Genomic DNA, 130,979 nt, shown 5'->3' with positions numbered 1-130,979 from the left:
GTTATAATCAATAAATACATGCTGGAAGATGACCAAATAAATAAAAGCAAACCTTAATTGAAAAAAACACACACACATTGAAGTAATACAAAAAATGCATTTATGAATTGATAAATAAAATAATATACAAAGAAAAAGGCTTGACTATTCAAATGAATACAAAAATACATGACTGCTGGTAATTATGCAGGACATACATTTCTTGCATTTATATACATGCAAATAAAGAATAAAATGAATGTTATATAGACATAAGTGTATGCAGAAATGTAGAAGTACAGTACTAAAACTAAAAATGTAAAATACCCCCAAAAAAAAACAAATGCTGATTTTTAGAGTTTCAGATTTTTTTCAAAGCATTCACACGTTCATCTTCCAATGAATAACTAACACTTTTATGCATGTATTCATTTTCAAATCCATATGTTACTTATGTGTTTCAGCATTCATTTCAGTATGGATGAAGTCGTTTTTTTGTCTTCCATATTTAAGAAGTGTTTAACTTCTTTTATATACACCCAACAAGTTGTAGGCTACGTAGCAGGATTGTAGCGGGTATCATCAGCAAAGGACCACCAGCAGACTCTAATAATGATAGACAAGAAACAAATAAGTCTGCAAATAATCACTCACAACTGCAGCTGCAGAAATGGATAAATAGAGTAATAGAGTAATAGAGTAGTGGGTAAAGCCTGAAATGTATTTGTGCTCATAACTTCTACAGGTTGAGAGGACAACTAAAAGCATCCTGTGCTTTTGCTCAGTGAAATGACAGTAACTTGAGATGGGACCTTGAGTGTGTCCGTAAATGTTGAGGTCAGTCAGAGGCTGGAGGGCATGTCACACACAGCAGTCTCCTTCCTTAGGCAATGATCATCCGTGGCACTGTTCACACAGCAGTCTCCTTCCTTAGGCAATGATCATCCGTGGCACTGTTCACACAGCAGTCTCCTTCCTTAGGCAATGATCATCCGTGGCACTGTTCACACAGCAGTCTCCTTCCTTAGGCAATGATCATCCGTGGCACTGTTCACACATCAGTCTCCTTCCTTAGGCAATGATCATCCGTGGCGCTATCCACTCGCTATAGCCGAATACACAAACACACACACGGTTCCTGTGTCCCGTTGCTAACTTACAGCTAGCTTATGCTAACGTCTGTACAGTTGGTACTGTGGCTGTTGGGGGCGAACAAACAAACGACTCCGCGGTCACATTCACCGGAATGATGCTAGGCGAAAAGTATGCATCGCTGTGAGAAGGAATATGGCGTTTTATATCGGTTTTGTTTGTGTTTCTGCAAATAGACGGTTGCAGGTGGACTGGTGTTTACATGGTCCGTGGGAGCTGGAAGTCCGCAGGTTTGTCTTTGCCATTGTATTCATGAACATTTCCACATTCCAGCGCTAATACAAACTATAAATATAACTATACATTACATAACAGTTGATTATTGTTGTATGATTTTGACTGTCAGCTGTGTGGCGACTGCAGTGCTGCAGTGCTTTTTTCACATATATATATATATATATATATATATATATATATATATATATATATATATAGTGAGTGTAGCCGCTGTCTTCCCTGTGTTACATCTTCTAAAACCCGCCGGTCAGGCGCTGCTTTGGTGTTCAGAAGGTTGTAGTTTGAAGCCCTCGGCAGGTCTGCTGGGTTTTGAAGGAGTAAACACACAAAGCAATGTGTGAAATGTTTCAGAGAATTAGTGCTGAAGCTGAATGTTCTGTTAGCTCCCGACACTGACGGCAGCGTTAGTTTTAGAGTTGTTGCTAAGCTGTCAGAGAGGACGTGTGAGTGTGGTAGTCTTGGTGGTGTAGTGCTGTTGTCACATCTCATATTGTTCTCCGCCCTCAGCTTAATGCATCCCTGAACACACACATTACATTTTCTAACGAAAGAAGTTAGAAACATGTATGAAAAAACTCATTTATTTAAATGGCATAAGTAACACAGAATAGTTTGTGAATGTTGACAAAACTTTAAAAAATGGAAACATTTAGCGTTTGTTCTTGCCCGGTGCAGATGACATCATTTGAGTGCTTGGATCATAAAACAATTAAATACAGGAACATTAAATCAAACGCACCCTTCCAAGCGCTGCGTGTGTGTTTATTAAGTAAAGAAGTGCGGACGCCCACCATTATTATTATTATTATTATTATTATTATTATTATTATTATTATTATTATTATTATTATTAAGTTGCATAGCTTGTTTGACCTGCCGTCCGTGGTGTTGGAATAAAGCGAAGAGTCATTTAACTTGGGAGATTTTTGCCATTAACGACCCACAGCTCTGGATATCAGGCAGTCAGCTGTAGGAGAAGTTGACGTTAGCCAGCAGTAACTAAACAGCTTTGGACAGGCGCTTCCCTCCAGCATGGATTAAAAACCCACCGTTCAAACACTGACACTGGAACGATTTAGAAGCAATTCATGAGAAAAGTAACTGTTGTTTATGTCAGCAGCTGTCTTTTCTTGTTGGAAATGCGATGGTGACGGGTTGTTGTATGTGGGTTTTGGCAGGCGGCCGCCGTTCCCACTTCCTGCGTACCGGCACTGAATCGTTTAGTGGTACGGGGAGTATCGGACCGCACCGGCCTTCTCCCCCCTAAAATAGATTTTAATTATTTATTAAAAAAATAAAAAGTTTTTTTTAATAAATTTAAAAAAAATTCACATTCTCTACTCTGGTCGCTTCCTTGCCCTACTCTGGTCTCTCCCTTATTCTGATCCCTGCCTGTTCTTGTCTTAATACTTTCCTAACCTCTTCTTTGCCTGCACTTCCTTTCCTAACCTCTCTTTCCTATCTAAGGGGCCTATCTATGTGCACATACATTGATACTGAGCTGGTCTTGAACCCGACACCGGCGCCTTTAGTGTTGAGAACAAACCAACCGCGCTATCCACGCATGTACGACCTGAAACAGTTCTCTGGGTGTATTTGTCTTTGTCATTCTGGGTGTAAAGCTCAAAAAAAAATTGACTGTTCCTGTGTTGGAACCCATGCCCTTCATATCTTCCTACCAGCATGCCTTCATGCTGAGCTATCACATCTGATGTGAGCAGTATCTGTTTAATTGTCTATTTGACTTCTTCATTCTCGGTGTTGGACCTTAAAATGTAGTGTGGTGTAAAAGAGTTGAACCCACAACCTTCTGAACAGATTCCATGGCATTCTTCATGCTGAGCTACCTCTGAAGCTGGGAGCTGTCTGGTTGGAGGTTGTATTTAACGTTCACATCACTGAGGCGAGAAATAATAAAAAAAAAAGGCTTTTACCTGAGCTGGGATTTGATCCTTCAACCTCACGTTGTCACATCAGCATCTTATCCTGGTGAGCTATGCTTCAGGCTGGGCTTTTTGTTTTTGTTTTTCGTTCTATTATTTGTTCTTCACACTACCGGGAAGAATCCTTGGACAGCTTTAGCCAGACAGGGGAGCCAGGGGATAGATGCTAGATCGGATCCACTAGACGTGTCGATGTCAAACGACATGCCTTGTGGCCTGCCTTATGGCCTCTGATTGCGCACCACTGAATAAAGGAAGCTACGTTAGTTTAGCTAACAGCTAATTCGGCTAACCGCTAGCTGAGACAGCATGTAATAACTTTAAAAGACCCTCAAAATAAAACCTGAAAATAACCCTTAACATATATAACGGCTGTTACGTCAGCTGTAGACGGCTTTACCCAGTGTTAAGTTTGAGTTCACGTTATTTTAGACCGAATCAAGCTGTCAGCTAGCGGTTAGCCCAATTAGCTGTTAGCTAAACTAACGTTAACTTCCCGGCAGAGCCTAACGTCAGAAGCGTGGAACAGATCGCGATTCGTGCTGTGTCGTAAATCCTCGTGACGCTGTTCAGGATTGTGGGTAATGAAGTACTTATCCAAGACATCGCGAATAAAAGACATTTATCTCAAAACAAGGGCAGTGCCGGCATGTCGGCATGCTGGTTTTAAGTCTATCATCGATGGTTATGATTTTATGGCTTATACTCCAATTTGTCAATGGAGAAATACTTCCGGAACCCGCTGTGGGCGGGACTGTTGAGCTCTATAAACAATCTCCACTCCTCATGCCTGAACCTAACTCTCTCATTCAAAACACCATGCAAGTCCAAGAGTGCCACATCGGACCAAGTGGCCAGTGCTTGTTAATAAGCATCTGAATGCTGTGTGGGACAAAGGACTCTTTTAGTCCCCTGGGGGCAATAAAGGTTTCATGCATTCACTCATTAATTCAGTCATTCATGTGCCCTCCCACTGCTGAAAGTTTTCATTATGAGAGAAGTGGCTAAGTTGATGCCTCTCGGTAAAATGCTAGATCACATCCACTAGACGTGTCGACGTGGTTAGGTTCAGGCATGCGAAGTGGGGATTGGTTATATGGTAAGGATGACAGGGTAAGCCAATCAGAGGCAATATAATGCAGGCCACCAGGCACGTCCTCTGCCCTCGACACGTCTAGTGGATGGGGTCAGAGGACGTGCCTGGTGGCCTGCATAACCATCGATGATAAACTTAAAATCAGCATGCCGACATGCCGGCACTGCCCTTGTTTTGAGATAAATGTCTTTTATTCGCGATGTCTTGGATAAGTACTTCATTACCCACAATCCTGAACAGCGTCACGAGGATTTACGACACAGCACGAATCGCGATCTGTTCCACGCTTCTGACGTTAGGCTCTGCCGGGAAGTTAACGTTAGTTTAGCTAACAGCTAATTGGGCTAACCGCTAGCTGACAGCTTGATTCGGTCTAAAATAACGTGAACTCAAACTTAACACTGGGTAAAGCCGTCTACAGCTGACGTAACAGCCGTTATATATGTTAAGGGTTATTTTCAGGTTTTATTTTGAGGGTCTTTTAAAGTTATTACATGCTGTCTCAGCTAGCGGTTAGCCGAATTAGCTGTTAGCTAAACTAACGTAGCTTCCTTTATTCAGTGGTGCGCAATCAGAGGCCATAAGGCAGGCCACAAGGCATGTCGTTTGACATCGACACGTCTAGTGGATCCGATCTAGCATCTATCCCCTGGCTCCCCTGTCTGGCTAAAGCTGTCCAAGGATTCTTCCCGGTAGTGTGAAGAACAAATAATAGAACAGAAAAAAAAGCTTATTTTCCAGACCGATGCATAGCTCACCAGAATAAGATGCTGATGTGACAACGTGAGGTTGAAGTCAAATCCCAGCTCAGACAAAAGCCTTTTTTTTTTTTATTATTTCTCGCCTCAGTGATGTGAACGTTAAATACAACCTCCAACCAGACAGCTCCCAGCTTCAGATGTAGCTCAGCATGAAGAATGCCATGGAATCTGTTCAGAAGGTTGTGGGTTCAACTCTTTTACACCACACTACATTTTAAGGTCCAACACCAAGAATGAAGAAGTCAAATAGACAATTAAACAGATACTGCTCACATCAGATGTGATAGCTCAGCATGAAGGCATGCTGGTAGGAAGATATGAAGGGCATGGGTTCCAACACAGGAACAGTCAATTTTTTTTTGAGCTTTACACCCAGAATGACAAAGACAAATACACCCAGAGAACTGTTTCAGGTCGTACATGCGTGGATAGCACGGTTGGTTTGTTCTCAACACTAAAGGCGCCGGTGTTGGGTTCAAGACCAGCTCGGTATCAATGTATGTGCACATAGATAGACCCCTTAGATAGGAAGAGAGGTTAGGAAAAGGAAGTGCAGGCAAAGAAGAGGTTAGGAAAGTATTAAGACAAGAACAGGCAGGGATCAGAATAAGGGAGAGACCAGAGTAGGGCAAGGAAGCGACCAGAGTAGAGAATGTGAATTATTTATTAAAAAAAAAACTTTTTATTTTTTTAATAAATAATTAAAAAAAAGTATTAAAAAAAAAAAAAACTTGGACGGAAAATAATTTACATCCACTTCCTGTGTATAACTGTGTAATAACACTTTCTGACATTTTTTTATGACTTTTTGCTAGATTTATTTTGTGTTATAACAATGTAATAACTATGTAATAACACTTTTTGACATTTTGTTTGACTTTTTCTGAGATTTTGTGACATAATACATACTATTACTTACTTTTTTATTAATTTATTGCATGACATACAATACTATGAGGATACAGTGAGTACGGAAAGAAGGCGGCATGAATGGAGTGAAGGAACTTCTCCGTTGTGGTCCGGAAACTCTGCACTCATCTGGGGAGAAAACAAGAGAAAGCAAGAGTTTATTGGATTGTTCTGCTCCAATACATTTGGGTCCATTTCTTTTCCTCAAGGAGGAATAAAAGACACCGAGACACACGGTAAAGCTACTAGTGCCGACACCTGGAGCTCACAAGCAGAGGACAGGCCGTGTTTTGTTGACATCATTTAGTATCTGAGCTGCACCCTAAGGTCAACTGCATGCAGCTGCATTGCAATCCAGCTAAGACACAAAGACCGTAACAAATGAAATGTTACATATTAATATTAGGGCTGCAACCGGGGGGGGGGGAGAAGGCCGGTGCGGTCCGATACCCCGTACCACTAAACGATTCAGGAAGTGGGAACGGCGGCCGCCTGCCAAAACCCACATACAACAACCCGTCACCATCGCATTTCCAACAAGAAAAGACAGCTGCTGACATAAACAACAGTTACTTTTCTCATGAATTGCTTCTAAATTGTTCCAGTGTCAGTGTTTGACCTGTGGGTTTTTAATCCATGCTGGAGGGAAGCGCCTGTCCAAAGCTGTTTAGTTACTGCTGGCTAACGTCAACTTCTCCTACAGCTGACTGCCTGATATCCAGAGCTGTGGGTCGTTAATGGCAAAAAATCTCCCAAGTTAAATGACTCTTCGCTTTATTCCAACACCACGGACGGCAGGTCAAACAAGCTATGCAACTTAATAATAATAATAATAATAATAATAATAATAATAATAATAATAATAATAATAATGGTGGGCGTCCGCACTTCTTTACTTAATAAACACACACGCAGCGCTTGGAAGGGTGCGTTTGATTTAATGTTCCTGTATTTAATTGTTTTATGATCCAAGCACTCAAATGATGTCATCTGCACCGGGCAAGAACAAACGCTAAATGTTTCCATTTTTAAAGTTTTGTCAACATTCACAAACTATTCTGTGTTACTTATGCCATTTAAATAAATGAGTTTTCATACATGTTTCTAACTTCTTTCGTTAGAAAATGTAATGTGTGTGTTCAGGGATGCATTAAGCTGAGGGCGGGAGAACAATATGAGATGTGACAACAGCACTACACCACCAAGACTACCACACTCACACGTCCTCTCTGACAGCTTAGCAACAACTCTAAAACTAACGCTGCCGTCAGTGTCAGGAGCTAACAGAACATTCAGCTTCAGCACTAATTCTCTGAAACATTTCACACATTGCTTTGTGTGTTTACTCCTTCAAAACCCAGCAGACCTGCCGAGGGCTTCAAACTACAACCTTCAACACCAAAGCAGCCGCCTGACCGGCGGGTTTTAGAAGGTGTAACACAGGGAAGACAGCGGCTTACACTCACTATATATATATATATATATATATATATATATATATATATATATATATATATATATATATATATATATATGTAAAAAGCACTGCAGCACTGCAGTCGCCACACAGCTGACAGTCAAAATCATACAACAATAATCAACTGTTATGTAATGTATAGTTATATTTATAGTTTGTATTAGCGCTGGAATGTGGAAATGTTCATGAATACAATGGCAAAGACAAACCTGCGGACTTCCAGCTCCCACGGACCATGTAAACACCAGTCCACCTGCAACCGTCTATTTGCAGAAACACAAACAAAACCGATATAAAACGCCATATTCCTTCTCACAGCGATGCATACTTTTCGCCTAGCATCATTCCGGTGAATGTGACCGCGGAGTCGTTTGTTTGTTCGCCCCCAACAGCCACAGTACCAACTGTACAGACGTTAGCATAAGCTAGCTGTAAGTTAGCAACGGGACACAGGAACCGTGTGTGTGTTTGTGTATTCGGCTATAGCGAGTGGATAGCGCCACGGATGATCATTGCCTAAGGAAGGAGACTGCTGTGTGAACAGTGCCACGGATGATCATTGCCTAAGGAAGGAGACTGCTGTGTGAACAGTGCCACGGATGATCATTGCCTAAGGAAGGAGACTGCTGTGTGAACAGTGCCACGGATGATCATTGCCTAAGGAAGGAGACTGCTGTGTGAACAGTGCCACGGATGATCATTGCCTAAGGAAGGAGACTGCTGTGTGAACAGTGCCACGGATGATCATTGCCTAAGGAAGGAGACTGCTGTGTGTGACATGCCCTCCAGCCTCTGACTGACCTCAACATTTACGGACACACTCAAGGTCCCATCTCAAGTTACTGTCATTTCACTGAGCAAAAGCACAGGATGCTTTTAGTTGTCCTCTCAACCTGTAGAAGTTATGAGCACAAATACATTTCAGGCTTTACCCACTACTCTATTACTCTATTACTCTATTTATCCATTTCTGCAGCTGCAGTTGTGATTATTTGCAGACCTCTTTGTTTCGTCTCTAGCATTATTACATTAGAGTCTGCTGGTGGTCCTTTGCTCCCATGTCACCCGCTACAATCCTGCTACGTAGCCTACAACTTGTTGGATGTATATAAAAGAAGTTAAACACTTCTTAAATATGGAAGACAAAAAATGACTTCATCAATACTGAAATGAATGCTGAAAACACATAGGATTTGAAAATGAATACATGCATAAAAGTGTTAGTTATTCATTGGAAGATGAACGTGTGAATGCTTTGAAAAAAATCTGAAACTCTAAAAATCAGCATTTGTTTTTTTTTGGGGGTATTTTACATTTTTAGTTTTAGTACTGTACTTCTACATTTCTGCATACACTTATGTCTATATAACATTCATTTTATTCTTTATTTGCATGTATATAAATGCAAGAAATGTATGTCCTGCATAATTACCAGCAGTCATGTATTTTTGTATTCATTTGAATAGTCAAGCCTTTTTCTTTGTATATTATTTTATTTATCAATTCATAAATGCATTTTTTGTATTACTTCAATGTGTGTGTGTTTTTTTCAATTAAGGTTTGCTTTTATTTATTTGGTCATCTTCCAGCATGTATTTATTGATTATAACCTAGTTTGGTCCTCCATACAGGAATTCTTATTTATGCTAATTACATACAAGTGTGAGAGCTGGGTCTCAAAGCGTTACATGCACCTGCTGTTGTACACGTTTTTCTCAAAGAAAATGTTCCAAGTATACATTTTATTTCAGGTTCAAACTGCTGAGATTTTTCATTACAAATCGTAGGGTTCAAAGTCAAATTGTACCCTTTGGGGCTAGGAGTCTAGATTCCCCTAATTCTACCACTAGGTGGCAACATGTCTGTGCTACTATTACCACCACAGACTGTTAATGTTAATTATTATGAATTATTACCACAGCACGGTCCATACTGATCGGAGCATGCCAACTCCAGTGTGTGGTTGTATTCAAAGAAAAGGGTTATGTTTCAGTGTATATTTAAACTCCTTTACTATTTAGTTAAAAGTCAACATACAGCACTGAGGGAACAAGTCACATTTGATTCAGTGGGTTTTATTCAAATGTTTCACTCATTCAGCTCATCACAGTAACAAAAGGGGCAGGATTCTGTGAAATGTGCCGTAGAGACGGCCATTTAAAACACAAGCCAAATATTACAAAGAAACAGTGCTACATTATGCCGTGTAGAACTGAAATCTTCCCCACAAAAAACAAAAAACAAACAGAAGATGAAATGTAAAAGGAAGTGCAAACATTAGTAAACAGGAGATAAGAACATCAGTAAGTTCAGAGATTTATACAAAGTGCAACAAGAACAGATCCCTTATAGGGCGTTAAACTATTTCAAAGTGTTAATATGCACCGTTTAGTGACACCATGGTGAGACCATTTTGAATACATTCAATACATTTAAAATTCAAGGGCAAACCAGACTGTAGGGTAGAGTTTGGTTGTCAGGACACATCAAACGTTTTTTTCTGCTTTATTGTTTTTACATTGAAATGTTATATTTATATATTTATTCAGTCAAGATCGGTTGCCCAATAAACTACTTTTAAACAACCTGTAGATCTGTCTCTGTGACTTTAAATATGTGGGGTTTTTTTTTTATTGTAAACTGAAAACGTTGTAACCTGAATATATTTGGAGCAATTTGTGTGTAAAAAATAGATGGGTTTTGGTTGAGATAAGTCGATTAACTTTCCAAGCATTACATTGTGAATATGAAGTCATGTAAACGTAAATTTCAGCTTTCATCAGGGGGAAGAATATTTTTGTTTGGGGGGCAACTACTTTTGTTTCTGTATATTTACAAATAATAACAGCACAAAAAAACGTGATTCTTCTATTTAGCTTATATTTTTCAGTCATGTTGTGTGATTTGAAGGGTGGATTTTTACATTTTGTCAAAGCAGGGGAGATAAAAATAGGCAACCAGGATCTCAAGTTACCGGCAGAGGGCCACGCAGACCCCAATGATGTAACAGCATCTTCTGTCTTACCAAAGATAATCAAGACAGTAAGACCTCTCACTCTGTAGCCTTTTTCGTGGTACGGTGGTAATCACACTCTTTTATAGCCTATTACTAATTACTTTAGAAAATAAAGATATTCCGTTTACAGTGATTTAAGAAATCGAAAAGCAGAAAATCTTCACATTATCACTGATCATCAAAATGATCTGCCATTGACTACAGGCTGTTAAATAAAGTAACTGCTTGTTTCAGCACATATGCACGTATATGTATGCATTATTGGACCGAAATACACATAAGGAATATATTTAGATGTGACATTTTAGGATATAAATCATAGTGATGAACCTGTGCTGTATTTTTTTTTCTTTACCGTGTGACACATCGTTCACATTATAAACGATCTTCGACCACACACGCCCAGCCTCAGCACCAGCGCATCCTTTCTCCACTGGGTTGGGGTTTGGGTCCCCCCCCCCCCTCCCTCTGTCCGCACCAACATTACAAGAAACCATGAGAGGGACGAGGCCTTCGTGATAAGGACAAACCCTACTGGACCTCGTTCTTCTCCCCCTCCCCGAACCTCTCGCGGTTCGTTATGTCTTTGAGCCTGCTCCCCCTCTCGCCATGCCCGCCGCTGAACGCTCCGTGCTGCCGCCGCTGCTGCTCTTTCTGCCGTCGTTGCTTTTGATTCCGTGCCTGGATGGGGCGGTGAGAGCAGCGGAGGAGGGCGGCGGCCTGCCCTCCTCCTCGCCCGGGGACAATGGCCTCACCATTGCGGTCGGAGACCCGTCTGTCACCGACCCGGGGCGACTCCTCAGCCCCTCCGCTCCGATAGAAGGTAAACAGAAACACATATTAGCTCTCCATCGGTCCGTCATTGTTAAGAGAAAATGAGCTGCAACAGAGGAAGCCGTGTGACTCATAACAGAATCAGGTAGCAGTGCATGCTATGTAAATAGGCTGTTTGTTTCTGTGAAACTGACCAAAAGAACTGGCTTTTAAATTGCACCTTTCTTTAGTTTTTATTGTAACCTATCTTTGTTTAGGATATATACATTCAAATTAGGTTTGCTGCAGCTTTCTGTGATTGTTGTGAGGCAAATGCTGCAAGCTAGGTCTATAAATACATTTTAAATTGTGCCACAGATTGCAACATTTTATTCAATCTGACACTTTTAATTAATTTTGAGTGGCAAAATAGTAGATTAACTTGCAGATATGAAGGTAAAGCTGGTCAAAAAATGATAGGATCGTTTTTTAACAGAGTGTATCTTTAATACTGTATTCTGAATTATACGTGATCTTTGCAGTAAAGCTATGTAGCAATATGCTCAATTGGAAGGAGCTCCTGTTATTAAAGTAAATAGGTCTTCACTAAAACCATCCTAAATGCCAAGGTATTTGTCTGAATGATCAGCTATTTCTATTGATAAGCTATTGGATGTATTCACAGGCAGTCTGACCAACAAGCTAATAGGGTTAAGATATATAATGTGGAGGTTTGGGGGATTAAGGTTTTTATCTGTTTGATGAATTAATGGGGAGCATGGTGAGCCTGTGCACATTCATGGCCTCTGTGTATTTTATATGATTTCATGTGACGTATAAAATTGATTGATTGGTTGTTTCGAACTACCTGGGCATAGATGGTGGGTTTACAAACTGTAAACATTTTTTTAAATTAAAATAAAAATACACTTGAATGTTTTCTAGGAACTCCAGCAGCTATGTTAGTGCCAGTTTTACAGACCACAACATCTTGATGAGCAGTCATTAAGCTTAATACATCCATCAGTTATACTGCTAAAGACTACAGTACATTACAACAAAAAGTCAGGTTTTCAACCCCACCAACTACACTGTAGACAGCAACATGCATTTTTATCAAGATTTTAAACAAAAAAGACTAAAAAAAGGTTGAAAACTAGAGTAAAACTGTCTCTTAACTACAGCGTGATATCGACAATTGGGAACTGGCTAAATATCAACTCTACATGCTTCGGAGTGCATATGTATGCGACAGTGTTGGAAGAGAAGAAACGTCTTAACGTGGCACTTGGTTTTGATGTATTTTTCATTCTCCCTCTGGTTCAACTGTGCCTGCCTCATCACTTTTTCATGGGAAGAGAAAGGTTACCGAGTACTGCTGAGAGAGGAAGTAGATGAGGCTGGTCTGCATACAGATCAGAACACATGCAGAGACACATGTATAACCACAATCAAACTCTTGGATGTCTAACTCTAGCAGCCATGCTGATAGGAATAGCTTACCAAATCCAAACTATAAATACAATTGGGTTTTTCCTACCATTATAAGACTTCGGGGCAGTACCCAAGCGGTTTTTGGCAGCACCTAAGCCAAATAAAATCAATCTGAGCATCAAAACTGATTAAATGACACTCAGATACTGCGAAATACTGAGATCTAAAAATTGTAGTTGGTCCCCTGTGGACTTCTTTGAGTTGAGTTTTTTTAGTGTTATTTATCTATCTGTTCTAGCTTTTCCAACGTTTTAGACACAGATATGGTAATAATAATGGTCCAAAATGATGTCAAATTAAATTTTTTTTAAAACATTTTGAGGGAGGACCCCTAAACCTCTCTGCCAAATATGTGCACCCAATTATTCAACAAACCCAGGGAAAGAACTGCAATTGAAAGTCTAAATCATTATACCTTCTGGCATTCTCTCTCCAGAGCCCCAGTTTGCCCTGAAGGTGCTGGTGAGGGACCTAGTGACCCGTCAGGCACTGCTGGGTGCTTCAGTGGACGTTTACATAAACCACACCCTGAGGAGCTCTGCCCGAACAGACGAGAAGGGTGAGGTTCTGCTCTGGGTGACCTACAGTCCCGGCCTCAGTCTGACTCTGCTGGGCACCATGGAGGGCTACGCCCCCACCCCTGTGCCCTGGAGCACCGCCAAGAGGCCGAGTGAGTAACACACACAACAACTTCTTTTAAACCTTTGGCTAATCCAAGAAACACTAACTGGCTCCTCATTGTCTCTTTATGTCAACAAATTCAAACAATAATTGTTAAGTCAGGGGCACCATCTTGGTAGTTCCTGAGGAAAACATTCATTCGCGTGGCCCAAATCTTCTCCCATATCCACCTATAAGTCATACAGTAAGCCTGGCTTCTCTGACAGAAGAACACAGCCACAGACTGTTGGATCCCTTATGGACATTAACATCTGCTCTGCTGAAATGCTGAACACCGTATCCTGACCAGCTCCAGGGTCACAGCTGACCCTGCCGCCCCCCCTTTAAGGGACACAAGTAAAAAGGATCATCCAACAAGGATCGATCCAACCATAGAGACAAAACACAATTAAGGTATTTAGCCCACACCTACTCAAATAAAAAGTGCTTTGCTCAAGGATGCATTTCTCTCACACAAACACTATTTTAGCTATGTAAATATTACTTGTGCATAATAGGCTGTGCAGCCATTTTGTGAGTTTTCTGTACTGCCAGCCACAGTATTCACACAGCTGCATTATTCATGGTCATCACAGATTAATGAAGTGTCTGCGACAACATCCAACTTGTCACTGAGGTTTGTTCATGATGAAGCATTTTATGTTCCCAGCGTACAGTCAAGTGTAGCCGAACGCCGTCATCGTATGGATTGCCTCTACAGCAGCATGTAGAGTCGAGATGTCTGACTCAAGCCTGGGGGAAACATATCCCTGCCTCAGCAAACTCTCTTTGTCCCGCACCCAATCAAATGCAGAGGGGGGGGGGGTGGGGGCTTTTTAGCCACACCGATCTCATCTTGGTGTAAAAAAACAAAACAACAACAACATGACTCTATTGTCTGTGCATCCACTTCCGCTTACTGGTCTGTCTCAGCCAGAAAAGAAGCAGGGAGGCGGTGTTTCAAAGCAAAGATGGAGCAGGTGTTATGAGGGATAAAAATCAGATGGATGATGAAATTGTGTCATCTGTCGAGACCTGCTTTGCTCCGCATTATCAGAGGCGCCTCCCTTTTGTGCTGCTGAGCCAGACAGCTAAAGCCTAAAAAGAGGCTTGAGGTAGTATTGCCACCTGCTGGTGGTATTACAGGTCTACAGGAAGGCATGAATGACTTGACATCTCTATCTCTTGTCACATATTTAAAACTAACTTTTCTCAATTTCGCTCTTATTTATAAATAAAGTTGCCACTTCTGATCTTTGTCAGTTCTATAATGGTGACTTTTGTCTATTGGAAAGAACTTGGACATTTTGTAGTTGTGATAGTTGGGAAAAAAGTGCTATTAGTATTTGTGTTTTGTCCGTCTTCCTGCAGTTTTCTCTGCTGTGACGTTGCTGCTGCTCCCTCACAGTCAGGGGAATATCTGGCTGTTTGAAGACTCAGTACTCATCACAGGGAAGTTACCTGGTAGGTTTACACACTTTGTAGAGGTCAGAAACAAATGCATGTAAACATAGTCAGTATATAGCTGAAAAAAAATGATTTATTTGTTCTCTATAATTTCCCTTGGAACCGTTTACCACATCATCGATGATTATTTATCTAAAATCTCATTGTAAAAAATATTTTGTGAAAGCACTAGTTGTCAACCCTACAATATTGTCGCAATATCGACATCGATGTGGTCAAGAATATCGTGATATCTGATTTTCTCCATATCGCCCAGCCCTAACCTCTACTGTAAAATAAAGAAAGCCTTGTTACCACTTCTCTTTCATCTTTTCTGTCAAAGCACAGTCACTTGTAGCTTCATATACGCATTTAAACATACTGCATCATGTATCTAGATGTTCTTATCGGATGCCATCTTGTTTTTACAGACAGCTCATCCCAACCTAAGGTTAAATTCCCCAAGAACCTCCTCACGATGTCTGATAAGAGCAACGTCTCCTCGGTGACAGCGTACCTGACTGTACCACAGCACCACCTAGCGAAAGACTGTGCCAACTGCACTCCAGGCATCATCAGCAAAAAATCATGTGAGTGGTAAATAAGACCCTCATTAGTGTTTTAAGCAGACACATTTCTCAAAACTGCACTAAATAAGTTTTACAAACAATTATTTAAAGACTTTGTGGGGCATGAATGGTCAGCATCTTTAAATCAAGCAGATCTCACAGCTTGTTTCACTGTTTTACTGTAATTCTTTACAAAATGGATAAAGCTAATGTTTAAACTACAAAAAACTTGTTAAACATAAGAATTCACTGTACCATTTAAATGTCTGAGATTGACTCCTCTGACTGGATTACTCCTCCGTGCGTCTGAAGTGGTGCAAATCATCGAGCTGAAGGCGCTGGCAGCCGTCAATGTCCTGCTGTACTCTGGCGGTGAGGAGCTCCAGGTTCGAGGGCCCATTCAAATCAGCCTTCCCCTGGGACGCAGCACGCACCTCAGGGCCTCCGACACTGTGCCAGCCTGGGCCTTTAACCTAAAGACAGGTAAGTATAAAAGAGCAAAAACAGATAAGCCACTGAATTTCATTAGAAAATAAGACTGACACATGTAAAATAAAGTTGGTACTGTACATCGTTACAGAGATCTAGCATTTGGAAGAACAGCATCTGCAGGGTTTTCCCTGCCATTTTAAAGTTAAGGTGCAGCACCTGAGCTGTTTAGGACAGCATCTAACTTGAATGAATGTAACTAGACTTTTCTCAGATCTAATGATTGTAGTTGGACTTCTTTAGTTTTGTCTTGTCTTGTTATTTATCTGCTCTAGCTTTTCCAACGTTTCAGACACCGATATGGTTATAGTAATGGTTTAAAGTAATGTGAAAAAGAGTAATTAAACTACCACAAAGGTGCAAAAACCCAGAGACACAAAATATATGGGGATTTTGCATTTTTTAAATTGGAAAAACCTAACATTTTCTTAAGGAAGTAAGCCTAAACCCCTTTTTGTATTGTGTGTGTATTTTGCCAAATACGCGCACCTAAGTCTTCCACAAACCGAGGGAAAACACTGATCTGTCAATATTGTAAGCTTAATGATTTGATAAACTTTAATGTGCAATAACAACAGGTGCCTGGGAGAACCAGGGTCTGGGGATAGTGAAAACAGTTGGCGATGAGCTGGTTTGGACCTACACCGCTTCCCATCTGGGCTACTGGATCGCTGCCCCTCTTCCCTCATCACACGGTACATCATCTCATCTACCTTCATTCATTTGTGGAATTTGTTTTAAATGTGTCATGCCAATCTATGAATTTGACTGTTTAGATAACCTGGGACATGGAAGCTCCATTGATTTCATATCACACCACACCTACCTGTTGATGGGAATACTGGGAGCCATGCTGGCTATAGTGATTGGACTGCTTTCCTTGCTGCTGTGTCACTGCGGGTAAGAAAGCTGCTCAGAGATGTTAGCGGTCGATTTCAATTTACAGTATATAAAACATATACTTACTTATTTTCCTTGTAGTAAGACTTCATTTAGAATTAATTATTTTCAGTTCAAAGTTGAAACACATTTAAGTGTAACTCTTCAAGAATAAAACCTATGTTAGATCTTTGAATAAGCAATTTTTTTGTTTATTTAGACATGAATATGTATACAGTATGTGTATATGTGTTTATGTATATGTTATTTAAGTTACTGAAATATCCTTAACATTTGTAGCCAAGTGTTCAGGGGCTTTAAACAAGGTAAAGAAAAGTCCACTGACTATGGTACTATATCAAATAAATGCTAACAGTGCATTCAATAAAACCCTCTTAAAGAAGACACCAAATAGAATAAGTGGTAGGTTAACAATATCAGCCTAAAATAAAAAATTCCAGTGTCCATTTAACTTGCCCTTAACATTTGAAACGCAACCCTATGATTTAATTCATTTCTTCTGTACAGGAGAAGTTCTTATCGAGAGCCCAGGAGGGGGAGGAGAGCACGCTTTTCCAAACTCACGGTGGTGAAAAAAGACCAAACCACCTCCACCCACATGGAAGAGGGTTTGTTATTCCGTTCTGGCGACAACAGCCTCGCTTCCTGCAGTGTCCAGTGTGACCCCTCGTCCACGCCGAGGCACAAAGCCAACTACAACATCTATGTGGAGGATCCAGGGAGTCGCCCGGTGGCTCCCCTTTATGAGAACATTGCTCTGGATCGGATCAAAGGTCCCCAGCCGTCATCTCACTACATCAACAGCGAAGAGGTGGCCCGGCTTCGGGAGAAGTCAGAGCAGAATCGGGTCAACATAAACTCTGACAACTTCTTTCAAGATAAGCTGCTTCATATTTACAACCAGCCAGTGGCCATTATTCAGGCGCCGGAGCTTTTCGGTGCTCAGGAGCAGCAACTATCAGGCTGCAAGTCTGCTACTTTCCCCCGCAATGGAGTTGACTATGATGCTCACTCAGAGCCTGCAAGTAAAGACAGTTACACCCAGACACTACCCAAAGTCCCTCACCACCACTCCCAAGGTGGGAGCAGCCCACAGCAGAGCAGCCAAGATGAGCCCCAGCCTCTGGAGACTCCTCCGCAAGGCCAAGGCCCTAACGCTGTTGTGTGGGGACGCTACAGTAACCTCCTGGAATCCTCCGTCTCGGTCCCTGGGACTCTTAATGAGGCGGCTGGTATGGAGGCCTTCAGCAGTGGGCATGGTGTACCCAGCGAGCTGCAGGGGATTTCAGAGCGCACCTTGCTGGAGCTGACCCGCGGCAAGTCTCACCCCAGGGCCTGGTTTGTCTCCTTAGACGGGAAGCCGGCCGCCCAGGTCCGCCACTCCATTATCGAGCTCCAGAGCCGCCGCCACCGCCCACCGAGCAGCAACGACACCAGCCTGGACTCTGGGGTGGACATGAACGAGCCTCAGCATAACATCCGCGAGACGGAGCGCGACAGGCGCTCCATCAGGGCCTCTTCCCTGCCGCACCACAGCCGGGGAGGGCGTTATGGCGAGGAACAGGACCTGAGCAGTAGTGAGAGTGGCACGACAGCCACCTGTACGCCAGAGGACCCTTCCCTGAGGAACATTTTAGATGGTAGCAGTGGGGCTATTCCTAACATTCCTGAAGAGCGAGACGGGATGGATACATCCAGCGCTCAGGAGGACAGTGAGTCCAGAGGTACGCCGCCTCCGCGGCGCCTGAGGAAGGTCAGAGAGAAGGGCAAGACTGAAAAGAGGAGTGCCAAGCATGTCCGTGAGGGGAGACCTCTGACCAAGCGCAGTTAGAGCACGGCTCGTTGCAAACACCAAGCCTTTTTTCATCAGTGCTTAATTTAAATGTCCCATTAACCATTTCACCCACACTGAGCTATTTTCATCACAATGTGTCATCAGTGCTGAGTGATCCAAATTAGTTTTCAACACTTGTGCTCACGCAGGCATTGTTGTTGTTGAGTTATGTGATTGTACAACTTTGCCAAAGAATGCATACGCTCAAAAAAATAAAGCAGGATCTATTGTCATGTTGAAGCATCATGTAGCTGCTGTTAAAACACATTTGTGTGCACCATGTCGTTTCATTCACCAGCGAGATTCTTCACATGAAAATGTCCGTGTGAACACGATATCCCATAGTCCCCAGTGCTAGCATTATAAAGGGTGCCTTCTTACTGCCTGTAATCATTAAATATGATCACACAAGGCACAGTATTTGACTATATTTTGTAAAATCCGGTGAGTTTGCAGGATGGACACAGATACAGGTCTATGCTCATTATCCTCATCATAAATGCCTGCTGTAAATTAAATAAGATTTAGAAGCGTTCCCAGTTTGCAGTACTGACATCTTGTTTTGATCATTCTGCCTCATTTTCCTTATAAAAGAGACTTTGTGGTCAGTTGCGGAATCAGCTCTGTCTGAACAATGACTGACATATCGTCTTAACTTTCTGCCTGTCACTGACTCCAATGGATTTTTGGAGTAAAAACACTGATGTACATTGTAAAGCTAAGCTGCCATTTACATACCTGATATTCAAGGTTTTAAGCCTACGATTATTTTAGAATGCATGAAAATGAATGTTTCCTTGTGTGTATGGAAATAGTTTTTGCATTTCACTGTAGAGCTAACATTACGTCATCGTAACGGTTATATTACTTGGGGACTGAATGGTTTATTTCATTGTCTAGTCTTGGAAGGAGACTCGGTGTTGTGCTGCCAACTGTAACTACTACAACAACAATAATACCCCAGGACTTTTACACTATGATTATGGGCCAATATTTAAAAAACACACCATCTAGAAGCCCAGTAATGGCTCAGATTGCCTACATACAATTACATTACATTACATTACATTGGCTATGTTAAGTTAAGGAGATCAACACCTTCTGCTTAGCCCCCTCCTCATATAATAACAAAGTATAAGCCCTTGTAATTATTTTATTCACAGCATTAATTCGGTGCCTTGGAGTTTTACTTTCACAACCTGTATTCTTACTTTTGACAAAAATAGATTTACTTCGTGACCATAGGATACTTTGGTTTAACCGATTCAAAACAAATAAGTGTACAGCAGTACAACAAAGTCACAGGTACGCCTGCCTTTTACATCTGTCCTCTAACATAAAGCACACTTCACTTTAATATGTGCCCATTTGTTCCACTGGCACACAGCATTCCCAGTAACATATTCAACTTTGAGTGTAAATACTACAACAGCATACTGAACACTGACATCATTGGCCATCAATGATAAGGTTTGGCAAAATGTTTACCACGAATACCACAAAACTGTTTTACTAGCAATATTTACCATGAATTCAAATTTAAAATGGAACTTTGCAGCGACAAGTCTTCCGTCATACTGTAAAAGTTTTCCATATTGAGTTTGTATGTATATTCACACATTCATGTGTTCTTTTGTATGTATATACTAAAGCAACATTTTATGTATTATGTGGCTGTGATTTCAATTATTTTGTGCCGTTTTTCTCTCAGCTAAAAGTCTGAGAGGTGCATCAGTGTGTTCCAGTGAATGGATGAATGACAAGGTTTTTGAACCAAAGTCATATTCGACACGTTATCGATATGATTTTTTTTTTAAAAGTTAGCCTAAAGAGCGAGCCTTTTAAAAAGGGAGTGTAAAACAAGCCTGAGCTTTGTAATTGTTAAATGTAGCAACAAGTTGAGCACTTAATCATTCAGTATGCTTACAAATGGAAGTACTTTCTCCTGCTAGTCATCAGCTTGAAAACACAGCACACCCCAGCTTACACAGCAACACGAGGAGTAGTTTGTGAAAACTTTGTGCTGACAATTCTTGACGAGTAAATCAAACCTACTGCCACTCCTGTTTTAAAGTGATCTCGCTGAATGTATTTGTATTGATTTTAATGTGTTCTATAGTGTGCTCCTTTTGTGTCTAGACATTGAACCTCATGGGGATTTAGTTTCTTCCAAAATGAGCACCTCTTGTGTTTACCTCTGTAATTATGGTAGTGTTATTAGTCTTGCCTTTTTGTGCACTAAATTAATAAACTTACTTGATACCATTTATTGTTCAAAAGCTTTTGTCTTTTTTTTTTCTCCAACTGTGAAGTACATATTTAATTATGTATAAAATAGATTTCAGCAAAATGATACAAACACTACATTTCAAATATATTTCAGATTTACATGTTACTTTATAAAGGGTTACACATACTTTTTGATTTATTTCACTGCATTAACAGTAAAGTTAAGTCTTCTTCTGTTGCTGTGTGTTTATTAAAACTCCAGTCATTGTTAGCTCTGAAATGAGTCTGTTGTTTGTTTCTTTGATGGTTAGCGTGCCTGTCCTCTTGGGTTGCAGTCTAGGTCGCCTGGCAGAAGAGGCCACAGTAGCTGTGTGGTCTGACTCAGGTCTCTGCAAACCTACAAAAAGGTTCAACTGGGGTTGCGCTCTGATTTTTGTCACTGCAGGTGAAGCAGGGCTGTGTTCTGTCGCTGTCTTTTTTAAGAAATGTGCCTTTGAGTCAGATTTACTTTGGTGATCAAAAGATGAGCCGCTTTCAGGATTAACAGGAGTTTGTTTTCTCTGCAACTCTCTTTCTCCTTCTTTCACAGTGGCTGTATCTACGCACAAGCCTTGAAAACGGTCAGTTATTAACTTTTGTGGGGTGTTTAAAGTTACTGAAGAACCTGTTAGCACCTCTAAGTTCAGAGAACCGTGTGAGGGAGTGACTTTAGTGTTCCTGTCCCGCAGGGCCACTCCTGGAATAAAAAGGTCCTTTAAGTTATTTTCTGGTCGTTTGGCACAGTCACTGGAAAGGCAGGAGGCCAACTTAGGGGAGGTCTTCCTTTCACTGGTTGTCCAAGTCAAAGGGTTATAAATGACATATCCATCCAAGGGGCAGGAGTTTGATTTCCGCAGGATCCCATCCACACAGTCGGTGTGGAACTGAAGGGTGTGAACATGCGAGGAGGGAGAGAGGAAGGGACTCTGTGAATTTTTTTGCATTACATTTGTTTAAATCATTATGATTATATAGTTTTATATTTCATAGTCTCAGCAGACTGGGTTCTGATATGCTTTAAGTAACTTTACGCACCTCACAGATTCAGAATAAAGGGAAGTCACAATCAATGTTCACTAACAGTTATATTTCAATTTCCTCTGATTTAGTATTGAGCTTTGCCCACTTTTTTTTGGTGTACCAAAACAGAATCTGTAACAGTGTGATGAACATAAATGTGAGTTGATATGATTTTAAATACTTTGTAGTATACAGACGTGAAGATAATGCGAGCACACAGTGAAAAGTTTTACCTTGTGATGGCAGGGCAGAGTTCGGACACGTTGGCCCAGGCTGAAATCCAGCAGACAGATCCGACACTGCTGTCCCACATCCAGGAGCCGGGACCCCGAGCTCACCCTGACTGTAGGTAGACACCCCAACACATTTTCCGGTAAAGGGTCTGCAGCTAGAGGGATTATGCTGAGTAGCGAGATGGGAAAGAGTGAGCAGAAATTAGCATATCATGAGTAAATAGCAACCATTTTTTTGTTTCAGCAATATTATTATAAACTGCAAAGTCACTGCCAATGTGGTCACAAGTCTGAGGTATTTAACAACAGCTTTGGGACTCGGCAATTAGATGTGTGGACACTTTATATCTTATAACTTTATATTATCCTCAGGAAGCCATCAGGGTTCAGAGTGAATCTGTCCATCTTAATCTACAAAAGACAGAATACATTTTCTGGATGTATTCAATAACTCACCTGTCATTCGGCAGGTGAGAGGTCGCTCCCCTCGGTTCATCACTGGGGTTCTCGGCCACAAGGTGCCACTTTTCTCTCCTTTTCTGTTTGAGGTTTGGTGAGAGTTTTTATTTTCTTCAGGTGCATTTAATTAGCCCCTTATTGTGGCAGTTATACTATCAGACATTCTTGTTCATTAAAACCTCTCACAACCAACAAATATGACAATTCACTTGACAACTGCTTGTTTCATCAGGTGTTTGTAGTATATTACTGCGATGTGTGGCTTTAAGACCACTGCAAAGTTAAATGTTATCTGAATCATTGTGAGGTGGGAGATTAGCCAATGCAGCAGGAGTATTGTTTCAAAGTTGAGTCCAAATAGCTTACTTTTCGTGACGCAAATGGATGCTGTGGGTGGCAGCCCTTCTTTGAGCAGTCCTCACATAGATAGAAGTACCTGCAGACTGTGCATCTGAAAAGATGATAACAGGGATTCAAGAAGACTTGGCATGACACATTATGACTAGGAAATTACAGTTTAGTGAATTGATCCAGCAACACAAAATCTAAAATATACTATCATATGCTCATTTCGGCAGACTGCCAATTGCCATACTGGGAATACTGTGATTAAACGACGGTTTATGACTGCCACTTGCTTACTTAAAACACCTGCCAGTGACAGGGCCGACCCGGCAGCTGTGGCAGAAGACTCCCAGGTGTCTGTCTGGCTTCTCTTTCTCAGCAGCAGTGAAGAGCTTCACTGCGTTTTTCACCTGCTCCTGGAGCAACTTCAAGGAGCTGAAGTCCTCCCTGCACAGAGGGCACTTCACGGTTTCTTCACTGTCTAAAAGTTTCTGGTGATCCGCCCACACCTTCATGCAAGAGATGTGGATGTTGTTGCCACAACCGAACCTGGGAGAGACAGGGTTGGCACATGAGAGTGCAGAACATCTGTTAGCACAATAATGCAAGTAACATTTTCCACATCACCTCTTTGTGTTTGAATGAAACGTCCTCTTCTGTGAATATCAGGAGAGATTGAATCTAATTTTATAACATCCGAAAATCTGTGCTGGTGGTTTCCGCTAAACATTCTGTATGTCAACAGCTGGATGTGCTGTTTTGGGACTGATAATGCTTTATGGGGTCATGTTCTGGCCAGTAGTGCAACAAAAGTTGACTGGAACAGCTTACATTATTCTGAAACATGACTGTACTAAAATAATAACGACCCACACAGCAGCCTACACACCTGCAGTAAGACACGGGCAGTTTTTTCTCCAGCAGCTCTTCTTGACAGATAGGACACACATCCTGGGATTGGATCACTTTCCGGCAGACACTTCCAGCCTCCTGGCCAGTGGATGGCTGGCTCGAGGTCCCAGCAGCAGCAGAAGAATCATTTTCCGTCCGGTGGTCTTTGGTTTGGTGTAAACCATGGAGCACCTCCAAGATCTGTCTCTCCACAAGTCCATGCTGAAATGAATCTAGAGCAGAGTTTATTTTTAACGTTGCATGTCAACAGGAGCACATGTACAATGGTGGGTCAACATATACTACAGGTTCAGAAGGAATTGTTAAATGTTAGGTGGAATAGGGGTTTATAAGTGTCATGAACCAATCAAATCAAACATTTTAACAATGTAACTGAATTGAAAGGTGCAGTATTATGCAATCAGTGTAATAAGAAATTAACAATTCATCAAAACAACTTACATTCATGTTCTCTGGGTAGTCTGAATTTCCGCAGTAAAACCCTGTAACGATAAAGATTAGGGTCATTATAGTTAGCAGTGCTCATATGATGAAAGTGAATATCACTGATATTTACACATGAATTCAGTCATTAGTATCTCATATTCTGTCTGGATATCATCATTTTTAAAATATCTTTTAGAAAAAAACACTACTTTAAGAAAATAAGCCAAACATTCAAAATATGATTTAAGAAAACAGCCACCCCAGAATATTGCCTACATAAAAGATATTAAATAAAGTAACAAAATTTGATTCAAATAAGGCGATATCTAATCAAAAAAGTAACCAATGCTAAGAATCCAACTTATTTTACAGTTTTATACTTTGTACTACAGACACAGTTTGGTATGTGGCCAAAAAGTTTCAAATACCCAATCCCAGTTATTAGGTTCCGCAAAAACGTTAAAATACAATGGTTTTCAAAAACAACTACTTGTTTTTCATCAACTGCAAGACATTTTAAGGATAAGCTTTCTTCCTAAACTGTTTTACATGCTACCCAGTCTAAATAGAATCATCAGTTCCCCTCACAATGCTACATGTATACAAAATAAAATAGGGACCTTGGGAAATATTACTGACTAAAACCTTGAGGTGTGTTGATTTGTGTGTGTGTTATTGATACCAGCAGATGTGTTTGCATGGCTCCTGCTCCCTGGTGAACACAGGGCAAGTGCACGTATGTGGGTCACCCAAGCACACCTGAGCATGAAACATGAGCACGACTGGAGTAAGAATACAAACATGGTTTGTGGAGTTTGAGCAATATGCATCCTGAAACACATATTCATTCACCTTGAAGTTTCTAGCCTCTCCCTCCTCTCTGAGCAGAAACCCTGTTGGGCCGAAGGAGGTCAGGAGAAATATGGTGGTGTTGAGGGCTTGGTCTTGGTGGAAACTCACTGCATCACTGACTGTGTTCCTCCAGACAGTCTTCCTAAACATCCTGCTGCTGCAGAATAAAGATATTAATCAGTCAGTCAATCTACCCTGTAGCAATGATTGTTTTGAGTCTTGGCTTAGCGTTAGTACTGCAGATCTACATCTTAAAATCTCAAGTTTCTATTTATCTTCATGCCTACCTTACAGTTCACTGTGTACAAATGTTTACATGCAAAGCCCAAGGCTATACTTGTACTTAAGCAAAGACTTTCGGGATTACCCCCAGGAAACACATTGCATTTGGCTTTTCACAGATAGCGTTACACACGAGAAGGTTTTTTTAGGTAACGATAACGTTGACGTTTGTCACTACCCGGTGACAACGTTAGCTAGCTAGCTAATGTTAGCAAAGTAAACATTACAATAGTTATACTTCAAATCTTGTATGACTTCAAATCTTTAAATACTGAATATGACTGTACCTGGAAGTAGGTCGGAACTCTCAGCTATCACACAGGCACACGTTATCCCATTTTAGATATCGAAACGACAGTTAGCTTAACATTAACTAACTTAATTAACATTATGCTAATTTACATACACCTTTTGACCACTAACGTTACTTCCGGTCTATTTCCGTTGAAGAAACTAAACTAACAAACTGTAACTCTTTACTTTTAAATGATAAACTTACCTCAGGATGGGGACACATCTCAAAAAGTACTCATTTGTCGATAAGTTCCCAAAAATAAGCCGAAACTTACCGTAGTTACTTTGCAGAGCAAGGGGGGGAGAAAATAAAAACTTTCAGAGCAAGGTACATAAACGCCGTGGTCATGGTAACCAACCTGGCTGTTGCCAAGGAGGAGGATTTCACCTACAGAGGGCGCCGTTGCTAAGGAATAGAAACCTTCTTTCTGATTGGTCAGTTTTGTGCTTCCGGATTCAAAGCAGTTATGTAGTGAAAATGATCTCTTTATTTTTTATTTTTTATTAATTAATACATTGTATATGTCTAATACATTTAACAGACAGCCTATAATCTTTGAAGTCCATGAGTCCGGGACTCTTTCTAAGAACTTGTTGACCTAATAGGATTATTAGTAATCTTTTTTCCATGTAAAATAAATATTCCCCATTTGCAATAGTATTCGTCACCGTAACAGCCAAAAGAATCTCTAAAAAACAAGCAAGGCCTATGTAGACACATTGAGTAGCAGATGGCACATGAATAATTTATTTTCACTATAATTCCATCCATAAGTAACACAATGACAGAATGTATGACTATATTGGTCATGGGTTTCACACACTTTTTGTAATAAAACATCTAAAAGTAAAACATTCAATCCGATGGGGGACCATGGAACAAAACCTAATCAAATGGGGGTCCATGGTGTAATTTGTGTCAGTTCAGGGGTCCTTGATGTGAAAAAGTTTGGTAACCACTGCTCTATGCAATAAAGTAATTTCATTAGTTACTCATGACAAAAATCAGACCCTAAAGATTGACCTGTTGACAGCCAGGACATCCCCTTTACATCAGAAATGATACATCATACATAATATAAATGATGCAGTGTAATGGTGATCAATTATATTAACACTTTGTATTGCTCAATACGCTGTAGGGATGTCCCTCTGTCAGCCTCCACAAAAAGCAAGCATGATGTCATTCACAACCCTAGTCAGTTCTTATCAGCTCAGTGTTGCCTCTGCCTCTGCTGCGAAACACACACGGTGACGGACTACTCTTAAAGAAATCTCGAAAACAGTTGTCTTTTTTTTCCTGTAAAAGATAAACTCTCAGACTGAAGGATTACTCTTCAAGAGGTGGCAAACACTGTGTTTTTTTACAGAAAAAGATTCTGCTCCTGCAAAGGTACGTTTCTTTAATGGTTACAGTTTTTCAGCATGTAGACAGACTGTTGTGTGGTTACTGTTCAAGCACTGTGTTTACAGTGCTGAAAACAGGTTAAATGTCCCATTGAACTGCGAAATGTTACACTTTAGGATTTACGTTGCAGGCCCCGTGGAAAACAGGGATACACACATTCACATTAAAGTGTTAATGGGTAGAGAAACAATACCAAAAAAGTACAAACTTTACCTCTTCAATTTGCTGTTGGCAGGGGAAAATGTGAGGAAACACATGAGTAGAGATTAGAGAAGGCTACTTGGTGTGTAACGGAAGAGTCAACCCCTCTCTGGATGACATTCTCACATTTAAACACAACATATTAAGGTTATATCAAATGGTGTTTCTGAAATGGGATTCCCTCATTTACGGTACTTCACATGGAGCATTGTGAAAGTCCTCATGTTCTGGTACAGATGGCTCACACAATAAGGGAGTTACTTCACTGTCAGTTATTGAGTGTCTTTGTAGGCCATTAGAGAGATAAACAGTATGTCTTTGGGTGTGTTCAAGAAGATATTAATCTTAGAAACTGACAAAGATTTCCTGGATTAGCAGTCGGGGGAGTTGGAAATTAAAAAAAGATTTGTTGGTCTGTCTTATTTCAAATGAAAAGCACTTGATTTGGGAAAAGTGTTATTGTAAAACAAAATTTGTTAACTTCATTTAAAAATGTTAAATGCATGCATAAATAGTATCCTAATGTTTCACTGTATTTTGTGTTGTTAGGTAGTGTTTACTTGTTGAGTGTTTCTTGTATTTTATTTGCAGACTGCAGACTGCCTAAAATCTAGATAATGAGATAAGAAAACATCGGCAGGAGAGGCCAAGTAGCTTCCACAACAGACGAACAACAACACAAAGGAAAAAAGATGAAAAAATAAAACTAAGCCAGCATAATTTAGACAAAATACGACAAAAAGTGAATGACAAGTTGGGTGTTTTTGTATATAGAGCTATAGGGACGGGTGTCACAAACTACCTTACGTTTTAAATGTTGTGGACATAGGTTCCTGGTGTACACTTAATATCTATTAAAACAACATCAGATACCCTAATAAATATTATATCTTAAAACATTTACCCTTTGAAAACATATACCAAATGATCTTGTTCTTGTAAACCAAGAACACCATACATATTTACTCACCACCATCACTGCCATATTCCTTTTTTAATAACAGTGGTTGGCAAGGGCGTAGCTAATTATGAATAACACATTTTCCCCAAAATAAAACAATTGATCTTGATTTTATATTCTTTGCAGCAACTAAATGAGATGAAGAGTGACAGGGACGGTTTTCTGTGACTAGAAAATGGTCCAATACGCTTCGATTCAAACACTGACAGATGCTCGTGCCAACACAACCTCTATCACTACTACTGTCACTGCTTTTACTATTTTTTACCACCATTAGAACTGTCATCGTTTCCACTGTCACACCACCCAACATTTGGATCAGCGTATGATAAATTTAGTTAGCTGATGAAAACATCTGTGTGTCAGTTTGCAGCACATGCTCTTACTTCATTTGCCACATTGCTTTTTGTTGGCTAAACCTTAGTCAAACTTGCTCAACATGCATAATAAGCATGCAGGAAGGAAGCTGTGGGGAACAGAGGAAGCTAAAGGCCAAATTCACAACCCTAACATCCAAAAAGGGGAGACCTGCCTTTGCAAATTAAAAACATGTTGGAGAGTTGTACTGTTAGTATTGTTTACATGACTTCTGAATAGAGAAAAGGTCACATCATTGTGTGTGTGTGTCTATTGTCTTCTTGTACAGAAACAGATTACAGATTACAAACTCTAATATGCTTTCCTTTTCTCAGTTACAAACGTTCCTCAGAACCCCCACGGTGACCAGAGCACAGATGGACCTTAGCGGCTTCATGTATCTCCTGGTCATGTGCGCTCTCAATAAGGTAGCTGTTGTATCTGAACTGTGCTGTCGCCTGATAATACACAGTTTTCTGCTAAATGTGTCACCTTCACATGATTGTCTTAAACGTATTTCTTTAGTTGTTAGGGTTTCTGTATTTCATGTATTTTGGCCATGCATTGGTGACATTAGATCAAATATGATCCCCTGTGTATAATCTGTCTAATTAACAAATTAATAATGAATGGGTTTTTAGAATACTAACTAAAGTTATATGCTTCTGAAAAGCATCAGTGCCTTGCTGTCATTCACAATTCTTTATTTGATTGGCTTTATTCTCTAATCTTCCTGATGCATTCCCTAAAAGGCGTACTCCAGTGATTTAGTATTGTACTTCCGTAAAGTTGAGGGACTTGTGAGAGACAGATTAAAAGAAGAATGGCCAAAATTGAAGCAGCAGAGGCTGAGATGTACCTTTAGGTCCTGATATGGGTCAAACTTCATCCTACACTTCCTATAATGCAACTTGAGAGATTTTAGCTTCCCTAGAGCTCCAGAAGAAATTATACTTTCGCTTGTGATGTAGTAAAATTATCTATTTCATGTATTTTATCTACTAAAATTCTTGTTTACTAGCGCTTGCTTGACAGATGCTCTCTAATTTCTGCATATGTGTGTATTTGTGTGTGTTTGCTTCCTGAATCTCTTTTAAGCTGCATCTGGTGGCAAGTCTTGAAGATGATTACCAGGAGCATCTGAACCATCAGGGAGAACATCAGTCGACACGGAACCAAATTGCCACGGCCCAGTACGAATGTTTCCAGAAGATTTTGAAAAAGTCGCACCGCAAAACAAAAACATTAGGTGAGGTGATGATTTTAAAAAGTGGATTCTGGTGTTACTATTTTCAATTTTAAGTCACTCCAATGAGTGATGGAGTACTCAAGTATTCGAGTCACTATTGTCTGGACTCGTGACTCGACTTGGACTCGAGGATTTATGAAATCGGACTCTTAAGTTGGATGAAGTTTCTGCTACTTTTATGTGTAATAGGCAGTGATGGAGTACTCGAGTCCTAGACTCGGACTCAAGTCCAGCTTGAGTCACTTTTTTCTATACTTGTGACTCGACTCGGACTCAAACTCAGGTAATGGTGACTCGACTCAGACTCGACTTGACTCAGACTTTTCTTTGGTGACTCAGACTTGGACTCGAATACTGGGGACTTGAGACTCTGACTCGACAGTTGGTGACTTGACTCCAACACTGACTAACACATCACTGCGTGTCCTTTGTGGTCAGCAGGGCCCGTGTGCAACGCAACATGGGATGGGTGGCTGTGCTGGGACGAAACTGAAGCCGGACCGACAGAGCAGGGCTGTCCCGACTACTTTCGAAATTTTGATCCTCATGGTAAATAAAACAAAAAAAAGATGTCAAACTGGACATTTAGCATGCTGTATCTCATTTGTTCCATCCATACACAAACTTGTGGTTGCAAATTTGTCGACAGCGATGGCGTCCAAAGTGTGCTCAGAGACAGGCGAGTGGGGACGCCACCCCGAGAGCAACAGGACATGGACAAACTTCACGAACTGCCAAGCCAACACGACACATCATGGGACAGTAAGCAGGAATAAAGACAATATAATAAATATATGAAGAAGCTTTGGCTGTGAAGTTGTATTAATTTTATTTTCTAGCAGGCGGCAATGACTCACTTCTACTTGGTCATGATTGGTCACGGCCTGTCGCTGGTCTCATTGCTCATATCACTGGGAATATTCTTCCATTTTAAGTAAGTAAGCTTTCTTAATTTCCCTATTTTTTGGTAAATGCACTTAAGCCAATTGCCTTTTAATGTAATGTATATGGAAAGCATCTGAGTGGGTAAAATGATTTATTGCCACTTTTCAATTTAAGGATACTTTTAAGAGCTGTACTGTAGGCCTACCTAAAAGATCCAGGATCATTGAAGCTGATGAAATATGTGAATGCCTATGTGTCTCCTCTTCCACTGCCCTCAGGAGTCTGAGCTGCCAGAGGATAACGCTCCACAAAAACCTCTTCTTCTCATTTGTGCTGAACTCCATCATCACCGTTGTCTGGCTTACAACAGTGGTAACGAAACAGGGACACGCGTATAACGATTCTGTGAGTGGTTTGACTTCTTTTTCCATTAAACCAGAGATCTTCAACAGGGGGTCCATAGAATTACTGCAGGGGGTCTGCCAAATTATTGGTAATTATTTGAAAGTTTTTTTCAAAAATGTTAATGTCTTAGCAGGAATCCAGCATATCAGCCATGAGTAGCCATCCACAAATACAGTTCATCCTAAGGATTCACTGTGCCACATGTATGTTCAACATTAAAACAATAATTATTATTTTAATAGCGTATAATTCTATGCACTATAAAGGTATGTATAAAGGCTTTAGGCAGCCCACACGTTATTGTTGGCTCAGTTTAATATGCAACTTAATTTTATACAATATATGCAGTAGGGGGTCCCTGCTCCGTCTCTCTTAGTTAAGTGGTCCTTGGCTTAAAAGATGTTAAAGACCCCTGCATTAAACCACATATTGCTTGGCATTTCCGTTTTCAGTAAAACCACGATGACTCATATTGCTTTTTCCCTTCTAGGCAAGCTGCAAACTGGTCATGTTCATCCACCTGTATCTGCTGAGCTGTAACTACTTCTGGATGCTCTGCGAGGGCATCTACCTGCACACTCTGATCGTTGTGGCAGTGTTTGCAGAAAAACAACATCTCATGTGGTATTACCTGCTGGGCTGGGGTAAGTAAGGAGGACTTGTGCATGTAAATATTTCATTATGCACATTTCACTCAAATGTCATTCATGTTCTAATTTGATTTTGCAGGTTTTCCACTCGTGCCCACGGTGATACATTCAATAGCACGCCACTGCTACTACAATGACAGGTGAGTCTCCATCATGGCCATTTCTAAATATCATTGTACTTCAGTCATGTTTTTTCGACGGGACTGCAACTATTATTTCAACGATTATTTTCAATGTCGATTCTTTTCTGTTGGATCTTTTCTCGATTAATGGATTAGTTGTTTGGTTTATAAAATGTCAGAAAATGGTGAGAAATGTGGATCAGTGTTTCCTAAAGCCCAAGATGTCCTCAGATGTCTTGTTTCATCCACAACTCAAAGATATTCAGTTTACTGTCACAGAGGAGAGAAGAAACTAGAACACATTCACATTTAACAAGCTGAATTCAGAATTTGACTTTTTGTTTCATAAAAAAAATAACTCAAACCGATTAATTGATTATCAAAATAGTTGGCAATTGATTTAATAGTTGACAACTAATGGTTTAATCTTTGCAGCTCCAGTTTCCATATACTGTATAACATGATGATCTGATTCATGCATTCATAGATGTTGGGTCAGCTCGGATACTTCCTTGCTGTACATTATCCACGGCCCCATCTGCGCTGCTTTGGTGGTAAGCACTGAGCCCCTTACTTCCCTGCCCCCCCCCCTCCTCTAAACCCTACTGCATACATGCACACACGCTCACATCCATGACTCTCTTACCCATCCAGATCTCACCCAGATCCCTCCCCTCTGCCCCTTCCTCCTCCTGTTACTGCTCTTTAATATATACTACGCAATTTGCACAAGTACATTTACAAAAATGTGCACATGTTTATAATATAATGTAATTTGTGTAAATGTAAATAATATGTTTGTTGTTTTATCTGTATACTGTATATTCTTTATACTGTATATGTGCACTGTTTGTTGGAAAGCATTGACCTACATTTCACTACATACAGTATGTGGCTGCACATTGTGTCAATGACAATTAAATTGAATTGAATTGGTGCTTGGCCAGGACTTCAGGACCTAGGACCCCCTCGAAAATGAGATGATTCATCTCAAGGGGTTATCCTACTAATAAATACATTCACTTCTTGCTTGTTTTCAGTCTGGTCATCATAAAAGTGATGTGTCAAAGTTTATTCTAATACAGGCATTTCCTTGTGTCTCTGTATGTAATGTAATGTCATCTTTGATTCCAGGTGAATCTGTTCTTCCTGCTGAACATTGTTCGGGTTCTGATCACCAAGCTGAGAGTGACGCACCAGGCCGAGTCCAGCCTCTACATGAGGGCGGTGAGAGCCACCCTCATCCTCATCCCTCTGCTCGGCATCCAGTTTGTCCTGCTGCCCTACAAGCCCCAGGATCACTGGGTCTCTGAGATCTACCTGTACGTCATGGAAATCCTCATGCACTACCAGGTCAGTGCATACGTATGAGTTATCCAAAACTGACGATAAAGAATTGTTCCGCTGCACAAAAACATTGCCAAAAATGCTTTCACTCCAAAACAATCCCTAGTACATGAGATTAAAAGCTCTGCTGTAGGAACAGACGTGTTGCATAACTGTCAAATAATAAGTTTGTGATTTACAATTACAAATATTTCTAGAATAAGAGCATGAACATGTGACAGCTGTTTGAGCTTAAGGGATTTCCGATCTTGTGTATTTCTCTCAAGAAACTTTGTTTTTCTCATGCAGGGTCTCTTGGTTTCTACAATATTCTGCTTCTTCAATGGGGAGGTGAGTAATGAGTCAGCATTTTATGACTAACAACATCTCATATTTAAAGCTTAGATTTTGAATTTGCGACCTATTTACGGGTTTTTAAATCATTAGGCTACCAATTCTTAACTTCTCAAGATAGGGACGGACTGGGACCAAGGGTTCCCCCCCGGGCCCTCCCTGACTGATTATTGGTCCCTGTGCCACATAAAAAAAATCCTGGAATTGTCCCTGCTTACATCCTCTTTGTGTCTCTTCCTGCAGGTCCAGAGTGTTCTGCGGAGAAACTGGAACCAGCAGCGGATGCAGTTCGCCGGCACGTTTGCCAACGCCGACTTTTTCCGCTCTGCCTCCTACGTGGCGTCATCGCTCACAGAGGTCCACCGCTGCTACAGCATCGAAAGCCACACTGAGCACATGAACGGCAAGAGCTACTCAGACATCTTCAGATCGGACAGCCATTTTGTGTGAAGCTGGCACTATAGATTCTTTGACTTCTCCCAAGATGTTACCAAGATTGATGTCTTCTTGGAGTTTTACTACTGTTCATGGCAACTGAGTACAAACTTTGTTCTTCTTTGACATTTTTTTCTCCATCTCCTAGCCACAAAAAACTCACATGTTTTACTTTTTCTTTTAAACTATTTTCACATGATTATTACCAGAACAGAATGAGCTTGAGGCCAAAGAAACAGTCCCTTTGTAATTATTTACGTCCCTTGAATATTCAGAGGGGCTGTTGCTGGACAGAAGGAAGAGGCCATGTATCAACCAACACTGTAAAGCATTAACACAAGGAATTATTAATGCTTTTTGTTTTTTGCATCGCGTGGAATAAACTTGAAGAGACCTCGGTGAACAGCAAGCTGTTCTGTTGAGCTGACTGCTACAATCTTGCAAAGAGAGAGTTTTTTTCTGGGCATTTTGAGGATATTAATGCAATTTAGAAATGGGTAGTTATTGGTAAGGGTGTTGTGGAAAGTATATGCATAAAACAGCCTTGTCTTGAAATCTTTAAAAAGCATTTCAGGTTTTATTTATAGGCACATAACTCTTCATCATCATAACATCAATGGGCAGAGCCAGAGCCATGTAGCTGCTGGGAGTTAGCCTAATGGCAAGCTCGAATAGCAAAGAAGGAAATGGAAAGGTGTGCACTGTGTGCCTTTAAGAAAGCGAAATAACAAAGTATCATGATGTCTGTGGTGAAAAGTAGTGCACAAAAAAAGAAGAAGAAACAATCAGCTAGCTTGCTTTGCTAAAAGTCATTCCTGCTTCAACTTTGGAATTAAACTCAGAATATAGGGTGAGGAGAGTTTATTATTTATGTATTATTTCCTTTAGTTAAGTTCAAAACAACCAATGAGGTCACAAACAGCCTACATCGTCTTATCACGTCATGTTAATGCTCCGTTAGGCTCACTGCTTTTCATGCTTTATATCTGATAATTCCAAAATGCTGGAGATATTGTGAGAGTTACAAAGTAAAAATATGACTGCATGAGTGCATGTGTTTGTACATATACATGTGTGTATGAATATGTTAAATATCAAGGCACAAAATATGAAGCCTTTAGTGTACTTTGTATATTTTTTCAGATAGAAACACGTCAGTGTATATTACTTATATTACATTTTTTAAGTCCAGAAAACTGCAGCTGGTTAATTAGTAGTAGTGGTTAAATGTTTTAGATGAATTCCCTAAAGATTTGAGTGTCCAGGAAACAAGTTCAGCAGGAACTGACTCTTGTGGATTCACTGATAAGATGAAGTCCGTCTCCTCCGGTTTGAGATAGTAGGGAACTTTCCTGACAAGTGATGAGCTGCTGGTTTCAGCCCTCCAAAAACAGGAAATACACGTATTCCCTTCTTTGCTGAGAGTCATATGAGAAGATCAATACCACTTGTGTGTTCAATATGAAGCAAGGAGATGGTTAGCTTAGCTTAGCATAAAGACAGGGAGGAAGAGAAAAAAAAACGGGGGGAAACAGCTAGCCTGGCAAGATGGATAACGCTCGGCGAAAATGTGGAACTATTCCGTTAAACGTGCAACACTGAAGCCTTAAATCAAACCGGTTAAAATGCTTTAAACTGTCTTCCTCTGTATCACAGAATATTTATGTTTATATGTACTATAACATTTATGACATGATTTCTACAGTGATTTCTGAGTAGATTTTTAGTGATAGAAGAAAAACTCTGTTTGTCACATGTATTGTATTTTACTATTAAAGAAACCCTAAATACAGTATCTGGATGTGCTTAATAGTGGGGACACAGTCAGATATTTATTATATGTAAAGTTACACTGGACACAGTTAAATAGCCTATATGGTGTCTCGGCTCTAATGTATGATTTGGTGGCATTCATTTCTTAAAGCAATAGTTTCACTTTTTGGAAAATGAGCTTTCTTGTGGAGCGTCAGATGAGAAGATTGATACCACACTCGTGTATGTTAGGAACTCACTGCCAGCAGCTGGTTAGGTTAGCTTAGCATAAAGCCAGGCTAGCTGTTTCCCTCCATTCTCCGGTCTTCATGTTATGCTAAGCTATCCAGGTGTTGACCGTAGCTATATGTGCCCTACAGACACTCTTCTTATCTAACATCCAAAATGTTTGTAATGTAACTATTTCTTTAAAGAAACGAGTCTAGCTTGGGTTTGTAGATATCTGTATTATTTTTGCAACACACAGAGTATCAATAATAATAGCATTCCTATTAAAACAGGCTGCATTAGACAAGATTTTTTTTTTATATCTGTACTAAAATATCCTAAACTCAAAGTTCAATTACCAGCTTTCTCTGGAGCTTTCAACCATATTCTAAGACCATGGGATTGGTCGAAAACCCTGCAAAAAGCTAGTAAGTGAATCTAAAAAATTATGTTGTATATATACACAAATATGTGTTTTAATATGTTGGAGGGGTTACACAACATCATTTTAGTCACAGTCTGAATCCCTTTTTCATTTTTGTAACATAATTGTGTCAATAAATGCTTGTCTATACTGAAGTAATAATGCTGTAAATTAAAAAAAGCTTTTTTAAACAGAAAAACAGAGACGTCGTGTTTTGTTTCCTTAAGGTCTTTTCTCCTGTTCCACTCAAGGACAAATGAAAGAAAATATGCAAGTGTATTTTCTTTCCCACATATTAAGGGTGGGATTTCCTTGTCTGACCTTAGAAAATGTTTCCAGACAAAGCAGGGCGTGTTGCTGTCTGTTCCTCGTCCAGAAACGTATATGTGACCAGGTGCAATTAGGAAGTCTCAAAGGAAAAAGTGCTATATCTGTTCTGTCAGTGCATTATTCACCGAAATCTGAACGGAGACACTGTAAAAGCACTTAACATGCCACTTTTCTTTCATCTGTCTGATGATCAAAAGCATGTGTGCGTGACGCTTTATCATTGCACGTAATATTTACGAGCTACTTGCATGCCTATCATAGTCATGACCTCAATCCACAAAGGATTCTGTGGTTTTTGGGAACATTACATGGGGCCAAGGGCGTAGCGGACACAGTGTACGCAGAAGACATGTCCCCCTGCACTTTCCTTGTCAGTCCCCTCTGTCCCCCACACTTGCTGCACAACACGCCTGAGTTGATTTGAACGCACCATAAGTGGGCGACGTGCACGTTACTCAGGTTGTGTCAGTTGATTGATCGACTCATAAAGATATAAGCATTGATAAAATAATATATAATAAAACTACACACAAAAAATGTAGGGAGAAAAACTGATTGAAATATGCAATAATTGGCACAGCGGGGAAGCTCACCTGGTAGAGCATGCGCCCATATACAGAGGCTTAGTCCTCGACGCAGCGGTTGCGGGTTCGATTTCGACCCATGGTCCTTTGCTGCATGTCGTTCCCCCTCTCTTTCTCCCCTTTCATGTTTAAAGCTGTCCTATCTTATAAAGGCCTAAAAATGCCACAACAAATCTTTGAAAAAAGAAAGAAATATGCAATAATTAAGATCAATGTATTTTTGCATATTAATGGCCTCCGTACCACATATTTGGTTCACTGACATGCTCCACCTCCATGTGGCCAGTCAAAAATGTTAGCAGGTCTCCTATTGGGCAAGATGCAGGCAGTAAAACAGCATGGAACGGTTTATGGGAATGTCTGTTTCCATCAATCATAAATCCGCGAGATTGAGAGACAAATGGGAGAGGATCAATCAACAAAACTCCTCCTCCTGAACAATCTGTCCCCCTCACTTCGGAAATTATGGCTACGCCCCTGCATGGGCCAGCGCAGAAACCATGAGCCTGTCCACTCCCATGTTGAAAAAACTTCTGACATTTTTACAAGCACAACTTTTAATTTTGAACATCTTGAGAGATAGTATCCTGTGTGGTTTTCTGATGGCACACATTTCCTTTAAAAAAGAGATCGAAATGATGTCAACTTGAAGCATGTACACGTGAGAGATCACAGCAAAGATTGTTGTTTAACTATCACAACACCAGTCCCCTCTCCCTGTATTTACCTCAGTGGAAATCAGACCAGTGGATGTATTGCAGGCTTCCTGTTTCTAAGAATACATTGCCATTGAACTCTTGATCCGCTGGCTCTTGTGTGCTGGTAGCAAACACTTCCTCAGTCTCATGACTAACACTTGTTTACTGCCTTCACTTCCGCACGCTTCTACTAAAAATTAAAGCATTTAGCCGATGTTTTGCATGCATTTCCAGTTTGTGGCAGTTCTGGGTAATTACAGTATTAGGGACATTTCCAGAGAACACGTAGGGAATGAGTCCTTACCCCAAGTGAAGGAGTTCAAGTACCTTGGGGTCTTGTTCGCGAGTGAGGGGACAATGGAGCGGGAGATTGGTCGGAGAATCGGCACAGCAGGTGCTTCACTTTAAGTTTAAGTTTATTTATTTCAAAAAGGGACAGTGTATATTAATGAACATTTCGAAAATGTAAATATGCAGGAGTATAGCCAAAGGCTAATTTCCATCCTTAGTCCCTGACAGGTTGACGGTCCCTATAAGTTAAGTTAAATAAATAAAACAGTTTAAGCTGAGAAATACTTGTGTGCCAGTGTTAAACACCTCCATTTTTAAAGGCACTCTCTGCTGTGGGACAGATTAGGAGGCAGATTTTAAAAAGCAGCAGGACCGAGGTCTCAAAACACTAATGGCACAAATGAATTAAGGTCCAAACCAATATCTATCTATATGGCTAAAGGCAGCTATACGCCGGGCTGATGGCCGACCGTTGGCAGAAAAGGCAGTTGGACTGATCAGTCTCGCCAAGTTGGTCCAAAAAGTGCCTCGGAACACACCAAAGCGACGAGACGTAATATGTCTCCATAACAGCAGGTGGCGCTAATCTGTATTGTTGCCCAAAAAAATAAAACTGGCAGCTGATTGGACGAACGCGTCACATGGGTCTGGCTGCTGCTTCCAGATTTTGGATTTTCGGCCATTAATGGCGACTCATTCAGATTACGATCTGATATTGTACTAAAATAGTTCACCGAAATGTGTTTCTGAAAACATTTTAAGCGAGAAATAGGCCGTGTAGTTGCTGAATCTGTCTTCATTTCAGATTGACAAAGGTCAGTTTAAAAGATATTCGTCAGATTTTGAGAGGCTTAGTCCCGACTGCCCTGTCTCCGACTGAGCATGTCAGGTCGGCCAAAATAAAGGCCAACAGCTCCTCCAACAGACGACGGCACGGAACACACCAAACAGACTTGAGTCACTGACCTCGCCAGACTGTCCAGCGGCCGATTATCGGCCTGGTGTGTAGCTTCCTTAAGGGGCTACATCTTACCTAAAACAACTTTTCTCTTTACCTTTTGTATGTATTAGCAACTGAAAGACCTAGAGAAAAGCCCCAACATGCTGCATGCTTGCTTCATCATTTGTTCATATGTTGCAATTACTCATGTAATGTCACAGAACAACATGCTCGAGAAAGTGGAGCTCAGGGGAGTTTGTCGGACATTCAAACGGCCCTTTACTTCCCGCAAGAAGGACATTTCCCATTAATCATGAGTGTGAGTGCATCCTTAAAAAAAAACATTGATGCATGATGCATTTAACCAAGCCAAACACCATTAGATACTTTAAAGCAAGAAGATATTGTTACAATTGTGACATGGTTTGATTTACTCGTGATTTCTGGGAAAGTGCAGCGAAGAATCTTTACACCCATCACAAAAAACAACATCTTTTGCATCACAGCTTAACAAACACGTCTTTAATCAGAAACACTGCTTAAACTAGTGATGAACATATTCTTTTTTTAAAGGAAGCATGACTCAAACTTGAAACAATACGCTGCAGCTGTTTCCAGTAAATTATCTGGTTAAACCAAACTGCCATGCACAAAGAGACACATACCACACACACACACACACACACACACACACACACACACACACACACACACACACACACACACATCTGGCCCATATAGCGTGATCTGGATCTGACCACTTGTGCATGGGGATGTCTCATTCTTAAGAACAATGGAATGAGTTCTTGGCTGTGTCTGAGGGTGTGGAGGGCGTACAGTATAGGCTAAAGGGGTTGGGGTGAGCAATGTGGCCCGGCCGTATGGATGTGACCCCGGGTCTGGGTGGGATCGCAGGAAGTCTGCCGCTCGCTGCTTCGCTCCTTTCAGACCGCTGCCACAGGGTTAGGAATTATCTGAGCAGATCATCACAGAGTGATGTCAACACTTGGTTGTCTGCTTTGGTGTTACTGGAGGGGATGTCATGATCGAAAGTGTGAATACATCATGTGGAGAGTTCATTTCCAGAGTTCTAGCCAGGGTTGCAGTGCTCGTACTACTTTTATTTATTTTTTTGGTCCTTTGCAGCTGTGGGCCTCCATAGATGTCATCACCTTTCACCCCAGCTGCAGTAGCAATCGAAATGGACAGAAAAAAATCTGAGATTTAAATGTTTTAAATTGCTCACATTTTAGCAGCATTTCTGGGGTTTGGGTCGCACCACATTCCCAGAACTCAAAAACTAACTTGTTGACGACAATATTTTTACCATTGCACCGATACCTATGAAAATATTATCCAAGTTTTAATAAACCATGATTATCATTTAAAGACCTGATACGTATTCCTTGGTTGGGTTCAGATGGACTCTGGTGAGTTTGCCTGTTCTGTTCATTTAAGCTCGTATGGAAGATGAACTCTGGTGGGAACCAACGAAACCAAGACCGCCTGAAAAGGAGGACTAGAAATAATAGGCAAAAATATGAACTACAGGTATGAGAGTGACCTAGGGAATAATGATGAAGGTTATTATATTTGCTTTGCAAGCAACTTTGTTCTGCAGCAGTACATCTAAGACATCCCGCCCTTCAAACGTCAGCCATTTGGAATCAAACTCTTCAAAAACATCTCAAACAATAAGCTTATTACAGTTTTAAAGAGCCCAGTTCCTACAGCCCAGGGCGGCGGGCCAGTATCCACTTGAACGAGGCGCGTAGCTGCTTTCGTCTTCAGCATGGTCCTGCCAACAGGAACTCCCTCGCTCCTCTCCCAGTTTCCTGCCATTGTTCTGTCCCCTGCCACCAGGCACATGCTCCTCCCAGGATCTGGGAAAAGGTGGGATGTTAAAGCGGCCCATTTCCCTTTCGATCAGCTTCGACATCAGCCGGTGGAGGAGGTGGGGGTGTGTGTGTGTGTGTGTGTGTGTGTGTGTGTGTGTGTGTGTGTGTGTGTGTGAACGTGTGTGAGAATCAAACTGACTTTGGTGTGTTTGAATTTTCTATTCATTTCACTTTTTGATTATCATGTGGGAGAAACTTACAAACAACATTCCGTACATGTTTTGAGCCCCCTGGATAAAGAAAATCTACATCTTCTAAATATTGGGGGGGGGGGGGGACATATCCCCTGCATCCCCCCCAAAATCTACGCCTATGGAAGAACCACCATTCAAATTTCAGTCTGAAAATCCTACATTGTACAAATGTATTCAACAACCCAGATGGGCACACAGTACAGCAACATTTAATCTCATTTTTCAAAGAAGTACTCGGACTAGTATTAGGAGTCTTTATGGAATGGGTTCCAGACTGTTATGGGAGAAGAGTCAACGGTACGCTGAAGGAATAATAACTTGACCGAATTCTGTTCTGGCGCAAAAAGCCAGCGTTTTCTGACTCCACTTGGTCACTTCTCAAGCTACCCTTTTAAGTTCTGTGTTCGTTGACCGGTAGACCAGAAAATAATACTCAGGATTCAGTTACTCAGTTCAATTACAACAAAGCTTTAGTAAATGATATTGCAAACAGAATACAACTTATGCATCATGACAAACAGGTACCCATGCATAAGGACCAGACCCCCTTTAAGACATGTTCTTTCTCGTCCTACCGCCAACAGTCTGTCTGGGAATCTGGTCCCGTCCTATTCTCTGCTCTCTCTCTTTATTCTCTCCAGGTTCCTCCTTCCGCTACGGTGTCTGTGCCGCTAATCAGTTGGTCATAGCTCAGACATTCTGTCTGTCGTGAAGATAGCGAAATATGCGCAAGCCCTGGAATCACTCCTGTTCTCTCCTCCTCTCCTGGCCTCAAGACTGGCTGTCACAATTAGATATTATACTGGTTGTATTCTGTCCCAAATGTTTATCAGGAGCAATTAGCTCCTTCTGCAACTGTCTTATCTTACACATGCCAGACAAGAGAGAGTGAGGCCATTCCCAGGCGTTCAAGACATTCTATTCTTAACACAATATGTTTCTACAACGCACATCTTTTGAAATAAACTGTGGGAATGTATTGTCCCGTTAGCAACCAAGCTAACGAGCTACCTCAATGAGCTTTTATACTTTTTATAACATCGAATGGTGTATAATCTTGAGAACAAAAGATTCAGTCAGAATTCTTTATGTAAATTGAGAAAATGTTCATCTAGAAATGCTAAAAATCTACTAAATCTTTATAATAAATTAATCACTAGTTTTACATGCAAAACCATTGATTAGTAGCTACCATACCAGGTGTTCTTAGAGAATCTGACAGCATACTCTCACTGTAACCTGCAAATGTATCACATTGATGACAGAGAAAACTCTATACTTTCCCTTGTGTATTGTTTTTTTTCAGGCCAACAGTTTGATCCCTTCCCAGTGTTCCTAAGTGTTTTAGAGGGGGCGTCAGGGAGGTGGGGTTGGAGGGTGCACAGGAAGGAAAAGGAGTAGCTGGGAAATCTCATCGAGGCTCCTCGGCGAAACAAGAGACACCCCAGTCAGGATCTGGGCGTCGCTGCCAAGTCATTCCAGGGTCGCGGACTCCAACAGTCCACGTTTGAGTGAAGCAGGCACAAACACAACACGTGGAACACACTCCGTTTCTCACAGAATTTGACCCAAACTAAATCAGGCTTACAGAGATACTTTAAAGTAAGCAAGCAGGATCAGATGAATATATCATATGTACACTAATAACTGACCTGTCATTCTGCACCATCATCAGGTCAAACTCTTAATTCGTCAAAAATACGTTTAATGGTAATGGTTTAATAGGGAAAAGCAAGATAAACCGTGAGAATAAAACAGGTTGAATACTAAATTGAGGATGGAGAGTTATATTCTAATAACAGATGAGGTTTAGTGTAGTTAGCCAGCGCCACACAAGTGATAGGATTAAATCAACATTAAAATCCATATTAAACAGTATTAGGTTTCTCTTTCTGGAATTAGTTAGAGCTGGATGGCTGTGACGTTCTATAGTCATGTGATTTTGCTTTGGATTTTCTTCTTTATTTTCTGTGAAGCAGTGAAACAAAAAATATTGACTAGACTTCAAGGGAGAAAAAAAAAAAAAAAAAAAAAAAGTGTGCCAAGGTTTGAATTTCAAACACAGATTTTAATGTATAAATTGCCTTGAGCAACATTGAAAAAAATAAAAAAAATAAAAATAATAGATCTCGCAGTTTAGATTCTTTCACCCACACTTCTACCTGCTCTGCTCAAATTTTCCGTGCATGAAATGAAAATAGCAGCCATGGCTAAAAATGACCACCTCGACAGATGTGGAGCGAGCCCGGGCTGCAGGAAACGGTGAGAGTGTCACGTCTTTCAGCGAGCGCAGAGAGGAGAGGTCAACCCACAAACATGTGCTGCCTGAACTTTGGCTCTTTTTCTTCCTGTAAGGACGCCTTCTCTCTCTCCCTCTCTCTGGCTCCTTTTTCATCTCATTCGATCACACCCATATGCATGCAGCCAGGACACAGTTCAAGCTGACATTACAGTAGGCTTTTGTGTTGCTTTGTATATCAATAAACCAGTGTTGTATTTTAAGAGAGAAGCACTAATGCAGGGTGGGTACAGCATAAATCCAGGTCTGAAATGTAAGTTGACACTACAATTTGTATTGATGTATCATAAGACACGTTTACTAGTGCTCTGACCCCAGAGCCCTGCTGCTTTTTCATTTCAAAGTCCATCTAATGAAGAAACGTTCCATCTGGGATGTCAGGTGAAAGCAGTCAACTCTGATTTGATGACTGAAGAAAAGCTTTGTCTCCTTCTAGTGGTGAGATGGTTTAGTTTGGGATCATTTCTGAGCTTTTTTAAAACTCTAAATATTGCTGCTCTGGAGGGGGAACCGAGTGCTTATTCAACTTTCCTGCTTTGGTTTGACCACAGTCATTCCAAAGAAAGACATTTATTCCACATCCATAGTCAACAACAAACAAATCATTTGCAATTTACAGTCATATGTTGCATTTACAGCTTAAGTTTTTAAAAAGGAGATAAAGGTTTTCGGTTGAAAGCGTAAATAAGTTCCTGCACAAAACTTAATAATTTAGGTTCAAGCATAATTTTCAGTTTTTATTCCATTAAAATTAAGAACTAGTCATTGCTATATTAACTCTTGCCATATCCTGGCTTCTGGACGTGCATGTACTGGAAAAAAAAGGCCAAATGAAAAAGGTTTTTATTGGCTATAAACCGTTCTTATGCAATCTGCTCTGAGACCACATCTCTTAAGCTTTAGTATTATTGGCTCTTTTTCCAGTTTATGCAAGTTTACAATCCATCTAAACTCCTCGTTTTCATTCACGTTTCATGTTAGCACCTCAGACCTTATCTTTTCCACCCACATGCATTTCCCTGTGGAGTACTGGTGCTCCAGATTGTACATCTATTGACAAGGTGAATAAATTATGTCCTACCGGTCAAACAGCTCTCGCCGACACAGCAGGTACTTTAACAACTTACGGGAAATGCAGCCATGTGTAGAAAAATCTAACCTTCATCGACTTGTATGCTCACAGAAAGAGGAGTCCATATGCTATAATTTTCTGATGATGATGTTACTCCTCGAAAAAGGGGGCTATTTCTGTCCATCTTGCGTTTGTTTTAGGAGAAGCACACAGGGCCAATGTCCAGGCCGAACTCCTGATCAGGCTTTCCAACGTCCATGGGGGCCACGTCCACGATGGGCAGCCTGGCTGAAGTTTGAGTCCTGTACTCAATCACTGTCTTGCCCCACTCTCCGTTTGAGATCTGAGAGAAAAGAAAGCCAGAATAAACAGTAGTGTCTTCCAATCCCTAGGGTGGGGCATCGTTTTGATTTTAACAATTCAGATTCCTCCTTTCCATTCCGGTTCTTATCGATTCCGATTCTTTTAAGGGGTGGAGTTGAAACGGGTCACATGCTTATTTTACAGATAAGAGGAACGTTTTATTTTGAGTCAATAGTGGTTTACAGTTTTACCGGGCTTTTTCAATGTAAAATAAAGCCACACTTTAGAGCACCGCTTACTGTGCTCTATGGCTGCAACACAACAAGTGACTGGAAGTACGGCGGCCGCTATGGAATCCAAAACTTGCGCGCGTTAACTTGGAACCGATGATCGCATTTAAAACGATTACAAACTATATCCACAAAGGAACGATTCCATCGGAACCATAATTTTTAAAACGATTCCAAGTTGGAACTGGTTCCCGATGCCCAATCCTACCAATGGCTCTCGGTTGAATTGGAGTATTCTGTGAGGACTTACCGAGCAGCCGTCCTCAATGACGGTGTATCGCAGGCGGTTGTTTCCTTGCGCTCTCAGCTCCTGGCCGTTGAAGCCTTGGAGGACCAGAGCTTTCTTCAGGTTGGTGCTCTTCACATCTTTATAAGCCACGCTGTTCCTGCAGTGGTAGGTGATGCTCTGGTAAGACTCTTTGGACAAAAGCTGCAGCAGCTTCAGCTGAACCGCCACCGCATTGGGCTGCTCCTCCGTATTTCCATAGCCGAACTGAAATCAGATGTCAATTTGGCATGATTACACCCAGGACATGTGGGATTTCAGACTTCTAGATAATCTTTTTAATAAAACAACCCAAATAAAGATTTTGAAGCTTCCACAGAATGCATATGTCTTCATTTCTTACTCTGGTTCCACTGGTCATGTCCACTCCATACCAGACAGGTTTGTTGGCGCTGGGAATGGATTTCGTCCACCAGGCTTTGCGGGGAATGTTGGCCGGATTGGCGGAGATGCAGGTCTCACCACTTTCCATATTACAGAAAACTCTGATGGCATCTTTTGTGCTTCCTTGATTTGGATCAATCCAGTACTGACCTGTATCAAATGTGCAAGGGTAAATCAATAAATAAATCAATAGGTCTGGGTACATGTGTGGTACTGGTGTAAAAAATATAATAAGCAGCAGAAAACGGAAGGAAAAACAGGACCCCCACCGCTCGGTTTCTGAGGGTAGCACTGCTTGATGTCCTGGCAGCTTTTGGCGGGGTTCATCTTGCTGCCGTCAGGACTGCGGAGGTTCTGCAGATGTCCGCTGAGGGTCTTCAGCGTGGCGTGGACTCCTGTGTCTGCACGCAGGAGAGCAGAGTTCTTATTGGGAAGGGCTTCATCTTTATTCATCTCTGGAAGTGGAGGAGGATCGGCAGCCACATCGTCCTCGACAAATTCCACAGCTTCTGGCACAGCGCCTGTTCCGTCGTAATCGTAAGGGGCAGCGAAGAGGTCTTCCATAGCTGCAGAGGGTGGTCCGGGGGGGCCTGGGGGGCCAGTCGGCCCATCGTCGCCAGGCGGACCCTGACAAAGAAAACAGGAATATGATTTATTGCTTTCAACTTAATTCGCGTCAGGAAACGAAAAAACTCCCATCTGCTCCGGCTAATGAGGGTTATCTCAAAATGATGTTTCCAAGTGAGCCTTTAACAATAACTGTTGCCGAGTCGCTCTAATAAGAACGATGTTTATCTCAGCGAGTTTACCGATATCACAATATTGAAGTCACTCTCAGGATAATACAAATAAGCAGATTGTTTAAAACGTAAAAAAGGAAAAGTAATGTGTCACATGTGCGCCGATGTCCCCGATGGAGCCTCTGCTACCGGGAGCGCCCATTGGTCCAGGCTGACCGATGTTTCCTTCCTTTCCAGGGGGACCAGACACTCCTGGAGGACCCTAGACGGTAAAAGAGGGAGTCATCCCCACTGTAAAATAAGGCGGTGCTGCACGTAGACTAATTGTTAAATTCCCAGCACGGTGATATTTTACACCTACCCTCGGCCCAGCTGGTCCAACAATACCTGTCACTCCTGGCTCCCCTTGTTGGCCCTGAAATAGAAAAGAATACGTCAGTGTTTCAGCATCAATGTTTCCCTGAACTAACTAGACATGGTAGTATCTTAAGTGTTTTGAGTAGTCTAATTCATAAACATTTTGCTTACAGTAGTTCCTGGCAAACCATGGAGCCCAGTGAAACCTCTGTGTCCTTTCTGACCCCTCTCTCCTTGTTCTCCAGCTGCTCCTTTCTCTCCCTGTGGTCCTTGAGGGCCCTAAAGTGAGACACAGGATGACAATTAAACATCATTCGAAAAGACATTGTTTTACACTGATTAGAAATTGTTAAATTGTTGTTTTTGGGGTATCAACAAGGTCAACAATTCTCATTCTCATGCTTACCACTTTTCCCCGTACTCCAGGTGGTCCTTGGGGTCCAGAGGAGCCTCTGGCACCCTAAACTCAAAACAAGCAAAAATATATGACAGAGCCGACTTGGCAATTGTAATAGGATCGACAGACAGATATGTGGTTGACATTTAATTGAATTGAGTTGTATTTGAGGAACTCACGTTATCGCCTCTCTGTCCCGGACCACCTGTCATTCCCACAGGACCGTCCGTTCCTGGAGACCCGGGAGCTCCAGCCAGACCCTCTGGACCAGTGTTACCCTTGTCTCCCTGAGAACACACACACACACACACAAAAAGTGAATAGTACACGCAGCTGTATACAAGGTACCGTTAGTGTAGGGGACTAAATGTGCCACGTATTTAATCTTACCCTTTCCCCTATGAGACCATCCGTCCCAGGAGGCCCCTCTGCTCCAGCGAGTCCCTGATAAAACACAGATAATGACTTGATTAACTTCCCACGGGAAGACTTAAAGTTCAGAAGTGTGACATAAAAGCGGAGTCATCAGCAAAGAAACGATTATATTGGTGCGTTACAGAACAGGTGGTGTTGATGAGATTTCTATCTTAATTTAGTTTGTATTCAATTGTCCCATTGTTTTCACCAATAGTTATTTGCCTTGAAGCAAGTGTTCACATGTTGCTGCCATATTAAGACCATAAAACCTGTAAAGATGTTTTGGACATGCAGCAGGAAAAAGGTTACCTGCACATGTAAAAAACAATCTGATATATTATTGCAATTTGAGAGATACTTTGGTTTTGATATACCATATTTTGAAATGAGAAATGAGTAAATACCTAAATAGTCAGAAAGTCTGTTTTTGGAGCTGAAATCAGAAACCCAATGTCTCAGTGGTTCATGTTTTCAAAAATAAGCAGCACTGACTTAAACTGACTTCAGAAAAACATCAGCTAAATGCTTGACAAACCTCAGGGCCGGGCTCTCCTCTTGGTCCTGTGGCTCCCGGTAAACCAGCTCCACCAGCAGGCCCTTTGCTGCCCTGAACTCCAGCAGCTCCGGCTTTTCCAGGTGGACCCTGAGGAATAGAGAAATATAAATAATGAATCATTGATCATCACCAAAACCTCAAAGTGAGACATAATATCGCTCTGTGTGGCTAAAACAAGGAACAGCCAACACTGTCAGAAGGAAGACATACAGCAGGACCGGGCAGTCCCAGCATGCCCGCCTCTCCTCTCAGTCCAGGCTGACCCACAATCCCTCGCTGTCCTGCGGTGCCAGCAGGTCCTGGAGGCCCATCAGGCCCCTGACAGAGAAACACATCAACAGACGAGGTAAGAAAAAACTGTCTGTCACGAGTGACAGAAATTTGTCTTTGACAGGGCAGGCTCAAATGACATAAAATAAATACAAGAACATAAGAACAGTTACAATGTCCTCGCTAACACTGAAAGCCATTGAAACATTTCAGGATCTGTGTGTACAACACAGCCCAAACTTAAAGACGATCATCTTACCGGAGCACCGTCTTCTCCAGATTCTCCCTTCTCTCCAGGGCTGCCCGGTGCACCTGAAGGTCCGCTCTCTCCCTGACGTCCTGTAGATCCGTTCTCCCCAATAATCCCAGGAGGTCCCTGCTTTCCTGTAGCACCTATAGGCCCGTCGGCGCCAACAGCACCCTGAAACACACACACGATCTTCCCTCAATACAAACTTTGAAAATACAAAATGTGACTTAATGAACCCAGTGCAGGTATGAGACTGACACACTGGGAAGAGTCTCATTAATATCATGCAGATTGGTGAACTTTTAGAACCAATTAACTCACAACAGAGCCAACTGGTCCAACTCCTCCAGGCAACCCAGGGAAACCAGCAGAGCCCTATGGGAAGGAAACACTTCTAGTGAGATTTTTTTTTGTCCCGAAGGAAATTTGTCTCGGACAAACAAACAGTATGTGCCGTTTAAAGAATTCAATACAACATATTGCATACATACATAAATACAGTACAAAGACAGACTGTTGCATCACTCTGCATGGACATGATCATGGTGCATGCAGAGACTGCCACTAGCCAACAGAACAGCACACTGCCCGTTGTACAACACATAACAGTCGTCAGGATTTGTGCAGTAAGGGTAAGCCGTCTTATCAACATAAAAATGTACAAGTGTGTGCCCATTTAGGGCTTTGATTGACAGGGGGACAAACATAAGACCTAGTTTGATGATAATAACAAAGACTGTTGACACACCAAAGTCATGAACTAAGAAACGGCATGTTAAAATATGGAGTCTAACTCACCGTTGCACCTTGTGTTCCTCTAGCACCTTTCAGTCCAGTCACACCAACTGGTCCCTAGAAAAACACACACACACGTGGAAGGGGACGGAGCCAATGTAATCAACTGACTTGTTTGACACGTTTTTGACAGTGCGTTTACCTGTCCTCCAGCTTTCCCAGCCATCCCCTGGGGTCCAGGTGACCCTCCCTCTCCCTTCAGTCCGGCCTCGCCAGTTTCACCTTTAACCCCAGGCTGACCATCAGGACCCTGGGACCCAAACAGGAAGGTGATTAAGCCTTTTATTGGTTTATTCATGGGTATATTTTGGACATGACTGCCCTGTCTTTAGCGGCCACTTACAGAAGTCCCAGGGAAGCCGACAGCACCGGTTGGACCAGGCTCACCAGAAGAACCCTGCGCGCACACACACACACACACACACACACACACACTCTTTATCAAGAAGAAAATGGACGTCCAGCCAATCAAAGAAAAACACATTTCTTTCCAATTTAATTGTAAAATAAAATGTTCCACTGACAGGGATTCCTCTTGTGCCTCGGCGTCCTGCAGGTCCTTGTGGGCCCGTTTCTCCCTGAAATAAGAGGAGCAAATAAATTCAGTAAAATGTAAACAATACTTTCCTAAAACATGGCAAACCGTTTCTCAGATGTCATTTTTACAGATTGAAGGTTTTAAAGAGCTTCAGAGTCATGGTCCTACCACGCATCCAGCGCTCATTCAACTTTTAATACAAAAGTGGACTCATTTAGCTTTGACACATACACTGTTCTTTTTCTCAATTTCAGTCAAATAGTGTCATTTTTAGTGATTTTGCGGTTTGTTTTTTCACCTTCTCTCCGTTGGGTCCACTAGGACCGACAGGTCCAACAGAACCAGGAAGACCCTTTGAATAAAAAGAAAAACTTATATTAGAATATCACTCATTACACAAATCAATCTCATTACTGATACTGGACACATTCAAAACACACCTCTTCAGATTAGCCTTCCACCTACAATAGTCTCACATATTATCCACTCTTAGCTTTTAATATGCTCGTTTTATGTATTGTTTTATTGCGTCATCTGTTTTTAATGTGCTGGTTTTACTGTAAAGTGTCTTTAAGTACCATGTAAAGCGCTATATAAATAAAAAATAAATGTATTATTACACAAAAGAAAACTCAATTGTAAGATTGCCAGCCACTGCCTGTGAATGTTTTTAGTCTTAGGGCCGTCAGGGGAAACATTTCTTCTTCTGCAGCATAATCAGTGTCCTGACGACTCACCCGTGCTCCGTCAGCTCCGGCTTTCCCCTCGGCTCCGCTCTCTCCAACAGAGCCCTGTTAGGAGAAAATCAACCTTATCAGTGTCTCAGGTTCAACACACAAGAAACTCTTCCTCTCTTTCATACATTTCTCAGAATTACTTTTGACAACCCCCAAAAGACCTGGCTCAGACTTGATACATCAAACACATGAGGACAGAGAAATTGGGACATGAGTAGCAGATATGTTGCTCTACTCAGGGTCATGTCAGTGAAGAAATCTTGAACTTACTGCATCTCCCTTCGGGCCTGAAGGTCCTGATAAGCCTCTCTCTCCTGGCATCCCCTGGAGTCCTGGACCTCCTGGCTCTCCGGCAGTGCCCTTTGGACCAATGCTACCCTAAAATGTACAGGGATGAAAAGTATCACAGATAAGTTTTGTTGTAAACTGGATTTACAACTGTTTAAATATTATGTAGGGTTTTGGTTCTTGAAGTGTCAGGGTTGGTATGGTTCCCATACCTTGGGCCCATCTGGTCCTGGTCCACCCGGACTACCTTTGGGTCCCTGCAGCCCATTGGGCCCGATTTCACCCCTCTCTCCTGGAGCGCCTCGTTCTCCCTGCAAGGACAACCACGATTCAAGAGGCTTATTGTCACATGCACAGTAAAGACAGCTTACACCGCGCAATGAAAAGCTTACTCTGCCAGTCTTCATTACACAAAAAAATACAATAAGGAGAATAATACAACAAAGCTAATACAAATAAGAAACAAGTTGTATTAAAGCTATAGTGCGTAGTTTATGTCGCCCCCATGAGGAATTCTAAGTAATGACAACAACACTGTCGGCGCGTCCACGATACAAGCCTTTCGTGTTTAAAACAATTTAAAACAAATGAAAGGAAATCATTTCCAACATTTTATTTAACAAATTGAACATTGAATTGGATATAAAAGGCACCACTAAATAAATGATATTTACTTTCAACTCACACAAAAAACCTCTGAGTGTCTTTCCCAATATGTGGCAGCCTTTCGCAATGTGTTTAATGCACCAGTTGATAAAACCCGATATATTGTGCAGCCCAAGTGAGAATGGTAATGGACTTACCCTCGGACCTGTAGCTCCAGCTGCACCTGCCTCTCCAGCAAGACCCTGGGAAAAACACATTATGCTTAATGTAATATGCTGAAAAGAACTGCTGAGTATCCTGACGACACATTATTGTTCGATATGGAAATTGACGGCTAATCAAAACAAATTCAAGTGTAATCTCAACAGAAATGTCGTACCTCAGCCCCTGGTTTTCCTGACTCTCCAGGTGGTCCGGGCGTTCCGGGCAAACCCTAAAAAAAACACAACCATTTTTATTTTTTTATTTTTTTTATTTAATGCTAATAACAGGAATTACATATTCCTATATATACTGAAATAAAATAATGTTTATAATTATGAGATGTACCTGGAAACCATGCAGCCCCTGCGGTCCCTGCTCTCCTCTCTTTCCTGCAGGACCCTGGAGAAAAGAAAACAATGTAAAATCCTGTTGACATCGTGTTATTAGATCTCCGATGATAGATGCTTACCGCTGGACCGGCTTGGCCAGCAGCGCCTTCCTCTCCGTCTTTCCCATTCACCCCCTAGAAGACACAAACAGCATCTATCAGGACATTTGTACTGATAATTGTAGGATTTAGTTTGAAGTAGAGATGCTCCAATGCCATATTTCCTTCCCGACAGCGATTTCCCACACCTGAACTTGTGTATACTACTTTCCTTGTAAGGATGTAATATGATTTCTATCATTGTTGTTAACTCTTTGTGAAACATGAACAAATACATCAATGAATGCCGTAGAACTTTCTTGTATTATCCTTTATTGGTTTGACAGGCAGTCATAATGGAAAAAGAACATAAATAAATTACTTTAAAGTAAAACATTTTCGGGGCTAAATTACGTGGTATCAGATCGATGCATAAACTCCAGTTCTTTCCGATACCAGTATTTCAGGAAGTATCGGAGGCTTTTCTCATACTTCGTTATTGGAACATCTCTAGTATGAATATGATTTTATATCAACAGTGAAAACAACTTGCCCTTTGACCTGGAGGCCCCGAGCTGCCAGCTTCTCCGGTCTTCCCAGCATCACCCTAAAAACCAGAAACCACAGAAGTCATCATCTGATGCTGCACAGTATCTCTCAATTTATTGAAGATACAGTACATAAACATATACTGACAGCGAAGCCTTTAGGGCCCGGCAGACCCATGGGTCCGGCTGAACCTCGGTTTCCAGTAGAACCAGCTGGGCCTGGCTTGCCATCGTCTCCCGCTGAGCCCTGGAGAGACGGAAGCAAATGTTAATACATGCACGGAGAAAGAATTCATTCCTATTTCATCGTTTTGGTATGCAGTGAAACGTAAATGAAAAAAGTTTGGCGTACCATTGGTCCTTGCTTTCCCTCTGATCCCTGGGCACCAATCAGTCCCGTCAGACCCTGGGAATGAGACACAGGTACAGAACAACATGAGATAACCGGCTCTGAAGCCGCACCTTATTCTGAAAAGTTAATATTCTATAAATATTGTATAGTAATTTAACATGAAACAGTATTCCTAATATTTGTCAATATTTTTTATTACTGCCAAAACTGACAATAAATGACAACATTGGATATGTCTGTTTTACCCGAGCTCCTGTTAAACCTGGCTCCCCATTACGTCCTGGATCTCCATCTAAACCTTTGGCGCCAGCCGACCCGGACAGTCCTCTTTCCCCCTGGGCTCCCTGATGGAACCAATGGCACAGGCGAGAATAATCACAATTAACAACAGAGGTTCAATTCTGCCGTTGTATGCATTTTGATGGGAAGTCAACACACCTTTTGGCCTGGTAATCCATCTGCACCTGGGAAACCTCGGTTTCCCGGAGCACCCTACAACAAACACACAAATGTTTCCAGATTGGAGTTTCAGGACGGAAGTAAGATCATGAAACTTACTCTCTGATAAAAAAGGATGGAAAAGATGAAGTCAAAGTTGACTCACTGATTCCCCTGGAGATCCTGGAGGTCCGATGGATCCAGCATCACCTCGGGGGCCACGCTTCCCGTCCTCTCCCATCGGGCCCAACGGACCCGGAGCACCATGGTCACCCTAACCCAGCAACCAATAATCAGTCAGCCTCATCCAATCAACGTTCATGGTCTTTGTTTTTAGGGTGGTAAAGGGACTTACTCTTTCTCCCTTAATTCCAGCTTCTCCTTTGAATCCAGCCAATCCAGCTTCGCCCTGTAAAAGAGGATCAAAACATTAGAGCTCCCGGTGCATCCGACTACAAACAGAGATGGAAATGGAGACCGAGTCATACTACAGGGCTAGAAAGGTACCAATTGGCCCTTTGGTCCTGGTGCTCCCGTCATTCCCTGGGGGCCGGGGGGGCCGGGTGGCCCCAACAGCCCTGCTGGACCCTGGACACCTGCTAGACCCTGGGAGAAGATACACATTTCATAAAAACATTCATTAAAAAAGGTACTATATGTAACTTTTGAATGTTTCTGAAACAGTGTGATTTTTCATCTGATGATCATAAATGACCTGTAATAGCCAACGAGACTAGAAGTGAAAAGAACACTATTTGTATATAGTTTTTATTAATGCCTTTGCCCGTGTCAAATTTTTCCCACAAAGTCACAAAATTGTCTTATTATTAACTTATTCTCTTATTGTAAATGAATGATTTTCTGTCTGATCTAAATATTCATCACAACTATATAATCTGGTAACGCTAACTCAGTAATCTACAGTGGGCAATAAAGCACCGTAAAGAAAAGAGCTTTACGACAGCAGGTGTGGTAAAAACACTACCGCTGCAGCCGCTAGAATCAACACAAACTGAAAGTTACATATAGTCACTTTCACAACAGATCCACAGTGTTTAAAAAAAGATCCCTCCATAGTTCTACTTACTGCTTGGCCGCGACTACCTTGAGTTCCATCAGGTCCTGAGGCACCCTGTTAAAAACAAAATATTAAGACATCATTAATAGTCTAAAGCCTAATACAGTCCAACAGGATGTGCTCACTTTCACAGGTTTGAAAGAAACGGCAACAAAAGAGAGTGATGAGATTGTAACACACCTGCTGCCCCTGCGGCCCGGGGGGGCCTACGTGACCGGCGTCTCCTCTGGGTCCCTGCTGTCCTGGACTTCCTCGGACCCCGGCCGGCCCTGCTTCTCCCTGCACCAGAGCTCAGATTTAGGACTTTTAAAAAAATAACGATTTTCAAGGTCTTTTTAAAAAAAAAATAGGAGCTCAAATTTTGGCATGGTTTGGGGGTTACGTGTGATAAAACAAGACTTATTTTCTACTGCTGATCCTCAACATGCTGCTTTATCAACGCAGTTATCTGTTCCGGCTTTCATCCATCAGCCCTGCAGTATATCGTGGGGCGTAATGAACTGAAGTAAGGGTCAATGTGTGTTTATGTTTTGCAACCGTCACAGTACTAGTTTGGCAGTTCTGCCAAGATCTTAAATTTACTACGAGAGAATTCAAGATTTCTTCGTAAGATAAATAAGACACAGCTAAAAATGGGTTCATGTTACAGAAAACTTCTCAAAGCATTTCAGTTATAGTCTACAGTTATAGTTCTACAACATTGTCAACAACCTCACCTTCATTCCTGGGCTCCCGGGAAATCCTGCAACACCGGAGATTCCCATTGGACCCTGTAGTGAAAGGGTATTTCTTTAAATATTCAAAACTAGTGGCCAGGTTAGCTCAGTTGGTAGAGCAGGCGCACATATATAGAGGCCCTTTGCGGCATGTCATTCCCCCTCTCTCTCCCCTTTCATGTATTAATCTGTGCTGTGGAATTAAAGGCCTAAAATAATCTTTAAAAAAAAAAATATATATATAAAACTTTTGTTCACATTCTGTGTATTATCTGGCCAAATCATGTCCAAAACTAGTGAGGCATTAAAGTAGAATAGTAAGTAGAATTGAAAAGCAATAATACAGGGCTTTGGGAAGTGTGTGAACTCATTTTCTTGCAGAGAGAATGCCGATAACCTTATTTCCCAAATGATCCAAGTACATTTCTACAGTAGAGAGAAGTCCTTACCAGAGGACCGGGTTTGCCAACATGGCCGGCTGCACCCCGTTTGCCCTACAAGAGAAAGAAAATGTTTCAATCCTACAACATCATTTCTGCAATTTCTCCAAAATGAATAAAGAGGTTGTGCTTTTCTTACCACAGGACCGGTTGGTCCGGCTCGGCCTCTTTCTCCCTGCATGCCTGCTGGTCCCTGAAACAGAACACTAGCTCAGCATCTGTATGAATGACATCTGTATGAAATGCTGTGGTGATCAGTTGTGATGTAGGTGTTGCCTACCAGTGGGCCTGGAGCACCCATTGCACCCGGAGTGCCAGATTTACCCTGCAGAATGTGAAGACACAAACAATGAAGGTTGGAATTCTTTTTTTTTTTTTTTTTTTTTTTTATAGAAACAGCAGATAAAAACTTCCATTTGACATTAGGAAAAGGTCATAACGTGAAACCATTTTCGATTCTTAGCATTTTTCACACACAACTCTTTATAATAATCTTAATATATTAATAATACAAAGAATTGTCCACTTTGAGAACCACAAACAACATTAGATGACAAATATACACCTTGGCTCCAGCAGATCCAGGCTCGCCTTTTGGCCCAAGAAGACCGGCATGTCCCTGTTGGGGAGATTTAAATACAAAAACGTATACATTTTTGATGAGTCTTACATAAAAGCATGAAAAACATCAGGTCAGGAAAAGGGAGGACTTGTACCACTTTGATCAGGGAGCATGTATTGCTAGGCAACACTGTGACTTACCTTGTGGCCTTTTAGTCCTGGGTGACCTGGAAGTCCTGGGAACCCTCTTGAACCCTGAATTGAAAAGAAAAACACACTGGGTGAGAAAAGCTGTCTATAGGTCATAATAAGTTGTGACTGTTCAAATAGAGTGTCCGCAGATTTAACTACACCCCCTCGGCTTCCTCAGAAAAGGTTGTATTGCCTCAATAAGTACACTTATGTGGAATTTGCCTAGGTAAAAGGTGCATACATAAACAAACTAACAAGCATATTAATATGAAATAACCAATACAGAAAAACAAATATATACATACAAAGTAACTGTTGCATAAGAAAAAAGGCTGAATGGGTTGAGTGCACATTTTGCAAAGAATATATAGTATGTGCAATGGGCAGATGTGAAGTCCAGGGCTTGATTGTGCTACTTGGTTATGATTAATGATATTATAATTTATGCAATGTTGGTATGAACGCTGGGAAACGATTGGTTACCACAGATCCTGGAAATCCTGGTTCTCCTGTAGCACCGTCAGGTCCAGGTTCTCCCTGAGCAGGAGAAGTGAGATGGCTCTTTAAAATGGATCTTTACTGATATATAATTACTGAGAATATGAAAAGTATATTCTGCATTTTCAAGAGGGTGCATGTTTGCTCGACTCACATCAAGACCTGTTTTTCCCGGAGGCCCATCTTGTCCTCGATGACCCGGCTCACCCTGGGGACCAACACAAGGAAACCTCACTTAACCTTTACAAAATCCAGCACACTCAAATGTTATTCTAACATCGCAGGTTTAGAAACACGTTTCCAATGGCTCCCCATAGACACTTGATGTGGATATATGAGCATTAGATATGAAATAAAATATGGTGAAGCAGAAATGTTCCTACCATTGGTCCTGGATCTCCACCCTCTCCCGGGGTTCCCTGAACTCCAGGTGGACCCTGAACAGGAGATTAACGATAGCCACTTATGATACATGGAGATGTACAGTGTCCCTACAACAAGTCTGATGACACAAGGTGAAAATCAAATCAAAATTAAGCCTTTAAATATTTGCTAGGAAGCCGAAACTTACTTGACTTCCAGGCGAGCCTGGAGGTCCTCTTGGTCCTATTTCACCCTGAAATAACATTTCATACAGCATGCTGTAAAATCATACATTACAGCATACTTCCAAACTCTGCATATATGTTTTGTGTGCAGCACTCACCCGGTTTCCTGATACCATCCCAGCCAGACTAGACTTCTCACCGAAACCTGAAGCCATCTGGGACACCAGGTTGCCCTTTTGGGAATAGAATTAATTTAGGATAAATGTTCAAAGCGCTGTAGAGGAATGCTTTTTCTTTCCTATGAACCACGCAGATTTGGTCATCGACTCCGAGCTAAACTCACCCCAGGGTGGGAGGGATGGCCTGGGGCTCCTGGCTCTCCTGGATTTCCTGGCACACCGGGCTCGCCATCAAATCCTGGAGGCCCTGCATATCCCTGCAGGGTGTAAGGGGCAATATCATCAATGAGAGGCAACATGTTAGTACATTAGGTAAGAATCAGATCTCTGGCAGCCATATTGGCAGGAATCCCTTCTTTCATTTGTAAACACTTGACTGTTGGACAGTAAAGAACGTGTACAGTTAATTTGCATACGGATCTTCTTTTTTTAAGAAACTTGCAGAATGAGCCGTGCAAAGGGAGCTCGTTGGCCGTTTCCACTGGCAGATTAGCTTGTAGAAAATACTGACCCGTCTGCCTTTAAAGCCTCTTTGTCCAGTAGATCCCTGAGCTCCTGGAGGACCCTGAACCAGAAACACAAGTATGAGAGATACATATTTTACACATGAGATTTACTGTATACAACCACACAATCCATCATTTTCAGAGTGCTGTTAGAAGTGTGCTACGTTACAGTCATGATAAACAGATTATTCCAAAATATAGGCCCATCAATCTTTGCACAGAATATTGCATTTATATCTTTATTTATTTCGCTTTTCTAAAAGCAGGTTGGCAAACAATACTGCAGCTGTTGCACTCAAACATGAACCAGGTGTTTTCCAATTATGACCACTACTATGACATTCTTTAGTGCCCTCTAGTGTCAAAATGAGTGCATAGAGATTATTATAAGGGAGATCATTCCTAAGAGCCTTTTGCCAGCTATTCCAATTCATTCTTTAACCCCATTATATTATATTATATATATATAAAAAAATCAAACTAGACACAGTGACACATGTCAGAGTAAACATAAAAACAATGAAGAGAGTAAAAGCAAGAAAAACCCACCGGGGGGCCTGTAGGTCCAGGGAGTCCCACAATCTAAGAGTATAAACAAAACAGCGTTAAGACCTTGTAGACAAAATACATGGGAAATAAAAAATAAAACAATGTATTCATTGAAAGATAAAGTGTTTTTTTATTTATTTATTTATTTAATTTTTTTTTAAATTGCATGCAATTACTTACATAGGGGATATCACCCGGTTCACCTTTCTGTCCCTGTAAAGAAAACATTAGCAATTTGTTTTATTTTAAGAACAATCATTTGTAAAGTCTTTAATTATTAATCCATGTCAGAATGAATCATGACTTACCTTGTAGCCCATAATTTCTTGGGGAAAACACAAAAAAAAGATAAGTTAATTACATTTACACTTAATGTGTACAGTGATATACACACCTAATCCTAAATGATTATTTAGTAGCCTTCTATGGCTCTCAACTCGTTTTATCTCATTTTAGGGTGACCTCTTACCACCAGTCCACAGATAGCGGATGTAAAATAGTCTCCAGGCTAATTCTGGCACATTTTACTTAGATGTATTATTAGTGTGCATTGTCCCTGAAATAAATAAATAAACTACTGCATTTATCATTTAGCGTGAAAGATAGTTCTTTAACTAATGATTAAAACGATAATTGCCCTAACACCCCCTGAAAAGCTTGCTGCGGTGATGTGAAAGTGTACACCGAGGTGTGTCAGTACCCCGTGACATCACTGCTTTTCAGCCTAGTGGCTCTTAGAAAGGACTACACAATAAATAACTTGAATAGCAGGCTAATTCATCTCACCTATCCTCCTGCTTGCGCTGGCGAAGCTGTCACACACGGGGCAGCACTCCCCCTCGGGTGTGGCGACCTTCTCGCAGTTTGACAGCAGTTCACACTGCACCTCGTCACAGATGGCGACACCATTGTCACAAACGCACACACGACAAGGCTCGGGTTTCCAGATGTCGTTGTGCTGGTAGAGCTCCCCATCGACCGTGCAGCTATCCCCTTTCCTCTCATCTGCAACTGCAAATGAGGACAGATGTTTTAAAAGAAGCACATACTACTCCCTAAATAATATGATTATAAATATAATTTACCTGTTATAGGGTCTGCACTGGGAGTTGATGTGGAAGCTGCAATTAAGCATACAGGGCAGCACTCGCCCTTTGGGGTCACAGTTTGACAGTCGCCGAGGTCCTCGCAAACCACATCTTCACACACAGCGGCCCCCATATCGCACACACAGATCCGACACGGCTCCGGGTTCCACATGTCATTGTGGGCGTAGACTTTTCCATTTTCTGTGCAGGTATCTTTATAAAAACAGAAAGAGAAATTCAAATTAGTATCTGGGGTGGTTTTCAATTTCTTTAGTGCAAGAAATTGTACCTGAAATTCAACAGTCAAAGTTCTTCTTGCCAAGAGTTATGAGAAGATTGTTACCACGCTCATGCCCATATGCTAAATAAGTTACCAGGGAGGCTGCTTAGCTTTGGACAGAGCCAGGCTAGCCATTTCCCCTATTTCCAGGCTTTATGCTAAGCTAAGGTAACTGGCTGGAGCTTCTAAAATGGCATCCAGAAGTTAAGAGTGGTATTCATCTTGTCATCCAACTCTTGGTTAAAAAAAAAAAAGTGTATTTCCCAAAACGTCTAACTTTTTCTTTAAATACTAAGTTATAAATTCTAATGGCATACTCCAACATGCTTAACCTTCATGCCAGAAATAATTCTAAAATAAGTCAAAGTAGTCCTTAAAGCCCCTATGTGGAGATTTGTTGTGATTTTAGCATCCTCCAAATTTCTCTGACAGCAAAAGCTTTTGTTTGTAGAAAAATGGTACAATGCTGGTGCAGCCCACTAATCTCAGTGTGTAGAGGGGTTGTTATGTAGTCTCCAAAGTCACACATTAAATACAACACATAAGGGCTTGAAACTGTGCATTTAAAAAAAAAAAAAAAAAGAATTTAAATACTTAACGCCTTAATTGGTGCTGAAATAGAAAGCAACTCACAATAAGCACAAAGACCAATAAATGTGGCTTTTGATTATGTAATCAAAAGTGCATATAAAAGGGCAATGAACACCATGGCATTGGACATGGTGAAGGAGGCAGCAATTTCCCAGAGGAATACACCTTATTTGGTACACAAGTTACTCTCAACTTCCTTTTGTGTAGCAGTAAATTGCAACCAATGTTTTTGCTGCACAAAAAGTTGAGAAGTGATCTTACCGGGCAAAAAGTAATGTATTCCTTTTGCAAACTGACAGCACAGTCAAAGGGAATCTCCAAACACAATATTGTAGCATTAAAAAGAACATCATTTGAAGGTTGTGTGCAGAGGATGGAGCCTGAAGAAGAGGGCTTCAGGCTGGGAGAGATGACAAAGAGCACCAGCAGTCCTGACACAGACGGGGAAAGACTGTCCCGACTGCTGAAGTTGAGCGAAGTCAACCCAAACACCGCAAGAAAATAACCAGGATGCATCAGCAGTTACCAGTTTCAGTGTCTGTGTAAGGCTGCCATGCGGCAGCCAAGCACACGGGGCAGCACTCGCCCTCTGGGGTCTCAGTGGTCTTGCAGTCACCTACATCCTCACACACCACGTCCTCACAAACCACCATCCCCATATCACATATACAGACTCGACAGGGCTCCGGGTTCCATATCTGATTGTTGGAGTAGACTTTGCCGTCTTCTGTACAGGAATCTTTATGAAAAAGAACAGCAACTGACATCAGTACCCAGGGTCGCTCTTTGTCAGCTGATAGTAGGTGTAACACATTATGCATGTCATTTGTAGGTTATCAGAAAAGATCCAATGCATGTATACTCATGAACTGCGTTGCTGGTTTCTCAACTTCAAAATGCCATAAATACATCAAGTGTGCAGTCAGTGTTCTGTGTTTCAAAACTACAAATCGGCTTTTCCTTTCCTCTTCTGGCACAATCCAAGCCCAAGATGAGGCATTACCCATACTTAACCCATTTTAGTGAAAGGCATGCTGAGGTTTGGATGCAATGCACATCTAGACCTCTTGACCTCATATGCATTGCTAACCTAGCTTAGCTGCCTCACAACACTTAGTGTGATCTTTATGCTGTTGGAACATTGTGGATATTTTAATGAGTATCTGTTTTTAAAAAAAAAAAAAAACTCAGTATAATAATGAATACATTTCCAGGTCATAGGTTCTAATGTAGACCAAATTGATGAATTGTACTGGCTAAAAGCGAAAGTAATTTATTATGAACAACTAGGGCGATATGAGACTAGATATCATCTTAGATTATGTAATATCATAATATGGCTTAGTTTATGGTTTAGTTGTTAAGGAGGGGGGGGGTTCAGTTTCCAGACAGTTAATTGCTTGCAGGAAATAAGTCCCACTTATAAAAATATAGGGATCTTTAGTACATTAATCTTTTCCTGGTTTTAAAGGCTGCATTACAGTAAAGTGATTTCATTTTTAAACTTACCAGACTGTTCTAGCTGTTCTATTATTTGCCTTATGACCACATTATTGATGATTATCTAAAATCTCATTGTAAAGATATTTTGCGAAAGCACCCATTGTCAACCCTACAATATCGTCGCAATGTCGACATTGAGGTTTTTGGTCATGCATATCGCGATATCTGATTTTCTCCATAACGCCTAACCTATAAGCAAGTACTTCCACAATTCAGATGGTATTCAGTAACTGATTTCACTGAAGACGGCTTAAAATGTGCATAACAGTTAAAAATGTCATGCTTGTTGTGACATCGCTACAGTACAGATAAAAACATGTAAGAGGAAAATAATGGGATGAAAACTAAAAACACACAAAAATCGTGACGAAATGGATGGACTTTTGGGTTTTGGTTTTTGACAAACAAGAAAAACATGACAAGTGATGGGGAGGGATTTGAAAGAGGTAAAAACATTCATCTGATCACCTCTTGCACAGTGATCATTCCAGAAGATACAAAAATCTATTTTTAAACCACATAAATACCCCCCAAGATGGAATTTGTAAAAGCGGATATTTTATGGAACATACAGACCCACATCTAAATCTGCTCTGCCAAATATCAAATATTTATTACCAGTTTTATTGTCCGTGCTAGGAGGAGGATGTGGTGCTGCAGTGGAGCACACAGGGCAACACTCGCCCTCTGGGGCCTTGGTTGTTTGGCAGTGACTGAGCTCTTCACACACCACTTCCTCACACTCCACCGTCCCTGTGTCGCACACACAGATCAGACACGGCTCTGGGCTCCATATCTGATGGTGGGAGTAGGCCTTTCCGTTTGCTGTGCAGGTAACTTCATGAGACAGAAGAGCAATCAGTAATGTGGGCGATTCCCTTTCAGCTGGCAGTGATGGGGTGCATCATTATGGGGTTTTCAATCACGAGACCTACAGCAGAATCCAAATGTGTGCAAATTGTCCTCAGCTATATTGCATCAAAACTTCCAGAACATCCAGAAAAACCTTTCACTCAACAAACTAGATCTACTCCCCTTTCCTCACTAAAATATATGGAAATTCTAGTCACGACAATATCTGGTCTATTTTAGCTTTGTCTAAACTTCTGCTCTTGTGGAGCTAATCCAGACTCCACAAGTTTAAACCAAGAGAAAACAATCAGCATTCTTGTGGGCCTGCAACTGCTCAAAAGCCTGTAAACACAATAAGGGGAAAACTGGTTCCCTCAGGTTGACTTGTGGAGCCTGTGGTGAAAGCAAGCAGCACAAGTAACACCACAGAAAACCAGTGTGACCAACCAAAGGTTACTGCGTGTAGGCCCACTGGCATGTAGTTTGATTACAACACCCACCTATTCCATCGACAGCCGTGTTTCCCGTTTAAAGACACGACGCTGAAGTTGGCATCCGATTCGCAGCTTCCCATTCGGCAGTTAAGGGAAAAGTTAAGGGAAACTTAAAGCTTCTGATTCACATCGTGTAGATCACATTAGACCAGGTCCAGATCCAAAACCACTACACCTAGACTTGTCAAATCTGGACTAAATTATCTTAGAGAGGCTAAAGATTGTTGAAACCCCAGTTTCAGATTTGTGAAAGCTTTATTCTATTTGTGAAAATGCAATAAAGGGGGGGGTTTCCCTGTTCTTTTTCACATGTAGACCACATTAGAGTGGTTTTGGATCTGGACCTGGTCTAATGTGATCTACACGCTGTGAAGCAGAAGCTTTAAGTTTCCCTTAAATTTCCCCTCAACTGCCGAATCGGAAGCTACGAATCGGATGCCAACTTCAGCGTCGTTTTAAACACTCAGTTTTACAAATGTGTAGGCGGAGCTCTCTGAAAGCAGAACTTATCTTGTCTAACCTCAATAGACAAAGCTTAAGAACCAAGTGTTTTCACTCACTAGTATTTAGCCTCCTGAGGAACATTACTTGTAGTCTGCATCTCGACGTCTCGTTGTGAACTCACAGGTGTTTCAGGTACTCTAGCTAATTAGAACCAGATTGACGTCGGGTAGAGCTCTAAACTTTACCAAACTTGTTGGGGCTTGGTTTCCACTCTATTTCTATTTGGCCAACAGCATCATAAACAACACAGAACACTAAAGGCATATTCCACATGGTTTGTCGTACTGTCTCCGCCAACACTTCGAAGCTGAAAAGATTCAATAAAAGTTGACAACAGCACCTACTGCTGTCCTAATTTCCGCAACAGCCTGAACACTGACCAATTAGAACACTGAAAACACTGAGTCATCATTCCTACAGGATCCTCACAGGGACAAAAGAGTTTGAAGTGACAAATATTAAAAAGCAATAGATATTATGCTGCGTTCCCTGTGCAGTTAAAACTGTATCTTTTTATGTATCTTCTCTAGGTTTTCAAACAGAGTTTCAAACAAATTGGGGGATAGTTTACCCGACAGGATTCCTGACATTTTCAATGCTTTTACACTTTTATTCCATCACTGCAGCTCAGAATAACACGATGCAGCCTTGTGATGAGAATACAAATTACACCCTTTGTTGTGAGTGACAGTCTGCTGCCTCCCTTCTCTCTCCCTCCTCCCCCCCCCTCTCTCTCTCTCTTTATTTTTCTTTTCACACACACACACACACACACACACACACACACACACACACACACACACACACTATTGACAATCATTTTTATTATAAAACTGGGTTGCTGCTCTTCTCTTGGGTGCAGACTTTTGCATTATGGTATATGGCATTGTTTGTATTTTAGCATATTTATTTACTTGTCAGAACTACTCCTCGTGCTTTTAAATTTCCTCCAGGGGATGAATAAAGTTTTTTGAATTGAAATGAATTGAAAAAAAAACCATAATGACTTGTTGCACCAACTAAAAGGAAACTGAAGGTGTTGAGTATAACCACTGTTTCCTGTAGGAGGGAATGTAAGTACAACAGCAGTGATGTCCATTTACCTGCTTTAGTGTGTGTACCGTGAGTTGGTGCTGCAGTCGAGCACACAGGGCAACACTGGCCCTCTGGGGTCGCAGCTGTGCGGCAGTTACTGAACTCCTCACACACCTCGTCCTCACACACTACAGTCCCCATGTCACACACACAGATTCGACACAACTCTGGGCTCCATATCTGATTGTTGGAGTAGACCTTTCCATTTTCTGTGCAGCTGTCTGAGTCAGAGCAGAGCCGCAGTGAACATCTGGACCTCGACGTGCATGTGAAGCGTACACACCACTTTAAAGCACTCCTAAGATCGTGAAACATTCGCAGTGTGTAGGAGACATTAGTATTAGAGTATATTAAATGTGAACATAAATAAGAGATTTCTTGAAGGACAGATTCAGTATCCAAAGTAGTAGAATACAGGTCGGCAAAAGTGAACCAAAAAGGCTATAACACAATCTAAATGTAGACATTTATGGTATTGTTTGATTTAAGATTATAGAATTCTACATAAAAACCTTTAAAAACACGTGTAAATATATTACAAAAAGCTAATGTAGTAACTGTAATGTCCACATTTGGCCAGTAGGCTGCAGCCGTCACCATGCAATGCAGTTCATCAGTTGTATGAATTGATTCATTCATGTTGCATGCAGAGAAAAAGACAAAAAGTACACTCAAGGCCAATAAACTCTATAACTGTATATGACATGAAGCCTCATAATTACGACCCATTAAATTTAAAGGGAAATTCCACAGATTATACCCATCTGAGTCAGTTTACTTAAACTGTTTTATAAAGCCGCCTGTGGCTCTGGAGGTTGAAAATAACCCTCATGTCATCATACCATCTCGAGACGACATGGGCATGTACCAGGCAAGGAAATGACCTATTGCATTATGGGGATTGTAGTATCCATCTGCTTTAGGAGCTTGCCCTTGACTAAAAAATAATGGTATGTCAGGCTATGCTGCATCAACTTCAATCCATTTAATCTGTCTCTCACAAGTCACATAACTTTATTGAAATTAATGCAACACTAAATGTATGTATCCAAGCAACAAGTCAATTGCATATCTACCAAGGTTTCAGTCTGAAAACTAGGCTTATATGTTTTAATTTCTGATGTGCGCCAAAACACGATATGAAGGGATCTTGTTTTGCATATTTGAAACATCTTAGTAGTGAAGTGAATGTTTGATGTAAATCTGACATCAGAGGAAGACTGACAACTTATTGATACATATGAAAAATCGCTCAGGCACTTTCAGGCAAATTGCCACTGAGCTGCACTTCAGCAAGGCACTTAGGCAGTCAGTGACTAGACTGTGGTTGACTTGACAGCTCCTGGCTGTGAATGTGTCTGTATGCAAGTATGTAATCATCTTTGCACCAACAATGTCTGCAACTGTAAACATAAAACAAGATGAGACCTATAGTTTTCATGTTCGCACATTATGGAACACAAGATCAAGATTATAGTTACCTCTTTTCATCAAGAGGTAACTATAATGTGTCTATGGAGTCCTTTCATTTAGTTACTTTTTGTGTGTGAATGCAATTATTTCAAGAAAAAAAGGAAAATATGAATGTTTTTCAAGAAACATAAGATTTAGACAATACATGCCATCAATTCCATCTGATTTAAAGAAAAAGAAAGACTGTCTGGAATGCTAAAACAGTAAAGAACTCAAACTCAAACTCAAACTCAACTTTTCTACAAACAAGTAGCATTTTCTCAACTTGTTTTAATATACTGACACAAAATTTTTCAAACACAGAGAAAAATAAATGTCCAGTAGGGGAATTGAGATTTAGCACATTTCTTTCTTGCTTTATAAGGTTTAAAGCCAAATAAAACCCAAAGTAGATACATTTTTGCTTTGCATTTTCTTTTTTGGCAGTGTGTACCCTGCTGGTCAAGGATCAAAATCCTGAGAAAGAAAGAAATGTATCAGGAAAAAAGTGCAAAACTAAAGAAGAAGGGGGAGGGGGGGTGGTGGCCACCTGCTACGAGCTCTGGGAGCATATTTGAATCCTGGCAGTTTAGTGACGTCCTAAGTACTAATTATGTGGTGGAGCCTCTCCCCGCGAGAGACGCTGGTTTCAAAAAGCTGGAGTTATTTCAGGGGAAACCACAGAGGCTGTATTATACGTTGGGCTTGTATAGAACTTGTGGCTTGCCTTTATTTGGAGAGCACAGAGGTGCCACACCCGGAGAACCCTCCTGCTGCAGCATGTATGAGACAGCAACTCCAAAATCAATGAGCTGGAGGTTTATTCAGCAGGTTGTTTAGGTCACAGAGGTTTTATTACAAGTTTTAGAGCATTTTCTACCCTTCTGTAACTGCCTCGTTTTGGGAATATTGCTCTTGGGCTCTACACTTTTATCCTGCGAAAAAATGCATTTATAGTACTGAGGTTTGCAGATAATGTATATCATTATTGAAGCTTTGCAGAAGGTTCAGATGATCTCCCAGGGTCAAAAACTATACTTGTTAGGCATTTAAATGTGATTATGGCTCGGAAATACAGCATGAAAGCAATTATCATGACTAACTGTGGACCTCTTTTAAAGTGGAAACTGTCCGTGCAGGTCTCTGACGTTGTGGTTTGCAGACGCCTAAACCTATCCAGCTCAGGTTTATTATTAAACCATGTTCACATAAACTACACCTTAGGCCAGTGGTTCTCAAGCTGGGGGTTGGGACTCCTCAAGGGGTCCCGTGATAAATCACAAGATGATTAATATCTATTTTTGTCATCTTCTTTATCTTATTTTTGTAAGTTTTGCAACCAGGTAACTAAGACAGTCACACACTAGTTAATTATGTTTCCATCAAGACAAAAAGCAGTTTTCTTGTAAAATACTTGATACTTTCAGCTCTCCAGGCCTCAACTCTTTTAAATGAAACTATTTAGAAAGGAACATACATTTATTTACATTCATTATATTCTCACTAAGATCATAAGGGTCATAACTAAAAAAGCCGAAAGTATGGGAACCACTGCCCATAGGTGTACACTGGAGTCATTTCCCAATGAATAGCCAATTCAATCCAATATTGATTCTTATAATTTGCCTTGAAACCTGTGAAAGAATGTATGGAGAGATACAAATAAACTTAAGCCTGCTGATGTTGGGTCCTCCCATTTAAAGTCAAACAGATTCAAACATTCACATCCACCAAGCCAAGAAGAACAGCACACTAAAATGTTAAATGGCCATGTCAAAGTCTTAACAAGCTGACTGCCAGTATCATAAATCTCAGACAGTTCAACAACAACAACAGCTGACATACCTGGCTCTGAAACAAACGTCTGAATTCAGCTTAAAATGACACTTGAACTACACTTGATTTCTGAGTTCTTGACGATGTTTAATGAAGGTGAAACAGTATTAATTTACTTCATAACAGCAACTTATTAAGGCTTAATTGTTACTGTTTCTATACACTTGGGGGAAAGACAGTGGCCTGCAAATGCAGGGTCTCACTGGGAACACCACAAATGGTTGAAACATGATTCTAAATGCACTTATGCAACAAAACATTGCACTTATTTTTCAGACTTTCCTCTAAAATTCGTGTTCTTTCTTGTGAATTGCTGAATAATTTTACATCTGTTTCTCCCCAGTCGTTATGCTAAGCTAAGCGACTGCTGGCTGTATATACTGTAGCTTCATATTTGAGACATAAGAGTGGTATCAATCTTTACATTCAACTCTTTTAGAAAAGCAAATAAGCGTATTTCCCAAAATGTCAAACTACTTCATTAATCACACTAACCAGAAGTTCTTGTTGGTGAGTGGGTGGATCACATAGCCCCCTGTGTTTATGGCTGTGCATTTACTTTTATTTGTTATGTACATTTTTTGTAATTAGAGTAGAAGCTTTAACGTGGTCATAATTACAGCAGCAGCAGCAATCTAAATAGTGTAAGGCCAGGTTAAGCAAGACCATAAGTAGACCATGGATGCTCTAAACAGCCTTTAAATTACATAAAAAACAATTTAAACCTTCAACTCTAATGCAGCTCAAAGGCCAAAAAAAAAGTTAGGACTTAAGTATCTCAGATGTACAGTAGGTGGGCATGTATTATCCCTTTTCAGCTTCAGTGAGGCACATTTCATATCCATCCATCCATCCTCTCACTCTGGGTGTGTCTTGTCTGCCTCTGGCCCGAAGTCTGACCAAAATTAGTGGCCTGCATTTGTCCATCCCATCTGCAAGGCCACATCATTATAGCTATGGCACTCAAAACCCCATCATTCAGCCTCGACCTCGCACTGAAATAGCCCAGTACTGCAGCCTGTAGGGGGGAGGATATTTTTGACCCAGGATCACATCCACTGGGATGTTTTATTTTAGATTTTTCTTTTTGCCACATCTCCATCTTTGAGATCTTGATTTGGAGATTTTGTCTCAGCAGTGTGAGGCCAATTTACCCTCAATATCAATGTCACTTTTCTACCAAGAGGATGGAGCTTGTTATCACTTTCTCCATCTCTAATTGATCCCTTAAAGGTTTGCAGCTGTCACAGGATATTTTGTGTAGAGAAACACTCTTTATCATCTGTTAGTGGCTTCTCGAACAGGAAAACGGTGTCTCATTAAGGTATAATAAGCCTTTCTGGTCAGGTTGTGTCTGGCTTGTGGGTGTGATTTTAATCTTCAGTTCTCAAAACCACAAGTGTGGTCTGCTTGCTGGGAGGCAGCGTGGCCCAGTTTCACTTAGATAGTAAAACACAAAAATCTGCAAGAGATGAGCAACTTCTCAAACCACTTCCTACATTTTCAAAAATCATAGACCAGGAACATAATGGGAAAGACACACACAGCTGTCCCTTTCATAAAAAAAACCCAAAAAAAACAGAGGTAAATGTTTTCACAGGGCTTGGTTACCCAATCGTGAATCATTAGAAGACAGCGAATCAAGAATGAATGAAGAAACATTGAGGAAACATGGCATTGTAAATAAAGTGTGTTAGAGCAAATGTAACTCCATGTATCTCTAAAGTTTATATTTTTGCTTGAGACAGATGTTTATTTCAGCACAAATGCCGACAGAAGCGGAAGAATATGTCATTAAAAGCATTTTTAAAAACTTGTGTTCCATTTTCACACAAACCTGTAAGCAACTGAAACATATCAGGTATCAACACAGAAAACCAATCAGAGGACAGGAGGAGCAGACATATCTGGGCGCCTGTCACTCACCTTTCTTGGTATCTTCTTGGCAGGTCACGGCGATCACCTGAGCCAAGGTGATGAGCAGGCAGACGGTAATCCTAGAGCGTAACGAGGGGCCCATGTCTGCATGCCAGACATGCAGCGTCCTCACACACAGACACACACACACAGACAGACAAGGAAGTCAGAGAGAGAGAGAGAGAGTCCAACCCCGAGCTACAGCATCCAGACTGAAAAATCCAAAAATCCCTGAGTGGAACAGGCTCCTGGATGAGCGATTACTGAAAACTGAAACAAGCTCCCTCTTTACCCCCCTCGCCGCCTCCCTCCCATCTCTCACTCTCCTCCTCCTCTCTCATCATTTTTTTCTTGCTTTATTTTCGAGGCCAACCTCCTCCTCAGGGCTCTCACATGTTGCCTTGGAGATGCAACTAATTAAAGACTGTATGAAATGTGTCCATGATGAAAGAATATAGGATGGATGATGCTTAAAAAAGACTTTTGGAAGCTCAAGTTGAGCGTTTCTTTTCAGGACATTTTTTAAGAGCTAAAAAAAACAATGCACATGCAGGATTTACAGTTTCCTGCCGACCTTTCACCTTTCACTTGCTTTGCGGTTCAAGAATAATGTCTAATTGACTTAAACAACCAAATGTTTTATGTCTTGAGTTTTTTTCTGCTACACCAATGGAGGTCTGAGTTGCATGTCAGTAATCCACTTTTTTCTTATTTTCACTGTCATGTACATCTGCTTCATTACAAATGAATGGGTAACTTTTTTCTATGACATAATAAAGGGGTTGAGATGTCTAGATCTTGGGCTCCAATCCTCTATGTCTGCTGCTGGAAAAGATCATTTCATCCTCCTCTTGTTTTAAGTTTTTCTACCATCTTTAATTAAAGCTGCTCCAATCAATTTGTTTTACATTAACAATGGATCAAATGACAATGTGCAATGTGAAAGGAGTCCCTCGTAGTGAAAATTATCACCCACTCTGCAGAACTTAAGCATCTTTTGGCTAATTATTTGGGGTGTTTTTATGGCCTGCAACTTTGATTTTTTTTGGTTCATTGTCTCTCATCAGCCTTGTTTCCAGCAGCAGTGAGGGGCTGTTTTTAGTGAAAAAGATGTGATACTTAAATGGCAGACAGACAAAGTTAGACTAGCTAAGAAAGAGCAACGACAGCTACTAGCCAGATATTTCACTCAGGAGCCAAAAACAGGGCTAAAAGAATGGTGAACTGCATTATCCAGATCACTAACATGACAAATAGATGCTAATTGCTTGATAACACATTAGCCAACAACTGTATAAAGTGATATGTCAGTGTTGTGTTTACAGCTTGTTGTGCTGCCCCCAAGTGGCCAAAAAACAGATGTATGCACCCCAAAATAAAAATTTAAGCTTGTCTAATAATAATGTAGCCTATAATTTAAATTATAAAGGAGGTGTTTGTTTACACAAAACCAAAGCTGAATGAACTCCAATATCAATGAATTGTTGGTATCTGTACTATATCGATTGTACCTGTGACAATGTGTTAAAAATAAAGCAACCTTCAGACAAAAATAAAGATATTTTTTTGTGTTTATTTTGCCATCGTCCTGAAATTCCTGCTGAGCTTAATCTGTGTGCTCCAGCTTGAGCGGTTTACAATGTGCATGTTACATTCATCTGATGTGTTTTCCAGGGCAATGTCCTGCCAAGTCGGAGCATCGACCAGACCGCCGGTCCCTGAGGTGATGTCCCGGAGGTAGAGAACAAAACAAACGAGACTTCTTTGCCGTGGTCTCGTACACAGAAATATTCTTAACCAGTGACTTTCTCTTGAACTGAGCTATCAAAGCCTTCCTAAAGTCGCATTTATGTGAGTGGATGAGGTGGATTTCACTTGTTTCCTTTGCTGTAACAACTTCTGGTCAGGAAGTGTTTTCAGGTGGTTCAAGAACAGACTGGTTTCACATTACAGAGTCAGAGAGCCACGCGGGACAGAAACTAAAGCAGATGGGAAGACAGTTCCTCTGTCAGATAAGGAGCTCAGCTTCTGTACATCCATAGGGTTTTTTCTTTAATGCAGTGTGATAAACTGGTGCTTAGAGGGGTTATCCTTCAATCTTTTTAAGTGCCAGCCCCTGAAACAGCCATTTTACACTATTGTTTGTTTTGGTCTAAAAGCTGTACTTGCTCTTTTTCTGTTCCCCATTGTTTTTTGTACCTGTTCCAACTTTTGTAATCAAAGTGCAAACAGTTGAATGAGTCACCATTAACCATCTTTGTACTAATCTGTACAAGCTATCCACATTGTTCAGTTGTATGTTAAAAGGTATTGTGCAGAGCTGTGTGCATTTCTTCACCTTTACACAAACATGTTAGACTTGTAAAGACACTATGTATCACCGGCACTCACTGAGCAGGTGATTCCGGGTGAAAGCTTACTGATAATTCACTTTGGTGAATGTCATGAGGTTTGGAGAAAACTAAGATTCAATCCTGAAATTCCTGGCTGCACGCCTGAGTGTAAATTGCAGTGTGCTGATTTCTTATATAGCTCCCAAGAAACTACAAGTCCTCTTTTGGCCAAGACAGTGAGAAATTACAGGGAATGTAATGTATAGAAGTATTACTGACCTCAGCTCTTGTGGTAAGAAAGAAAAGCATCGGACAAGTGGCATTTAAAACCTAAAAACATACAGGCTATTTCTGGATGTGTAGACTTGACAGCAGTGTAACCACAGGAGAGATCAGTCCATGATCACACACACACACACACACACACACACACACACACACACACACACACACACACACACACACACACACACACACACACACACACACACACACACACACACACACTGTAAGTACAGAGGCTGGACTGAAAAGGTGGACATTATCCGACAACAAAAAAAGCTGCTATGAAAAAACATTAGATCTTACAAAACCACGGAGACATCCCTAAAAAAAGCTTTTTCAGGCATTCGTGGCCAAAGCCAATGTTTCATGTATGCCAAAGTCGAACATGTAGCTACTGTTCAGAATAAGACTTGTATTCATAGTTCAAACTTTAGTCAGCAGTTAGAGACAGTGTGCTGCTAAAAAGTGTAAGAAATGCTCCTATAATGTGTTGTTTTCCCACCTCATTTGTCACATGACAGGAAGCTGCAGGCCTACAGTGACCTAACAAGTAAACATGCATCTTTTGCATCCACAGCCACCATATTCCCTTACACACCACCTGCATTATTTAACATTTCACGAGTCTGAAAGAACACTCCAGAATTAGCTTCCCCATTGAGAAGAGCAGCTCACCAAACAGGACCAGCAAATAAACCTAGCAATTGTGTGACACTGCAGTCTTAGAGGAACAATATTCTTTTTTACCTGGTTTGATACTTGTGGACCTACAATAACAACATGTTCACAGCAGCCGCTAAGAACTTTGTGAAGCAGGTTGGGGACACAGGGAGGTTGATCCCCGTCCCGAGCCTGAGCGAGGCTGACCGCTACCAGCCCCTCAGCCTGGTCACCAGGAAGAGGAAGAGGCATTTCTGGAAGAAGAACAAGTACGCATCGACCCCCTTCTCACTGAAAGACATCCTGGTCGGGGAGAAAGAGATCACAGCAGGTAGAGAAATCAAACCAGTCAGAATTTTGAGAATCAACTTTTGAGTATTTGTTGTGAAATATGTTAAATCTGGCTTTGTTGACGTACTTTTTATTGCCCCCTTTTAAGTAGCTTAAATGTGGAACTACAGTATCATATGTAATGTATTAGAAAATATATGAAGTCTACAATGAGTGAAGTTTTTGAATACTCAAATTTTCATGGTTCCATCATTGTATCAAATTTAAATATTCCAGATGTCGTATGCATCATTTTATACACATTTCATCCCAAACTCAACCTGACAGATTTGGTATCTTTGTGGAAATGTAGGATCTCCACTTGTGTTTTAAATAAAGTTCTGTGGGTTTGAACAATGTGTAGCTTCACCTGCAGCAATGGCTGACTAGTGGGTCAGTAAATGTTTAAGGGTTACAAAATAACTCAATATCCTGAATTTCCTTTGATTGTGTTAAGATTTCAAGCCCCAACACACTTCAAAATAAACTCTGGTCTGACAATATATAAGGCTAATTCTGTCTTTTATGTTGAAGTTAATCAGTGATGTCTTTCTTACGGAGACTAGATTCACTTTCTGTGATTCATTTTAAGGGGACATTGGGTAAATATGTCCAGAGGTGAAGGAAGTAGCAATACAAGTAAAAGCCCTGAATTGAAAATGTTACCGAAAGTATGCAAGTATTATCAGCAAAATGTAATTTAATGATCAAAAGTCAAAGTATGCAGAAAAATGGCCCCGTTGAGCGTACTTTTATATATTAAATCATCAAGTAGCATTTTACTGTTGTGGCTGGAGCTAATTTTAATTACATTATATCCTTAGTTTCATCATGTTTGAATTCAAAATATAAATTTCTAGAGTTACTTACTGTCAAATGAATGTAGTCGGGTAAAAAGCACAATCATTTCCTTTAAATTGGATAGGGATAGAAGTATAAAGAAGCAGAAAATATAAATACTCGCAATATGTCTTAGCATAACTTGATCACGAAAGCTCTGTTTTATTCTGAAACAGGAGTGTCTTCTTATCAACTCCTCAACTACGAGGACAAATCTGACGTGGCCCTCAGCGGCCGGTTAGGAAACCACCTGATGAACGACGTGGGCTTCAACATCAGCGGATCGGACTCTGTGGCCGTCAAAGCCTCGTTCGGCATCGTGACCAAACACGAGCTGGAGGTGCCCACCTTACTGCGGGAGCTGCACTCCAGGTAACACAACATACGGATGGTTGCCAAGGCAACATCATCATCATGCATGGTATCACTTCAGGCTGATTAGATGAAGTGCCAACTATGCAATAATTTATTGATAACCAAGTGGAATTATCTATTTTTTCATTAATTATTTATCCTTTTAAAAGGAGAGATGTAGGTAGAAGTGTCACAACAATCATACAGTATGTATTACATGTTTGGATGTGGTGTGTGTGTGTGTGTGTGTGTGTGTGTGTGTGTGTGTGTGTGTGTGTGTGTGTGTGTGTGTGTGTGTGTGTGTGTGTGTGTGTTTGGATGTGGTATGTTTGTGTGTGTATGTGTGTGTGCATGTGCGCGTGATGGAAAGGTGTGTCAGATGTTTGTTGTGTGACCAAACAGATGGGTTTTTTTATGTTTGTGTTTTTAATATTATCTGTTGATTGTCAGAGCAAGAACGATGCAAGAAAATGTTCTGGTTGACAGACAATAAAGTTTTATCTTATCTTATCAACTGTCAATTTACCATGTTTGATATTTTAGAGACATGTACTGAATATTTCCTAACAAAGGCTAGTTGGTAGCTGACCTTTGACCTAATTGTGACAGAAGGAACCTGAGGAGATGGGTTTCTCCCCATTAAGATGAATAAATGATTATGTTATTCTACACTGGCACACATACAGGACAGGGGCTACATACAAGAGGACAATGCAAGACAGTCTTGAGTGACGTTAACAGGTTTATTGTGTTGGAAGGATTGGTTTTAGCCTCAAAAGTACACAACTAAATGACAAATTTCCTTTTCAGAAAAGTGGATCTGGATCACTGCCTGGTTCGCCAGTCCAAGGAGAGCGGTCGGACCGTTCTCTGTGTCGTTGTAGAGAGCATCCGCACCACACGCCAGTGCTCCCTGACCGTCCATGCTGGCATGAGAGGGACCACCATGAGGGTACACACCATACACACATACTGTGTTCATTGGGCTCACTTTTGGGAATGCCATACAACCAACTTGTGTTAAACACAGTGGAATCTAATTGGAGACACTAAGTCATTTAATGGTTTATGGTCAGGACGGCATACGTAATACTTTTAATATTCATCCTTTATTTAAAAAACATCCCAAGTTCAATAGGTTTTTCTATTATGAAATAGTTGGCTTTGTAGTTTATTCATGACCAATACAACACACCCTTGCTCATGTAAATACACTCTGTGGTTAGTTACAGTTTGCAAACTTAAGATGTAAGTGTTTAGATGACATTTCTACTTTGTGACTTTCCTCTACCTGTTTTACTGTCAGAATAGCTGTGTAGCGGTTGGATATTTACAGCAGGAGACTTGTGGCAGAGGTATGGTGCAGACCAAACAGCTTTATTTCACCAACAATTTACGCAAAAATGGAGGCCATGATCACAACAAACTAAAGTGAGGACTACTGGCCCCATGTGGCCCCTGACTGCAGCAGCAGATAGATGGAAACTGGCAGCCTTTTATAGCCATTACCTGGACCCTACCACGGCACAACGGACATCTGAAATTAACTTAACATTAACAATTATAAAAACTACAACAAACACATACGATACATGTCTACTTCCCTCCTGTTATTAATCTTGATTTACTTTGCATTACGTTACCTAGTACAATCAGACATAGGTAGCCTGAACAACTAATCTAAGTACTCAAACACCCCTTCACTGATTAAGACATGGTATCTCCCGGGACAATTAAAATGGGGCTCGATAACCTGGGGGGGATTGTTTTTAGCCCAAACACCCTGGAGAGGAGATGCTGCACAGCAGAGGCGAGTAACTTGAACGCAAATGTTTTACACTCAACGATTAACCTGCATTCAATTAATCAGGCAAACATTACACCATACTGCATGTTTAGGTAACCAAACTAGCAAACTGAGTGCATGTGTTTCTCTTGACAGGCCTGGCCTCCAACCAACACCAGCTGCAACATCCACAAGATATATTTTAATAAACATTCAAAACTTCGCGGTTGTGCTTTATTTCATTTACCAGTAACCTAGTAAGAGCTACAGCATGCTAATGCTAAACAATATTGCTAATGAAGAGGACCTTCGTTATGTACTGTTATGCTACATTTTAGCATTTACTATTATCCTGCAAGTGTCATTTGTTGCCACAGTTGCCTCCGTTTTGTCTTGCTTTGAATGCTACATACTGAAATATCTCAAATGGAGATTTTCAGCTGAAGTGCCTCGTCATGATTTGTCTGAAGATGCAGATTCTTCTGACTGTTATCTCATGGACAGTCACTCAGCTTTCTGTTTCTGCAGTTTCAGATCGACGATGGAAGGAATCCTAAAGGTCGAGACAAGGCCATCGTCATTCCGGCTCACACCACCATCGCATTCAGCATCTGTGAGCTGTTTGTTCGACTGGACGGACGACTTGGTAGGAACGATCGCACTAAACAAGTGTAAAACTACAATGTCATTTGAGAAATTAAGGTGCAAAAAATAGGGGAAAATTGGAATGAAAGTAAAGATTCTTGTTGCAAGCATCACAGAAACCACTAAATGAGGCTTACAGAGATTTGAATGAAAATGTTCTGCTTTCTGAAGTTTTCCCGACTCCAACTTTAATCCACTACAGACAGAATTAAGATGAAAGTCAACGGAGCACTTAAAGGATAAGGTTGAGAGAAAATTGAAGGCTTGAAACCATCATGGTTGAAAGCGGTCTCCCATGAAAAGCTGTGGAAGCATCAACATCTGAGGCTCCTCGGGACTCTTCATGCCACACATTCTTATCTTCCTATAACAGGATCTTTTCGTTCTCTAGAGTTATGGTGTCATGTCTTTTGACCCTGGCACCTGAAATCACATTGTACACAGCTAAATATTTCAGATACTAAATTATGTCAATCAAATTTTCTGACCATGTGGCCTAATGGACAAGATGTCTGACTTCGGATCAGAAGATTGAGGTTTCCCTTTGTGGTTGAAAGATCTCAGACCTAATCTGAGGACAAATTATGGCACGGTTTGCCAAGTTGGGCACAAAAGAAATGACACTTACTGCTGCCATGATCTTCTCTGTAAAAGTAATTTGCTCTTCAGCAAGAAATGTGGGCATTTATTACACCAACTCTCGCATGTGAAGGGAGCGGTCCACCATTGGAGCTAATTCATCCACAGAAAGTGCATGGTGCTAAAAACGGCAAGTTTATGGGTTCATCAATTTAACAAATCAATGTCTGTAGCTACTCGTACGTAAATCATCTGCGCTACAATTTAAGACCTCCACTTGGCCACTGGGAAACCGTGCTGGCATTTTAGACCAAATGATTAATTGTAATGTACGTGGCAGGTTACATGACAAAAAAAACTTTCAATAAAGCTTTAAAATCAAAAATTAAGGGTTATGAAGTAAGATTACAACAAATTACTAGGCTTGTCCTCAAGTATTTAGTGTTGGATTTCTGGGTAATTCTCTGGGAATTATAGGATGGGCAAAAATAAGCCTTAACCTCAGCCTATTTTTCGGTGAGCTACGGTGGCAAATTGTGGGAAGTTGTTTATCATGTGTTAACCGAAATAAAATTGCCCATCATATTAAATACTCAGTGGGCCCTAATTTGACTCTTGGAAACTCCTGTAAAGATGACCAAATCTCTGAACTGACATCTTCCTGTGTCAGATATCTGTGTAGCCCCAGAGTCTCAGGGTGGATTTGAGCGGGAGCAGATCAGGGAGCAGCTCGGTGGTTTCATCGGTCACTTCTCCATGGGCCGACTGCGCCGTTTCCTGTCTGGAATCATCTATGGAAGCCCCTTCAGAGCAGGTATGGTAATCTCTCCTACATAATAAAAAAACCACTTACTTTCACTATACTTACTGCTCTTTTTGCTTTATCCAACCACTGTGCAGATAACCAAACATTTGAGGAGCTAACCCACGCCGACACATACATGGACGACATGGTAACCGACTACTACGAGAAAGCCGCCAGCATGACGGACGTGTCCACTGCCTACCTGAGAGAAAGCTCCCACACACGGGTCAACCTCCTCAAACACAACATCCCCAAAGGGCCCTGTGCGCTCTGCGGCATGGGCAACCAGAGGCGGGAAACAGTTTACGGCTGTCTAGAGTGCACAACCGGGGGCCTGAAATATGTCCGGCTGCACGTGGTGCCCTGTTTCGACCTCTGGCACAAAACTCTTAGGTGAAAAAGGAAAGGGATGTGTTAAATTTCTCATGGTGCAAGATCCTGTTTACTAAGCCTTTTTTTTTTTTTTTTTATATGCTTGTTTCTGTCATCTTTCAAATAAAAGTCAAAAACTGGACCTGGACTTTGTACTGAACCACAACATCTCAAGCCCCCTCAGCAACATCCAGTAAACCGTCCATGAATATAAACTTGGATGTTATCTGTTATAATGTACAGTATCGCTTTCAGTGTACCTTTGGCAATGACCCATTTCTACACGTGTCTTGCTGTCTGTACGGTAGCTGCCTGATGCTAAATTATTCAGTGGGGGTGTTGGGTGTAAAAGGACAGGAGGGATCATGTAAAGGCCAGCGTTGGCCTGGTTTTGTTCTGTTTCTAGTGTGACATTTATTTTGAGCAGGACCTTTTGCTTTCACTGTGTACAGTACAGATCTTTCCACTTTCATTGACTTTGGAAACTTGAGTTTTTATTTGTAAAGGAAAGATTGGGTCAATTCTATAATGAAAATGTACCAGGTTTAATTTTAAGCCAATTTTGGAAGTGTTTTGTTACTCTAGTTGCTTCTAAAATGATTTTAAGGTTAGTACTTGTTGAAGCTACTGAAATCTTTTCAGACAGCAGTTTGGCCTCAGGGGCAGAATTGAGTTTAAATTAGATGACGGAGGCTGCAAAACTTGTACCCGGTGTAACCCAAATTTAGCTAATCCCCTTATGTGTGAACACTTACGTTTACTATTCTAAAGGCTACATGTGAATTTCATTTGGTGAAAAATACAGTACATCTAGTCCTACAATATAAAGATACTATATGCCATTTGTGTTTGATATTGGTGACGCCATCCTAGCCAAAATAAACCATATTAATAGGAATATAACATGTATCTGAGAACGATCTCAAAAACAAATATACGTATACTCAATAAAATATCAGACTTGTGTAATAGATATTATAAATTGTACTCGTTTACCCTCCCTGCCGCTAGAGGGCGCAGTGGTTTAGGGTTAACTCATTTCAAACCGGATGTGTCAAGTGTCAACAAAATGCAAACACGTGTGGGCTAGTGGAGGAAGAAGCATGTGTAATATTATTCCTATATTTACGCTTCTACGAAGATACATATATAATTAAAAAACAACTTTTAATGCGTTAAGTTTAAAGGATATTCAGTAAAATGAAGTTTGCTTATAGGGTAAGTACGCCACTGCTAGCTAACTGGTACTGACGCGCTGCTGGATAACATGGATCTATCTGTGAATGGGAGAGGACTGCATACCAGACTTTATTCAAAAATTGTTTGATTTGTCATTTCATATCGGTAAAGGGAAAGAATCGCGTTGCACATTTAAGTCTTTTAATTGTAAATTGGCAACATTCACACTTAAATTCGGCTGCATTTAATGTTATAATTTAATCGTTTTTACATGGGCTATTCCTAACCGTCTTTCACTAAAATAACTTGTGTTACACTATAAAAGGACCAACCAAGTGTCATTTCATTAAAGTCCTAAGTTTACAAGAACATGTTACTGTATTGTGAAGGGGTTGAAGTCATTCTATTTATCTACGCCTGCTTGTAAGCAACATGCTGTTAAATTCCCATATTTTTGAATGAGTTCCGGATGAAGTTGTCTCCCTAGACACAAACGGGAGCTTATAACGTTAAGTGATAAAACCACTGTCTCTTTATTGTAGTTTTCCAATCTGCTCGGAGCAGTCTATCGTCAGGGAAATTTGAGTTTCTCTAAAGATGGCAACGCTGTGATCAGTCCGGTTGGAAACAGAGTCTCTGTCTTCGACCTGAAAAAGTAAGTCATAATTAAATACATGGATATATATGGCGAGTCGTTAATGCTGTCATATGTAAGGTGTTTCGGTATAGTCTTGCTTTATATGACACCTGGATGCTGTACAGAAGCCCTGCCTGCAAATCAAGTTGCAAGAGAGACTAATGTAAATAATGCATGATGGTGAGACCTGGTGGTAAATGTAAGTTCACCGTCATAAGCATACAAGTCAAAGCAAAACTGATTTATGTCTTCCTTTCTCTCCTCCAGCAACACATCTGAGACATTACCCGTCTCCACTACAAAAAACATAACATGTGTGGGTCTCTCTCCTGATGGGAACATAGCAGTCGTGGTGGATGAAGGTAAGATACAACGTTGTCTGTCTTTTACTAATGTGTGATATAAGAAATTAAGCATGAGTCATTGTCCTCCTGTTGCAAAGAAAACAACAAAAGTCCAAATGTGTGTGTTTGTGTCACAGATGGCGCAGCGATGTTGGTCAGTCTCATCACCCGAGCCACCCTTCATCATTTCCACTTTCACAAGCCTGTCAGCAGCATCCGCTTTTCACCTGATGGCAGGTAAGGATGTCTGATGAACTGAATTGATGACGTGATAAAAACCACAAATTCCTGGTCCCCAAGGTGACATCCTCAAATAACTTATTTCGTCCCACCATCAGTCCATTACTGCAACTCTTTTGTGGGACAAAATGATGCTGATCTTTGATCTAAGAGGTACATTTATGTTTAAACAACCTCTTGTGCGTACTAGAGCCATAATATTATACAGTTAAAATAGAATAAAGAAAACAATACTTGATCAATACAGAAAGGAGAAGACTGGAATATAGGAATTGAAATGTAATGTAAGGGTGTAGTTGTATATTGTTTTATTGTTGTAAGTGTTGTATGACCTACAATCTTGTATGCTGTATATGTATATCTATTAGATTTTTTTCCTGTAATAATGATATTGTGAAGTAGGGGCAGGACAATATAAGCATTATGCTTCTACCTGCTCTTTCTCGAACCTATCTTTTTGCTTTGGTAAAAGCTGATATGTTTGTGTTTTTATTTTATTTTGTTTGTTTCTTTTACAACATGCTGTTTGTTCGAGATGAATACAAAAATCAAATCAAATTTGTTCCCCTTTCAGGAAGTTTGTTGTAACGAAGGAGAACGTAGCTCTGATGTACCACGCTCCTGGAAAGCAGCGGGAGTTTAATGCCTTCGTGTTGGACAAGAGCTACTACGGCCCCTACGACGAAACCACCTGCATCGACTGGACGGACGACTCCAAGTGAGTCAGCGTTTGTTAGACGTCAAAGCATGCAAAAACCGTGAGGGGGGGGAGAAAAAGATGTCATGGTTGTGACATTTTCCTTCAGGTGTTTTGTGGTGGGCAGCAAAGACATGTCGACGTGGGTGTTTGGTGCAGAGCGCTGGGCCAACCTCATCTACTACTCCCTGGGTGGACACAAGGACGTCATCGTGGGCTGCTTCTTTGAGAAGGACAGCCTGGATGTGAGTTTGGTTTCCCCTTCCACTACTTTGTGGTTTAAGCTGAAAGGACACGTGTGGTTTTGTATGAAAATTAAAAAAGAAAATGTCAATATCCATGTTTTCGCTCAGTTTGTGGAAGACTTAGGTGCGCAGATTTGGCGGAGGGGTTTAGCGGCCTTTCCTCAAGAAAATTTAATGTTTTTAAATAAAAGAAATATGCAGTTTGCCATAAATTTGGACCATTATTTTCACCATATCTGTGTCTAAAACGTTGGAAAAGCTAGCACAGATACAAAAATAAATGACACCCAAAACACTTAAACACAAAAATTGCTAAATAAGTCCAACTACAATCATTAGAGCTGAAAAGTCTTTCAGTTCGTTTTACTTTTTTTCAACACTTAGGTGCTGCCAAAACAGGCTCAGGTGCTGCACCTAAAAGACTCTGCTAAGAGTGTTGTTTCTGTGTTGCTAGTTGTACACGGTGAGCCAGGACGGGACACTGTGTGTCTGGGAGAGCGACACCGAGTTGGACGGCCTCGTCCTGAAGAAGAGCCAGGATAAACCCAAGCCCCCGAGGCCGGGGGAGGAAGAGGAGTCTGAGGAGGAAAGAAATGAGGGAGAAGTCATCAGAGGGAAAGCAGGAGCTCCCAAAGAGAAGAATACCAACAACGTTCGATACAAGCAGAGGAGCAAGTAAGACACATCTGATCTTACTTTTATTTACTTGAGAACTTACTTAAGAAACCATACAACAGGTTTTCATTCCAATCTCTCAGTCACAGTAGTTCCTCACAGCCAGAAGTCCTTCCAAAACACTGTAATGGTCATACCTTGACACTTTGCGTGGCAGTCATCCCGCTTTCCATTAGGCTTTTGGCTCTTTACAGAGCGCAGGTTTATGTGTCCCTTGGCTGTTCTAAATTTATAATAGCAGTATCAGCATTTGTAATGAAAATCAGCATGTGTTGTAGCTTAGAGCTAATGTTGTGTAGTCATTTTTTCTTTTCAATTAAAGCTTGAGGAACTGCAAAAACTTCCTTCCCGACAAGATAAAGGTAAATACCAGATGATGTAGTACTCAGAAGGCTAAAAGCAGCTCTTTGTCTTTCTGTTTGCCTCTGCTTTTGTAGACACTTCTTCAACAAGGAGGGGGATTTCAACAACTTGACAGCTGCCGCCTACCACAAGCCGACCCACATCCTGGTCACAGGCTTCGCCTCTGGAATCTTCCACCTGCACGAACTCCCAGAGTTTAACCTCATTCACTCCCTAAGGTAAGAGAAAAGCTCAGGGGGGTTTTGAGAAGTGATTTTATCAACGTGCTGGAGTGGGTATTTCGGAGACAAAAGTAAAAATGAGACTAGAATATGCATGTTGCAAGTTTTTAGTGAGGTAGATTTGAAGAAAATGTTGCTTCTCCTTTCAGTATTTCAGACCAGAGAATCTCCTCAGTGGCTATAAACAGCTCTGGAGACTGGATCAGCTTTGGGTGCTCGGGTAAGACGTCTTTTCCTCCTGTTTTTTTTATTTATATTTTTTTTACTCCAATAATTACCTGTTTTTCTAAAAAATGTAAGTGTTGTTTCAGGGATGGGTCAGCTGCTGGTGTGGGAGTGGCAGAGCGAGTCCTACGTCTTCAAGCAGCAGGGACACTTCAACAACATGGCCTCGCTGGCGTACTCGCCAGACGGACAGTACATCGTGACAGGAGGCGACGATGGCAAGGTGAGTACTCAACACTTTCCCCTGATGCATACCGGGTTTCCACGGGGCTCTTAAAGTGCTCATATTCTGCTCATTTTCAGGTTCATAATTGTATTTTGAGGTTGTACCAGAATGGGTTTACATGGTTTAATTTTCAAAAAACACCATATTTGTGTTGTCACCCTGTGTTGAGCTCTCTGTTTTAGCTACAGAGTGAGACCTCTCACTGCTGTAACATCTTTGTTGGCAGTCGCACATGCTCAGTAGCTAGGTAAGATCACATCATCTAGCTAGCTGTTTGTTTCTACAGCTTCAGTAGTACAAGGCAGGATTAGCCGGGAGACTTCTTCTAAACGAGAGCACACTTCCAACTCTGCGTTGTAAGTAGTTCTTTTGTAGATTATGGTGAACTAGTGTGTGTTGTAGCAGTGTTTTGCCATTCAGAATGAGCTAGCATACTTGAGCTAGCATACTAGCGCTAGCCCTTGCGATTTTGACCAGCTCACCCGGAGACTGAAGGCAGGACACATTCAGAAACCGTATCTCACTCAAAACTGAATGGATGGGTTTTTTCCCCCAAGTTTGTATGTGTGTGGAAGCACCGGAGACACAAAATAACACCCCAAATCCCAGAAAAAGTGATTTTTATTTTCATAATATGGGCACTTTAAAAGTCTACAAAGTCAAAATCAAAATTTTAGGCCTTAAAAAGACTTAAATTGTTGTGTTCTAGGTCTTAGATAATTTCTTAATATTCCTCTAATGCTCATTGAAATGTTGTTTTGTTTCCGTCTGTCGTGTTGTAGTTCTAAACATAACCACTTTATATTGCAGCCAGTCAGCTTTCGTGTTATTGCTGCGAGTCTCTTCCAGATTGTACCACAGACACAAAATGTTGTATGCTAGTTCATCAATGTACCCGACCTGTGTTCAGTACTATGTACAACAATGTTCAGTTTGAAAAATGTCTTTACTTTGCAAGTCATTTTGTGACTGCATTTCCTTTGTACGCTTTTTATTATCTTGTTTTTTTTATGTTGCGATATAGGTCTTGAATATTATTCATAAAGGTCTTAAAAAGTCTTAAATTTGACTTAGTGAAACGTGCAGAAGCCCCGTACATATTTTTATGAAGAAGTAGAAGTCATATTATTATTTCAGGGGCTTGAAAATGTAAAAAAAGAATGCACCAAAGTCTTAAAATAAATGTTTTCTTCCATGCCTTTGTGTCAGAGATCAAGACTGTGGTTTCATCTCCGCAGGTCAAAGTGTGGAACACCAACAGCGGCCTTTGCTTCGTCACCTTCACAGAGCACACCAGCAGCGTCACCAAGGTAACCTTCACCTCCAGCGGCTTCGTCATCGTCAGCGCTTCTCTGGACGGGACGGTCAGAGCGTTCGACCTGCACAGGTAACAAATGTGATGGAGATTGGGGGACTGGAAAACAAAGAGAACTGGAATGCCTTTTGTGTCTAAAGAGAAGTGACTTTTAAATCTGTGCGTGTCCGTTTTTATTTATTACAGGTACAGAAACTTCCGGACGTTCACGTCGCCTCGGCCTGCACAGTTCTCCTCCCTGGCAGTAGATGTCAGCGGGGAGCTGGTGAGCGCAGGAGCCCAGGACTCCTTTGAGATCTTTCTGTGGTCCATGCAGACAGGGAGACTGCTGGAGGTAGGCCCATAATGACGTATAGAAATGCGGCTTTTGTTTAAATATGCTCTTATTAAGGCTGACTTATATTGTGATTGCAATATGATTCACGATATTGGAGGTAATGATCATTTTTGTATCGTCATTTTTTTTATTGAAGAATATATATATATTTTTTAAATGATTACAGTTTGATTTTTGCGAGGATCTGTACCAAACAACGATTTTTTTCTTCAGTCTGTAGGATAGGATTTGTAGGCTGGGACGTCTGTGCAGCACCACAATACTTCATTTAGAATGGGTCGACACATTCATTCATTGCCTTTAACAAATATTGTGCCCCCCCCCACCCCTGCGATTTTGATAATGCGCAAGTCCATATTGCGATTTCGATACAATTGCCATTAATTGTGCAGCCCTCGCTCTTATTCACCTGCCCCGCCTCCTCCCTGTGATTGACCAGGTCCTCGGGGGTCACGAGGGTCCGGTCAGCTGCCTGTGTTTCAGTCCAGTCCAGTCCATCCTGGCCAGCGCCTCGTGGGACCGCACCATCCGGCTGTGGGACATGATGGACAGCTGGCAGGTCAAAGAAACACTTCCTCTCAGCTCTGATGGTAAATACACTCCCTGTGTCTTTTTTGTACTGCCACTAGGGGGCAGCCAAGCTCAAAAGAGTTGAGTTCTTGACACAAATAGGGCGTTCCCACTACACTGCAGGAACTTTCCCAGCGGACCAAGAACCTTTTTGCGATGGATAATGTAAGTGACCACACTCACTGTGCTTTTGTGTGTGTGTTTTTTCTTCCCCCTCAGGTTTGTCAGTGACTTACCGCCCTGATGGTCAGGAGTTGGCTGTGGCCACTTTGAACGGTGAAATCTCTTTCTGGAATCCCCAAACAGCCACACAAACCGGCTCCGTGGCCGGACGCCACGACCTGGAGACGGGCCGCAAAGAGACAGATAAAATCACAGCCAAGCAGTCCGCAAAGGGCAAGTGAGTGAGAGAATTCCACTTATTTCCTTTTGTTTCAATCCGGAGAGGAAACGTCTGATTTGATGGCCTTTTTTGTGGAGTTTATGATTCAGAATGCGTTTTCTGCTTTTTGTGCTTCCAGGTCCTTCACGTCGCTTTGCTACTCTGCGGACGGGGAGTCTGTTTTGGCGGGAGGCCAGTCCAAGTTTGTCTGCATCTACAACGTCAAAGAGCAGATGCTCATGAAGAAGTTTGAGATCTCCTGCAACCTGTCCTTTGATGCCATGGAGGTACGGCATCGCCTTCAGCTCAGTCCACACATAATGACATCACAAACTTAGTTTTAGTGGGAAGGGCGTGCAACTGCTGTCAACTGTAGATACAGAGAAAAAGATAGTAAAATAGTCCTTCATTTAAAGTTTGTAGTTGTTTGATGTTTCCTGGGATTTAGACCAGTGGTTACAAACAGACTTACTTGTTCCTTGAACTTCACCAAATGTGGTCTTGCGTTGCCTTCAGGAGTTCCTGGACCGACGGAAGATGACTGAGTTTGGCAGCCTGGCTCTGGTGGACGAGGGAGCTGGAGACGGAGACGGGGTCAACATCAGCCTCCCTGGAGTCAGGAGAGGTACTTAGACCAGCTGTTAGTAGTATAAGTATATACAGTATAGAGTTCTTTGTTTATCCAAATAGAGGGTAAGGAATTTGCAGTCACGCAGGTGCAAAGATCAACTTTAGGACACGAAGGACCTTTTTATTGTTGCTTGGAGATGATTCATGTCTTGTTCCCTAATTCTCTCATGCTGTTGCTTTACTTAACTCAATGTTCTCACTTCAGTTTGTTCTCTATATATCTTCTTTATTTTGTTCTTTCTGTTTATCCTTACAGGTGATATGAGTTCTCGACACTTCAAGCCAGAGATCAGAGTGAGCTCGCTGCGGTTCTCCCCTACTGGTAGGTTGGCATTAGCAAGTTTTGTCCGTTAGAGTAAAGTCTGACAAAAGAGATAAAAAGTTTGCTTATGTTTTGGAAATATAAGCATTTAAATGAAAAGAAAATTAAAATTAACTTTTGGTCTTTCAGTCATTCAACTTTAATGCAGATCTGCAGAAGTTCAGGAAGGTCTTGAAATATTATGGGGGGGAAAAGTGTATTGGTGACATTCCATCCTGTAAATGTGCTTACATTTAGAGGATGTAATACCAACAATATTTTTATGTTTCCAAGAAAATCCAAGGGAAAACTGGTGTTGGGTAGTTTTAAGTGTTTCCATCTTTTGTCAGGGCGTAGCTGGGCGGCCACCACCACTGAGGGCCTGCTGGTCTACTCCCTCGATGGCTCTCTGGTCTTTGACCCCTACGACCTGGACCTGGACGTGACGCCGGCCAGCATACGTAAGCAGCTGCGGCTTCAGGAGTGGGCGCCGGCCATCGTCCTGGCGTTCAGACTCAACGAAAAAGCCCTCAAGCAGGAAGTATTGGAAACGGTGCCGCACGAGCAGAGTGAGTGAACGGCCCCGTTGTTAAATTGTCTATGAATTTCCTACCTCTAAAACTGATGAATAATATGGATTGTTTGTGTTCCAGTCCCAGTAGTTTGCGGCTCTCTTCCTGACATTTACGTGGAGAAGCTGCTGGGCTTCGTGGCGGCGAGTTTGGAGAAGTCGGGCCACCTGCAGTTCTACATGACCTGGGTCCAGAGCCTGCTCATGCTGCACGGACAGAAACTCAAGAACAGGTCTGTTCTCAGTCCCTTGCTACTACCTAGGAATTTGTTTTGTCAAGTACACAAGCTCCGGCACAAGTACTGTCTCCGTATAATTGTGAGTGACCGTTGTGATTATCTTTGTCTGGTGTGCAGGTCAGGAGCCATACTGCCCACGCTCCAGGCGCTGCAGAAGAGCATCCAGAGACACTTTGACAATCTGTCCAAACTGTAAGTCTCAACTTTTAAAAGTTTAACTAGGTATTTGTCCATACATTTCCCTGTTCCTGTTCCTTTAATGTCATATTATACTTTATATTATAGTACAATTGGCCCCAGTGAACCCACATTTTTGTTTTCTTTGTACAGGTGTGACTTTAACACGTTTAACATTCGCTACGCTGCGGCCCTGTCGAAGCAGAGGGGCCTAAAGAGAGCAGCTGAGGAGGACGAGGGGGGGGAGGAGGAAGATGAAGAGCTGTCTGAGGAGATGAGCGTGGCCTCCTTGGAGGATGCAGACTTGATGCTGTAAATCTGAAGCCAATCCACCTCATTCCACCAACATGGACGATGTCACTGCAAATGAAGAAAAATAATGTTGGACTGTAAAAGTGAACAGATTTGTGTCTACTTCGAAAAACATTATGATTTTAAACAGTTTTTTTATTAAATACATGTAAATGTGTGTTTTTGTTTTCTTTGGCCTGTATTCAATTTGATTAAAGCCTCTGAACACCCACACAGGTGATTTTAGTCAGTCAGGTGTTACTCTGACTGATTAAACTCTGCTCAGGTTGAAGTGGGCCGGTGCTTAGATGGGAATTTATTGGGTCACACATCTTTTCTACCAATAAGAATGATAAAGGTGTAATTCGTCCTGCCCTAACATGTGCAACAAAGCTAACAAGAGAACCAGGAAGATGTCAATCAGTCTAAACACACCCACACAGTCCTGGGAAGAGGTCCAGCCAGATTGACTGAAAACGCCTGTGTTCAGGGCCTTTAAAATCCCGCACGCAGGTGATTTCACTTATTTTGATTAGACTTCATCTCTGACTGGGGGGGCTTGAGCTCTGTCCACATTCAGCCTGACCAGAGGTCTAATCAACCAGACAAATGAAAAAACAAAAGTTAGATGTAAGATAGCCTTATGGCATATGCAGTTGAAGATGCTTTGTAGGCAACCAGAACCAGCATCTTTAGTATCTGAACCACCTCAACTGGATTCCCTCAATTCAATTATACTTTCTAGGGTTGCACCTACTAAAATTTATTTAGTTTTCAATCATTTTATTGTATAAACATTTTTAAAGAAATAATGTGAAGTGCTAATAAAGTTACCAAGGCCCAAAGTTACAATCATATGGAACGCGGAAAACCACAAATAATCGCTATTTTGCATATAAATAAATTTAAAAAAAATGAACATGAACTACAACTTGAGACTGAATCAAACTGCCATAACCGGCAGCACTTGCGGCGGCGGAGCGGAAGAGGCGGAGTTTGAGCCAAAATGAGGGAAAATAAGAACATGTCCGAGTCCCCTTCTCAAGCGGGAAAAGAAATACCAGCGAAAAAGCAGAAATTAAGCAGTGACGAGAACAGTAACCCCGATTTATCAGGAGACGAGAATGTAAGCAGTTAAACGATGTTTCTTTAGCGTCAAATCCAATAAATTGCTTCTAGCCAGTTAGCATCGTGCTGAAGTAGCCGGCCGGCTAAAGTGGTTAGCTAGCATCTTTGTTCATCTGTACCGGCTAGGTGTAACGTTAACTTAGCTATGATGATATCAGCTGCTAACCACTTGAGTCTGTCTGCGTTGTGACTTGGTTAATTTAATAGTTGTTGAATTAGGGTTTGAGAGATGATACAAAAAATAACGGGTTAATGAGGGATGTCCTCTAATTACCAACATGGAGGGCAGACAAATGCCTTCTTGCCTTGGTCTCTAACGTTAGCAAACATTATGTCCCTTCTGTCAGCAGATTTAAGCTACACAAAATTAAAAATTAAACCACTGGTGCAAGGATAAAGTTCTTCAAGGCTAGTTCCCCTAGACTTGGAGTAAGCCATGTAAATGCTGCAGCAAAATATGTATTAGTGAAGCAGCTAAATACAGTAACAAGATGATAAAATAGATGTAGGCTAATGCAGATTATTGTAACTAAATTTTACAAAATAACATGTTCTGTGTGCACGGTTGCTTGTCACTTGTTTGTAGTATGTCTGTAACAGTGTAAAAACAGCTCCAGATACTGGTAAGACGTGATGGTTTAGCTTGTAAAGGTTCCTACTGACATGCAATTAACAAATACTGACATTTTTGCAGGAGAAATCTTATATCCACACATATCCACACATCACCTGTTTTTTGTGTGTGCATTTGCAGGATGATGCTGTCAGCGTTGAGAGTGGGACTAACGCAGAGCGCCCAGACACACCCACGAACACTGCCAACGCCCCGGGCAGAAAGAGCTGGGGCAAGGGCAAGTGGAAGTCCAAGAAGTGCAGATATTCTTTTAAATGTGTCAACAGCCTGAGGGTGAGTACAGACGCCACCCTGAACAGTTTGTTGAGTCCAAGTTTCCTCATTTCTTGTACCAAAGCCTATTCAGTAGATTTGGGGTTTTTTTCTATCATGTTCGAATTATCACCAAAGTATTTTTTCTTTTTACAAAATATACACAGCATGTTGTCCATTTCCCTTCTCCTGTATCAAACCTACAGATCCTGCTTATGAAGCTGCTTACATAACCATCCGTTAGGTTTTTACAGGAGTAACGTTACAGTCTTATCACACGCTGAAATAGCCAGCGTGTGTTAGGTGATTTGTGTTCATTTCACCCTCTGAACTTTGTGAATAATGACATAATGATATCTCCAGGAGGACCACGGCCAGCCGCTGTTTGGAGTCCAGTTTAACTGGCACAGCAAGGAGGGAGACCCGCTGGTGTTTGCCACAGTCGGGAGTAACAGGGTAAGTGACATGAGTGATTCATGTGGTTTTTCTGTGACACTGCACAGGAATGTGCACAGTGGCGCATTTTGTTTGGTTGGTTGGACCACAGTATTTGGGTGTGGATGGCGCAGTGGATATGACGCATGCTTTTGGTGGGGGGGGAGAGAGAGGTTCAATTCCCACTGCGATACATCAACCAATGTGTCCCTGAGCAAGACACTTAACCCCTAGTTGCTCCAGAGGTGTGCAACTTCTGACATATGTAGCAATTGGAAGTCACCTTTTGTCTTGTTCCATACTTAACTGGGGCTGTCTTTTCTTCCCCAGGTAACTCTGTATGAATGTCACTCTCAGGGAGAAATGAGACTCTTGCAGTCTTATGTCGATGCAGACGTATCCTTTTACTTGTTTTGAGATTCTTTGTGAACTGTCTCCTCCTTCATTGTCCTTCTGTCACTCAGACACCGTTTCAGGTCCACTTGGTTTTGTTTTTAACAGCTACTATATAACCTGGATGACAGACATATTTAATTGCTTGTCAGTGGAGCTAAACCCAAACAATCACTGCATTAAGGTGAGGTCATACTTGAAATGTTTGCGTGAATGTTTAACACAATCATATTTGAAGATTAAAAAAAAACGGGGATTCTGTCAGGTTAAAAATGAGTGGATCTCTGCAGGTTGGGGGCAGGGTCACTGGTATACAGTAGACTCCCACTATAGAGGGAAATTCTGCTCACCGGGAGAGTATTTTGTTTTATTTTCCTTGACTAAATGTGTGTAAAGGCAGATGAGAATTTCTATACGTGTGCCTGGACCTACGACACAAACACAAGCCATCCTCTGTTGGCTGTCGCCGGGTCCCGTGGCATCATTCGGGTGATCAACAACATCTCAATGCAGTGTATCAAGGTAAAGCTGTGTTTTACAGCCAGCCTCACATTTTGTCTGGGAGTAACACAGCACACACTTGGCCATCATTACTCCATATATTCTTTAAAAGTAAATGCATTGATTAAAGATGCATTTAGTGTACCAGACAACCTGTCACGAGTGGTTTAAGTACGATGATGGAGAGGGAGACACTGTCCTTTTGTGCCTTGGCTTGTTTTGGGGAGCCACATGTGACATTGCCATTTGTTGGGAGCCATTTTAAATGTAGTTTTTCTCCAACCTTTCTCAATGTGAATGTTTCCTTTTTTCATTACAAGTGACCCAAGTTCAGATTGATGTTATTCAGAAAAAATGCATCTTTGTAGTTAGCTGAATCATAAACCATTTATCAAAAATGATTCCCTGTACATTAATTCAGTTTTACAATGATTGTAACAATGTAGCAATGGCAATTAAATCAAAGATCGTGTCTACAATTACAACCTTTTTTCTTTGTTCAACTCCAGCATTATGTAGGTCACGGAAATGCCATCAATGAGCTAAAGTTCCATCCAAGGGATCCAAATCTCCTCCTGTCTGTTAGCAAAGGTAAATAACCTGCAATAACAATGCAATTACACTATGACACAGAAAAGCCAGTGAGGGGATGGTATGTCACGTGTTGTTTTGTGAAGTGAATACAACATCACTGACATGTGAAAAGGCCGTGTGTTGGATGCAAAAACCTCAACCTTGATGGCTTTATAGATCAAATCTCGATACTAACAATTTTCTCTCGCCCATGATTTGTTACTACCTACTTTGTGGCCCCAGCATGTCTATAAAGATTTTTTATTACGAGGGCCATATGAAGTGTAATCTTTTATTTAATTGGGTGAATGTTGACTGGGCACGTTTCATGTTTTTCCAGTTACAGGCTGCTTTTTAAAGTTGTTGAATTCACAGCCCGTAGGTGCCCCAAACATCAGCCTCGCCCCACCGAAAGTGCATTATGATATATTCACTGTTAGATCAGTGTAAAGGAGGTGTCGCTCATTTGTTTTAGCTGCTACCGCTAACTCTCTATCACTACCGACAGCTGCAAGTGATCAATTAGTTTCAGCAGTTCACCTTTGAGAACATAATACGTTAAACCACATGTTGTTAGCCAGATTTCCTTCTTGTAATGGAGGCAAAATGTGTTTGTTTGACCAGAAAAATTAACCATATACTTGATCCAGATTTTTGATCAACTCCTAAAGGGAAATAGACCTTTTTCACGGCAGACATGTTGACATGTCATAGTAGGAAAAGTACAGGTGTATTCAGACCCATTAATGATGGCTGCATTCCTCTTAGGAGAAGCCCTGGTATTGTTCATGCTGACTCACTGAAATAGCTCACTGGGACACTTGATGGAACTGAGCCATTGTTAAGATTATCAATTTCAGCTGTGCTTTTTCTACTATGACAAGTCACCATGTCTGCTGTGAAAAAGGTCCATAAGATGATCGATTTAATTCTTGACTGAACTTGTTTCCTCAGATCATGCCCTTCGTCTATGGAACATACAGACGGACACGTTAGTGGCAATATTTGGCGGTGTGGAAGGGCATCGAGATGAAGTCCTGAGTGCTGTGAGTGTTTACTTAAATCAGCCCCTCGGTGAATAACAAAGCTCAAACAATACCTGGATCTAAACATGCTTTATTTGTTTTTATAATCCCGCTGCAGGATTTCGATCTTCTAGGTGAAAAGATTATGTCATGTGGGATGGACCACTCCTTAAAACTTTGGCGAATCAATTCCGAGAGAATGCAGAAAGCCATCCGTGGGTCTTATGAGTACAACCCCTCAAAGACAAACCGGTATAATACAACACCATGTCAGTTTTAGGCTGTCACATCTTCAGATTGATTTATTTCATCATCAGATTGATTTATTTCATTGTGTGTTTTCTTTAGGCCTTTCGTCTCGCAGAAAATTCACTTCCCCGACTTCTCAACACGAGACATCCATAGGAACTATGTGGACTGTGTGCGGTGGCTGGGGGATCTTATTCTTTCCAAGGCAAGTTAGTAGTCAGTGTAAAGATTTACAGTGGCTTCAAAGTAAAAACTTGACTTAAATCTACTTCTTTTGGCAACTAATTCAACACACAGTGTGCGCAAAAATTGGTCCGAATTAGAGATGCACCGATTGACCAGAATTGGCCGATTTTCACGTGACCGGCCATGACCGGAGACCAGCAGGTCAGTCTGACGTATGCCGATTTTATGCCGGTCAAATGCACTCGGGCGCCGCATGATAAACATCACGCAACATCAGCATCGCACATGCACACGCACCGCCGCTCCATCAGCTGTTTATGAAATGTCATAAAGTCGTAATTATACACGGCTCTGCAGAGCCGTCTGCTCTACTGATCTCAGGCCAACAGTCAGCCGCTCTCTCTCCCCTCTGAGGCTGAACAACTGGAACCAGAAAACCGCACTCACAGCTACAGTTTATCGGAAAATAGCGTTGGGCACACTGACTTTGGTGAATGTGCTGTTTATCAGACCCCAGATGAGACAAGAAGCTAACGTTGGCAAACGCTGCGGTGACTGTCCCTGTCTCTGATGCCCCGCTGCAGGAGACTGTGTGTATTCCTCCGACACGCTGTATTAACGTTAGTTTTAAAACGCTTTCCAGGTTAGTGGGAATGCATACCGCTCCAAACCAACATTAAAAACGTAGTAATCTTCCCTCAGCGTTTAGTTTTGTTGCTAATTTGTGTGTAAAATGAGCGGTGACGTTAAATCATCTGTTTCAGGTAACAGAACTCTAGAGTACCGTCTATTTGCTGGATTGTTCAGTTGTTTTTTTTTTTTTTTTTAAAGATTAGATTCAACGTTATTGTCATTGTGCAGAGTACAAATACAGCGAAATGCAGTGAATTTTCCACACCAGGAGTAATTTATATAGTTCTGTTTTATAGCGATAGATTATCTGTTCAAAAAAATGTTTTATGTTCTATGTAAAATGTTCTATTAAAGAAAAGAGAAAATAAGTATTTGTGTGTGCTGTAAGGTGGTTAGAAAATCGGTATCGGCTGTCAAACTCAATGAGATATCGGAATCAGCCTAGAAAGTTGTAATTGGTGCATCTCTAGTCCGAAAACCTTCTGATCTTAAATATGTTCTATTCTGAAATCACATTTTCTGGCAAAGTGGTCAAATTAAAAACCAGCTGTGTATGTAGTTGTAACTATTTAATAACATGCTCTTTATTTATCTGTTCCCGTCTCACTGCAGTCCTGTGAAAATGCCATTGTCTGCTGGAAACCAGGAAAGATGGAGGACGACATCGATCACGTTAAACCCAATGAGTCAAATGTGACGATTCTGGGGCGTTTTGATTACAGCCAGTGCGACATTTGGTACATGCGCTTCTCCATGGACTTCTGGCAGAAGGTTAATTTTTCACATTTTTCAGCTGTGTGTGTGTGTATATATATATATATATAGAGTCATCTTACAGGTCTCATTTAGTATTTTATATTTTTGACCAATTGTGAACACGCACAAATAAAGTAATCTTAAATTTGGTCTCCTTTGCTGCTGATTGACAGATGCTGGCTTTAGGAAACCAGGTGGGGAAGCTTTATGTGTGGGACCTTGAAGTGGAAGACCCACACAAAGCAAAGTAAGTTCATCTATCTATCTATTTATTTATTTATTTTGTCGGTTTTAATCCTCATTGACAGCCGGAACACTCCTTCTGTCACTGATGATGATAGTCAGCTAAATACTGGTGTGTGTAATCATTACACAACACTTTAGTGACCCAGGAAACAGTGTGATGTCATCATCTCAGCCAAAGTGAACAGTCTGGAGTGGCAGCTTGCGTGTTTGTAGGTTTGGTCTGTGAGGCTCAGTGTGAAATGCCTGCCGCTTTTTATAGATTGCAATCAGCATGTATGGATTTTTCCCAGGCTGCATTTGTGAAAATGTCTGGTTAAAAAACTTCAAACCGTCTCCTCTCTGGTCTCCAGGTGCACCACACTGACCCTCCCCAAATGCACATCGGCCATCCGGCAAACCAGCTTCAGCCGCGACAGCAGCATTTTGATAGCCGTGTGTGACGACGCTTCAATCTGGCGCTGGGATCGACAGCGCTGAAGTAGTAGTTTTGGTTCCTGTTGCTTCCCATCCTCCCAACCTGTTGCCCTGTTGTACAGACCTACACTGCAAGAAATGTCTGTTTGAACATTTAATCTTACGTGTGGTCTAAAAATACAGTATTTCCTTAAAAAAAAAGAAGGCGAGAATTTATGCCAGGCAAAAATCGTGCCAAGGCAGGATGAGATGATTCCTTTTGTTTTTATTTCCTGTTTGTCTGTTGGCAGGATGTTTTAAAGATACGCTTGATGTCTGAACATTTTATATCCAACAAAACATCAGTGGAGATCTGGCAATTATTCCTTTTTAGGTCAACATATTTGAGCCACAACAGTAATAAAAGATGGACTTTGTTCCAAATCATAGGTGAAAATTTAAATGTTGAGGAGCAGGAATCATATCTGCATGTTGGGGAAATGTTTACCTTCAGCAAAGTGCCTTATAGATTTCTATGCAGTCTCCATTCATTAAAAGTTTATAAATGAATCAATAACACCAGCTTAATCAAGTGGAATCATCTCTGGCAGGTTTTTTGAGGGAAAATTAGCTTTTAAGACACACCTGATGAAATGACCAAAGATGGGTTTTCTTTGCAGTGTGCCACATTTTATATTCATTATTTCACACAAAAGACATGATTTTGGTCCTTTTTTTTTTTTTTAAAATGCCATCTTTGTTTGCTTTGATGCCCTCTGTCCTTCCACCTCCACACATACATACTTGACAGTTTTTTTCAATTTACTGTAATACCGTTTGACGTTGGAGGCTTTGAGTACACTCAATAAAACGTATTTTGTAAATATATACTTGAGTCAGTTTCTGAAATTGAGTATTGGCAGTTGGCACTTTTATTTGGCTAAATCTAAAATTGTTTTAAGTCACTGTTAGTATTTTTCATTTGTAGCTTTTACATATTGAGAGGAACTTAAGCACTTACATTATTACATTTATGAACAATTCATCCACACTGGCTTTTATTTTGAAAATTACTACCTATAATCACCCTATAATAAAGTCTGGAATGGGTCTTCCGCCTTTATTTTACGCGGGTATTATACTTGAATTTATTTGGACTTGAATAAAGCCTATTTTTCCACACATAGCCTATTATAGTTTATTCCTCTACCACTCACAAATTACAGTATAATGGATATTACGGATCATCTTTAAGGCCTTATGCTGATATGCGTCGTGTTGGACCGTGTAATTGAGTCTTTCTGCAGAAGTCGTAATTGGAGGCTGCTTTGCCCGCCCTTTCCTCATGAACGTCCTCTGACCAAAAACTCCAACTCCAAAGCTGAGCACCAAAAAAAAAAATGACGTTGAGCCGGAGTGCGCTCTTATCTCCAGGAACAGGACGGAGCGCTTACCCACTGCGGACTTTTGCCCTCCGACTTTGATAGGTGGAGATAGGCCAAACGACAGTAGAGCAACACGAACATGTTTTCTCCAAAGTCGCCTAAAAATGTGTCCAAGTATGTCTCCAAGTCGTCGCACGGCGCAGGGGAGCAGATGTGTATGGTTGAATGTAAGCCCGACTGCACCTGTAGTATCCACCCGGCCGGCAGCTGCTGCAGGGGACAATGTGCGCCCGAGTTGAAGGTAGGCCTCCGGAGAGCTGCGCTCCATCTGCAGCTGATGTTACACTGTATTTAAAAGTTTCATTGGGCCAGAAATCCATCTGTAGCAGTAGCAGGGATCCGATTCTTTTGGCACAACCGATCAGAAGAACAAATATGGAGACTTTACCTATTGATGAGTTTTTGTGAATACATGCAAAAGGTCAGAGCTGCAATCAGTATTAGACAACAGAGGTGGAAGGTACTGTTTAAGCACAAATCTGTACTTTACCTGAGGATTTCTACCTCTTTCTTTACTGCAGTACAGAGGGAAATATTTCTCCACTTCATTTATCCGGAAAGATACTTTAAAAATTAAGATTTTACATGAAAGAAAACTGTCATTGGTTTATAACATGATGCATTTTTGTAGTAGTAGTATAGTTAAAATGCTGCCCACACCTGAATGCATTAGTAATAACATACAACATACTGTAATACATGCTGTCGTAATTCAACACTCACGGGCCATTTTTCTGCATTTCTGCGACTTGTAATGGAGTATTTATAGGTTGCATTATTGCTACTTGAGTAAAGGATCCAAATAATTGTTTCACCACTCATTGATTTATCAATCAACAGAAAGAAAATAGTTTTTTTTTTTTAACTTACTGTGAAATGTGGATAATTGTACCTCTTTAGGCCTGTTTCCAGATTCCAGATTCAAACGTTTAATTGTCAGGAATTCCTGATGCAAAGCGTCTGTTTTAAGTGAATGAAGTTGGTGATCATGCTCATGTATCATCTGTAACATCCAGCTCATGTTGCTGTGCACATTGAATGGGCGTATTGTATGAGCTTTGGACAAATGCCACCTGAATGTAACGTAGTCATGCAAGTCATTGCATCTCAGACGGGTTAAGGTGTCAAGTGTAATCAAACACACTGATTGTTGCCACAGTTACATTAACAGCTTGTATTCAAATGTTCTATAAAGCTTTAGTTTTAATGTTACCCATTAAGCATGTCATGTTTATGTTCAACAAGATGTGTGCCATCTCCCTAATAAACAAGAAAAACAATGAATGATTAACAGTAAGAAACATGACTAAAAAATGAGATTAGACCACAGCAGTAGTTTGGTAGCACATTTCTTAATAGTAAAAAGAAGAAAAAAGAAACAGTTCACTTAGTTACAGTTAGTCACTTTTACCTATCACACACAGGGACCCTAAATTATAATAAACACACATGAACTGCCTTCTTTTTAGTCCACATCACATTTGGACTTTTCTGTGTGCAAGAACTTTGTTGTAATCGAAGCAAAACAGATGGGAATTTTTCAAAATGAGTTTACTGAAAAGTACATTGAATATGAGATGTTAAAGACAACATTTTAATAGTAAAAGGAAACTTTCTTTTAAAATGACATTCTAACATTGTTAAAATCAATGGAACACCTCAGATTAGAGTCACTCCCCTCATGCTGCATTCAAGTCACTGCAATAATATTGGAAGTTACCATGTTTCCTGTTGTATCCCTCCACTTAGTAAATTCCACAGACTAGAATTAAAAAAATCTATATATAAAGTCAACTTATAGCCAATCGATGATGCTGAGCCAGTAGATTATTACAGTGGATTTGTTTGATTGGTGCAAAAGCTATCCAATCGTTAATATGATGTTTTTTGTAAATGTTTGTCCTGATACACTGTCTGTGTGTGATTTATTGAACTTTGAACAGTCACTTGTGAACCCAGAAGTCAACATGTCAGTGTTTGCATTAGTCACTGTAACGCAAAGGGGCACTTGGGGATGGATCTGTAGTCACTGGTGTGTCTTATGTCTTGAGATTGGTATGGTTTATGTTGTGTAGCCCCAGTGGCCTAATGGATACAGCACTGATGTTCTAGCAAAGTAATACATGGCCAGCTCTGAGGATGCCGCTGTACAACTAAACAACATGCGTACAGTGCCTTTCATGGTTCTGATGTGTACAATTGGAGAGCTGTCCAGCTGTGTAGCCCCAGTGGCCTAATGGATAAGGCACTGGCCTCCTAAGCCAGGGATTGTGGGTTCAAGTCCCATCTGGGGTGATTTCAACTTTAGTGGCTCAGTAGAAGTGTGCTGGGTCCATAAATCAGACATTAATGGGTATAAACCCATCCTCTGCTGCATTAGTTTAATCATCATAGAGCTATTATTACCAGACAGGGAGCAACAACTCTCTATGGGTAACAAAGCATCTGATACTTTTCTCTGTTTCTGACATTGGCAAGTTGTTTGTTGCTTTTGTATTGAAGGTTATTGATTTATATTTATATGTTTGGCTTTGTCAATACACACAGGATAGTAGGTTCTAGCAAGTAATACATGGCCAGCTCTGACAGCTAGGGGAGGATGCCACTATACCACTGAAACAACATGCGATCACTGCCTTTTATGATTTTGATCTGGACAGCTGGACAGCTGTGTAGCCCCAGTGGCCTAATGGATAAGGCACTGGCCTCCTAAGCCAGGGATTGTGGGTTCGAGTCCCATCTGGGGTGATCGATAGCATTTTATCAGATAAAATCTACGGTATACTTCCAGTTTTCTGGGTTCAAGTCCCATCTGGGGTGCAAATCATTCTCTACTAGAATTACAAAGGGTTGTGACACACTAGGGAAGTTGTATGTTTTTAATGTGGGTCACTGTGTTTTTTAAGTCCACTCTCTGTTTCAACCAGAAAACATGTCAATTAATGAAATGGAAATAATCATCAAATATGTGCTGTGTTGCTGCTGCATTGATTTCTACTGATTTGGATTTTTAAAGGAGAGTGGGCCAAATAACTTTCTTTCAGTAAAGCGCACAGGAGAGAAGAGCTGTGGGCATACAAACTGCAGAGACATTTGCAATGTTCATTGGTAGTCAGTACAGCCCCAGTGCCCTAATGGATACGACACTGGCCTTCTAAGATGGACATTGTGGTCCTATTTGGATTGAAACCATGCTCTGCTAAGCATGTGCAGAAAGATGCTATTCCAAAATGCATGTGATGGCAGAGAACGAAAGGATATTTTCCGTCATGACTAATCAAATAAATTATAAGACATTAAAAAGATGCTTTCCTGTTTGGAGTACAGCTCCTAAACATGGGGTTGACTTCTGGCGTCAGTTCTGTGAGGTGCCAGTGATGACTGACTTTAAGCAGAGTCACGTTGGGAGGCTTATGTGAAGGGCCAGTCATGAGGTTTTTAGGCCCCAAACCAGCTGCTGGGCTTTTTTCCTGCTGGACCCTATTTTGGATAACAACCTATTAAGGGAGTGGAGGTGTGATGTCGTATTTTAACCATTTAAATTTGAATTTATCACCTTATCCAGCCACCTCCTTTTTCAGTTTACATACTTAGAAATCAGGTCTTTGTTTCCAGAAAGAGACCAGTCCAGCCAGCATGCATGAACAGTGGTCTTGCTATGTTGGTTCACAGAGAGATTAAAACTCTTGGTGTGGCAAATGGTTGCTTTACCCACGAAGCTTAACTTTCACATCATAACATCTTAAGCACATCAGGGACTCGGAGAGGTGTTCTAAAGTTGTCTTACAGTGCTGTTAGCTGTAAGTAAAGAATTGATGTTATTTCCAGGGCCACATGGAAAACTGCGGACACAGAATTCTGCAGATTTTTCCCACAGATTTTCCTGCAGATCTTTTGCAGATTTTAAACAAATTCATAAAAAAGAAGAAGAAAGTTAACACTTCTCCAGCCCAAGCAGAAAAACTGTCCAAGCTGAAATTCTGCAGTTTCATTTTCACTGCTCAAAAGAATCTACAGATTCCATTTGGGTCTAGTTATTTCTGTATTTTTATTTTTTTGAAAAATGATGAACCAGTAGCCTTCAGTTTATACCCTTTAATCATTTCCAGGCATGTCCTAAAAAATAGATAGATGGAAAGAAAGATGTATAAGCTGACATATATGATACCATGTTGATTATTAAATCAAAGATGAGACCATATGTCAGGTTCAGGACACTTTAACTTATTAAATCAAAGACGGTCAAGCAAGAAAACGAGACTCAGACGGCAATGAGCAGTTAATAGACATTTGCAAAGGGGAAGAACGCACGTGAGCAACCTTTCTCCAGCATTGCTCTCAGGGAACTTCAAATGTTTCTCTGCAAGAGAGTCGTATTTATTCAAAACACACACAGATTCACAGTTGTTGATACATAGGAATGCTTTTGTGTTGTCTATTCTAGGGGAACCAGGGCAAAGTGCGGGCGCCTGGAGGACATGTACTTTGAGTGACCTCGGCCCTAAAGATGTTTACAACCCATGATTTGCTGCAGTGAGACACTTACTGTCTCCGAGAAGAGCAGCTGACACTCAGAGAAACATATATCGTGACAGCGTATAATAAGCATAGAAACGCAGATTGTTAAATGTGCATATAGAGAGCCTTAAGGTTAAATTATATTAAGACATTGCTACAAGGAAATGAGCTGAATAATATGGGGAGCATAAAAGGTTGAATAAGATGAATAAAAGACTTTAAAAAAGAATTCTCTATCATTTCCCTCCTGTTGTACATTTAACAAACATCAATAATTATCTCTCCAGAATATGGTTTTTAATAATTACATCATCACATGTACTCACAGGAAGGTTGTACTCTTATCAAGGAGAAGGCGAAAACCTTTCTGTTGAAAGGGGAAATTCCTTCTCGACCCTCCAATAGGAGCGATCGCTCTTTGGCCAAGATAAGTTTAAAGGGCATTATTTACAGGTGGTTTAACACATCATTGATTTGCATGGGGCCACATTTATACTGGTCAGTAGTGGCAGAGAGCTGTTGGTATTGACCATGTGCATAGTTGGTCAATGCTTGAGACATAGTTCGTTGTATCAGTGTGTGGACACAAGGCATTACACATCCTAGCACTATGAAGATTATTACCAGCACTGTCACAAGGGGAGTAACAATTTTAAGCAATAACCCATACCATGGTCCTGAAGTCAACCAGGAGAGGAAATCTCCTTTGTCCGCATTATCTGCCTCAGCAGCATCTCTAAGGGCAGTTAAATTGAGGATGGCTTGCTGAATAATTCCTGCATCTTTGTCATTATCTGGGATAAACGTGCAACAAGTAGCACCAATCAGTGTGCATACACCACCCTGTGCCGCCGTCAATTGATCCAACACTAGCCTATTTTGTAGGGCAACCAGTCGTAAGGCGGTGAGCTCTTGGCGTATTTTTGACAGGGCTGTTATGGTAGAATTCATGAACAGTCCCACTCGGAAACTGAATGTTTCCATTCTTAGCTCAACTTTACCCACCCCTAACCACGGGAAAAGTGCATGTACGACCTTCTGGCCATCGGTCCACAATTTATGATCGTTGGGGACGTCTGTTCCCCATATGCTATCATGATGTTCAAAAAACATTGCGTTTGGCGCGTGAGAGGTGGTGAAGCGTCACCATGTACGAGTGGTCTGCTGGTTCTACTGGAGCGCAACGACCCTCCTATCCCATCGGTAAATCTAGAAACATATAGGAGCCACACAGCCAACTGAAACCTAGCTGGCCATATACACCCAGTGCATCAGGGGCTTGGAAATAGGGTACACAAGTCGTACCAGGAGTTGCCTGGGTTGTGTTCAGCGTGCCATTGGGCAGCGGTGTACAGGGGGTGTGCACCACAGCGCAATGCACTCGGGAGACTTCTCCCATTTGTACCGGGTCTACCGTGTTTATGTAGACATGATTCTCATAGCAAGTATATTTAGCACCTGGGGGTATATGGACAGGACCATAGAGGGGACTATGTGACGTCTCGTTGTGCGGGGGTCCCATGAACTGGGAGAAATCTAATTTAGATACATTAACTGGTGGGGGCATTTGCCAATTCACGGACATGTTCATCAGGTGAGGTGATAAGGCAGAGGGTAGTGCGTGTGGGAAGATGGTGCTGGTGTTGGCGGGTTTCGGAACTACGTACGGGTTATTGGGGGCTATTGGCATGTGGGTGCACACATAACAATTAGTGTTGTTTCTGGATCTGGCTACGTATTTAGCATAACGATACCATAAGTTCAAATCGTAAGAGGAATTGTAAATCACTTTGTAGTCCCACATAGCCTCGTCATTGAGCACACCACGAGGCACAGAGTGCTGGTTTCCGTCCCTTTGTTGTGGCCACTGGGCCGCTGTCGGCGACATGCAGAGGGCCAGCAGGACAGAAAAGGCCCATCCCTTATGAGCACCCATAGCTGGAGTATAGAGTCTATAGTCACAGATGGTTTCTTCAGCGGACAAGGTTTTGATACCGTCCGATCTCCAGTCTAGTCGGGGTGCGGGAATGGAATGATCTTTTTACAGTGACTTTGGTGTATCCACGTGGATCGTTCTGCAATCTTTACTGCTGTGGGCGTGGTGATGAGCACAGTGTATGGCCCCTCCCACTTTGGTGATGACCAGCACTTCCTCTTTATCACTTTTATCAGCACTTGGTCACCTGGTTGCAGTCTCCGCACCTGGGGAGACAGGGAGGGAGAGATAGGCAGATTACATGCACTTTGAACGCTCCTATCTCTAAACACTTTGCACATCCACTCTGCCAAGAGGGCCCCTGGGTCATCACTTTTCTCTGCCCAGGGGACGCCATCCCACAACGGTAACACAAATGGCCTGCCATGAACCATTTCAAAAGGCGTCAGCCCTGTCGAGGGGAAAACACTCTGGCCATGGCTTTCCTGTCTGTTCCATAGTTTTCTTTAGCCTATTTTTTTACTGTCCCGTTCGTTCGTTCAACCAACCCTGCGCTCTGGGGGCCGGTAGGAACAGTGTCGTCTTAGTGCTATGCCTAGGTGCTATCCTAGCAGTGTCACTGTCTCATTTACAAAATGTGGACCATTATCACTCCAAATGATTCTTGGGATGCCATACTGTGGAATTACTGTTTTAGCGAGTGCTTTGGCTACAGTGATGGCGTCTGCTTTTTGTGAGGGTGCTATTATTACCCATTTAGAGAAGGAATCTACCAGGACTAAATAGTACTTGTAAGTACCACTTCGGTTTAGTTCAATGAAATCCATGTGTATGATTTCGAATGGGTGTGACCCCTTTAGGCATTTCCCTCTCTTTGTCTCTCTTCCGGTCTCGTCATCATCCTGTGCAGATGGGAGTGCCACACTCGGTGTGGGTGGGGGTGCCTCCTCAGGCTGAGGTGCAGGGAGGAGGGGCTGTGGGGGCTGTTGCGGGGGCTTTTTTTGTCTTCGTGGTCCAGTCTCATCATCTGGATGTATTGTTAGAGCCGCTACAGCACATTCTATATCTGGACCTTTGTCTGCCTTAGTAAATTCTGCAACTGGACCCTTTTTTAATTCTTTCTCTCTTTTCTTTCTCTCAATCTCTGCCTCTCTTTTGACTGCCTGCTCTTTCCACATTCCTGCTGCATGCAGCTCACGCTGTATTCTCCTTCTCTTTTTCTCCTTGACTGTCACTCTTTCCTCAACATACAATCGCTCTAGTAAACCAGTCACAGAAGCTAACCTAAGCTTTCCATCAAAACCATATTTTTTCACCCATTCATTCACAAATTGTACGCTTCCCGGGAAGGCTCTTTTCATGAATTTCACATCTTTAGGAATGGTGACACTCTGATTCTGACCCATCTATCTTCCTTTATTTCACAACTCACAAATCCCACAATAAACAAAAACAACAACTGCGCTGCACCAACCTGTGTTCCTTTTTCTCACCAAAAAACCCACAAATAGCCACAATTAAACCGCTATGCAGCTACAGTCTTGTTGCTTTAAGACAAATATCAAATAACATAACCCGCTATGCCGCAACAACCTTATTGTTTCAGACAAAGTAATCAAATACAATAACCCGCTTTGCAGCAACAACCGTATTGTTTTCAGACAATTAACAAACAAAACAAACCAGCCACAAATTATACAATAACCCGCTATTTAGCAACACAACATAGCAAAACAGCAAAAACACACAACAGCAAACTTCAGCAAACTCAGCAAAACACAAACAGCAATTATCAGTGAAAAACAAAAACACCCAGCCAGACTTCTGAAAATACTCAGAACGGCTTCAAAACACATCTACCGTCTCCCCGCTCGGGGAGAATTGTGTCGCTCGGTTCTGTCCCAGACAGATAGAAAATATCAAATGATATTTCCCCGTTATTTGCTTAGCTTTGTCCCAGACAGAAAATAAACATCAATGATAGCCTTACTATGAGCTTTTTATCTGGCCCCAGGCAAACAGAAATATTACTCAATAATAGTCCCAGACAGTAAGAATAAACATCAATGATACTTTCAATTTAGCTAGCAATAACTGGCCCCAGGCCACTGTGCACTTTTTCTGCAGTAGACGCTGTGCCCACTCAGAAACTCAAAACTGCATCACTCACCCGTGTCTGTTCGCTCCTTGACCGTGGGAGTCGTCACCGAGGGGCGCAGGGCAGCGTCGGACCAACCTAGGGCCCCGTCCCGCGAAGGGGTGGACGGCTGTCGACAGATTCTCAGGCCTTGATCGAGCGCGGTCCTGGACTCCTCAGCTGTTGACTTCCCGGGTTTCGGCACCAGAAAATGTCAGGTTCAGGACACTTAAACTTATTAAATCAAAGACGGTCAAGCAAGAAAACGAGACTCAGAGGGCAATGAGCAGTTAAAAGACATTTGCAAAGGGGAAGAACGCACGTGAGCAACCTTTCTCCAGCATTGCTCTCAGGGAACTTCAAATGTTTCTCTGCAAGAGAGTCGTATTTATTCAAAACACACACAGATTCACAGTTGTTGATACATAGGAATGCTTTTGTGTTGTCTATTCTAGGGGAACCAGGGCAAAGTGCGGGCGCCTGGAGGACATGTACTTTGAGTGACCTCGGCCCCTAAAGATGTTTACAACCCATGATTTGCTGCAGTGAGACACTTACTGTCTCCGAGAAGAGCAGCTGACACTCAGAGAAACATATATCGTATTGATAGCGTATAATAAGCATAGAAACGCAGATTGTTAAATGTGCATATAGAGAGCCTTAAGGTTAAATTATATTAAGACATTGCTACAAGGAAATGAGCTGAATAATATGGGGAGCATAAAAGGTTGAATAAGATGAATAAAAGACTTTATAAAAATGAATTCTCTATCACCATATTCTTGTCCAAACACATTTTTTTTTTACATGAAGCCATTTACACTGCGAGATCTGAGGTCAGAATTTCAAAATAAAAGTTGATGTAGTAAGTGTTTGGGATCCTTGCAGACTATTTCCACACCTAAATTCCACTGACACATGCCATTTACTTAATCTCCAACCATCTCCAAAATACAGAGGACATGACCTCAGTTATTAGTCAAAATTGCAACAGCTGCTAATTAACTTTTGGGATTTCTGCTCATTGAGAGCGGAGATTTGAGGATGGAGGTTTAAAACAAGGGAAGAAGGAACACATAAACCTCGGAATGGGGTCAAGTGGGGCTTGTTGAGTAGTTGAATGGGGGTTGGCTTGTGGAATCTGTCCCTTCTGTATTTCTTGCCCTGAGGATGAATAGAGAACAAAGACAACAAGGCAGGCAAGCCTACATCGATGGAACCGGAAATTAAAAGTGTGTTGTCTTTGTTCCTGAGGCAATGCAGCCAGTAGTCAACATATTACAAGGTCTATTGTACAGCTACTATCCTGTGGTTTGATAGCAGGAAGTCACAGCTGTTATGTTATTTTAAGATGTAACAGGTTATATACATGACGGTTTTGCAGTTGCAGGGGACGTGAAACATAAGTTAAGATTTATTTATTTATTAGGACAATGCAGTTTTAATCAATTAATCAACATTTCTGTAAATGCACCAGTGTTAGCCAGACGGCTAGTTTTCAATTCTAGTTCTAGTTACCTGGCATGCATGTCTTTATGGTACAAGGAAACCCACGCAAACACGGGGAGAACGTGCAAACTCCACACGAACTCCGCAGTGCCTACTTGCTGTGAGGCAGCAGCACTAACCACTGATCCACCGTGACGCTCGTAATGTTAGGCCCCCATCCCCAGCCCAATAACTTTCATTCAGTCCCTAAATTGACTTTATTTCTTTCATCTTTTCAGGAGAAAGGCCCTGCCATCGAGAAACAAGGCCTTGACAATTTGGCCTACGAGTACGGGAGTCAGAGTGAGCTCTACCCTCCACCCAAAGCTGCCTCCACAGCAACTTTGAAACTCCTGGGACTCGCCCCCAGGCACCAGGCCCATGCCATCGAGAGCAGAATCTGCCGTCTGAATGGCGTACTTGCTGCCAGCTTGTCTTTAACCAGCAGCTTGGCCAAAGTGGACTACGACGCCTCAGTTATCACAACCAAAGAGATTGCTCTGGAGCTGCAGAGTGCAGGATTCAATGTGGAGTCAGTGGTGCAGATCAGGGTGGATGGGCTGCACTGTCAGTCCTGTGTGCAGTCCATCGAGGGACAGATTGGTCCTCTACCTGGTGTTTCACATATTCAGGTGTCCTTTCAAAACGCCACGGCACTGATTGTGTATCAGCCTCTTCTAGTTACACAACAGGAGCTGAGAGAAAAGATTGGGGACATGGGTTTTGGTGCCACTTTATCCGCCGATGATCCATCTGGATATGATATAAGCTGCTGGCAGAGGGACTTATTGAACTCGACTGTAAACATTTGGATTGTAGGGATGACTTGCAACTCCTGCGTGCAGTCCATAGAAGGGAGGATCTCTCAGATGACAGGAGTGCGGTCAATAGCGGTGTCACTGAAGGAGGAAAAGGGAACGATAACCTTTGACCCCAGTCTGACAGAGCCGGAGCAACTCAGGGCAGCTATCGAAGACATGGGCTTCGACGCATCACTTGAAGGTAGGCAGAAATGTTTAATATAAAGCTGTAAATCAAACTAAATATGGTAATCATCAGGATAAAACACAATAAATGATTTTAGTATTGGAGCAGAGCTTTTTTAGTTTGAAAAGAAATATGACAATGTCTGTCCCTATGTACCTCTAAGAAGAAGTAATGGCAGGGATGCTCAGATCAGGGTTCCAACTAACGATCATTTTCATGATCAATTCATCTGCAGGCTATTTTCTTCATTAATGGATTCATTGAAGTGTCAGAAAACTGTGAAAAGATGTCCTCAAATGTCTTATTGTGTCTATCCAACTCTCCAAAACCCAAATATATTTAGTCTACTGTCACAGAAGGCAAGAAAACCAGCCATTTTTCATATTTCAGTTTGTAAATGGTACATTTGCCATAAAAAAAAATAATTTAAATAAATAATGACCAAAAAATGACCAGAATTGTGTTGTTGTCATTAGAGCTTTATGTACACCGTCCCACCCATGACTTATTGTGCATGATATGATGCATTCAGGAGAACTACTCTATTTATATCCTTAAAGAACCTGTTCATCACAGTCTGAAGATAGCTCAGACAGGTTGTAGCATTTGTAGCATATGTACAAAGAAAGCCAGTGGTACCTGTACCTGTTATGAGCAAAAAGACTTTGATTAAATCCTTTCCAGTACACCTCATGTTCACCTCAACTCAGTTTCCACCGGTTACCATGGAAACCAGACAAGTATGCTCTTGAGTGAATGGAGGGCTCTCGCGCCGGCCGGGGCGTTTTTGTTGGATTTAATGACAAAAAACTGCTTGCCAAGACGGGGAATTAACTCTGCAAATCTGCAGATTATGAGCAGATTCTTTCATTTTCAGCTGTTAAGGTAGAGCTGAGTCAAAGTTTTTAACTAAATCTGTAAGAAGTGCAGCTCCTGACTTGTACTTATGTTTAATTCACACCTTAACCATAGCAGAGACGTTATATATTATATTTTAGTTTGTTTCTATTGCTTTAATAATATAAACAAAAGCTGGAAGTTCACATTCCAGCAGGATACATTAATATGAAAAGTAACAAGTAACTACAGCTGACGAATAAATGTAGTGAAGTAAAATATTCCCTCAAAACTGTACTTAAATAGTAGTGAATGTAACGTGAATGTACTTCCTCCACTGAAACGGGGTAGCTACTGCAGTATATACCCTGTCGTTTGTCTTTATCCTGACACACTAAACTGTCCATCTCTATCTATCTACCTTTAAATGGCCGATATAAAAAAAGCAGGTCGAGGTGCTATGTAAATACTGTGAAAGTATAACCCAAAATACATGTATAACCCTGAAAATGAGCAGAATATGGGCCCTTTAAACATGGTGCTGCCACTGACTTTGTTCCTCCTTTACTACAGAACCTGCGTCTGCAAAGAACATCCAGGGAAGTGAAAAGTCCAGGCATGTTACCTCTGGACTTTCTGACCTTTCCGACTTGCAAGTGCCCAATAAGCCGGGTGTCAGCAATGGCACTGGATCACAGGCAACCTCTGGAAGCGAGATTAAAGTACAAAAATGCTTTATTTGCGTAATGGGAATGACCTGTGCCTCCTGCGTGGCCAACATTGAGAGGGGCCTGCGCAAACACAAGGGTAAGGCCAGCTCAGGTGTTGTCATATAACATGTGTTTTAGTTTGCATAATGTAATGGTAGTGTTTCAGAAGGGGGGCACTGAAATATGATTTAGTTTTAGTTTAGTGTATTAGTTTATAATATCGTGGACAGTCACCTTTAATTAACTGTACAGTAAAAGGAGCAGCTTTAGCCCCTACGGCTAATTTCCAGCTGTAGTCCCCGGCCAGTTGATAATAGGCATTTTCAAATACAAATTATTATTGTTATTATTTAGCAGAATTACTTTGTGTTGGTCTCTCCTATCCAATATTTCCTATATTTCTAAGCAGATGTTCTATGCTGTATTCTGATAAAATCCCCCCCTGTGCCACCCAACTTAAAAAAACCTGGAATCGCCCCTGACTTTGACTTCTAGGAATCGTCACGGTGTTGGTGTCACTCATGGCTGGAAAGGCAGAGGTGAAATATGATTCAGAAGTCGTGAGTGCCGCTGCTGTAACTCAGCTCATAGAAGACTTAGGCTTCGGCGCCAAGCTGATAGAGGACAATGCAGTAACACATGGGAAACTGGACCTCACTGTAAGTCAGTTGAGAAGCATACAATACATGTACAAACTGGTTTCTCTGTGATTAAGAAAATACACATTATCTTACACAAAACGCCACAAAAAAGTCATGTATTTCCACCATTTTTCACTTGTAGATAACAGGCATGACATGTGCATCATGTGTGCACAACATTGAGTCCAAGCTCACCTCAACCAAAGGGATCCTTGGGGCCTCCGTCGCCCTGGCAACCAAAAAAGCCCAGATCATGTTTGACCCAGAAGTGCTCGGAGCTCGAGATATTATCAAGATCATTCAGGTGATAATCACTTACATTTTAGATTGTATTTCAAACCTCCTCTCCTCTTGACATGACAGATTCTGGTTTATATTTCTCATTCCAGAGTCTTGGTTTCGAGGCCAGTCTGGTGAAGGCGGGCTTCAAAAACAACCTCGATCACACGGAAGAAATTCAACAGCAAGTATCTGGTTTAAGATTGTCAGAATAAGTTCACTTTTAAAATATCATCTTTCAGGCCTCCAGTGTTTTTGTGCATTCTATAAAATCTGATCTTTTCTTTTTTAATAGACTTTTTTCCAGTCTGTTAATAGCCAATTTTAGATTAGATCAGAAAACTGCCCTGCATACGGCACTCTGCCTATGCCTATATGAAAATGATTTTTAAAAAAACCTGGAAATATACAGTAAATTTTGTATAATAAAATGCTATCAATCACCCCAGATGGGACTTGAACCCACAATCCCTGGCTTAGGAGGCCAGTGCCTTATCCATTAGGCCACTGGGGCTACATATATTAGTAGGTATCCTGTCATTCACATGTCAATATTCATTTCCATTACTATTTCTCTGAAAGTGTATGTTCAATGCCCTTTACAATGACAAACATGCACATGGAAATTAATAGAAATCTGTGCAAAGGTAGCAGATAATAAACAAGAAAAAGGTGTCTTCTTTCTATAGTTTGACACGTCTGATACCTCTCCAGGTGGAAGAACTCCTTTTTGTTCAGCCTTGTTTTCGGCCTGCCCGTCATGGGCCTCATGATCTACATGATGGTGATGGACAGTCAGCACCAGGAACACGGAGGCTCCATGCCCGAGGAGCAGAACCTGCTGCCTGGCCTCTCCCTCCTCAACCTGGCCTTCTTCCTGCTCTGTACACCTGTGCAGGTAAGGGAACGTGTCTGGGGCCGGGACCTTTTTAAGAGCTTTGTATTGTAATTGTTAGGTGTTTCCTTCCTGTAAGAATGGGAAAGTGATTGGTTCCTTTATGCAGCCATAAAGTATGAGGCCTTTAATGAAATATAAATGCATTCATAGCATTTACATGGGGGTACAAGAGTAGGAGAGTTCAATTAGAGCTTGTGTTTACCTCAGAGGGGTCCTAACCCTCGAGTTGTCTTCCCATCCAGGAAGTAGTCAGGAGACTGTTTTAAAACAAAAGAAATGCTATTAAATTGAATAAAACACTCAAAATTCAATGAAAGAAATTATTATTTTTACCTGTGAAGAATGTTGTATGGCTTCCATACAATGTCTATGCATCCATGTTATTTTTGGGCAATTTGGTTGTAAGAAACCCATATTTCTGATATAAAAAAACTTTGAAAACAGGACAGCACAAGGGTTAAGTAAATCAAGTAAATTGATTGAATTTTAAAGCATGTCTTAACCACTGGATAGCATTTGGCTCAAACTGGGGTTAAAAACATGGCAAGAACTCTCATTAATGAAAGTGCCATCCATTCCTCCTTTGCTTGCAGCAACAGGGACATTTATTGAAGAAAAGGAAAGGCAGAGATTTTGTCATTAAATCTGTTTTTCTTCTCTTCAGATCTTTGGAGGCCGCTACTTCTACATCCAGGCTTATCGCTCGTTGAAACACCGCACGGCCAACATGGACGTGCTGATTGTGTTAGCCACCTCTATTGCCTACATCTACTCCTGCGTGGTCCTCGTTGTAGCCATGGCAGAGCGAGCCAGCCAGAGCCCCGTCACCTTTTTCGACACTCCACCCATGCTGTTTCTGTTCATCGCACTGGGACGATGGCTGGAACACGTCGCAAAGGTTCAAATAAAACATATATACTTGCACTGTACTTTTGAAATTGACACAAATGTGTCGTATTGCTGCTGTTTGAACATTGGAACTATACAAGTAGAGTTTTTGAAGAAAAGCTTTAATGTTTTTTTTGTAGGATGTACAGTAGTTCCTTCATGTCATGAGTTAGACATTGTTGTCGATGAAACTGCCATGTGGCTAATCTAAAGGTCTTTTATTTTGAAACTTCAATATTATTAGGAAACCTTTAAATAATCACCAGAAACAAATGAGTTTGTGGACGACATAGTTGTTGACCTTTAATGTCTTGCAAGTGGTATTATTGGAGTTAGTATTTCTAAGACCACATTACCCATAAGCCCTTGCTCTTCCTCTGACATTTGCTTTCGAGAAGAATGCCTCCTTCTACATGTTTCTTAGTAAATTCAGATTTTTCCAGTTTCCAATCATTACATTATTATAAAGTGTTTTTAATCTATTAATATGTGCCAGAACAGTGCACACAGCACCTTTAAAATAATCCATAACCATGAGACCAGACCATGATATAATGTTTGTTTTTTCTGCATTTTTAGAGTAAAACCTCAGAGGCTTTGGCCAAATTAATGTCACTTCAAGCCACCGATGCCACTGTGGTCACTTTGGGACTTGAGCACTCCATCATCAGGTAGTCCAAAAGCATTTCATGTGAATGACAAATAGGGCTGGCTATCATTAAAATAATGTCATATCCCGTACTAATACCAAAACCGTGATTTCGATACCGGTTCCTAAACAATACAAAATAAATTACAACATTACACATTATGGCAAAAAGCTTGTTTATTTTTCAGCTCCTCTCTGTGTAACGTAGAGTTTTTCCTGCGTGTCTCTACGACGTGTAACGTTAGACAGCCAATCACAAACATTATTAGATCTTGGTAGAAGCATGCTGCATGCTTATTGGCTCACTGAGGCTGATGAGATTTACTCCTTAGGTATTGAAATTGGGTATTGAATGATGAGGCATTTTTCAATACTCAATACTTTAAAGGCAATTCGGCCGGTGCCTAAAAAGTATTAAATTCAGTACCCAGCCCTAATTATGAATGAATATATACTAGATTTGAGATGTGCAACTGTAACTGCATTTGCATGCTTCAGTGAGGAGCAGGTGGAGGTGGAGCTGGTGCAGCGGGGCGACATCGTGAAAGTCGCCCCAGGAGGAAGGTTCCCTGTTGATGGGCGAGTGATTGAGGGAAGCTCCATGGCAGACGAGTCCTTGATCACAGGTACGAGGATGTGAATGTATACCATGTTGATAGCTGATGATGGAGGACGTTCAGTTCCACATTGCTGCCTGTTTAATTTAGTTTTTAGGAATGGATTCAGGAGTCTCTTAAGGGGGCAGTTGACAAGTGTATTATTGTAAAAGCAATGCAATTTAGTAGGCTATTAGCCCTTGACATAGTTTTTACAATCTTTTAACTTGAATTAGTGTTGGCATCAGCTTCCTGGTGGTTACCTATGTCAAATTGTGTCAACACAAGCAGCAAATTCACAAATGTCTGCTCTCTGATTGATACTGTTTGCTTTTGGTTGATTTTATAATATTTGTAAGTAAGAAGCATAAGTAAGTAAGAGTTGGCGGCAATCCTGCTTCTTACATTGTGATGTAAAAGCAGTCATTGCATTTAGAATAGTTATAAATAAACCTTTTCAGAAATAGTATGATAGTATTTTTAATGGTTGCGTCAGCTGGCACCATTTACCTCCAAGTCATTAAGGACATAAAATCTGATTTTACAGCCTTAGGAATTATGTTATAATAAAAACAACCAAATGAAATAATTTAGGACATTTGGTTATTCTATTTTAGGAAGGACCTTTAAATTAAATAATTGTGTTTCGGATTTCTATACTTATCAGGTGAGCCGATGCCTGTCAGTAAGAAGGTGGGCAGCTTGGTGATTGCCGGCTCCATCAACGCTCACGGTGCTCTGCTGGTGGAGGCCACTCACGTCGGTGCAGACACAACTCTGTCTCAAATTGTTAAACTGGTTGAAGAGGCCCAAACCTCCAAGGTAAGAGGCAGTTTAAACTTTCAAATTTTCACAATTTCACAAAAAACATAGTAAAAGTCTTAATGTGTAGGATCAAACATTCTTGATCTGGAACGTTGAACGTTATAAAAAGAAATACAAGTGATGGACAGTGTGCAAGAATCCTTGTTTTCTTTCCAAGTCAACATTTTCACAAATGGTAACACAGTACTTACTGCTTCAACTGCAAAAAACAAACAAAAAAACATTCACGTTAGTCCTCTAATATCTAATATATTCAGCATTCAAACACAAGAAGAGAAAAAATCGGCCAATTCTCAAACTTCAAAATGCAAAAGTGTCTAATTAAAATTATTTTAAAGAAAATTAGGAATTTACCTCTATTTATAATCTACATAATTAGTGAAGATGGATTTAGGATATCCTTTTCACTTGGCCAAATATATGTACACACATGCACAAATGTTTACATTTTCATTATTAACAGAAACACTAGAAAGACAGAAACAGAAATGAACATAAAGAGCAAAGATGCAATCGAGAGTTTGGTAACATGTAGTCCAGTAGAAATATTTCCTGTGTACTCTCATGTGTTTTGCTCAGGCTCCCATCCAGCAGTTTGCAGACAGGCTCAGTGGTTACTTTGTGCCCTTCATTGTTATCGTTTCTCTGCTGACGCTGGTGGCCTGGCTGGCTATCGGGTTTGTCGACTTTGATATTGTGAGGGAGAACTTCCCGGTAGGTGCGCTCACAAATGTTTTCACATGCAAACATAAGCAGCTTTCACAAAGATTCAAAAATTTTTTTTATATTACTGTAATAACACATTCTCCTCTTCCCAGGGTTACAACCAGAACATCTCCAAGGCGGAAGTTATAGTTCGCTTTGCCTTCCAGGCGTCCATCACAGTTCTGTCCATCGCCTGCCCCTGCTCTCTGGGGCTGGCAACCCCGACAGCTGTCATGGTGGGCACAGGGGTCGGAGCCCAGAACGGGATCCTCATTAAAGGAGGCGAGCCGCTGGAGATGGCTCACAAGGCAATGCTCTTTACATCCTAAGTCTTAAATTGTTTGTGTGCACATTTACCCTCCAAAGAGGAATACAAGACACCCATTGGTTTTGGTGACTTTTAGCCCCATTTGTGACCTCAACTCTCCCTAAATTACTTATTTTTATTACTTCTGGAGTGTTACTTTTTTCAGCTGCAGGTTTCAGGTCTTCAAAGCAATTTTCATAATCTCACAGATGTGTAAAGTCTGGCCAGAATGATAAAATGTTGGCCTCCAGTAAGAGAGGGGCACAGTTTAAGGAATCCTTGGATTTAAACTTTTGTTTTGCTGCAGACAATTCGTTTATCATCCTGGGCATCTGTTAGATCACAAACAAACAGAAGATGCAAATTGAAATTGCTGATGGATATCGGCTAAATAAGTAAAGTTTGTGTTGGGAACGCTCTGTGACTGAATCGGTACCACCATCAGTCCACTTATCACACAAAGATGATCAAAAGGAAAATTAAAACATGAAATCATGACTATGCTGTTTCTGCTCCCTCAGATCAATGTGGTGATGTTTGATAAGACCGGTACGATCACAAACGGCGTACCACGGGTGACTCGTGTGTTGGTGCTGTGGGAAATCGCCCGTATGCCCCTGAGGAAGATCCTGGCATTGGTCGGCACAGCAGAGGCCAGCAGCGAGCACCCGCTGGGCATGGCGGTCACCAAACACTGCAAAGAGGTGAGAGTAATGCTTCTTTGTGTCAGTATTGGGTTTACAGCTAGATTTCAAAGTCTACTTAACAACAAGTTTGTGTTTGTATGCTCTGTAAAGCTTTGATAACTGTTCTAACATTTGATAACCTGCGTGTGCGTGTAATAGGAGCTGGGCTGTGACTTGCTGGGCTACTGCCGGGACTTCCAAGCGGTACCCGGGTGTGGGATCAGCTGCCGGGTTTCCAACGTGGAACATCTGCTGCAGCAGCAGGGTGAAGAGCGCTTCCTGCTGCCGGGAGCCACCACCGACGAAAGCAGCCTGCTCTCTGCCGCCGAGGCCACGCCTGCAGGTCTGATGGCTTTCAGTGTCTGGGGATACACTCTGGATTATATGTTTCATATGTTGATTATTGTGCAAGCTCAAATTTAATCAAATTTGTACTTTATTTGAATGATGTTTTTCTGCGGAGAATACATCAGCCTAAACCATGGCGTAGAGCAGGCCAGTTATCTCAGATGGTTACAGCGTGGTGCTAATAATGCCATGGTCATGGGTTCAATGGCCACTCTTTAGATACTGGTTAAGGATTCCCATTTAGGAAGACCTAGTGCGTTGGGCGCCTGTTTTTAACAGTCCAATTGTTTGGCCTGTGGTATTGCTGCTTGTAGCTTACTCCAGAACCATTGTACCCCAAAATTACTTACAGAGTGCTCCCTGACCCTGACTGTATAATACTAACTTACTTTGTACTTCTACTTCAGAGGAAAACATCGTACTACTACATTTTCCTGACAGAGAAATGTTACTGGTTACGCTGCAGATTCAGATTTCACTAAAGTATGTGTCACATGTGGTATTCAAAGGTCAAAGGTCTCATTGAAAGTACACCCTAAGATGGAAGAAGTCCTTGTTGTTAACCACAGGTTACAACTATTGAACAAAAATATGTTAATTTAGCCCTGGCGCATGGGCTATTTTGCAGAAAACAAATAAATACAGTATGCTTCAAATGTCACTTAACTCAATGATATTCAGTTATGTTTGTACAATATTTCTTTGCTTTCAGTTGAGCTTATGTCCTACTCTGTCCTGATTGGGAATAGAGAGTGGATGAGGAGGAACGGGCACCACATCGGAGCCGATGTTGATGCCGCCATGTCCAGCCACGAGACCAAAGGGCAGACTGCTATCCTGGTGGCTATAGAGGGTGAGGATAAAATCTGCAAACTGGAACAACAACACTGACATTTCCTTTCCTCCCTTATCTTGCACCTCGTGGTTTGCTGTGTGTGTGTGTGTGTGTGTGTGTGTGTGTGTGTGTGTGTGTGTTCTCTGTAGGTGTGCTGTGTGCCATGTTAGCCATCGCAGACACGGTGAAGCCAGAGTCAGCGTTAGCAGTGTTTACCCTCAACAGCATGGGCATCGAGGTGGTTATGATAACAGGAGATAACAGGCGCACAGCTAAAGCCATCGCCGCACAGGTAAAACACATTCATATAGGGTTCTAAAAAAAGGCTCCTGAATATATGAAATGTAATCAAATGTTTGTTCGATCACAGGTGGGGATCAGAAAGGTGTTTGCAGAGGTGCTGCCTTCACACAAGGTGGCAAAAGTGCAAGAGCTGCAGGAGCAAGGCCGGCGAGTGGCCATGGTGGGGGACGGCGTCAACGACTCGCCAGCCCTCGCTCGGGCCGACGTCGGCATCGCCATCGGCACGGGCACCGACGTGGCCATCGAGGCGGCTGACATCGTCCTCATCCGAGTAGGTGACTCGCTGTGACTGGCAGTCTGTGTGGAGATCCAGCGACATATTTAAACACCGACCCCGAATAGTCAAATATGCGATCCTTCGATCGAAAGAGCCTAATTTGACTGTCAGTCTCACAGTCGAATCGCGTCGTAAAGCCCAGTTTAGACCAAAGGTTCTGGACGAGACAAGTGTAAACTTGCAGCTACTTGCAATGCACCGTTCTGCAACTTTCTGAAAGCTGCCAGTTTACAACAATGTGACGAGATGAGACGTGTATCAACTCCATAGCAACGGCTCTTTGTACCTCCGTCCTTCCGACCTTCAGGCTGTTTTTGTTGCTGAATATCATTAAATATTATTTATTTAAATATCGATGTGGACAATGTTAGTGATAGTGAGATACTTGCTACAGCTGCATTTGTAGTGATGAAACGGAAAAAACTTTTTATTTCTCTGATTCACTGCTATGTTTTAACAACGCTCGCTCTCTTCAGTCACTCTCTAGGTCGCTCGACCATATACTGTGCTTGCATTGAGCCGCCGGTTCAAACCACTGCATCTTTTCCCTGCAACGTTCTGCGTGAGCACGGAAGGCTTGTATCATGTGGACGAATTAGAATTCCTCATGGGGGCGACAGAAACTACGCACTATAGCTTTAAAGTGGGTAAATAAATCAACAGATTTCAGTGTCATTTTCCATTAACAGTGACCGACGGCCGACCCCAGCCACATGATTCGACGATAGGCAAGACTTGACAATTCTGATTTGACTATGAAAATTCTTAATCGGGGTCACCCCTAGTTTAAACTGAACTTTTTACCCTATGCAGAATGACCTGCTGGATGTGGTGGCCAGCGTTGAGCTGTCGAAGAAGACGGTGCGGAGGATAAGGACCAACTTTGTCTTCGCCCTAATCTACAACCTCGTAGGAATACCCATCGCTGCAGGTGAGGACCGATGATACACCAGCAGTCAAATGATGACAGAATCTTCACTATCTGCAGAGATTTTTTTATCAGGCAACTCAACAGGTCGTAAAACTGGGCTATACACTTACTGTAGTGGACACTCTCACTAGGAAATACAGAGGTGTTTAGATAATCATTTCAGAGAGAGACAGAGAGAGAGAGAGAGAGAGAGAGACAGAGAGAGAGAGAGAGAGAGAGAGAGAGAGAGAGAGAGAGACAGAGAGAGAGAGAGAGAGAGAGAGAGAGAGAGAGAGACAGAGAGAGAGAGAGACAGAGAGAGAGAGAGAGAGAGAGAGAGACAGACAGAGAGAGAGAGAGAGAGAGAGGCAGTTGTGTGCACGCATTGCCTGTGCGAGAGAGAGGGGAGCTGCAGGAAGAGGTCTCACTCATTCTTTAAATTCTGGGATTTTTTTTTGCATTCTACCCACTGCAGCTTTAATTCTCGTGGAGGAATACATTTCTTTTCTCTCAATTTTTCCTTAAGTCACATTAAAAGATAATTAATCAAGGCAAGGCAAGGCAGCTTTATCTGTATAGCACGTTTCAGCAACAGGGCAATTCAAAGTGCTTTACATGAAAACAGATTAAAAAATGAAAAACAGATAAAATACGAGAAAAAAAGTTACAGTGCAGTATAAGAAATTAAACATTGAAGAGCAGTTAAAACAGTTAAATATATAAAAGCAGATAAAATAACTTTCCTGGACTCAGTGATCCATTTGTTGGAAAGCCAAAGCTTTTTGACCAATATGACAGATATCTCAAGCAGTCCGGTCCATATTTTCTAACCATCTCACCCACTATGGGTCCAGATGCGTCGCACGGCTTTGAGGTTTCATTCCCCATATTTACAGAAGCTTTTCTTGAGTATACTCTTATCATTTTTGATGTGGTCGTCACCGCAAAGCTTAGTTCTTTTCTTCGGTAAACCTTGTAAAACCCGGAACAGCCCTGCAGACAAAAATCTCTTAATAGTCCAGAACGTGTTCTTAAACTATTTTATTTCGTCTGCAGTCTGTCTCTAAATAGTGAAGAACTCGCTCAGAGTGTTTATAGACTATTTTTTTTCTTTTTAGGCCTTCTGCCTAAATTAGTTAGTTACTTCAACTAACTTTTTGACCAGCCCAACGTCTGTCTCTTCTGTCAACTATTGTCATGCCTGCATCAGAGATATGTCCATTACTGCAAAAGAATGTCACCGGAATAATCATAAATTCAATTCTATTATTTGTTTTAGGAATGTCTCTTTATATGCTTATATAGATTGTTATACAGTGTCAACAATGCAGCTTCAGTATAAGAAATGAACAGTTATTTAAAGAAAGGCAACATCAAAAAGATAGGTCTTCAGCCTTGATTTAAAAGAACTGAGAGTTGCAACAGACCTGCAGTTTTCTGGGAGTTTGTTCCAGATATGTGGAGCATAAAAACTAAACGCTGCTTCCCCCTGTTTAGTTCTGACTCTGGGGACAGAGAGCAGACCTGTCCCAGACGACCTGAGAGGTCTGGGTGGGTCATAGTGTAGTAGCAGATCAGAAATGTATTTTGGCCCTAAACCGTTTAGTGATTTATAAACCAGCAAAAGTATTTTGAAATCAATTCTTTGTGGTACAGGAAGCCAGTGTAGAGACTTCAGAACTAGAGTGATGTGATCCACTCTCTTGGTCTTAGTGAGGACTTGAGCAGCAGCGTTGAATCAGCTGCAGCTGTCTGATTGATTTTTTAGGGAGACCTGTAAAGACACCATTACAGTAGTCAAGTCTACTGAAGATAAAAGCATGGACAAGTTTTTCCAAATCCTGCTGAGACATAAGTCCTTTAGCCCTTGATATATTTTTAAGGTGGTAATAGGCTGACTTTGTAATTGTCTTAATGTGACTGTTAAAATTCAGGTCTGAGTCCATGACTACACCAAGATTTCTGGCTTTGTCTGTTGTTTTTAACATTATCGTTTGAAGCTGAGTGCTGACTTTTAATCGTTCCTCCTTTGCTCCAAAAACAACCAGTACCAGTTCTTACCAGTATGGCATTTCTCCATGGAGATCTTTTCTTATCAGAGACAGTTTTAACCTTAATGGGAGCAATGGCATCAATAACATTTGTAATTTTTACAATTGAAATTGTCTACAAGCTCAGTGACTGAGACCCCTGAGAGGGCGGGTGTGGATGAGAAAAGCTGAATGAATGTTTCACTGGTGTTGTCAGTGATATACCGTTTTCTTATTAACTTTGTTTGGACACTTTTTTGCACAGAGATAGTGTCATTAAAGAAAACACAGGAATGATCAGAGAGAGCAGCATCAGTCACTACAACCTTGGAAATGTTCAAACCCTTCGAGATAATCAAGTCCAGAGTGTGCCCCTTGTTGTTTGTGGGCTCCGTCACATGGACATGGACATGGACAGTCAGTCCATAGTTCTCAAAAATACAACACAGTTCTTTGGTCCCTCTATCCTGGGGGTTGTCAACACGAATGTTGAAATCACCAGCAATAACTACACAGTCAAAGTTAATACAGATTATAGACAGCAGTTCACTAAAGTCATCAAAGAAGGATGCACAGTATTTAGGTGGCCTGTAGATAATTAGAAATATAGGTCGAGACGGGGACCTTAGCTGAAGAGCCACATATTCAAAAGAAGCAAAGTTTCCATAAGATATTTGAGTACACTGGAACGAGTCATTAAACAAAATGGCGACTCCACCTCCTTTCTTATTCGCTCTATTCTCACTCATAAAATTGAAGTTAGGGGGAGCTGACTCGATAAGAACAGCATCACTGTTTTTATGGTCTAAACAGGTTTCTTGATTCCAGCATCTACCAGCTGCTCCATCCGGTCAGTGAACCCCAACATGTGGCAGGGGGAAAAAGGGGAAAAGGCAGATGGGGAGAGTGATGGATCCTCAAAGGCGTCGGGGTTGGTAAGGGGGTTTGAGGAGTGTTGGATGGGTGAAAAGGGGGGTTGAGAGTTCTCGTCTCCGTTCTGTGGTCCTCCATAGTCAAATCTTTGCTCAGGTGGGGGCTGTGGTGGATCACTGCCGCACTATGTTGTGTCTTCCTCTTGTTTTGTTTGTGTTGATTTATCTTGTCTCGTGTCCTTGGCCGAGGGAGCAGATGTGTGGTGCAGAAAGTAAAGTAGGCTAGAGGTCAAAGGAAACAGCCTCCAAGCGTGGAATATCTGTGTCTAAATGAAGGCGGTTAAAAACTCCACATTCCCAAAAAAAAGGTCAGTGTTTTCCGTGGTATACATGGCCTGATTCCTACAGTACTCTGGAAATCAAATTGGTCACCAAAGAAGTAATGCTGAACCCACAAGAGATACTGATAATAAAGAAAAAAAGATTTAACAGGAAATACAACCAATTGTTTTATAGTGGCGTCTTATGGTGTGAAAGACAAAATCTGATTGCAAACAACACGACTTGCAGCCCAAAGTTACACAAACTAAACGAAGCGTTGGCTGCTCCTCAGTGAGCTTTAAGTGTGTGTTTGTTCAGTATATATTGTGTAAAAGCACTGTTGCCCTCTCCCCTGTTGGTTGCAGGTGTGTTCATGCCTGTTGGCCTGGTGCTCCAACCCTGGATGGGCTCTGCTGCAATGGCTGCCTCCTCGGTTTCAGTGGTTCTGTCCTCTTTAATGCTGAGAATGTGAGTGCATCGAACCTTTAAGTTTCCCTATTTATGAAGAATGGATGGTGTGCTGTTTGTTGATATAAGTTATTAGTAGTCAGTTAGTGTTGGAAGTCCCTAACTTGCTAACACTACAAGACACATACAACATCCCCCCAATTTCTACCTGTAAGAAACACGTTTTTTCCTCTTTCACAGTACTAGTACAGTGCCCGTTTGGAACGGGACAATTGCTTGGCCTGTGGTATTGCTGTTTTCAGCATTCTCCAGAACCATTGTAGGCCTACCCCAAAATTACTTACAGAAGGACCCCAAAGCACCTAGTATGTAACCACACTGTATAGCCTACTAGTGACTTACTGTGTACTTCTAATTCAGAGGAAAACTTTGTACTACATTTACCGGAAAGATAGTCTCCCATTGCCAGACCTTCCTCCACAGCGCTTTGGAGGAGGGTGGGAGGAAAACATGCTCTGGTTTATTGGCATTATTTTAAACAGATCACAATTGTCTTGGGCCGCACTAAGCACCGGACGAAGCAACGGTGCCTCAGCAAAATAGCCTCGGGAAGGAACTTGTTTTGGTGGAACGTGAGAAAACTCAGATTGGACAGATAGTCTAGCTAGCTATCTGGATTTAGCCTGCAGAGATCTGAGGAGCAGTTAACCATAGTCCTCATGCAGATTCAGAATTTACTCACAAAATATCATTATTAAAATGTGGAGTAATCACAGACATTTGCCTCATGAGTTCATGGCGGTGCGCCCCGCACAACCCAATCCGGCCCATTATGAGAGCCAATCAGCAAACATCTGCGTTAATCACCCACCAGAGACTATCTTACGGAAACAAACTCACACTGACAAAGACGGTGTGAGATGGTGTCATCTTTTATTACTATTTTAGCATACAGAGGTCCCCGATTTATTAGAGAGATGAATTCATCAAAATTGTATCCTACAATTTATATATGCATTCCACTTTTATTCCTTCCGTGGTGTATCCTATAACTTTTGATTGCCTCTCTTAGAAGTTCCATCATTTTTTTCATCACATGCAGGTGAATCTAATAACCATCTGTTTCCTCCAGGTATAAGAAAACCTCGGTGGAGCTGTATGAGGCGCGAGCGCTGGGCCAAATGAAGAGTCTTCGGTCGTCGCAGATCAGCACACATCTGGGTCTGTACGGCCAGCGGCGCAGCCCCGCCCCCCCCGCCAGAGCTCGGGAGCAGCTGAGCCAAAGCAGCGGCGTCCCGCCCAGCCAGGAACTGTCCTCCATTAACTCTGTCCCGGTGCAGGGCCGCTACTCGCTCCTGGATCACCGGACGGCGGAGGACCTTAATGTGTTGTAAAGAAGAAAAAAAGGGAAGAGGGACTTAGACGTCAAACAGTTTCTGGTTCTCATGTTTACCAATTGAGCAAAGCTCTTTGTGCGTAATATTTCTGTGTATTTATGTAAATAGATAAGGCTAATTGTGCACAGAAACTCTTATTTTGGCGAGGCACTAAAGCACTGTTATCGATGGCTCTAAGGACACCAAGTCTAAACCAATCTATAACTTTCGTATTAAATATGTCTAAACAATTAAGCTGCAAACACAAACACTAAAAGTGAAGGTATTACTGAAGCATTGTCATTTTATGCATTTTTTTCTATTTTCACGCCAGGCACATAAAGCAAACTCGCAGTATGAAATGGTTTGCTTGTGTGTAACTGCTATACAAATGCACTTTTACAATATTCATAACTCAAGGTTAATCTACACTGTTTTGAAAAAAAAGAGGCTCAGGTTATAAATAAAGCATGAGTTGATCGAGAAAAAATCAACCCATCGGGAACGTGTGTTTGTGTAACTCAAGCTAAGAGGAAAATATTTTCCCCCGTTGCTGTTTTTTAGATTGTCAGTCTTAAACAAAGCTTGGTGTGTAAAGTGCAGTTGTTTAATATAGAAGTGAAGAGGAAAAGGAAGAGGTGGACTTTCTGAGTTTTTCTTTCAAATGTATTTTGAGCTGTGCCAAGGATCATTAATGGAGTAGATTAATCAAATGATTCATGCACTCACCGGAAAAGAAAGAATCCATTTCACAAAAGATATATAGGCTGTAGGGCTATTAATATGACTATTGTCTTGCTCTATGCCCATAATAGACCTTTTTCCCAGCAGACATTTCGACAAGTGAAAGCAGGAAATGCACAGGTGTAATTTGTGCTGTGCTTTTCCTGCTAAGCCAAGTCTATTCATTATTTTCCTGTAATACTGACCGTAAACATTAGAAACTGCTGTTCACACACACACACACACACACACACACACACACACACACACACACACACACACACACACACACACACACGCCACTTTCAGGTTCCAGGTTCATTTCACCATAAAGGGTTTATGTGACAGCTTGCTTTGCTGTTCTTTATAGCCTATTATAATAATATTCAAATGTAGAGCTTCTGTTCCATGATTTACTTTGCTGCGTATCGACCCTACATAACGTTTCACTAAGAGAGAAATGTCATCGGAGCCACATGAACTGCTATTTCCTTTCATGGTGTTGCACTCCTTTTGTACGTGCAAAATGTGAACGAATTTAAAAAGAGAGATTGAGAGAGAAGTTTAAATCCTTCCAGCTTTCACACCTCGGAAATGGCTACGACGAGTGGACATCGGTTTGGGAAAGTTACAGAAGAGGAAGTTTCAGAGATCTTAAACCATAGCGACTGCTGTAGTCTCGACCTGTGTGTTGAGCCATGCACTTGTTCAGCAACTGCTTCGTCTCTGCATTGTAGAGGTCTTTGTATTTCTTTATCTACCGGTGGCGTCTTATGTTGCTCAGCTTCTGTTAGGGTGTTTGTTGCCAGGTTAAAACAATCCCACCGGGATACAGTGTCACGTATCGGATGACTGTTCTTCTGTTCCTGTTGTTCTGGTATTCCTACTGCATGTTGTTGCTAATTTGACAAAGTTCAACAAGTGTTAGAGCTTTTCTGTTCGTGTTACAGTTGGTGGTGTGTGTGTGTGTGTGTGTGTGTGTGTGTGTGTGTGTGTGTGTGTGTGTGGGGGGGGGGGTGTCAAAGAGTAAATATGATATCCTATTGCGTGGATGACAGAGAATCAGAAGGCACGATCTTTCTGTTGCTATCATTTTTGTTTTAATCATGGAAGTGGATTTGCCTCACAAACCTTTGTGTTTATTCTGAAGGAACTTTACTGATGCTTTTACATTTAATCTAATCTACACAAAGTATTGATTGCATCAGTCTTATCTTATGCAATCTTTTATCTCTGTTTTTGTGCAAACACATTTAATCTCAAGCTTAATAGGGTGCCAAAATGTATTTTACGGCATTTTTATATGAGCGCATGGCAGCCTGAGGAGTCCTTTGCTTGCTCAGCTATGCATCTGTAACCTGGCCAAGTTTAAGGCTGATACATGCATGCTGCCTGCAGATGAGCGCCTCTTTAGGATGCCAAAATAAATTCCGCCAGACAGTCTGATGGTCAGAGACATTTGAAAATGTCCTCTGACAGATGATGAAAAGGTGTTAGCTTCACTTATTTATTTATTTAGTTTTGAACATATTTTAGAGAAGGTAAAAAACAACCAATTGTCAAAAATCTAGTGGTGCGTGCCCTTGACTTTGTCAGCATGAGAATGCAAATCCTGTGACAACCAGAGAGGTCAAAGAGGATCAAGTCGAGCTCCCATCTGAGCTGTTAGGATGCCCAATTACAGCGCTGTACTGTACTGTAGGTCAGAGTACATTTTCCTGAGGACACATAATAACATACTTCTTTCAGACTTGCCATTTAGTCTTTTCTTGAGTTTTACCTCCAGGCCTAAAGTAAAAGATTTGTATTGTAACGGTACTATCCAGAGCAGGGCAGTATGTTTTCCTGTTTTTTTTAAAAGTCATAGAGACCCCAGCAGTGGCACAGTAATGTCAGTTCATTTAAACATACATGATACACACTGCCGGGAGCTTGGAAACCCCTGAGTGAAGATTTGTTTTCTGGCTATTCTGCAAAAGACAATCCTCTGATCCAAGAGCAGTAGAGGAGGAAGAGATTAAGTGTTCTTACAAAAGCCCAGAAGGATTCAATATTTCACTCTGCAAAGATACACTTAGCTGTGATATAGTTGCTTTTTTAACTTTTTCTTTTACAGATATAAACAAGCTCTTTGCTCTCCCCGGTTGGAGGGCTGCAGCAGCCTCTGATAAATGACCTGGTTATCACGGGTCGCTGAGGGCACTGACTGATTCAAGCTGCATCTTCTTTGTGTTGAATATTTATGACAATGGTGCTGTGCTTCAAAAAACAATACAGTAAACTTAAAATGAAACACATTATTCAAAGTGAAAAACATTTGGACTTTAGGTTTTCAGATTCACAAGAAAACAAGTATTTCACATGAACAGAGGTACTCTCGTCATGTTAAAGTTTAATTGTTTAAAATTGAAGTTTTAAAATGGACCAATATTTTTGAGCAAATCCAGTTGTCATTTTTGCAAATTTAATAGCTTTACACATCCATAAATAGACTCCAGTGATGCTAAAAACAACATTACGTGTTTCAGAAGAAGTCAAACTGGTAGAGGATTGAACCAAATACATAAAGAGGATTATTATCATGAATAACCACCCACTGCAGTACAGGTATGTTCTTTCCAGGAATCACCCCAGATGGGACTCAGACCTACAATCCCTGGCTAAGTAGGTCAGTGACTGGGGGCCACTGGGGCTGTGAGCCATGTCTGACCACACATGGAAATCCACAGTCATAACAACAGATACATGCCAAATGATCAGAATCAGAATGAACTTTATTGTCATTGTACGTACATACAACAAAATTAAAAGTGCTAATCTAGGGCGCAAACATATAAACACACACATATTAGACTAAGAACATAGAGCAGAGAATGTGAAGATGGTAAACGGATTAAAACTAGAGAAACTGGACTCTGTGTCCACATACTTTGGGCTATAGTGCATCTCATTTTTGCTTTCTCACTCTCAGTCACACATACATTTAAAAAACTGCAGTTCAAAAGACGTGGCAGAGTGCAGAATTCATTCATTGATTTTTCTTATCTGACTCTGCCTCATCTCGTTCTCTCTCACAGACCCAAACACACTTCAAATGCTTCCTTATCGTTGAGAATTCATCTTGAACTGAGCAGGTAAAAACACTGAAATGTGCGGAGAGAATGGATGCTGAATGAAAAAGATATATAGATAGGAGAAGACGTGATGACGGACGACACCTGTGTCTTCGACGATGCATCCTAAGTCTCATTAGCATGCTGTGCAGTTTTGGACAACAGACGGCCACCATGAGGCATAATGTGCTCCATGAACATCCTAACGGCAGGAGTTTGTATTCATTGCATGGTTTTGTTTCTCCATTTGTGTGTCATTAGTGTCTTTATGTGTTCAACCCATTGTTTTCAGAAACAATTCCAGCTGAAATGAATGGCTTTGTGTGTGTGACAAGAGTGTAAAATGCTTAAAAAAAGAAAAACAAAGTTGTGGGAGAATGACATTAATCCCCCAATTTTAATCATTGTAAGAAGAAGCACAATGCAAACACAAATATAATGTGAAAATGTGTTCATATGCACACAATAGGAAAGTGGTTGATAGCTTGTTTACACACCTGATCCAATTAGGGGAGACCCATGTTCCTTAATTGCATCAGGTGTGCAGAGCAGAGCTGCAACAGAATCACTGCTGACCGGCTGCTAGCATAGCATCGAGGCCTCCACCCGGAAACACTGTCAGGCTTAAAAACGTCTTACAGGAAGTCACTGTAACCACCCAAAGATGAGTGGGCTGACACAAAAATAATTGGTGCACGTTAGCTTAGCATTGAGCATCACATACTTTAGTTTACAGCCTGTTAGCTTAGTAAGCGAATGAAAACTGACTGCAGCTTCAAAGCTACTGCAAATGGTGAGTTTATTTTTAAAACTACTTTTGTGCACGGTTTATAACTGATATAAATACCAGAGGAGCTCTTTTAATGCTACATGCTAATGTTCTTTGGTTTAGTTGTTTGGTTGAGCAAATGTGACACAAAGTGAAGAAAGGGAGCCCAACAGTATCTATTTTCTTCTGTTCTTTCTTTCATACTGTACATGCTGAAAAACTAAATATATTCTATATACTAAAATATTCTTTAGGTCAATCACATTCATTTCCATGGATTCATTTACCAGAAAATCACCTTCTTCCCCCTGCTGAGAGAGGAGAATTAAAAATGAAATTCTTCCTTGGAGAGGAAACACGGTAGCTGTGCTGCTGTATCAGTTAGCCCAGGGGTCTTCAACATTTTTTTAAGCCAAGGACCCCTTAACTGAGAGAGAGACAGAGCAGGGACCCCCTACTACATAAACTTAGTGTGTGTAACAAAAAGTAAGGAATTTTGTGTTTGGTAGATTATTTCTCTGTGGTAACGATGCTTTTTGGCAATACATCTTATACTATTGTAAATCTGTTTAGTTCCCTTTCAAATGGTGCCCCATTTGTAAGGAACATGCATTTGTGGGATGGGCAGTAGCGCTGAGTATGTGGGTTGCGCCCATGAAAAATTTGCCAAATCTTCTCTGTCAATGCCAAACAGCTTATTCTGCCATTAACTCGTCTGGTGGATTGGATGATTGAAGTTTGAAGAAACAAGACATATTGGCAATTTAACAATTTATTCATTTCACAAACAGGAGCCTCAGTAGCGTGTGGAAGAACCATACACAGCCACAACAGCCTGGCACCGCCTCCTCATGCTGGTCACCAGCCTGGTCACACACTGCTGTGGGATGGCATCCCATTCTCCAACCAGCATTTGTCGCAAGTCAGTCAACGTGGTTGTGTTGGTCACTCTGGCACGCCCAAGCTGATCCCA

The 130,979-nt window shown here is 41.4% G+C and overlaps 8 protein-coding genes and 3 non-coding genes across 15 annotated transcripts; 8 read left to right on the top strand and 3 right to left on the bottom strand.

The window, feature by feature from the left end:
* Positions 1–11,054: 11,054 nt before the first annotated feature.
* On the top strand, positions 11,055–19,007 carry fam171b (family with sequence similarity 171 member B). Its single transcript, XM_078244051.1, has 8 exons — positions 11,055–11,393; positions 13,254–13,487; positions 14,849–14,941; positions 15,355–15,513; positions 15,805–15,975; positions 16,560–16,676; positions 16,758–16,881; positions 17,389–19,007. Exons 1-8 carry the CDS (start codon positions 11,180–11,182, stop codon positions 18,710–18,712), a joined length of 2,436 nt encoding a protein of 811 aa, XP_078100177.1. The 5' UTR covers positions 11,055–11,179; the 3' UTR covers positions 18,713–19,007.
* Positions 19,008–19,612: 605 nt separating this feature from the next.
* Positions 19,613–25,381, bottom strand: zswim2 (zinc finger, SWIM-type containing 2). Its single transcript, XM_078244052.1, has 9 exons — positions 25,231–25,381; positions 25,061–25,137; positions 24,394–24,434; positions 23,930–24,164; positions 23,338–23,589; positions 23,062–23,146; positions 22,693–22,775; positions 22,237–22,405; positions 19,613–21,867 (listed from the first exon to the last, which is right to left on the bottom strand). Exons 1-9 carry the CDS (start codon positions 25,378–25,380, stop codon positions 21,166–21,168), a joined length of 1,794 nt encoding a protein of 597 aa, XP_078100178.1. The 5' UTR covers position 25,381; the 3' UTR covers positions 19,613–21,165.
* A 1,633-nt stretch (positions 25,382–27,014) lies between these two features.
* Positions 27,015–35,952, top strand: LOC144512869 (calcitonin gene-related peptide type 1 receptor-like). Of its 4 annotated transcripts, none has more exons than XM_078243830.1 (13): positions 27,015–27,199; positions 29,069–29,161; positions 29,832–29,982; positions 30,424–30,531; positions 30,632–30,744; positions 30,825–30,916; positions 31,146–31,272; positions 31,763–31,916; positions 32,002–32,062; positions 32,532–32,598; positions 33,179–33,397; positions 33,680–33,721; positions 33,968–35,952. In XM_078243830.1, exons 2-13 carry the CDS (start codon positions 29,111–29,113, stop codon positions 34,172–34,174), a joined length of 1,392 nt encoding a protein of 463 aa, XP_078099956.1. In that variant the 5' UTR covers positions 27,015–27,199; positions 29,069–29,110; the 3' UTR covers positions 34,175–35,952. The 4 variants fall into 4 exon arrangements, with proteins under 4 accessions (XP_078099956.1, XP_078099954.1, XP_078099955.1 ...); XM_078243828.1 differs by having other exon boundaries at positions 30,822–30,916; XM_078243829.1 differs by having other exon boundaries at positions 30,421–30,531.
* A 7,686-nt stretch (positions 35,953–43,638) lies between these two features.
* col5a2b (collagen, type V, alpha 2b) lies at positions 43,639–71,161 on the bottom strand. Its single transcript, XM_078244146.1, has 55 exons — positions 70,941–71,161; positions 60,405–60,620; positions 60,106–60,330; positions 59,628–59,644; positions 59,500–59,532; positions 59,320–59,352; positions 58,776–58,829; positions 58,429–58,521; positions 58,244–58,318; positions 58,109–58,153; positions 57,921–57,974; positions 57,692–57,745; positions 57,523–57,576; positions 57,049–57,102; positions 56,852–56,905; positions 56,567–56,611; positions 56,426–56,479; positions 56,296–56,340; positions 55,847–55,900; positions 55,311–55,409; positions 55,140–55,184; positions 54,560–54,658; positions 54,408–54,461; positions 54,219–54,326; positions 54,053–54,106; positions 53,860–53,958; positions 53,615–53,668; positions 53,411–53,509; positions 53,268–53,321; positions 52,757–52,810; positions 52,633–52,686; positions 52,463–52,516; positions 52,281–52,325; positions 51,690–51,788; positions 51,460–51,567; positions 51,190–51,243; positions 50,751–50,804; positions 50,439–50,492; positions 50,258–50,311; positions 50,057–50,164; positions 49,918–49,971; positions 49,441–49,494; positions 49,129–49,290; positions 48,810–48,917; positions 48,579–48,686; positions 48,017–48,070; positions 47,806–47,913; positions 47,636–47,689; positions 47,401–47,508; positions 47,234–47,287; positions 47,027–47,134; positions 46,402–46,759; positions 46,092–46,282; positions 45,713–45,955; positions 43,639–45,212 (listed from the first exon to the last, which is right to left on the bottom strand). Exons 1-55 carry the CDS (start codon positions 71,032–71,034, stop codon positions 45,066–45,068), a joined length of 4,767 nt encoding a protein of 1,588 aa, XP_078100272.1. The 5' UTR covers positions 71,035–71,161; the 3' UTR covers positions 43,639–45,065.
* Positions 71,162–74,329: 3,168 nt separating this feature from the next.
* pjvk (pejvakin) lies at positions 74,330–79,945 on the top strand. Of its 2 annotated transcripts, XM_078244102.1 has the most exons (6): positions 74,330–74,540; positions 75,556–75,751; positions 76,544–76,685; positions 78,048–78,165; positions 79,414–79,461; positions 79,590–79,945. In XM_078244102.1, the coding sequence occupies exons 1-6, from the start codon at positions 74,330–74,332 to the stop codon at positions 79,943–79,945; spliced, it is 1,071 nt and encodes a 356-aa protein (XP_078100228.1). The 2 variants fall into 2 exon arrangements, with proteins under 2 accessions (XP_078100228.1, XP_078100229.1); XM_078244103.1 differs by lacking the exon at positions 79,414–79,461 and having other exon boundaries at positions 79,644–79,945.
* A 1,027-nt stretch (positions 79,946–80,972) lies between these two features.
* On the top strand, positions 80,973–89,963 carry pwp2h (PWP2 small subunit processome component). The gene is made up of 21 exons (XM_078243401.1): positions 80,973–81,138; positions 81,642–81,754; positions 82,004–82,098; positions 82,218–82,317; positions 82,895–83,038; positions 83,127–83,262; positions 83,717–83,937; positions 84,375–84,518; positions 84,671–84,741; positions 84,833–84,969; positions 86,211–86,359; positions 86,474–86,621; positions 87,064–87,214; positions 87,414–87,594; positions 87,716–87,863; positions 88,093–88,201; positions 88,463–88,528; positions 88,858–89,076; positions 89,161–89,311; positions 89,435–89,509; positions 89,648–89,963. Exons 1-21 carry the CDS (start codon positions 81,121–81,123, stop codon positions 89,808–89,810), a joined length of 2,739 nt encoding a protein of 912 aa, XP_078099527.1. The 5' UTR covers positions 80,973–81,120; the 3' UTR covers positions 89,811–89,963.
* A 798-nt stretch (positions 89,964–90,761) lies between these two features.
* eed (embryonic ectoderm development) lies at positions 90,762–97,414 on the top strand. Its single transcript, XM_078243403.1, has 12 exons — positions 90,762–90,911; positions 91,668–91,820; positions 92,163–92,255; positions 92,565–92,630; positions 93,024–93,149; positions 93,638–93,719; positions 94,656–94,747; positions 94,845–94,978; positions 95,075–95,180; positions 96,407–96,565; positions 96,724–96,797; positions 97,147–97,414. The coding sequence occupies exons 1-12, from the start codon at positions 90,792–90,794 to the stop codon at positions 97,271–97,273; spliced, it is 1,332 nt and encodes a 443-aa protein (XP_078099529.1). The 5' UTR covers positions 90,762–90,791; the 3' UTR covers positions 97,274–97,414.
* Positions 97,415–98,600: 1,186 nt separating this feature from the next.
* Positions 98,601–125,884, top strand: atp7b (ATPase copper transporting beta). The gene is made up of 21 exons (XM_078243404.1): positions 98,601–98,875; positions 108,953–109,715; positions 111,111–111,344; positions 111,743–111,906; positions 112,031–112,192; positions 112,278–112,351; positions 112,882–113,065; positions 113,730–113,963; positions 114,533–114,624; positions 115,101–115,228; positions 115,866–116,020; positions 116,603–116,737; positions 116,842–117,036; positions 117,557–117,739; positions 117,881–118,064; positions 118,782–118,922; positions 119,054–119,196; positions 119,275–119,478; positions 120,298–120,415; positions 123,983–124,085; positions 125,158–125,884. Exons 1-21 carry the CDS (start codon positions 98,714–98,716, stop codon positions 125,417–125,419), a joined length of 4,020 nt encoding a protein of 1,339 aa, XP_078099530.1. The 5' UTR covers positions 98,601–98,713; the 3' UTR covers positions 125,420–125,884.
* trnar-ccu (transfer RNA arginine (anticodon CCU)) lies at positions 100,857–100,929 on the top strand. The gene has a single exon. It is a non-coding gene; the product is annotated as a tRNA-Arg (tRNA).
* Positions 101,310–101,382, top strand: trnar-ccu (transfer RNA arginine (anticodon CCU)). The gene has a single exon. It is a non-coding gene; the product is annotated as a tRNA-Arg (tRNA).
* Positions 112,609–112,681, bottom strand: trnar-ccu (transfer RNA arginine (anticodon CCU)). Its single transcript has one exon. It is a non-coding gene; the product is annotated as a tRNA-Arg (tRNA).
* Positions 125,885–130,979: the final 5,095 nt, after the last annotated feature.

The sequence above is a fragment of the Sander vitreus genome, chromosome 24 (assembly GCF_031162955.1).
Source record: "Sander vitreus isolate 19-12246 chromosome 24, sanVit1, whole genome shotgun sequence".
NCBI classification, from domain to species: Eukaryota; Metazoa; Chordata; class Actinopteri; order Perciformes; family Percidae; genus Sander; species Sander vitreus.
The sequence above is the reverse complement of the archived record's forward strand: the minus strand, read 5'-3'. Positions and strand labels throughout refer to the sequence as shown.

Bases quoted from the DNA above. Each gene is read 5' to 3' on its own strand.
- fam171b (XM_078244051.1), top strand. From the start codon at position 11,180: ATGCCCGCCGCTGAACGCTCCGTGCTGCCGCCGCTGCTGCTCTTTCTG. The intron at 16,677-16,757 runs GTACATCATCTC...TTGACTGTTTAG, and splicing joins CCCTCTTCCCTCATCACACG to ATAACCTGGGACATGGAAGC. The intron at 16,882-17,388 runs GTAAGAAAGCTG...TCTTCTGTACAG, and splicing joins TTGCTGCTGTGTCACTGCGG to GAGAAGTTCTTATCGAGAGC.
- zswim2 (XM_078244052.1), bottom strand. From the start codon at position 25,380: ATGTTTAGGAAGACTGTCTGGAGGAACACAGTCAGTGATGCAGTGAGT. The intron at 25,138-25,230 runs GTGAATGAATAT...TTTCATGCTCAG, and splicing joins GAGAGGCTAGAAACTTCAAG to GTGTGCTTGGGTGACCCACA. The intron at 23,147-23,337 runs GTAAGCAAGTGG...TCATCTTTTCAG, and splicing joins GTCACTGGCAGGTGTTTTAA to ATGCACAGTCTGCAGGTACT.
- LOC144512869 (XM_078243826.1), top strand. From the start codon at position 29,111: ATGGACCTTAGCGGCTTCATGTATCTCCTGGTCATGTGCGCTCTCAAT. The intron at 29,162-29,831 runs GTAGCTGTTGTA...ATCTCTTTTAAG, and splicing joins TCATGTGCGCTCTCAATAAG to CTGCATCTGGTGGCAAGTCT. The intron at 33,722-33,967 runs GTGAGTAATGAG...CTCTTCCTGCAG, and splicing joins TCTGCTTCTTCAATGGGGAG to GTCCAGAGTGTTCTGCGGAG.
- col5a2b (XM_078244146.1), bottom strand. From the start codon at position 71,034: ATGGGCCCCTCGTTACGCTCTAGGATTACCGTCTGCCTGCTCATCACC. The intron at 57,103-57,522 runs GTAACCAATCGT...TTTTCAATTCAG, and splicing joins CAGGATTTCCAGGATCTGTG to GGTTCAAGAGGGTTCCCAGG. The intron at 53,322-53,410 runs GTCAGTATATGT...TCTGGTTTTTAG, and splicing joins CGGGCCCTAAAGGCTTCGCT to GGTGATGCTGGGAAGACCGG.
- pjvk (XM_078244102.1), top strand. From the start codon at position 74,330: ATGTTCACAGCAGCCGCTAAGAACTTTGTGAAGCAGGTTGGGGACACA. The intron at 76,686-78,047 runs GTACACACCATA...CTGTTTCTGCAG, and splicing joins TGAGAGGGACCACCATGAGG to TTTCAGATCGACGATGGAAG. The intron at 78,166-79,413 runs GTAGGAACGATC...TTCCTGTGTCAG, and splicing joins TCGACTGGACGGACGACTTG to ATATCTGTGTAGCCCCAGAG.
- pwp2h (XM_078243401.1), top strand. The intron at 81,755-82,003 runs GTAAGTCATAAT...TCTCTCCTCCAG, and splicing joins TCTGTCTTCGACCTGAAAAA to CAACACATCTGAGACATTAC. The intron at 88,202-88,462 runs GTACTTAGACCA...TTATCCTTACAG, and splicing joins CCTCCCTGGAGTCAGGAGAG to GTGATATGAGTTCTCGACAC.
- eed (XM_078243403.1), top strand. From the start codon at position 90,792: ATGAGGGAAAATAAGAACATGTCCGAGTCCCCTTCTCAAGCGGGAAAA. The intron at 90,912-91,667 runs GTAAGCAGTTAA...GTGCATTTGCAG, and splicing joins ATTTATCAGGAGACGAGAAT to GATGATGCTGTCAGCGTTGA. The intron at 96,566-96,723 runs GTTAATTTTTCA...GCTGATTGACAG, and splicing joins CCATGGACTTCTGGCAGAAG to ATGCTGGCTTTAGGAAACCA.
- atp7b (XM_078243404.1), top strand. From the start codon at position 98,714: ATGTTTTCTCCAAAGTCGCCTAAAAATGTGTCCAAGTATGTCTCCAAG. The intron at 98,876-108,952 runs GTAGGCCTCCGG...TCATCTTTTCAG, and splicing joins AATGTGCGCCCGAGTTGAAG to GAGAAAGGCCCTGCCATCGA. The intron at 115,229-115,865 runs GTACGAGGATGT...TATACTTATCAG, and splicing joins AGACGAGTCCTTGATCACAG to GTGAGCCGATGCCTGTCAGT.